This window comes from Lacerta agilis, chromosome 2 (assembly GCF_009819535.1).
Source record: "Lacerta agilis isolate rLacAgi1 chromosome 2, rLacAgi1.pri, whole genome shotgun sequence".
In the NCBI taxonomy this organism is placed as follows: domain Eukaryota; kingdom Metazoa; phylum Chordata; class Lepidosauria; order Squamata; family Lacertidae; genus Lacerta; species Lacerta agilis.
Window position 1 is genome coordinate 22,254,381 of NC_046313.1, and position 144,179 is coordinate 22,398,559.

Below are 144,179 nucleotides of genomic sequence, written 5' to 3' on the forward strand. Positions count from 1 at the left end.
TCAGCATATCTGAGGTTGTTGATATTTTTTCCGGCAATCTTAATTCCGGTTTGGGATTCATCCAGCCCAGCCTTTCGCATGATGAATTCTGCATATAAGTTAAATAAGCAGGGAGACAATATACAGCCTTGTCGTACTCCTTTCCTAATTTTGAACCAATCAGTTATTCCATAACTGCTTATTATTATTATTATTATTGCTTCAATTTAGATGGCAGGAAAGTATTTATTGAGAGAAACACCACTGTTTATCTTGGGCAGTGTGTCTTGCTTGCATGTATGTGTTTAGACTAAAAGCTTAAGGCAAATTAATTCAGAAGATGCTCAATGGCTGCGAGTCATGCAGTCATTTCTGTATAGTGATAATATCCTTCTGAGAGGTTGAGCATTCCCTGGTATATGTGCTGCCATGCGAGGCGAGGGGTCGCCAATGTTGGAGGCAGACTGCTAGACTGCAGTACGGCAATTCCTATGTTATGAAACTGCCATTGGATAGACACGAAGTCTCGCAACGTGGTTGCATGCTCGCTCTGCTAGGCAATGCTTCTCTGCAGCTTTCCGATTACATAGCAGAAGACTGTGCGCGGCCGTTTCCATTTCCTGCTTACATTTTCCAGTGGGATCTGTGCGCCCCCGCTGCACAGCAGCCGCCTCCAAGTAGATGGCTCCGTGTATCTTAATCCCACCCACCTCCCTCCTCGAGCATGAAGACAACGGAGTCTCCTTAAAGAAGCTCAATGGGCTATCCGGATGAACTACAGTACCCACAAACCAACGCGCTGCTCGTAGAAAGGACGTCTGCGCACTAAGGCACTCGGATCCAAGTTTGGAGCTTTTAGCTGCCAGTCCTGGCCCATCATGTAGGTGCAGCAGAGCCTTCCTTACCATTGCAATAGGGGGTGAAACCCCACTTTGCAATCTGTTTTGCAAGGTGTGCAATTGCAGTTCCTTCCTCTGCAAGGAGATCTGCTGCAGGGAGTCAGAAAAACTCCAGTTGCATGAAGACTGGGCGCTTGCAGTTTGCATCTTTGTTGCAAAACTAGCTACTGAAGAGAGAAGGCAAAGTCTTTTGTGTTCCCCTCCCCCATCAAAGCAGAGGGGAAAATGTCTCAGCCGAGAGGTAAGGCTCCGACTTGCGTTCCTTGCAGATATGCAAAAAGTCGTCCATGCATTATGGAATTGCATGCATGCAATTTTGGGGATGCAATTGCATTTTGAAGTTTGAGGCTTTGAATAGCTCTCAGTTGCATTTCCTGTTTAGAATGTACCTTTTTTTTTTTTTTTGCAGACACACACTGGCGCGCGCACACACACTCACGCACACACTCACAGGCACACATAGTTCCTGTAAGGCAGGGCTTGCAGTTCAGCTGTGCATTGACGTTATTTGCATTCTTCTGCTGGGATTACTGAGCTTTTTTTTTTTTTTTTGCCTTTTGCACAGTCAGGGCAGATAAAGGCTTTTGCAGGGCTTATGCATTTAGCTGCTGTATTATTTTCTTTTTTTCTCAAAAAAAGGCAAAATGCAAATCTGCAGACAATTTACCTTGCAAATTTAAGCCAAACTTTGTATTTTTTTAAAAATATAAAATTATCTGGAGGAAATGGAAGGTGAAACTTGAGTGGAGTTACTAAGAATTAAATATATGCCTCTGTTTCTATGGGAAAGCATTGTTCTGATGCCAATGCTGAGCTCATTTTCCACAGACTTAACCCCCCCCCCCACCCGTCGCAAGCTGTGCGTGTAGTTTTAGGACTGGTTTTGAGAAAGTTACGCAAGGAAGTACCCTACGTTTTCTTACACTGGAACACGGATTCCTTGGTTTGTGATGTGTGTAAATGGAGGCAGAGCAGATCTTTTTGTCAAAAGTACTGGAGAAGGTTCTGTGTCCTAAGGCTGGCGACACGGTTTTAAAAGATGGGCAAACGCGGAAGGATAATTGACATGGAATCAAAATGTAGACAAGCGTCCCCTTCAAACTTTATAAGAGTAATGTTTAAAGTGGAAACTACTGTAGCCATCCTTCCTGGGTCTTGCAGTTGGGGGAGGAATCCAGTTGCCTATGCATGGATATACGGATTCAGTTTTCTGGGTTTTATTATCTTCTGCATTACAAATATCCGTGTTACAGAGGCTGCAGGACTCGTGGGTTTGGATTCTGTGCACAGTGGTACAGAATGCATTTTGGGAAGCCACTTGTATGAGTTCCTTTATCGACGACTTCATTTCTTCCTCTCGAGGGTGGTCGGGAAAAGGGGCTAGAGAGGCAATCGGCGCTAATCGCAGTGTTTAATGTCAACCCCCCCCCCCTTTCCCTAGTTGCACTTTGTGGCGGCTGAATTGCATAATTTATTCCCTATTTACTGCAGTCCTCTCTTCTGGCCAAATGGAGGCTGATTGGAAGCTCTCAGCAGAAAAGAGCCCAATCGGGGTTTTTATTTTGCCAGTCTAAAAGGATGGCTAGCAGAGAATGTGGCACTCTTTCTTTCTCTTCGGATCCAACATGTTGATCTTGTTAACAGCCAAGAGGGGGAATCCATCATTTGATACACGGAGGAGGAAAAGGGGAGGATGTAAAAACCTGAATCTCCCTCCTCTTCCCTTGGAAAAAACTGATAAAAGCCGGAGCAGAGAGACAGTGAAAAAGTACTCCTTTTTTTTTTGAGGGACTGGATTTGTCTAAATTGAAGGGAAAAGTGCACCAATTCATTCAGGTTAGATCCTGCTTTTATCCAGTTCTGTTTGTGGCCAGGATCCATCATCTTTTCTGGTAAGGCCATCATTTACCAGCCTAGAATTTCAGTTTCCTTTCCAACCCTCATCCTGTCCACGTGAAGCATTTTCATACATATATTTAGATGTGTAGAATGTAATTTTCAAGTAGATGAGGTTGTGTGTGTGTGTGTGTGTGTGTTTTTAAAGGTACTATAAAGAACACAAATGAAGCAAATGTTTGCTCCAAAAGCATCTAGAGACCCTTAATTTCAAAAGAATAAAGGTGTCTGTATGCAGCAGAAAGTAAGGGGTAGTGTGTTAAAACGGCAGAAAGAAAAAAGGCCTAACTTTGAGGGTTGTGGGGGTAACTGTGTATACGGAACTTCAGATTGTAAGCTCATTGGGGACAAGGGCCTTGTCTTTTGCTTAGGTTACTCTGCAATGTTAACTGGTGGGTTGGACAACAGGGGGAGCGGAGGAAGGATAACGCCAGGGTTACAAGGCTTCAATATAACGGAAATACAATTGCATTTACTTGATATTTATTTCAGCCGAGCATGAGAACTACAGGATACTGTGGATTTATATGTAATTTGTGATGCTATAAGAGATGCAATATTTCTAAAATAATACACCTTGACAACTGTAATGGCAGAAAGGAGTCTTCCTTTGGGTATGCTTTTTTAAACACAAGAGATTGATAAAGGTAATGGTAAAGGTAAATGACCCCTGGGTGGTTAAGTCCAGTCAAAGGCGACTGGGGTTGCGGCGCTCATCTCGCTTTCAGGCCAAGGGAGCCGGTGTTTGTCCACAGACAGCTTTCTGGGTCATGTGCCCAGCATGACTAAACCACTTCTGGCGTGATGGAACACCATGATGGAAGCCAGAGCGCATGGAAACGCCGTTTACCTTCCCACTGCAGCGGTACCTATTTATCTACAGTGGTGCCCCGCTAGACGAAAATAATTCGTCCCGCGAAAATTTTCGTCTAGCGGGGTTTTCGTCTTGCGGAGCGGCAATGGGAGCCGCGCTCCGCAAAACGAAAAAAAAAAGACGAAATTTTTTCGTCTTGCGAGGCAGCCCCACAGACTTTTTCGTCTAGCGGGGCTGCCTCCCGCTAGACGAATGCTTTCGTCTAGCGAGTTTTTCGTCTAGCGAGGCATTCGTCTAGCGGGGTACCACTGTACTTGCACTGGCGTGCTTTCGAATTGCTAGGTTGGCAGGAGCTGGGGTCGTCTTATACGCCGGGTGGAGAATCTGCAGTCGAGTATATCTCAGACTCTATATTTTAACTGGAAAAGTTGGGGGGGTCATCTTATACTCCCAGTCGTCTTATACGCCGGAAAATACGATATGCCCCCTTTGAAAACCTTTTGCATACCCCGGGACGATGTGTACAACACCTTAGGAGATACAGATCTAGGCGAAAGCCACCAGGTTGCAGTCCTAACCTTACTTTACCTGTGAGCGCTGTTGAATTCAGCAGGACTTCACCATTGTTAGGAGGTGGTCTAAATCCCGTTTTAGCTAACAGTCTTTTTGGTTTCTGATATTGAACCGTTCACAATGATTTCAGGGCTCCTCCAGACGTCCTTCTTATTGCACATTCATCCTCACCTGTGCTCATGATGCAATCAAATTGTTTATGCGTGATGGCGCTTTCAATGCCATTTGCACATGCAAACATTTCAGGGTGATTTTATACTGCTTTGGCTGCAATCGGTCAGTGCCCTGAAGTTTCCTGCTAAATATCTGCAACTTTTTATACTACAAATCCTTTTAGTCCCGCTTTTAATATGCTATGGTGCAAGAGCGTCTTGATGGTAATAATAATAATAATAATAATAATAATAATAATAATACAGTCGTATCTTGGTTCTCAAATGCCTTGTGACTCAAACGTTTTGGCTCCCGAATGCCGCAAACCTGGAAGTAAGTGTTCCAGTTTGCGAACGTTTTTTTGGGAGCCGAATGTCCGACGCGGCTTCCAATTGAGTGCAGGAAGCCCCTGCAGCCAATCGGAAGCTGGGCCTTGGTTTTTGAATGTTTTTGGAAGTTGAACGGACTTCAGAACAGATTCCGTTGGAGAACCAAGGTACGACTGTAATAATAATATTATTATTATTTATACTCCGCCCATCTGGCTGGGTTTCAGCAAAATATAAAAACATAATGGAATGTCAAACATTAAAAACAGGGCTGCCTTCAGATAGTGTGGCTAAATGTACCCACTTATTTGAAGTAATCACCCCTGCATAGTTTCTGTTGATGCCAGACGCAGGCATTCCATTGTGTGTGTGGAAATGAACTCCGGTTTAGCCCTGCAACCGCAGCCTGAACACAGACCCTTGAAAGTGTACAAATAGAAGCATGGCATCATAGTGCAACTATCTTACACTTGGGGTGAAGGATGAGCAATTGGGGGTGGGGGTGGAAACACGGAAAACAGAATAGGTAGAGTTAAAGTGTGGATGCAGTAACGCAGGAACTTTAGAAAGCATATGAGAACAACTGATAATGTGGGGTGATCTGATAGAAATCCGTTTCAGATGCCCTACTAGTGGCATAGCGTTGTTTGCTGGTGCCCAGGGTGTGCTGATTGGGAATGCTGTACTCACACTGTGCATGGGGGGGGCAGCCTAGCTGCTGACGCCATTGGAGCAACTCCACCCCCACCAGAGCAAAGCAGGGCTGTGCTGAACTGCCTGTCTGCCTGCACAGGGGGGAGCCTGGCCAGCCGGCAGGACCCTTGGCAGGCAGAGAGGAGCATCGGGCTATGCCATGCTGGCGTCACCTGCGTGGGAACGCCTGGTTTGTGCCCCCTCAAAAATTGTGTGCCTCCCTGGCACTCCCCACGCTACGTGCCCATGCCCTGCTAATGCATAAGTGACATGTTGCGGCATAAAACTGCTATTAAACAGCAGTCTGGAGGGGGGCTCAATATTCCATTAAACCCTTATTGAACCCGGAACGCTTCACAATGGAGTTCAATAGGTGTACGGAAGCCACTTTGAGCTACCAAATCTAATAATGCCACAGACAGCACTTCTGAAGGAGTCGGGAGGTTCTCTTGACTTTAGCTCTTGGCTAGTTCCGTTCGGAAGAGTTGGCCGTGATCGCGTTCGGTTACCGGTAAGTTTTGCTTTGCTTTGGTGTGCAATCTTGATCGTGCAGCTAGCGTTAAGGCAGTGCGAATTACTATTTACAGAACTGGTTGCAAGAGGTTAAATACTGAAGCAACGCTCTCCATTGTTTAGTGGAAGGATAATTAGTTCTGGGTGCTTGAAATCAGCACTTAGCTGGAATTAGTCACTGAAAATTATCCCCAGGTAAAAGAGCACAGCAAAGGTTGAGCTCCAAAGTGCCCTGTGCTGGAATGGAAAGTGCTTCAGCTCATTTCGGGAGGGATGCTGGGAGAGAGAATAGGAACCGCAGACCTTTTGCGAGTCTTTGAGGTGCATTGAGTTCCCCTGACCTCCAGGAGAGGCCTTTCGTGATGGGGAGGAAGGGTGGCAATGGGTTTAGGCAGGTTCTGTTGCACGCAGGGTATCCCCTATGAAACCTAGCCATGGCACATCAAGAGCAACATCTGCTCAGGTGAAGTTTCTTTGCTTATTGAAAAGTGTTCTTTATTTCACTGCTATAAATATACCTAAGAAGCCTGTGTAAGGGCTTTGCTTGTGCAATGGGCCTCCCTGCCTTCTCCCCCCTGTGTGCCCCCCCCCACTGCAAAATAAGTGGCTGTGAGGAGACCCCCCCAGAACAGTGGAAGAGAGGAGCGATTGTTAACATCTGGCAAGCTGATGTAGTTGCCCAGACAGAACGATTGTCTTAGCTTGATGTCGAATTCCACCCAGTGTGATGGATGCCCCATATTGCATTACGTTGATAATTCCACTCTGCATCAATTTCCAAGTTGGGGGCGGAAGGATGCAAAACCAACAAGAACATAAAAAACAAGCTTAAAATATTCTGTACTTAGAAAAATGTGAACTTCTGTGATTTGTGGAATAATTAAATGCATCCTCTTCCTTTTTTTTTTTTTTTAAACAGTTGATAATGTGTTTGGTATATTTATCCTCCCCTCGTCACACGGAATAGGTTAGAAAAACAAAAAAAAGCAAACAGGAGAAGAAGGCTTCGTCGTTTTCTGATTTGCGGCTTCTACTATGCGTCAGGATTTTGCATGGCTCAATCCCATTTGGATTTAACGACTTGAGAAATGGGGATGTGTGGTGGAATTCTGTGCAAGATGTGAACAGCATCTGCTGTCTTTGAAAAGTGGTAGAAAAACTGTATCCATTGCATGCATGCCAGATTTTCGTTGCAGCCGCCGTGCCTCTCGTGATAATATTTTCTTGTAGACTGCCATGGTGATGATGTTTGTGAAGGGCAGATTGAAAATTAAATTTAAAAAATAAAATTAAAATTAAATACCGGTAACCCACTGCTTGCTAGTTGCAAGGGACTGAATTTGTGCAAGTCTCTTATGTCTCTGAAGAGGGATCTGGAGCCTTGCTGCACACACACTCTCTGGTAGCTCTTTAGGCAAAGTGCCATCTTTCTGACTCAAGTCCGGCATGAGGTTTGAGAGGCACAGTGACTTCTGGTAGTGGGACCCCAGTTGCATCAGTGGACCCTGCCCCATGCTGTGACGCCCCTTTTGCAGTGAGCTTACCAGGGTGGCTGAGGACTGTTTGAATTTCCCACAGTTTCCCAGAATGATCCTCACAGCTACTTGCCGCTATTGGGCATCAATTCAGTGTTAGAAGAAGAAGAGGAAGAGGAAGAAGAGTTTGGATTTGATATCCCGCTTTATCACTACCCAAAGGAGTGTAAAAGTGGCAAACATTCTCCTTTCCCTTCCTCCCCCACAACAAACACTCTGTGAGGTGAGTGGGGCTGAGAGACTTCAAAGAAGTGTGACTAGCCCAAGGTCACCCAGCAGCTGCATGTGGAGGAGCGGAGACGCGAACCCGGTTCACCAGATTACGAGTCCACCACTCTTAACCACTACACCACACTGGCTCAGATATATAAACTGGGTGCCAAATGGCTCCTTAAGCCAAGGTTGCAGTTGCCAAAACAGATTGTCTCGTTGACATTTGGGGGCCAGACAGCTCAAAAGTTGTATTTTTCAATTTGACTTTTTGGTTCCTGAAGTTCATTCTGTTTGTGCAGATAACATATAATGGATAGAATTCTGCAGGATGTGTTGTTAGTGTGTGAAAACAGGCAAGATCCAAGGCTTCCCAGGCATGTACCTCCCTGGTGGAGATGTCAGGCACCATCCTGGCACCCGGACATTTTCACTTGGTGGCAAGTCGTGGCTAGCCAGGTGCAAAATGCTTGGAAAGAAAATATGGTTTATCATACTGTGCAAGTTGGGCCAGTGAGATCTATGAAATACACAAAAGCATTAGATTTATTGTAGACAATATCTTCTTGTATTGTATATTCCATTTTTGTCAGATGCTATATAAACTTTTGTAGGAGAGGTGGAAAATGTTTCAGATTTATGGAATATGAGTGGGGAATAGGAAGTCATGAAAAAGTGAAAAGAAGTTGCTTATGTCCACTTACGTAACGTGGGCACAGATCATGTTTATTCCACTTGGGTTTTTGTACGTTGCTGGTCTTATATATGTATTGATATATTAAAAACGTGTGTAAATATGGATTTCAGCGATCATACGCTATAAGACCTAGAAAACTACAAATAACCTTAATATCATTTCTAACGATGATTTACAGAAAATCCCTTTGCTTATTGAATTTGTAGCTTCTGACTTGCATGCGTTGTAATCTGTGCTAATACGTTTAGCAGAGGTTTAAACTTTGTGAGTTTACTCTGTGGATGATTATTGGAGTTGTTCTTTGCTGCTAAAATCTTCCTTATGGCACGATGGGGATACTGAACATGTTTGACGGAAGCACTGAATGTATCTGATATGTGGTTGTTTTTTTTGGGGTGGGATGGGGAGGGGGGTTTTCATCCAAGCCTACTACTACCAAGCCTAGTTTTCCCAGAGAGTCACTTTTGCCCACCCCTGTTCCCCCATTCATCTGCTGCTGCTGTATGTCCTAAAGCAAAAGATGATAACCTATCCCAGGCATAGGCAACCTTCGGCTCTCCAGATGTTTTGGCCTACAACTCCCATGATCCCTAGCTAACAGGACCAGTGGTCAGGGATGATGGGAATTGTAGTCCAAAACATCTGGAGAGCCGAAGGTTGCCTATGCCTGACCTATCCCATGGCCCCCTATTTTGCAGTTGAGCAAGGGGACTGACCATATGGCACAACTTACGGGGCTGGTTTTGGCCCAAAGGATGCCAGCTTCTGATCCCTAGACAAGTGGCTTCTACGTTCTTACATGCTAATGTGCGGTTAAATATGCGTTAAAAGGCTGACTGTAACCCTTCCCATTTCATAATTTGTTTTTTATGATCTCCATCACTGATACTGGACAATCTTTCCACTTCAATATTGTTGAAATACAAAGGTCCCCCACTCCCAGTCTCATGAAGAACAATACAGTGGTACCTCGCAAGACGAATGCCTCGCACAATGAAAAACTTGCTAGACGAAAGGGTTTTGCGATTTTTAGCTAACTCGTGAGACGAATTTTTCTATGGTCGTGCTTCGCAAGATGAAAATTTCAATGTATTCCTATGGTCGTGCTTCACAAGACGAATTTTTCGCAATACGAAACGACTCGCGGAACGAATTAATTTCGTCTTGCGAGGCACCACTGTATATATTTTGTTTTAAGAGGCAGAACTGAACCTCTTGCATATTTAAATAATAATATTTGAAGCCATGTGGTGTTGGGGTGTCCATAATTTAAAACCAGAAAAGCTAAGTTGAAGATTGGAGAGCAGAAAAAATATCTCCTAAGCTGTTCACTACCTTTGGAATGCAGAGTGGCTTGGCTACGAAAATAGATACTGTATTGTTGCTGTGAGTTCACTCTGCCAAATGATTCTCACACCTAATTTTTATGTTTTGCAATGCGGGGTGGGGATGGGTGGGAATTTCCTGAAAGTTTGCGATCTATTCTCTGCGTGTGTGTGTGTGTGTGTGTGATGCAGAGAGCCATGAATGCCGTTCTTGTGTGTGTGATGCCCTCTGTGTTTCTTGGCAGGTGCCAACTCATCTCGGAGGCGCACCACTGGCAAGAAACAAAACATTTTTAAAAGCCTCGCTGTGCGCCTTAGTGGGGCTTGTATACATATAACAGCGTGAGCAGCTTGTGGGACATACTTAAATATGTTGCAAATGAAACTAGTGCACAAAAATATTACATTAGTACACTTGCCCAAAATGAAAAGAATCTCCCGTCTCTTTTATAGCCTCCTTGCCTGGTTGTTTGGAGGAAATTCTGCAGGGAACCGGACTGGTGGCTGTTTACAAGCTTTCAATATTGCCTTCGTTTTTCATGTAACCACACAGGTCTTGGAAAAGAAAAGTCCTGTGATGTTATATCAGGTTGTATAGGCGACATAGACAGAGATGCCATGGGAACTGTAGCAATTTTCCACAGTGGTGCTTTGCCGTAGCCTACATGTGATTTTGGAGCTTATTTTATTTTATTTTATTAAACAAGCTGCATGCAGTGCCTGTAATGAGACAGTGGCTGCAGAGGGTGCAATTATACTTTACATGCAATTTAGGAAATCTTTCTTTTTTTGTGACCAGTTGGTTGTGCAATTGTGTGTGTCTATGTCTATATCTACATGGAATTGAACCCCGTTGAGTTCTCTGAAACTTAGCCTCAGGAAAGAACAGGGCAGAGACAGAATCTTCCCTCTCACTTTGGCTATTCCATAGTTGTGTTGCCTTTTGCTAAACATAGGTAAACTACTGTTGCGTACTTCTCCAGGGTTATGGAGGAAAGTTCACAGGTTTCGGAAGAGCAGTTTATAACGTGTTCCTCCAATGCAACCCCCAGGAACCACGCGGTAATTGAATTATTAGCACTCTTCCCTTTGTTTGTATTTTGCAGTGCAAAGAGTCGCACGCAGTAGGCATTTGGTAATGAACCTGTGAAGTGGCTGAATGAGTGAGCTAGCCTGCACTAGATCCTGTGTGTGTGTGTGTTTGTGTGCATGCCAGCCATGCCCTCTGCCAATGCACGAGTAGTTAATCTGAAGGAGTCCCTGTTTGCTCATAGCTCTTGTTCTGCAATTCCAGATTATGTGTAGATGACCCAGACAGACACCAGTAGTCATTTATTGGCTGGGAGGCTGTGGCTGAGTGGTACCTAGGGGTGGGGCTTGTCAACATATTCTGGAGAGTGCCCTTGGGAAGCAAATGCATGGATATGACGTGTAGGGGCTGTTGGAGCCGACAAAACAAGATGGAACACAAGCAAGGTACTTGTGAAGATGATAAGCAAGCAGTTCTTGCAGGGAATCAAGAAAGCCTGCAAAAGACACTTTCCCAAAATTGAGCATATGCTAAATGATTTCTTAAGGAAAAGGAAGCTAGTGCTGGGATTTCAAGCTGCTAAAAACAACCCAGTTGATTTGGAGCTTCTGCTAATTGATTCATATGGCCCATTTTGTCTGATGTTCATATATATTCCTTGTCTGCCTGTCTAGAAAACGGCAGCAGTTAGATATATAAAAAAGAAATGTGAAGCTCTCTCCCCCCCCCCCCCAGGCCTGTGCAATGTGCAATCGAGCCATTCCTTTGGAGGTTAGATGGGTAGTGGTGCTGGATTAAAATTGCATTGTTATAATCAATCCTACGATTATGATTTCACCAAATGGCTCTGCTAACTGTGGTCGCTTTCCTAGGGGCATTGTCTGTGACCATGGTGTTTCCCATATTAAAATTTTCAGAAAGAACTGTGATTTCTGCCTGGTGCTTAATGGTGGGTCAGACACTGTGCACCAAGAGTAGAAGTGCAGGGGAACATATGTGGATGTTAGTCGCTGAATTACTGGTATGGATAGCATTCATTGTTCAGAATTAGCCAGGTGCCAGCCAGACACATTTTGCACCTGACTTTTGACCACTTGTGACCAAGTGAAGATGCTTGGGCAAACAACAACAACAAACTTTATTTATTTGCATAGCCCACAGGCCATTGCATCAGAAAGACACATATTACAGATACTGATAAAAACCATATATAAAGATGCTTGGGCTCCAGGATGGTGCCTGGCACCTCCACCATCTGCGGATCACTGGATCTGTACTGTTTACACACGCAAATACCTCATCCTGTAGAATTCTATCAGTTATATTTTATCTGCACAATTGGGATGAATTTCCGGAACCCAATTGCTTTTTCTGTGCAGCCTTGAGCAGGAGCAGTCAACATTAAGGAAAAGAGGTTGGAATAGGCCGATAGATACGTGGACTGGATCAAGTGACTTTTCTTCCTTAAATTCTCAAAGTTCTTTACATAGTGGCTCAAGGCTGTCACCTGAGCTAGTCAGGTGTTTAACTGAGAATCGATCACAGTCAGTCCACCGTTGGAAAAATATGACTTTAGAGTGGTCTTGCCCCAAAATGACCACTGCAACCTTGGTACCTAGCTTATATATCTTAGTTTCTAACACTGGTGGCGTTCACACTGGAAGGGCCAGTGTGACCAGTGGGTCCAGTCCAGAAGCACCCTCCTTTGCCACTTCCACACCACCTGCTCCTTTGACTATTCACAAAGTGTGTGCATGTGATTTTTCTCCCCCACAAGCTGTTTGTATCTCCAGGCTGCCTCTATGGAATTTGAGCATTCTGAACTTCAGACGGGCCACATAGAGCTGGGGCAACTTGGTGCAGCTGGCTGGGGATGGGCGAGAGTTTTTCTCTTTTACAATCTGTCCAAATTGAGTTGCCCGAAGGGGCAAAGTATTTTATTAAGAGCCAACAGCTGGGAGTTGCCGGTGTGTTCAGGAAAAGTGTAGTGTGTGTGTGTCTCTGTGTGTGTGTGTGTGTGTTAAAATTGTCTCCCCTGCCCTGTTTCCCCACTCTTTGAGCCTTTGCTCAATTTTCCAGGTCTGCCTTTTGTTCAGCACCCAAGGGATCAGTTGCTGATCTTGGTGGTGTAAGGTGCAGTTGGATCCTCACTTGCTTCTGCTGCAGCCTCTAAGGGGAGCAATCAGGTTGTGGCAGTGGTGGCCTGGTTGGGCTGTTCAGGTGGAAGGAGAGAGAGGGGCTTCCTACATCTGCCCCAAACCATCCTGAGTGATGCACCTGTGCTGGCTGCGGGAACTGACTCCCTTGATTTGTTCCATCCTTTAGGGAAAGAGGAGGTATTGCAGCTTCTCCAGTGAACATTCTGATGTTCAGCAGAAGAACAATCTGCTTATCTTCCAAGAGATGGGATCGCAAACTTGGAAGCTGTCTTACGCTGTCATGCTTTTTGATCCATCTAGCTCAGTATTGTTATTTGCATTATCAACCTACAGGTTCCCAGTCTAATAAAATGCAAAATTTAGGAAACTGTACGACTGTTACTAGCACAACAAAATTTCAGCAGCAGAACACAATTCCAAACACTTCCATCAACCTGACTTGCAGACTGCTCTGTCGCCTTAAGCATGTTAGACCTGATGTCAAAAAGACAACAATGATGGGAACAAACAATATCTCGGTGCAAGGGATTTCTGTAACTGGGGTGCTGCCTCTCCAGGGTTTCAAACAGAGGTCCTTCCCCGTCCTTCTTGGAGGTACTGGAAATTGAACCTGGAGTCTCTTGCATGAGAATTATGTGCTGTACCACTGATCTGTGGCAACTCTCCACGAACTGTCAAAGCCGCTACCCTTGATCGTAGCAGGAGCAGAATTGTTGCAACGGCGATTATTTTATAAAGCTTACTGTTCATCTAGCTGGCGTCTTTCTGGTGCCCGTTTCTTCCTTAGGTTCCTGAGCGATTAGATGCCAGATAGCTAAATAGCCTCTTACAATTCTTAAAAGTTATTTCCCCTCTTCCACAACTTCTACCATAGCAGCAGATTCCCTGCCCCTCCTTGATTGCTAGGTTGTTTTCTTCAGTAACTGTTCAATAACTTTCTTCTGCATCCTCTAAAATCAGGGCTAACCAAAGTTTGTGGCATCTACAACTCCTGTTGTCCCTGATTGCTGTCCGTGCTTACTAGAGCTGTAGTCCTAACAGCATCTAGAGGGGACATGCTGGCTACCCTAGTTTGTCTACAACTTTATTGAAATCTGGACATCAAAAATGTTAAGTTCTTTGCTGCATAGATGGGAAAGCTCGCCCTCTCTCTCTCTCTCTCTCTCTCTCTCTCTCTCTCTCTCTCTGTGTGTGTGTGTGTGTGTGTGTGATAAGAGACTTCTTCCTGCTCCTGAGATTTGCCTATCTCTTGTTAGTTGGGAGATCCTGGCATTGTCTCTTGTTTTCATTTGACCGATGAAAGATTTGTTTTCTGCGTGTGTAGTTTAAGTCTTGCATTGTAATTCTGGTTCATGGGCTCAGGGGTCCTTGGCTGCAAAGTGGAATAAAAATGAGCTTACTCCCCCAATTCCTCACTGACAGAAAAGAAAGGGAAGGGAAGAAAAATTATGTTCGCCCCACCCCTTTATTTTTTGTTTAAAGGGAGCAGTGGGATTGTCTTTAGGGAAACACTTTCCCTCTATGTGCATCTTCAACCTGCTTCCATTTGCCCAGAGTGCACAGACACAAAAGTTCTCTCATGAAATTTATCATTACGTAACTGGTTGAAGTGAGACCTACTGTACTGGCATTTTTTATTTTTTGCAGGGAAGAGCCCTTTTCATTGAGCACCTCGAGATGCTCACCGCACTGTGAACGCTTAAGGCTGCAGTTCTTCTGTTGGGAGTTTTCTATGGACTTCAGTAGGAGTAGGATTGAAGAACGTAACAGCTGATCTGATTGGACGCTCGGGAACCTCTTAAAAAAAAAAAACTGCAGAGATGACATAGGGTGAAACCACAAATGCTCTGTATATATTTGTGAGAGAGGAAATGGTGGCCTTTTGCATGGCTGCTGCTTTTGTGTGGCTGTGTTTTCCACCCAGCCACGGGGGCTGCGAGGCGACCTAGAAAGCGCAGAAGACATGATATCTCCCCACAACAGCACTGCCAGTCTCGAGGAAAGGGCCCACACCATGTGTTTCGCCTTTCCCACCCACTGACCCGTTTTAAACGCTGACCTGCATTGCTCCAGGACTTTAGAACCTGGAAGCAGTCACTGGGCTGCAGCTAGAAGAATTTTCCTGGGGTGTCTTTGGGCATTCAGATACAGTGCTTCTGATGTAAGAGGCAGCACATATAATTAAATAATGGTAGAGCTGGAAAGAGCCACGAGGGTCATCTAGTCCAACCCCCTGCAATGCAGGAGTATTTTGCCCAAAAGATTAGGGATAGGGAACCTGTGACCCTGTTGCTGGACTCCCAACTCGCATCGTTTTCCGCCAGGATGGCCAACGAGAGTTGTCATCCATCAACATTTGGAGGGTGGAAAGTTCTCGAACATTGATGGTATTACAATACCATCAGTTACACGAAATGTTTAAATTAGATAGGGGGAAAAATGGTTTTGCCGACTGAAGCTCACAATTCGAAAAAGAACTGCTACAAAACAAAGAGACACATTTGTCTAAAATGTCTAATTTGTTTTTAGCCTGGGAAACAAAAGACGAGCTTGTTAAAGCCTCAGTGACACACTGGGCAATAGATATAGGACACAATATAGATTTTAATCTCTGGGAAAAACTCTGGAAAAGTGACTTGAAGTTTACAGCATGTTATTCTTTGAAGGAGAACTACCTGAAAATGATTCACAGATGGCGCTTAACTCCGAATAGGCTTGCGAAGATGTATAAGTCCGAATCGGATAAGTGCTGGAGATGCAAAGAGGTGGAGGGAATGTTCTTTCACATGTGGTGGACTTGTAAAAGGGTAAAAGAGTATTGGGAAATGATCCATAATGAATTGAAAAAAATGTTTAAAAGTACTTTCCCCCCTAAACCAGAGTCCTTTCTGTTGGGGATAATTCAGACTGAAATTCCCAGGTGACAAAAAGGGTTATTTATGTATGCCACTATTACGGCCCGTGTTTTGTTAGCCCAAAAATGGAAAATGAGCGAGGTCCCAACTAAAGAAGAATGGCAACTTAAGCTGGCAGAATATGCACAACTCGCAGACTTAACATATAGAATAAGAGAACAAGAAGAACATATATTTGGAGAAGATTGGAAAACGTTTATTCAATATGTAGGAAATAATTCTGTGCAGCAGAAAACGCTGGCAGCCTTAAGATAAATTCAACAGTGTAAGCAGGTTTCGATGGATGTAATAATGGAATACTGAATGGTATAGGTTTTTTTAAAATAAAATATGCAGGGATTTAGGGACCCAGGTGGCGCTGTGGGTTAAACCACAGAGTCTAGGGCTAGCTGATCAGAAGGTCGGCGGTTCGAATCCCTGCCACGGGGTGAGCTCCCGTTGCTTGGTCCCAGCTCCTGTCCACCTAGCAGTTCGAAAGCACGTCAAAATGCAAGTAGATAAATAGGGACCGCTCCAGCGGGAAGGTAAACGGCGTTTCCGTGCGCTGCCCTGGTTCGCCAGAAGCGGCTTAGTCATGTTGGCCACATGACCCGGAAGCTGTCTGAGGACAAACGCCGGCTCCCTCGGCCTATAGAGCGAGATGAGCGCCGCAACCCCAGAGTCGGACACGACTGGACCTGATGGTCAGGGGTCCCCTTTACCCTTTACCTATGCAGGGATTTATGATATGTATAATGAACCATGGAAAGAGAAGAAGGGAAATCATTGATGTTCTGCACCCTACTGGGTTGAGAGGATACAGTTTGTTCCGGATTCACTGTTGCATTGAATTGGTTTATGCTGTGTTCTTAAACTCTCAAGCTGACCGTACATTTTAGGGCACCCCGTGTACCTGCACAGAGTTGCATTTGTGCTCGGGTTACCCCCTCCAAAAAAAGAGGTGGAAAGAAAAGAGGTAGGGAAGAGAGTCAGGGTTAAAGTGGCACATTATATCTTTTTGCAAGAATGCCAGAGTTACGTTTTATAACAGTACTCATTTTGAGGCCTTCCAGAATGTGTCCTAATAGCTCACAGTTGCTTAAATATGTGACCTTCTTTAAATACTTACTGGGCAAATGACCACATACTGTATCCATATTAAAAAAAATCCTGGTATAATTGGGTGATTGTCGAAAGCAAGCAGAGTCTGCTTAACCGTAGCTAGAGAAATGCTAGGAACGTCTCTGATTGTGGAGTGCCTTTCTTCCTCGGATGACGTTTGTCCTGGAATTGGAATTTGAAAGGGGAGGCCATGTGAACTGGAAGCAGAGAAGCAAATAGAGGCCTGCCTGCCGAGGAACAACAAACAGAGGTCACTTTCCTGGCCGGCCAGAATTACTTATGTAAAGTCACTCTAGCAGACAGCGAGAGGCCTGTTGCTACAGAGCACCGGAGAGCGAAATCATGAGGACATGGGTTCTGCTTCTTTATTTGTGCTTCAGGCCATTGCCCGTACCCCTGAAACCTTGCCAGAAACGCTGCATTTCTTCCTAATACCTGGCATATTTGTAACTTCATCTTCTTATTGGAAAGCTTTAAAAACACATTTTTGAAGTGTGTGAAATAACGGCGTTAAAATCAGCTTAAAAAAAAGTCTAATTATAACTGCAACAAAATACTGAAAACCAATTTTCACCTAACTTTATTGCCCTCTCTTTTTGATTTTATGGAAGCATTCAGATTATTATTATTGTTGTTGTTGTTGTTTGGGGGCAGGTAATTACACATCTCTGCAGAACAGGAGTTCGAAAGCATGTCAAAGTGCAAGTAGACAGGAAGGTAAACGGTGTTTCCATGCGCTGCTCTGGTTCGCCAGAAGCGGCTTAGTCATGCTGGCCAAATGACCCTCGAGCTGTACGCCGGCTCCCTCGGCCAATAAAGTGAGATGAGCGCTGCAACCCCAGAGTCCTCTGCGACTGGACCTAATGGTCAGGGGTCCCTTTACCTTTACCTTTACAGAACAGGAAAACTTCAAGCTCCTTTTTTTGCAGTGTATGACCAGTTTCTGGATGGTTGCAAATTGTGGATAACATCATAATGGTTTTAATTGTTCTACTTAATCAATTCTTTTAATGCAACCTAACAACTTCAGATATGCAGATGGCACAACTTTGATGGCAGAAAGTGAGGAGGAATTAAAGAACCTTTTAATGAGGGTGAAAGAGGAGAGCACAAAATACGGTCTGAAGCTCAACATAAAAAAACCTAAGATCATGGCCACTGGTCCCATCACCTCCTGGCAAATAGAAGGGGAAGAAATGGAGGCAGTGACAGATTTTACTTTCTTGGGCTCCGTGATCACTGCAGATGGTGACAGCAGTCACAAAATTAAAAGACGCCTGCTTCTTGGGAGGAATGCAATGACAAACCTAGACACCATCTTAAAAAGCAGAGACATCACCTTGCCGACAAAGGTCCGTATAGTTAAAGCTATGGTTTTCCCAGTAGTAATGTACGGAAGTGAGAGCTGGACCATCAAGAAGGCTGATCGCCGAAGAATTGATACTTTTGAATTATGGTGCTGGAGGAGACTCTTGAGAGTCCCATGGACTGCGAGAAGATCAAACCTACCCATTCTTAAGGAAATCATCCCTGAGTGCTCACTGGAATGACAGATCCTGAAGCTGAGGCTCCAATACTTTGGCCACCTCATGAGAAGAGAAGACTCCCTGGAAAAGACCCTGATGTTGGGGAAGATGGAGGGCACAAGGAGAAGGGGACGACAGAGAACGAGATGGCTGGACAGTGTTCTTGAGGCTACCAACATGACTCTGACCAAACTGTGGGAGGCAGTGGAAGACAGGAGTGCCTGGCATGCTCTGTTCCATGGGGTCACGAATAGTTGGATGACTAAACAACAACAACCACCTGTTTTAACTCATTCCAATTTTGGTAAAATGGAATTAGCTTAGCTTATATGCCATTGCAGTGAGATACAGTACCTACATTTTGTGCCATATGACTACAGTATCGTATAAAATGAAAGCTACCCATAATGGTATGGCCACGCTGTGGCCAAGTTCTGTCCAGAATTTTCTCTAGAAAACTAAGCATCGAGGCCCAAGCTGCACATTATATTGGATGTTTAGCTATGTATTTGTGTTCTTTCTTCTTTAATGACAGGTGGGGAGTGTTGCTACTGGGAAGGGAGGTTTATCCTCCTCCCCTCGGAACAAAAAACCCACCCCATTGTGGCTACAAGCCTTTGAAAAAAGTTCCCATTAGCACCATTAGAAACCTTTCTCCTAAGGCTCATAGCTGCACAAGGAGTTTTGTTCCAATTGCAGCCGGGGTGGGAAAAGATAAGCCCCTTCTTTTCTTTTGAACTGCATTTCCCTTAACACTGCCTCCCAGCAGCACCTCTAGTTAAAAAGGCAGTGGGCTAGGGGGAGATCACATAGGCGCATGCCAAGCAGTTCTGTGTAATGAGATGCATGTCTCAGACACTCTGTGATCCATCAGAGTTTCCTGATACAGTGGTACCTTGGTTCTCAAACTTAATCCGTTCCAGAAGTCCATTCCAAAACCAAGGCGCGCTTTCCCATAGAAAGTAATGCAAAATGGATTAATCCATTCCAGACTTTTAAAAACAACCCCTAAAACACCAATTTAACATGAATTTTACTATTTAAAGAGACCATTGATCCATAAAATGAAAGCAATAAACCATGTACTGCAGTCACACAATCAATCAATCAGTAGCTGACCTGGGTTCCACACAGTCACAAAAACAAATTAACCGAAAAAGCCTCAAAAACAAAAATGCAAAATAAATAGCAAAAACAGACAGACCTCAGCGTAACACTCAAAACGGAAGTGTGGCACTCAAAACGGAAGTGTGGCACTCAAATTGGAAGCGTAACACTCAAAATGGAGTACGTTCGGCTTCCGAAAAAAGTTCACAAACTGGAACACTTCCGGGTTTGCAGTGTTTGGGTTCCAAGTTGTTTGAGTATCAAGGCGTTTGAGAACCACTGTACTTCATTGACCCTAGAGCTTTATGAACAAGAGAGGAAATATGGGAATAAATGTCAACATCTAGTCGTAGGTGGTATAAATTCTTCTCCCCTCTTGGAAACTGGGTGTTCAAATGTGAAACACAGAAACCAGGTCTTGCAAATGGGGACCACATTTTTTTTCCTGATATCTCAATATTGAAGGGAGGTGTGTGTTAAAAACAAAGCGTGTCAAGTAGGCAGTGGAGGATAGTTGTGCCTGGCGTGCTCTGGTCCATGGGGTCACGAAGAGTCGGACACGACTGAACAACAACAACAAAGTGACTTATAGACTTTGCTTAACTCAGCCTGTCAAGTTTTTCCAACTACAGTTCCCGTTTTCTTTTGTGTGGTTTATTATGTTTCACAGTACTATTTATTGGAAAATAGGTATGTCCTCATGCGCACAGCAGTGTTAATTCTCCCCATTTTGTTTGGTTTTTAGAATCAACAATGCTTTAAGTTACTGTGGTCTTTTAAAAGGTTCAAAAGGCAATGTGCACTGGAATCCAGTGACCTGAGAGGGCTGGTCACAAGGATGAGAAAATTAAGCATCTGCTAAACAAAAAGGATCCCCACTGAAACGACTCACAATCCAGTTTTTTTTTCTTTTTACAGCTTGAAATTCCTGTGGTTTTCCGTGTTTGAGATAAGCAGCAATGGGGAAAACACTATTTTTGGGATGAAAAGGCAGTGTAGCCGCTGAACTTTGGGTAGAAAGGAACTGCAAGTGTGATTTATGCACCATGGGGGAATCGCAAGCAGCGCTCCCCCAGCTGCCCACGTCTCTGGATTTTTATTGGTATTGGTTTAAGAGATAACTTATAACAGAGGTTACAAGGGCTTGTGAATTTTTTTTTGTCAAGCCTAGTGCTGCATTGATTCTCTCCTGAGCTGAAAGAGATTTATCTTCACTGTGTCCGTGTGTAATCGGGGTGGACGCGGTTGGCCTATGAATGAACTCGGTACCCCGATATAAAGTGACCGACCGGGCTTCATTTGAATGGCTTTGTCTGCATCCACATCGTTTTCCAGCATTCACCCGCTCCTGTGAGGTGATGAGCAGTTGCTCCACCTTGAGCCTCCAGGATGGGAACAGAGCTGTACGATCGTCGCTGATTGAAGGATGCAAGATTCATCTTCTGCAAAATGTCGCTGCGTGGCATCTGCAAACACCAGCTCATTCCTGGTGCAACATGACTCAGAGCGATAGTCTCTCCAGTCACCATTCCACGTACGAGCTGTCTGTCTGTCTCCAGCCCTCTCCCTGGCCGTTGTGTTGTTTTCCCATTTATTCCTTTATTGCCCTGCGACTGACAGGACCAAGCTTGTTCTGTGACTGTTCAGTTAACTTTTCCTAGAACGGGAGACACTTTTTATCAGAACAATCAGTCTTGTTCTTTCACTCCCACAAGGCCGTAGCTTTGCAACGATTTTAAAATATCTGGATATGAAGATGTTTTCTTTTCTCTTTGTCATTTTTTTTGACGTTTTCAGTGTTGTCCAAGATGCAATTTACTGCACCAGAGTGGGAGATGCTATAATCTAGCCTCTGAGATACATTGGTTAATCAACGAATCTTTGGCTTGGTGCAAGGTTGAACATTATCTCTGACTCACATTTTAATCTAAGCCACTCAGGTCCAAACTTTTCTTTCCCTTTTCATGTACTGTTGCAATGGGGAAACCCATGACTACAAAGCCCATCATCCCTGGCCATTGACAGTGCTGCCTGGTAGTGATGGGAGTTGGGAGTCCAACAACATCTGAAGAGCCACAGTTTCCCTGTCCCCGACTTACTCAGTGACAGCTGAGCTATGCTAGTGATGTTACCAGATGGATGGATGGAGGGAGGAAGGTCCTGCTCTTCAGAGGAATCCTGTTACCAGTGGTGGTGCAGTATTCCAAGAGCCAGGGACGAACGATGGAGATAGAGAGAGACATTATTCTGCTGCAACCTCAGAGTGAGTTATGAGCAAGTTTGGAGCTCTGGGGGAAGGTGGGGAAGTTTCGGTCGCATTCCAAGTCCAGCTTGGAGGAATTTATCCACCACCAACCTCTTGTCAACAAAGCTCTAAAATCCACTCTTCATTTTGGAAACTATTTGTCCGTTCTCTGTACATTTGTACGCTTCTTAAAGTGTCGTAACCCAGTTTCGCACGATGGTTCCTGAAATAAAGGAACAAGTATTTGTCTACATTTTGAACCTTTATAAAATTGGACACCGTTTGGGACCAAGGTGATAGACAGAACCTATCAAAACTGCTCTGACTTTTGTGTTTATCCGGTAAGAAAATGATATAAAATTAGGAACCGCTGCCGAGGGTGGGGTGGGGAGGGAAGTTGCAGAAAACATAGGTGGAATTTGTTTATTTTCTATTTTCGAAACATTGTAAAAGGCAAATAAAATAAAATAAAATAATAAAATAAAATAAAAAACAACTGCTCTGATGTCTCAGAAATTCCAAGCGACACCATGCCGTTCCTGCTAGTGGAAAATATATGCAACTTTAGATTTATTGGCAGTTTTAAATAACTAGCTAAATATAAAAGCAAATACAAATAATGTTAGCATGCAATTACAAGATATACTGCAAAGTTCCTCAAAATCTTGTTCTGGTCTTTTTTATAATGACAAGTGTTTTTTTCCCCCCAGGGGTCAGAAAAATGTGAGTTCTTTTGTAAGTGTGAAGAAGAACAATCTGGTGAATCCTTTTCGAATCCCAGAATATAAATAAATTGCAGAACTAAGCCTGCCATGGAATGCAACAGTAAAACACAACAAAGGCCAATAACACCCACCCTCTCATTTTTTAAAACTGCATTTCCTCGTTCCCTCTTAACAACAGACGTGGTCCAGTGCTGAAACTGACCCATTTTCAAACAAATCAATGGGACTCTGCATGCTGCGGCAGGATGGAAACTCCTAGTGTAAAGTATTTCCTTATTTCGAAGGATGTTAATAGATAGCAGTATATAAATCAGTATCAAGAAGCAACATCTAAAGGGTACTACATAGTACCCTCCAAATGTTCATATACTGGGAACATTAGCTGTCTGATCTCCAGCAAGCGATGTGTCAAACGCAAGACTGATGTAACAGCTCTAAGAGAGGCTTGATTGATTTAGGAAATAAAACGGAGCCAGTGTGGTGTAGTGGTTAAGAGTGGTAGACTTGTAATCTGGGGAACTGGGTTCGTGTCTCCGCTCCTCCACATGCAGCTGCTGGGTGACCTTGGGCTAGTCACACTTATTTGAAGTCTCTCAGCCCTACTCACCTCACAGAGTGTTTGTTGTGGGGGAGGAAGGGAAAGGAGAATGTTAGCCGCTTTGAGACTCCTTCGGGTAGTGAAAAGCGGGATATCAAATCCAAACTCCTCCTCCTCTTCTTCTTCTTCTAAAAGTGGAGTTAGCAGGATACGAGGGGCTGGTGAAAGGGGAAGAAAACAAGTGCCGGGATTTGCGCTAGATGGGATGATGGCCATTCTCTTCTGAGACTGAATGATTAATAGAAAACTGAGTCATCTTTGCAGGATTTCCTGGCTTGTAATAGAGGGGGTGGGATTATTATGTATAGCCAACTCTTGTTTGCAGGTTTTTGAAAAGACAATTGGCTGTTTGGAGGCCACATTATAACATGTGTTGCAGTGAGATTATCTGTTTGTCAGGAAGTAGTAATTGTGGTTCATGGTCCTTGTGGGGAGGGGTCCATTGACCAGCACTTGTTGACATATGCATACTTTGACATCTGTGAATTTTCCAGTGCATTCTTTGTGACTAGACTTTGGACACTGGGCTTTACGCATGCCAGAATACTGTACAATATACAACAAAAATGGCAAGTTGTGTGTGTGTGTGTGTATGTGTGTGTGTGTTTTCTGCCCATGGAAGCCGCTGAATGCACAAAGATACTGGCAGATGCAGAGCGAGATCAAATAAAACTACTAACTACTAAAAAAAAAACCTGGAAAACTCTCTAGATAGATACCCATCTTCACTGTATTACCAGTATATCACACTACAGAATAGCAACACTTGAGTTTCCAGATATATATATAATAATACTCAGCTATTACTCTATTTTTCTTTGCTCACCCTCATTAATCTCAAGGGATAGGACTTTTAAATGAAGTGTGTTGTCTGATAAAGCAATTTAATTTTAAGTTTAAAGTTTTCCAGGTGGTTGGGTTTTTGTTTTTTTAAATGACCATTGCAGAGCTTCCTGTTTAGTTAATCTTATTTTTCCTACGCACATGCAAGCCTTTACAGCTGTCAGTTGTCAGACTATGCTATCAGCCATGATGGATGGCCAATATCACCAGGGTTCTCTGTCTCAGCATAAACGGCTTAGTGAAATTACTGGGAGTTGGTCTTCCATACTACATGTTTTTTGTCCTTCATACTTAGAAGACTTTTTAAAAATTTCTAGATACTATTTTATTGTGATAGCAAACCTTTACTGGGCTTAATTTTGATGGCAATCTGTTGTCAGATAATGATTTTGTTTTGTTTGAATTGTAGGGTATCACTTTTTCACATGGGTTGCCACAAGGATCTATGCGAAGGGGATTTCAAAAATTGCCTTCATGCCATGATTTGATGAAGAATTCATTAGCTGGTTTTTATTTTTTAAATTTTAATCCTTTGTTTTTCTGCTTTTTTTTTTTAAAAAAACCCTTCATTCTGGTCTTTACATACCATGTTTTGTATGGTATTGCCAGTATTCATAGAATCATAGAGTTGGAAGGGACCCTGAGGATCATCTAGTCCAACCCCCTGCAATGCAGGAATATGCAGATGTCCCATACAGGGATCAAACTTGCAACCTTGGCATCATCAGCACCTGATCTAACCAACTGAGCTATCCAAGTACATCATTTGTATTTGAAAACGTGGTATGTTGCACAATATATCTTTGAGCTTGTTACAAATTTTGTGAAAGCCATATGCAATGAATGAATAAATGAATGAATTTTTATTTGCGTCAGCCATCGGCCATAGCAATAAAACAACAATATAATATACAAATAATAGAAATAAAAAGTCAATTATATAAAGTACATTTTAGGGGTTTGAATTAATAGTCAAAGAGTGGACCTTATTCTGATTGCCCCAGCTAAAAACCTTGCAACCTTTGCTGTCACCTGCTCATCTTGATCTGCCAAAATCTGAAGAAGTATCTGAAGAAGTGTGCATGCACACGAAAGCTCATACCAAGAACAAACTTAGTTGGTCTCTAAGGTGCTACTGGAAGGAATTTTTTTTATTTTTTATTTTGTTTTGCCAAGAGAAAGGGCACTGTGGCAGTGGTTGGGTGACCCGGAATGGACAATAAAAGAGGGGTGATAATCTCATTCCTCAAGTCTTTATAAAGAGTGCAAGCCAGCAGGGCATGCGCCACCAATTCGGTACTGCCATCTCCACAAGGGCATAAGCGTTTTTTGTGTGGAATCTGTTGGAATTGTCCCTCAGGTACAGCCGAGGGCAATACATTCAATCTTGCGAGAGTAAAAGTGCACCTATATTTTAGAATTGGTAGGTTATGCAGATAGGGTGCCAGAGTCTAAATGGGAAGGTGGAAAATAGTCATACCATGGGCAAAATTTCCTTATTGTGGCCAAGTTGTTCTGACGCTTGATATCATTTAGGCGCTGACCATATGCAATGAAAGGAGTGTGGTGGAGTCTCCTTCTTTGGAGGTCTTTAAGCAGAGGCTTGACAGCCATCTGTCAGGAATGCTTTGATGGTGTTTCCTGCTTGGCAGGGGGTTGGACTGGATGGCCCTTGTGGTCTCTTCCAACTCTATGATTCTATGATTCTATGAAAGCTTGTCCCAGCCTGAACCCCCTCCCCAGTGTTCTAAGGTTGCTGCTGGCATAACTGGGTGAACGCCCCTTTATGCCAGGGTTTGCTAACATTTTTCGTGCTGCATTGACCCAGGATCAGCCCTCCAAGGGCTGCGTGTAAAGATGAGCATGGCCAATTTCGAATTTTTTAAAATTTATTTTTATTAGGGGTAATTTCGAGGGAAACCTAGGTAGTCAGAAAAATCACAGCAAGGGACCCATGGAAATGTTCAGCAATAGCTAAATGAAAACATTAAAGTGGAAAATTTTTGGGAGGCCATGAAACAAATATTCTGTGTTACCCCTCACCCCCACCCCACACGGAGGACATTCTGATTGTAAGTGCAGAGTGCAAATTCATCAAATAAATACTTAAAATAAAATAAAAGTTTACACGGACAGAGATTTGGGCAGCTGAGCTCCGTATTTTATATTATTTTGAGGGGGTGGGGGTTAATTGCAATTTTCATATAAATCGGCTGCTTAAAATCTCGCCAAAATGAATTGCAATCCAACCCCCAACTAGGTTCTTCTTCTGCAGGTGCTAGAAATTAGTGGACTTTCCTCACACGAGGGGTAATGTTTTGAGAGGCAAGTAACCATGCCGTGCTCTGAACTGAGACTGTACAAACATCCCTGCAATTTTCACAGTTCATCTAGTGCACTTCAACCCTCACCAGCAACAACCTTGTTATTTCAGTTTTGCCTCCCCTTCCTCCAAATTGCACTTTGTAGAATATAATCCTCACTGTATGCTATGAACTGTGGAATGTTGTCACGGCACAAACCTTGCAGGTGGGCTGGTTGCACTGATAAACCGGATAGCAGTGCCTTTGGAGCTGGTGGCAAACTTACTGAAATGCTTTACGATGTCATTTCCCCCCACTGTACAGGTGAAACTCGAAAAAAAAATAGAATATTGTGGAAAGGTTCATTTCTTTCAGTAATTCAACTTAAAAGGTGAAACCAATATACGACATGCAAAGCGAGATATGTCAAGCCTTTATTTGTTACAATTGTGATGATTATGGCATACAGCTGGTGAGAACCCCAAATTAACAATTTCAACTTTGGGGTTTTCATCAGTTGTACGCCATAATCATCACAGTTATAACAAACAAAGGCTTGACATATCTCGCTTTGCATGTCATGAGTCTATCTCATATATTTAATTCCAGTAGCTAATGAAAACAATTGCTTACATAAATGGACTTTTCCATGATATTCTAATTTTTCGAGTGTCACCTGAATATCCCCACTTCTTCTGGCTTGGGTATGCATTGGGTTAGATTTTTTTCAGTAGCTGCCTGCTAGAATCTTTTTTGTTGTTGTTGTTGTTGTTCTTAAAACCAGAGTAAGCCATACACTGCGTTACTTCTGTTTTGCCACTTAAGGCAAAGAACATGAAAGGAACAAATGCAGTTTGCTCAGATGATGTACTCTGGCACTTGTGTTTCCTGAGGAGAAGCAAAGATAGATTTGACTGTCTGGACTGGACTTAAAGGGAAACATAAAAAAACAAACCAACACATGCCACCCAGTTTTCTCCTACACTCCTAGTGAGCACTGAATGTTAAAATGTTTCTCTAAGTTATTTTTTAAAAACCAAGGCCCAAATACTCAACATTTGTGCAGAGGTTCAGGGCAACTGTTCTTAAGGTTCATGTGCTGCAGCCCTTTTGGATTATGCCAATCCATTTAGGTCAGGGTTCAGCAAACTTTTTCAGCAGGGGGACGGTCTACTGTCCCTCAGACCTTGTGGGGGGCCGGACTATATTTTTTTGTGTGTGGGGGGGCAATGAACGAATTCCTATGCCCCACAAATAACCCAGAGATGCAGTTTAAATAAAAGGCACATTTTAATCATGTAAAAACAAGCTGATTCCTGGACTGTCCGCGGGCCGGGTTTAGAAGGCAATTGGGCAGGATCCTCAGTTTGCCTACCCAAATTTTTAGGTGATTTAGGTGGAGGAGGTTTGCATATGCAAATGCTACTACAGTCGTACCTCGGAAGCCGAATGCCTTGCGAGTCGCACGTTTTGGCTCCCAAACGCTGCAAACATTCCGGTTTGTGTTCCGGTTTGCGGACGTTCTTTGGAACCTGAACGTCCGATTGGCTGCAGGAAGCTTTCTGCAGCCAATCGGAAGCCGTGCCTTGGTTTCCGAACATTTTGGAAGTTGAACGGACTTCCGGAACGGATTGCGTTCGACTTCCGAGGTATGACTGTACTCCATATCAGAAGTCTGATCTGTAGAAATGGATCATATTGAAGTGCCTCTCCCCCACCACCTTCTGAATCTGCAGCAGGGCCGTCTTACCCATAGGCACTAGGGGTGCGGGGCACCTGGGCGCCTGGCTCTCAGAGGCGCCAGGCTGAGAGTCCGGGGCCCGAGAGTTGAGTCCGGAGAAGAGCTTGCCCATCAGTAGGAGCGCTGTGGCAGGTTCTTCTGCTGCGGGTGGCTCTGTGCCACGTGTTTGGGGGCAACTGAGCCAGCAAGATGCTGAGGTGGCCGGACGGCTCCATACTCCTATGCACCTGGGACTGGGCAACCTGTGTTGGGGGCACCAGGCGGATGTTCGCACCCCGGCGCTGCATATGCTTAAGACAACCCTGATCTGCAGTTACAGGTAGTTAAGCTGGGGAATGTTTCTGCCTTGGTGAGTGGCTAAAAGTCAAGGTGGACAGTATTGAAGCTAAAGTGGCTTGTTTGAAGGCAGCCCTTTGTAGATCCCAGGAAGCAGCACATGGTAGCTCTTGGAACCAGTGTATTCCACCCAGTGGGCTTGTCATAACAAAGGAGGCCATTATGAATGAATGTAGCATTAGTCAGTTTCGCTATAACAGCAGCAGTAGCAGCAGTCTCTGGGAGCGCCAATACCACCCAGTGTGGGGCGTGAAGTTCATGATGTATTGAAAACAGGCCACACTTTTTCAGCTTCTGAGGCTTACTGTAAACAACTGGGATTAGGGAAAGTGATCCTAGAAGCTGCAAGCTGAAACTCTTGGCAATGTTCTTGCTTTGAAACATTGGCGTCTCTCAGCGTTTAAAAGATTTCCATTCTGCCTTTCCTAGATATGCTGAGACCTAGTACACGCTCCTCCCATTGTGCAAGCAAGTGAACAAGCCCAGGAGCTTTGGTTAACCAGAGCTTCCAGTTAACATCAAAGCCAGGAGCTATGATTAATGGCTTCTAAAGAAGCCATGATCTGGAAGCCAGCGCTAAACCATGGCTTCCTTCTGGTTTCTTCAGAAGCTGTTAACCATTTATGATGATATCCTTGTTTAGAAGCCGCTTTTTAGGGCAAAGCCTTCACAAAGCACCTTACCTAATCATGAAATGAAATACATCTTGAAACAACGAAGAATCCACATGATAAAATGTTTTTAAATGCGTGGAACAGTTAGTTAAACAAAAATGAATAAGATTTTGGAACCAGATCCATCAAAAAACCTGTGTCATAAAGAAACCTCATTTAAAAAATACAGTACGATAGATAGATGAGAGAGAAAGAGAAAAAGAAAGAGAAATTAGATATGTTGGAGCTCCACAGAGCTTGAAATGAATTGGATTTCCATAACCTGGAGATGTCTCCAAATGGACACAACCTGTTAAGATGCCATCACTATGTCATGAATTGGATTTTCTTTACATTGAACCATGTTTGTCACCTGGTTCAGAAGAAATCATTTTGAGGTGTGTAGCCTACAGTCTGCTTAAATAGTCACCATCTTTAATAATATGTGCCACACACAGACTTTGGCTTCCTCACTTCTCAGTCCTGGCTCTATACCATGTATGAAGACAGAGATCCAATAGAGACCATTCAAGTCCATGTCTACTTGATCCCCATCTGCATGTTTTTGACAAAGATGGGCTGGGCTGCCCACCACTCGGCATGACATTAGGTGACTCAACTTCAAAGGAAGGAATAAGGAATGCACTTAGAGTGCATTTCTGAATTCTGTCTTTCCTTCCTTTTGCAGGTCTGGTTTGAAACCATGTCCGCAAGAAGGACAATTTTTGAACGCAAGTTGGTCTGCAAAGGAAGATTCCTGCAGAAAGTGGGCCTTTTCAGCAGGGACCAGTGACATGTGGGAGCTCAAAATTGAGAACTCTCAAAAGCAGCCAATCCCAGCAAAGCTTACATTCGGCGCCTTTCAGTTGAGAACTACGAACCGCAAGCCCGACTTTCAGAAGGGATTGGTGCCACTTGAGAGCTCCTGAGTGGACCCCAACACAGTGAGGCTTGCTATTAAAAGGCACTGAATACAACCCCTGCTTGCCAAGGAACAATTGAGAGTGCACTTTGAGACTCCTGATTGTTCCTTCGCGGCCAAATCTTTACCGCATTACATCAGGTGTGGATGCAGGAAACAGCCTCACGGGCCAAATTAGGATCCCCTGCCAAGCCAAATTTGGCCCATGCGCTGGAGGTTCCCTGTTCCTGCTCGAAAATGAATGCGGTTGCAGAAAGAGAATGACCAATATATTGGTAAACCCAAGGATTCACAAACACAGCAGTTGCCAAATAGCCCCCTAATCTTCTTTCTTGATACCTAAGCAAATAAGACCATCATTATAGATCATTATCTAGGACTGTTAGTTAATGATTCTAGCACAGCCAAGTTAATAGCTGCCTTGCCTGTGCTGGAATCATTAAGTAACAGCCCTGGAAAATGATCCGTAATGATGGTCTTATTTTGAAGATAACTTTTCTGCCCTTCTTTTATAACAAGAATACAAAGCTGAAAATGAATGAACTGCAACTAAAATATTACGTTCATTTTTCACATGGTCCTTCCGCTGCCCACCCCCCTAATATTCTCAACAGGGTCCCTTCTCCAGTCTTCAGAGAGTAGCTGGAAGTGGGGGGGGGGCAGAAAAAGGTCCTCCTTTCCTTCCACACTGCAGTTTTAATCTAAAATCTTAAGCGCAGTACTGCGCCCAGAGCTCAAAAACTGCTTGCACTAATGGAATTCCCTGTTGCAAAATGCGCCTAGAACAATGGGTGTTTCGAACATTGCTTTACATGCTTGACAGAAAGATTACTTTCATTTTAAATTGGGGCGAGCGTTCGGGAAAATGACTTTGGCAGTCCCACCCACAATTGAACCCATTCCCCCACTTTGTGTGTGTGACTCTGCATGATTTTACGCACTATTTCCAAAATGTAACCCCTGTGTAAGTTGAGAGCTGCCTGCAGACTGCATTCCCTTAAGACATACAAGCAACAAAAACCAATCACAGCTGAAATCCCTCGCCTTGGTTCTTACTCTTCTAGTACTGTCACACAAACAAAATTCGAAAAACTGCTAATATTGACCCAACTCTTCTGTCTTTTGAACTTCCAACCAGGGCTAGCCTTTGGGCTGCTCTGTATGTTATCTGTTGCCTGTACAGGAAACTGCAGTCATACCGGTATATGTCTAGTATCCCAGATAGGTGGATTGGGCAGCTGTTGTGAGCAATGGGAAATAATGGAGATCAGTGTTTGTAGGAAAGGATAATGCAGGAAGCAGGCCTCATTGTTCCTCTGGTAAACCTTTCACACCTGTGGATGATGGGAATCTTTCCTACCTGGTTTGCTATTATTTTTTTTTTAATAGTCTCCAAGATGAATGGAAGCACGGCCTAGCTGCAGTCAGCTTGAATAGAGGACTCGGGAATGTCTGTTTCTGCTTTGTGGTTGCTACGTCCCTGTTTGTCTCCTTGCCCTGTCATTAGCATTTCATAGATGACACCATTAGCAGATCAAGCAGGATTTCATGTGTGTTAGGTTGGGAGGGTGGGAAAGGGTTGGTTGGTTGTTGTGATGCTGTGATGTTGTAATGAAAGAGGCGCTGAGCCAGATTGAGACGGTTGTTAAGTGGAGGACCTCGGGTTTGCTCAGGGGCAAGTACGCAGGTGTCAAGGCAAGTTGCCAGATCAGGGGGATTTCTGTGAGATTCGAGGAGTATCAGGGCAGCATATTAACATGCCAAAAACCTAGTAAAGGGAAAAGGCATGTGTGTGTGTGTGTGTGTGCGCGTGCGCGCGCGCACACACACACACACACACACACACTGTATTTCATAGTGCTGCCTGTTTCGTTAAGCAGGTAAAGAGAATCCATTCTGTACTTTGCAACATCAAAAGGAGCATTGAAAGCATCAAGACAAAGGTGGAAAACCTCCTATGGCTATGTAATTGTGTTTGTGGGTGATATATGTTATAGAAACCACAGTGCTAAGTGATATATACCGTATTTTCCCGCCTATAAAATGTCCCCATGTATAATAATAATAATAATAATAATAATAATAATAATAATTTTTATTTGTATACCGCCTTTCTATCTTATGATACTCAAGGCGGTTTACAAGCAGAAGAAACAAAAAATGTACATCTTATAACAATATAATGCAATACAAAAATGTGATAATAAAACAAAAATTTAAAATTAGCAACCTACATCAAAAAGTAACATTCAACAATTATTAGAGTAATATAAAATAATATCAACATATAAAAATTAAACAGAAATCCACTCAACATTTACAATAAACAATTTCTAAACTAATCAATAAAACAATGGCAAGCCACAGTACATAAAATAATACAATAAAAAATTGAGAAGCAAAGACTAGAGGGTGGGGCAAGGCATGTGGAAGAAGGCCTTGCCTGATGGAGTCTCTCCCCTCACAGTTCTTCCTCCAGTACCAGCTCCCTTTGAAGAGTCCCAGAACCAGGGGGCACATTCTGGCTGGGATGCAAAGCAAGGCCAATGGGGGAAGTAGCCTGGAGGGCCTCGTGGTTTGATGTTCTCCATCCCAAGCAAGTACCTGTATGAACTGTTGGAAATGCCTTCGTCTAGTCTAACCACTACACCACACTGGCTCTCCAGCGAACTCCTCACCATTCCCATCCATGTAGGAAGCAGCACCTGGAAGTATAACGTTTGAAGTTCACCGCTGCAGAAAATCATGAGGAAGAATAACCAACGGATTAACATCCAATACACCCGAGCCCCGCTGAGGCTGTGAGCTTTTCTAGCAGGATGTGAGAAGTCTTGATTTTTTTTACTAGCTCCTTTAATTGCTGCCGCCACTGCGCCTATAGCTCCCCCTCCCCCTTTCCAGCCACCATGGGGTGGACTCGAGAGCTCTGCCAAAGCAGCCGCAGCACAACGCCTTGGCCCTGTGCAGGCATCAAACTGCAAGGACGCCCCCTATTTTGGGAGGACTCCGATTTAAGAAGATGGGGAGGGGGGGGACATACTATCCGTGTATAAGACGAGTCCAGATTTTGAACATCATTTTAGAGTAAAAAAAATAGTCTTATACACGGAAAAGTACGGTGAATTGCTGAAATTATCAGTATACACAAAACAGGAAGGATGTTCTTGTTTCAAACGAATCCCTAACAAATATTGGCGCGAAACCTCCCCAGACAACCTGTTTCTTGGGCAGCTATTGATTTTCATTATTGAACTTAATGGCAAGCCTGTGGCAAGGTTCATTAATTCGGTCTCTGTAGAAAAGTCATGAGAAGAGAAGACTCCCTGGAAAAGACCCTGATGTTGGGAAAGATGGAGGGCACAAGGAGAAGGGGACGACAGAGGATGAGATGGTTGGACAGTGTTCTCGAAGCGACTAGCATGAGTTTGGCCAAACTGCGGGAGGCAGTGGAGGTTAGGGGGGCCTGGCGTGCTCTGGTCCATGGGGTCACAAAGAGTCGGACACGACTGAACAACAACAACAAAGAAAAGTCATAAATATCAAGTATTCATTGCACCTGTAACTGAAATCTTAAATTAAGGATAGTTAAGATACATATACACTGATTGAGGGTACTGCTTGTGTGATAATTCATTGAATTCATTGAGCCTTTTTTTTTTTAAAGGGAGACAGGAGCCTGTGCAACTCTGTGCATGCACTGGGAACGTGCGTGCTGGTTAGAAATGGCTGAATCCTGAAGAGGGTAATGCAGACTCTTCAGGCCAGAGAGGTATCAAAAGCTCCTCTGGTGTTTTGATTTCTGAGAGGGCAGGGATGCCATAGGCTGTTTTAAAGGGCACTTTGTGTGTCCCTGGTCAGAGATGTCACCTGAATCTGTGGCTTCTCCCCCTCAGGATGGGGAGCTGATCCCTGGGTCATAACACTTTAGGCCACAAAATATCTTGGGCCTGTCCTGACTGAACCATGACACAGACATTCTGAAGGGCTGTAACACTTCACCTCATCATCATCATCATCATCTTTTTTTAAAAAAAAATTCTTCACCAGGGGTAGGTTGCAGCAATTTAGAAACGAGATATTAAACACAATACACAGTTTAAAAGAAATTAAAGTATGGTGGGCCCTGAAACATAGCGAATATCTTCTAAAAATAAATAAATGGAAATCCAAGACTTGATTTTATTCCCACCCCACCCCAAATCGCCTTATTGCAGCCATGTTGCAATTATACTTCCTTCTCCCCCCCCCCTTATTCCCATTGTTACGGTTGAATTTGGCTTGGTTTTTTTTTTTTAAAGGGGTTTGTTGTTCTTTGTGCTCCCTAGCAACCTGTAATCCCCAGCTACTTGGGCAAATGAAGGTATGTGTTTGTAGAGTGGCACCTTCATTTTTTTTTTTAATTTTTGCCAACCCAGACATGTTGCAATGACTGGAAGCTACAGGCTAAATATCAAGAGAGGCATTTTTTAACGAGGAGAGTTAATTGACGAATGTTGCAATTGACGCCTAAGGAGGTGGTGTGGTGGTTTGTCCATCATTTTGAATTTGCTGAAAACAAACAGCTTATAACTGGAGAACCATGGTTTCCTGGTTTTGTTCAAAATGAAACCGAATGTGTGTGGTAGTGGGATTGTTGTTGTTGTTGTTGTTGTTGTTACTGTATTATTATTATTTATATACCGCCCTATACCCAGAGGTCGGAGGGCAGTTCAGGGATGCATATAATGTGATTTGTATCTATTGTGCCAGCACACCAGTCTTCTACTTCTGGCTGTCCAAAAGGGGGGTGAGAGGAAAGACACAAAACAGCCTCACAGATTTTCTCTACACATATTCTTGTATTTGATTTTTGGGGGAGGAAAGGAGATCCTTCCACCTGACACCTGAAATTGAACAATCATAATAGCAATAGAAATGCTGTTGAATCCCTTCCAATATTTTGTAGCATCTCCACATCCCCCCAACAACACACCAGTGAGGGTATCCCTTTCATTCCCATTCATGATGCTGTGCATCATGCGGTTCCACAAAGCACCTGCTGTATGCAATATAGCGTATATTTATTCATTTAGAAGATTTGTGTTCTGCTTCCTGCCTAAAGCCCTCAAAGCAGCTGACAACGCCTGTGTAAAACCAGGGGCATAGCAAGGCTCTTCGCCACCCGGGGCAGCGTGCGTGGAGCAACCCCCTGGGGGCGGGGCGCCGTGACGTCAAGGCGGGCTGGGCGGAGCCGCAGTGTGGAGGCGAGGGGCGGGCCAGAGAGTAGTAGCCTTTTAACAGGGTTCAGGTTAAAGGGATTTAAAGAAGAGTTTGGCAGGTCAGTGTATAAACAATTGCTTGCTGAACGATCCTTGTGCCTACTTAATAGAGACTCACTCCTTCAGACCCAGCCACCCAGTTTCTGTGCTAACCAAGTCTCCGTTTTGCCCTTAGGATAAATTCATTCATTCCTGCAATTTTCATTCCATGTTGCTTCATTTTTGGCTTGCGTGGGTTTCAAAATACCAGGCGCAGAAAGAATCAGGAAAAGCCAGGGTATGGGGCTCTGAGCTATTAAAAACTGCAAAGGCTTTCACAACAGCTCTTTTGACTGGAAGACATGATCACAAAGGTGCCCACTTTGGTTTCCCAACTCCCCCCCCCCCAAAAAAAAATCACCTGCACATTTTGCATTTCCTCTCCCCATATAATGCGATGCTAGAGAGTTAAAAAATAAATTAAGGAAAGATGGACATGTCAGGAAGCCATATTATTCTGCTGTGTTGAATGCAGCATTGAGAATATGCAGATGTGTGCCTGAACTGCTGACTGCATCGAGTTAGAACTCGAAAATGTATAATCTGAATCCCAACAAAGAAACTTTGTATTTTGAACTCTCTCCTCTTAAGCATTCAGGTGCCTGTGTCAAATTAGACCTGGCACTTAAATCAAGCACTACAATCAAGCCCTGTGCTGCAAGATGTTTCTGAAACCCGAAGAAAAATTGTTCTTATTCCCCACCCCTCTCTGTTTTTTTATTTCACAGGCAGGAAGAAAAATCCAGGGCTGAAAATTCCTAAAGAAGCATTTGAACAACCACAGACGAGCTCTACGTATGTCTTGAAATCTCAGCATGATTGTTTTGGGTTGGGGTGGGGGATTGAAACACGGGTTCATGAATGTCAACTTGGCGTATTAGCCAGCCATTATTTCTGGTCATCACCAATCCCCTCCCTCACTTGAGCCTCCAGGAATGCAGACTCGACATGGAAGTGAGGCAGGGTCCTCTCCCATTTGTGCAGAGTACATAGAGCAAGAAGCAGCGGCCAGGTGGAACAGCTGGTCTCTTGTGATAGACTGTTCCACCAAGTCGGGGCCAATACTGAGAAAGCCCTGGCCCTAGTTGAGGCCAACCTAGCATCTTTGTTGCTCGGGACCTCCAAAAGATTATTATTTGAGGACCTTAAGGTCCTACACGGGACATACCAGGAGAGGCAGTCCCTTAGGTACGAGGGTCCTAAGCCACATAGGGCTTTAAAGGTCAAAACCAGCACCTTAAACTGGTTTAACCAGATTTCCTTGGAAGTCGGTTCCATTGCTTCCAGATAAAATACATAAACCTGCTTAGTCTTGGCAGCCTCATGGTGCGTATCTTGGATCCTTGAAATCTGGTGACTTGCTTGTTACCCGAGGGCCCCCTGACAGTTCTTTAGGTAGCACAACAGACTCTCAACTTTTCTCATTGTTCCAAGGTAAGATATGGGTTATGTCAAGGAGGCTTTTCTCTCTAATCTGCCCTGTCTGGCACTGGGCAATGCCCTGTTATTTTCTCTTTCATGTACTGTGTTTGCTGCATGCCTCTCTCTCAAAAAGGGGGTCTGTTTTAGCTTATGGTGCCTCTTTGAACACAGTCTTCAAGGCTGAGCATTTGCTGCCCCCCTCCTCTCTTCCCACAATCTCCCCACAACCCAAAACAGTGAAATGAAGCTTGATCTCCACCAGGAACCCGAGACAGCCCTTGCAGTCAATGAAAGGACTTATTAAGACAGAAGATTCACTTAGGAGGGCTTTTAATTGCCTCGTGGAGGGCAATTTTCCACCCCCACCCCCTTCCTCCTTTGATCTTTCAAGGGGCCATGGCTGTGCCATCAACATGGGTCTGCAGCATTAGAAAGTCAAATTCCAGGACACCTCAAATGGTGACGTTAAAATATGCCCTTAAGAGAGGACTGCCTAAGATAGAGAAAGTGATGTGGAAAGGGGAGAGTGCAGAGCCAGATTCTGTAGACTTGCTGGACTAGAATGAGATTCCTGGGGCTCAACTTTTAGGATTGGAGAAGGATTACGGCTGGCACTGTCAACAGATGAAGTCATTTTCCTGTCCTTCAGTCGAAGTGGTGGGATTATAGTACCAAAGGTACTTTTTTTTTTTTAAAGCTCGGACTTAGCAATATCAAAAAGTGTGGCTGCTCCTGTAAGGTTCCTGTGACGGTGCTTCACGAGTAACGGAGCAATAGCCCAAACAGTTTTCTGCAGTTTTATTGTGCAATACTATTTACAGTGCAGAGCTACAAAAGGCATGTCTGTCTCAGTCGCTGGCAGAATCTGGGAGTGGCCCCTTCTGGCTCCTTCCCCAGCATAAGAGTTTTGGCACCCCAAATCTCCTCCTACCCTCCTTGCGTTTCACCCCTCTGCATAATTGGGGCACCAGAAACTGCGTGTTTCCCTCCTGACCAGCCGAGCGAGGTGAGGTGCTGGGGCTTTTTGCAGCATCCTCAAGCCCTCTCCTCTCCCAGCTGACCCCTTCCCTTTCCTCCCCACTGGAGGTGTGGCTGCTTTTCGTGCTGGAAGAGGTGCTGCTGCTCAGTTGGTGTTGGGGCTCTCTGTATGCTAACAGACCCTCCATCCCCCTCAGCGGGCCAGGAGGCAGTTCCCTGACAGCTCCTATAAACAGTCATCAAATGTCTACTTACTCTGTCCTTCCCCTGTAATATCCAGTTGAACTCGCCTTGTGTTGTGATGCTACAAAGTTCTACCTCCCCAACCCATCGCTCCACAGGCTGCCACATGCTAACCATAATGTCTACCTTTACTTCTAAGGTATAGAAGGAAGTAGTAGCTTAATTTAGCAGTTTACACCCACAAGCTGCTGTTTGTTATTAGAAGGAAATACTGCTTTCCTGTTATGCGATTAAAGGCTTCGATGATTAAGCGGTATAAAATGAATAAATAAAAGATTTGCAATCTATATCAAAGCAAGAGCTTTTGAAGCATACTTTTTTTTAAAAAAAAGAAAAGAAAACTTTTAATGAAGATTGTCACAGTGGTCACATTCAGTGACCCACTTATTTTTGGCTGTAGATAGTTTGAGGGAGAGTTATAGGGCACACTTTTTTAACATAAAAAAGAGGTGCTGTGCAAGATGGCATATATGTTAAACCCATGGGGTACACTGGTTGTGGATTTACTTGGACAATTCAGCTGAGCGCCTCCTTACGTATTGGCTTAGGAGTCATTTGCAAAACAGGAGCATGGCTGACTCTTTATGTTTCATCAAAAAGAAGGGATTTATGGAAAAGCTCAGCATTGCTCACTTTGGTCTTAGCTATTTCTGGTGCAGATTAATACAAGATAAATACAGTCTTTTTTTTTTACAGGCTGCCCATAAATAGAAGAGTATTTATTATTTATGGAAAAGATGTCGGCTTTTGCTGGGGGTTACCTGACTTCATTAGTTTCTTACTGCACCATGTAATTTTTGCAGCCCTGTTTTTTCTAAGTAGAGAAACCCCGAACCAGTGATTTCTAAGGTGGTAAAAGGTAAAGGTAAAGGAACCCCTGACCATTAGGTCCAGTCGCGAACGACTCTGGGGTTGCGGCGCTCATCTCGCTTTAGTGGCCGAGGGAGCCGGTATACAGCTTCCGGCTCATGTGGCCAGCATGACTAAGCCGCTTCTGGCAAACCAGAGCAGTGCACGGAAACACCATTTACCTTCCCGCCAGAGCGGTACCTATTTATCTACTTGCACTTTGACGTGCTTTTGAACTGCTAGGTTGGCAGGAGCTGGGACCAAGCAACGGGAGCTCACCCCGTCGCGGGGAGTCGAAGCGCCGACCTTCTGATCGGCAAGCCCAAGGCTCTGTGGTTTAGACCACAGCGCCACCTGCGTCCCCTTTCTAAGGTGGAGAGGGCACTAAAAATAGATATTGCAGTGGCATGAGAGAAAACAAGTGGCAAATCCCAAAATAGGGGCTGGAATTTGGAGATGAAATATTTCGATTCTGCCACAGGCCCATTTCAGATCAGCTCTAGGATCATTCAGGCTCTGGTTCAAAACAATATGTGATTGTATTGCTGGGGGTGTTCCTGCTGGGGGTGTTCCTTGCCCGCCACCATTTTGAGCTAGAAAGGGGAATGTGTGTCAGAAAAACTCTGTAGGCAAGAAGGAAACGTTTGAATGTTTGGAGGGGCTTGTCACTTGGGAGGGAGAGACCGAGCTTTCTCTTTGGAAAGCTGTTTTAAAAAGCTCATGTGGGTCAGACTTTGACAGCTTGTGAAAACGGTCCACTTCTCCCTTTGTAGACAGTAGCTGCAATTGTTATCTCTTTTTTTTTTTTAATTCCAAAATAGTTTATTTATAGGCTGTTCAACAAAGATATACAATAAATAATCCAACTTCAAATCATAATAAAAACTTTTCCAAAAAGAAATAACATTGTCACTTATTGTTATCAGTTTGTTAAGTTACTATTCCTTTCCTTTCTGGTTACAAAAAGCAAAACTGCACTAATTTAAATGAGGTTAGCCGTACATATCCTTTCATCAATCCATATATACATAACACCCAAAGGGAGAAAGAACAACAACAACAAAAAAACCAAAGAAAAAAGAAAAAGAAAAAAAAGAAAAAAAAATCAAACACCCTCATCCCCCTCCCTCCCCCAAATACAACCTAAAAAAAAACAACAATAAGCAAATTAGACCTGAAAAAACCATATCAACCACAAGACTCAACCCTCTCGACTTCCTGTCAGTCCCAAACGTAAAGCTCACTCTTACTCATGAGTGTGTATCAACATATCTCCTTATCTTTATAAAACTCTTAGTAGTGATGGTAGTAGTGAAGTAAAGAGCTGCAATTGTTATCTCAAAGGATCGACCATGTTTCTTACCAGGAAGCTGGATTAAAAATGGGAAAGACCCCTCCTTCCGAGTGACCCTTGGCTAATTCTGATGTTGTGTATACATGACATGTATTCACATTTGGTTCCCGGCGCATGGTCTAAAGAAAGCGCATAGCACACCAGCCTCGCTGAAGCTAAGCAGGCCTTGGATTGCCCCGTGCCTGGATGGAAGACTGCCTGGGAACCCTGCCTGGGTCACCTTGATTTCCTTGAGGGATGAAAGGATGGAATCAAAATGAAGTGCTTGTATGTGTTTATATGAGCCCTGAAATACTTCCTTCCTAATCTGTTTTCTGGGCCTTCGTTTTTTCTATTTCGCAGGCCACCTAGAGATTTGGACTCCAAAGCCTGCATCTCCATTGGCGACAAGGTACGGTGACGATCAAATACAACTTCTAAAGCTGGGAAGGAAGTGAACTTAACAGGGTTGGCTTATAAGTAACCTGCTAATCCCATTCCTTGGCACAGAAGTCATTGAGCTTCTTGACCCTCTTTACTTGATTCACCTGTTCACTTTATTAAAAATTTCACCTACCAAAACAAACTAAAGCTTCTGACTTCTCACCTCTTCGCTGATGTTGTCTTTGCATTTGGACACCCTTCGAGTAAAGCTGTGTATTTTCTCCCACATTGCTTGGGTGTATCAAGGAGGTAGCTCCGTCTTACTCAGGAGCAATAGTAAGACCTATGTGAGACCCTGCTAGGGAGTGTCTGGCTGGTATATGCAGGCCCTCATTGGATGCCACTATGCACAACAACTTTCCTGGTGGTTGACACCAAGTCGTTGCAGTGGTTTGTGCAATCACACAACTGCACTTTTAAAAGTAGCTTCACTTACGGCATGGGCAGGCAAACTCAGGCCCAGGGGCCGTATCCGGCCCAATCGCCTTCTAAATCCGGCCCACGGACGGTCCAGGAATAGCGTGTTTTTACATGAGTAGAATGTGTCCTTATATTTAAAATGCATCTCTGGGTTATTTGTGGGGCATAGGAATTCATTCATTCCCCCACCCAATATAGTCCAGCCCCCCCGAAGGTCTGAGGGACAGTGGACCGGCCCCCTGCTGAAAAAGTTTGCTGACCCTCGACTTACGGTATTGGTCCCTTGCCTTGAAGACAGACTCGAGTTGAATACCACATTCTCCAGACAAATGTGTATTGCAGCATCCCGTGGTCCACAAGATTCAGTTGACGGCTGACTTAAGCTTTTCATGTACGAGAGCATCTGTTTGTGAATAAGAATATCGTGTTAGTCCAACAGTTACTGCTTGGCATCCACCTAAGTTTGGAAAATGAGATGCAAATGATAACCAAATTGTGTTAACATGAAACTGTGTCAGGCAACCATCTGCCTTTGCTCCGGAGAGGCTTGACTTGGTGACGCTCGCTATGCTAATAGCTGAGACCCACTGGGGCAATCGTAAGTGTGTGCAAAATTCACTTCCAAGTCCAAGACTGGATGTGCCGTTGTCATGGGAATTCCCTAGTGTGACTGCAGTAGATGCAGGCTAGATGGTCAAGTCTTGCATATTTTTAATAGTTTAAGATCTAAGACACGTGTGAGATGGCTGCAAAATCAAACGGAAGCCAGCTGTTTGACCACCAGTACAGAGAAACCCAAACTGACTCACGAAAAGTCTGTTCCATGTGGGATTTAATGGCTGGTGAACTAGAGCTCTGATTCAAACCAGCTTTCATTTTTTTTTTTAAATATATGTTTCAAGTCCTCAGGCTTTGGTGGGTGGGATATTGAAATACATTTTTGTACCATTTAAAATATATATGGGCATCTTTTGATTACATTATTTTAACTTGGGTGTACTGAAGTTACAGGGGACCAGGTGGAGGGCCTTCTCGGCAGTGGCTCCCTCCCTGTAGAACACCCCCCCCCCACCAAATGTTCACAGAGATAAAGAACTACACAACTTTTTAGAAGACATCTGAAGGCAGTCTTGTATCAGGATTTTTTTTAATGTTTGACATTTTATTAGGTTTTTATATGTGCCGTAAGCTGCCCAGAGTGGCTGGGGTATGTATGTATGTATGTATGTGTGTATACATTATTATTAGAAACAAAAATGAAGAATTCATAGATCTGACTATGGGAATAGTTAAGAAAGAGACCTGTATACAAATCCCCTGCAAAAAGAAAGAAAGAAAAGAAAAGCAGATTGCCTCATTCTCTGGTGACTCCTACTGCTCCGTCGAGGAATAACCCAAATTAATAGGCCTGGTTGCGTTTCCTAACCCCCCCCCCCCAGCTTTTTATGTAACATCTCTACAGAGGCACCTGCTTACTGATATATTAATAGCAACAGTTGCTCAGCGCCAAATGCTTATTGCTAAGCTCTGGCTAGCATTAGCAGCTACCTCCAAACACTTGCTCTCGCTGCTGTTAAGCAAGGAAGCTACAAGGCGTCGTTCTCAAGGCCGTAATTTTCAAGCAGACCCAGTATTCAACTTTTACGGCAGCAGGGGGACCGCTAGTAAAACGAGCGTTCGAGGTGTGCCAGCAGGTCCAACTGCACCTATTTAGAGGAATTATGTGAGTTTGTCAGCAGAACATCAGCCGTGGATCGTGTTGCTGATCAGTGCTGTTTGGGTGTAAAGGCAAAAGGAGGAATTCCGTATGTTCTGAAATGTCCCATGTCTGCACGCTACACGGTTGCTGCAGACGTAGCGATGAGAAAAAGCTTAACCCGTTGGGCTGTCACATTTTTGTCCAGTTTGTGTGTCTTCCTATAGGCTTCTAGTTGGTCATTTAAGAGGAAGAAGGTGCTGCACTGAATGGACCTTTTATCTGATTCAACAGAATTAAGATATATATATATATCTAGAGAGAGAGAGAGAGAGAGAGAGAGAGAGAGCTTTTTACTGGGGGTACGCAGGGGTACACATACCCCTAAACATTTTGTGAATCTTTGTACTTTTGTCCATTTACTGTATTTATTTTCCCCGTTTTGAACTATAAAATGGTGATTTTCGTGAGTCAAAATGAGAGTACCCCTAAACATTTTTTAAAGAAAAAACCACTGTGTGTGTGTGTGCGTTTTCAAAAGTTTACATACTTCACCATCAACCCATTGACTTCCCATCCCCCTCTTCATAGTATTCTATGTTTATCCTTGAATGCTGCATATTTTAACCGATAACACTGCATATATACCTCCTGAGTTTAGCCTTAATGTGTGTTTAATATATTAAATGGTATGGAAATTAAACAATCGGTCAATCAGTGTTTCTCCCATCCTCTCTAATTTGGAATTCTGCACATCCTTTTTCAGGTACTGTATTGCTTGAAGGCCAGTTCTTACCAAATCTGTGACATTTTTCTTGGTTAGAAGAAGAGGGGAAATGCAGCAGGATTGATGTAAAGGCTGATACAGATGGGCACTAGCGCTGTCTGAGTGTTTTCTGTTCCGTCTCACACCTAAGCTGCAGAGTGCAAATTTATTGGCAATGTTGTAAATTCATTAGCATTTTATAGGTCTGCCTTTCAGAGACCTAGGCGCCCCCCCCCCCGCCACATTTGGTGTTTTGAGATGGGAGGGAATGAGAGAGCCATCTGGAGCACAATGACCCAGTATTGCATCAAAGAGATGTCTGGTGTAGAATGCCTTTGTTCCAAAAAAAAGCAGGTTCCCTTCTGTCCCAGGAAGGGAGAGATGTTCCAAAAGGTTCATAGAGGAAGCAGATTTTGATCTATAAGTTGTACATGCATTTGCTGTTGCGATCTCCCCTTCATCCCTGCTCAGTCTTTTAAAGAGAGCTGAAATTTGGTCCACTGCTTTTGTCAGCAATTAAAAGCACAGAAGAATAAAACTGTTTCTCCCTCTCAGGCCTCAACATGTGAAAACCCATAGTGGTAGTTTATCTACAACTAGAAAACAAGGGAGGAATGTGTAAAATTCAGGCATAGGCCCAATGGCCAAGCCAGACATCTGAACTGGAAGGAATGGGGACAGGTCGTCATCCTTGCAGAGGAGGAGATCAAATCTCCTGTGCCAACTACTTAACTTTTTGTCGTCTAGCCCAGGAAATAAAAATGTGGGTATGGAAAGCAGCGCACACCCAACATGTCTAACTTTTGTCTTGTGTTAACTTGTGCAAAATTCACAGCAGGTGTACACATTTCCCCCTACCCCAGTGAACAACAGTGCAGGAGAGGGATGGCGTAAATTTGCTCGGAAGGGGGAAAACACTTCGAACCCTTTGAGTAAACTGATTTTTTTAAGAAAAGTGTTTTCTAGTGATGGAATCTAGAAATTGACATTGAACTTGCTGTTTCGTGGTACAAGTGTATATGGTCAAAGCAATGCCCCCTTTAAAGGAATGATTAACCATGCCCGTAAGAGAGGTGCTGCCCCCATCTTCAAAACTCGAATGGCATGATGAAATCCATCCAAGCGCTTTTGAAGAAGTAAGGATATGTTGGTGGTCCAGATCAGCCTTGCATGGAAAAACAATCCTCCCATGGTAGCCGTAGGCAGCCAGGAATTGCATACAGGTGAGTGTGCAGGCTGGCGCACGAGGGTCAGACCTCTGTCTTCCTCCTCGGCTAGTCTGGTTTGGTTTCTCTGCTGTCTGCAAAGGAAGGGAAGCCCATCCTCAGCTTTGTCTCTTTTACTCCCACCTGTTGGGTAGAAGGTCATGCTGCCTTACACTGAAGCCTCATCCAGATTTTTGTGCCACATTTCTAGGCCCAGGTCTGCACTTTAGGGCTCTGTGTCCAGGTAGTGATTTTTTCGTAGTTCCAGAGCTTTGCCTGCGAAAACCCGCGTTTTACCGCTGAATTTGAGCAATAGGGTTTCCTGCAGATTGATGCTTGCTCCGATTCAGCTGTAAAACTGGGAGAGCACTTGGACGAAGGGAGGGGGAAAAAAAACACCATCCAAAGAGCTTTAAAGCATTGACCTGTGCCTGGAAAGCTCAGCACAAAAGGAAGTCTGAATGAGCCCTGAGTCAGACCGCTGGCCCACCTAGCTCAGTATTTTCTACACTGGCTGGCAGCAGCTCTCCAGGGTTCCAGGCAAGACTCTCTTCCCAGCCGTGCCCTGAGATGGCGGGGATTGAACCTGGGATCTTCTGCGTGTGGAGAAGGGAACTTCCTCCCTCTGTGGCCAGCACAGAATTCCAGCCTAATAGACTCTTAGTGGGCTAGTAACTATTGTGGGCTTATTTACAAGCCTGCTCTGTATGCACAGATTTGGAAATTCAGAGCTAAGTAATCCATTGAGAAGCTGCAAGTTTGGACACATTAGAAATGGAGCTACCCAGTTCGTTGAGCAGGGTACAAATGAAAGTATTATTATTATTGGATAACTCCACTTTTTGGCTCCTGATGACGTTCTCTTGGCTTTATCTCTCCACAGAACTTTGAAGTCAAAGCTGATGACCTGGAGCCGATATCAGAACTGGGCCGCGGTGCATATGGCGTGGTGGAGATGATGCGGCACATGCCCAGTGGGCAAATTATGGCAGTGAAGGTAGACTCCTTCTTTGAACGCAATAACTGCCCAAATTAACTCCTTACCTTCCCAGCAGCTATTGACCTTTTTCAACACTTAAGTGTGTGTGTTTCTCTCTCACACACAGAGAGAGAAACATACACAAACACACATGCACAAATGCTTTGATAATTGATTAATTGATTTTTAACGGCAAAAGCAATATTTACTGAAGTGCTGACTTGGTGGGAGGACATGAGCCAAACTGTGGGGATTCAGGTAGAGCAAGCTTGAACTTTCATCATTCCTTAAATCTAAAGAAGACCCAAAGATCAGCCTGTTTTATTGTTCCGGATTCTTTCCACTGAACCGGAGGATTGTGTTTAATTAAGCAGGCCATCAGTAATATGGAGTAAAGGGGTGGGACTTACATTACGAATCCCGTCAGCGGAAGCCAAGCGTAAGGGTTTTCTCAATGGGGCTTTCTTCTTGCCACTTTCCCCTCCATGCTCTGCCCCCCCCCCCATTGGCTCTTGGTTGGGAGAACCCCCAGAACAGCAGGAGGGGGAAATCGTTCTAACTGGCAAGCTGAATTGCTTGCGCAGATGGAACATTCAGCATAGCATGACGTTGAATTCCACCCTAAGACATTTGTATCCTAGCTGCCATTTATTGGGTCAAACCACAAAATTGCCTTGCATTCCGCTAGTTATATTTTTATATTTAAGAATTAAACTTTTCACTCTTGCTTTGGATTTGGAGTAGATTTCAGGGTTGAAATACGTGGTCATGTTTCCCACCCAATTATCACCTGTTCGAGCTCCAGATCAGCCTTACAGGCTCCTTGGAAGCATTTGGCTGGCTCCCAGGGGTGCCAACTTGAATAAAATATGGGGGGGGGACAGGGGCAGGTAAAATATGGGGGGGACAGGGGCAGGTAACTGATCACAAACACTATTTGACTGGCAATGCCCATCAACTTGGGGGGGGCAGCCACCTCAAATATTTTATTGGGAGGGGGGCAAAGCCCCCACAGCCCCTAGGAGTTGGCTCCTATGCTGGCTCGTGTTAGGATTGGGGTGTTTGACTAGGTGAATCATTGGTCTGATTCCAGGCCTCTTGACTCTTGTAACTTGATTGTTTTGGCTTTTCCCTAAAATGTATTGAGTCTCTCCAGGACGGTTGCTTTCAAAATGTGGGAGCAGTACTTTTCAATGTTGAGGGCTATTTGCATCCGCTCTCAGCTTGTCTCGTGTGAACTGAACTAGGGATGTAAGAGTTGGTATATAGGTGTGCATATGAGTGCATTTTGTTAGTATACATCTTTTGAGTGTGTCTGGATGATCACATCTTGACTTAAGCTGAGGTATGAAGAGACCACGGTGCACGGTCATAACACTTAACTAAGCTGATACATGGCCATCAGAAATGGGCCTTTGGCATCTTGTCAGTAGGACAGGTTTTCTTAATCTTTTCAATCTGCCTTTAGGCATGAATTCCACTCTGATAGCAATCTATTAATGTATGCTTACTCCTGTTCCCTAACATAGTGGTTTGGTTATGATCTTTATTATCAGCCAATATTGTCTTTGGGCTGGGTCCAAGATGGACACATGGCAACCATATGCATGTCTATTGAGAAGCAAGTCCCAATGAGTTCATTGAGACTCCCCCCCCCCACACACCCTCGATTAGTGTGCATTGGATTGCAGCCAAACAGTTGAACTTGGTTGACTTGACTTTGTCCCATTTATTTCAATGGAAACTGACAAAGGTGGGATCCATCCTTTTCCGTCCATATTAGAGCCCAAACAACTGGCCGAAGACGTAAATTGCCTTATTCTCGGTTAGGATGTTTGTAAAACAGTAGAGCCCGATGTATTTCCAAGTTAGATAGTCCTCACTGGAGCAAAACCAAACCTGTAAGTATATGAGCTTTGTGCATGACTACTGTTTTCAAGTACTTGCAAGCATGTATTTCATTGAGGGCTATGTTCAATTATGCATTACTAAAATGTTTTGTTTATAATGATTTTTCAAATTGGGTTTCAGTTTTAACGAAAGACTTTAATTTTGAAATCTTCAAATCGGAAAGAGGTGGGAGGAATCATTTTATTCAAAACCGTTTCACATTCCCGGTGGATTAAAACTCTTGGGGGGAAAGTTTTACTTCTGCTTGTATTGCATGTCCCACTGAAGCTGATGATCCTACAAACTGAAAATGATTGTTGACGTTCTTGTTTCCTTTCTGAAAGCTATAAAAAAGAAAAAAAAAATGTATCATGGGCCTTTGGGGACAGGGGCAGGTACTGGCACCAGTGTCAAATACGGTTACAACAGCCGTTTGAAGAGGGTAGTAACCATGGTTAGCTCACTGTTAATCCAAGGAATGAGCAGCTATAACCTACATTTCCCCCATCTGGTCCATGGTGCCAAGCTGTTTTACACCCATGCACATGGTACTACTGCCTGCCAGGGATTTTGGCACATGGACCACTGCAAAAAAATAACTTCATCTTGGTTAGTGCTAACTACATTTCACTCCGTCAAACCTTCCTTTAGGATCCCAGTTGTACAGTAAAACCATAGTCAAAACAAACAAACAAAATTCCATCCAGTAGCACCTTAGAGACCAACTAAGTTTGTTCTTGGTATGAGCTTGCTGAGCTAAGTTCTGCTGTTGTGGAGGACATGAATAAGGAGACACCAGCAAGGCGTGCCTGTTGTCTTGCAAGCAAAGAAGCTGGAGATGCATGGAAGTTACTTTAACCATGGTTCACTTAGCACAGAGGCAGCAGATTACCATGGTTAATGCAAACAATGCCCTGGAAATCCACTACAGTTTGCAATCAGTCTTCCATTATGGTTAAAATATTCAAAATACTGGTTAAGCTTTATGTCCGTGTAGGGTCAAGTTGATCTGATCTGATCTGAAGCTTCACAGGAGCTTCGGTGTAAACCCTTTCAGGTAACCAGGGGCCTCCTGTGTACATTAATATTGGTGGACATGTTTAGGCATGTAGGGGTGTGTGTGTATCTATCTATACCTATATATATGTATGCGTGACACACACACACACACACACACACACACACACACACACCTGTTCTTGACATGAAGCTGAATGAGAGAGTTCTTGCTGGGTGCATCAGAGGTGCTGCACACACAGAGAGCCACCAGATTGGGGCAGGTGAGGGATGTATTGCTAAACCAGAGCCTCTTTCAGTAGCTTCCCTCCACCAAATGTTCTGCCATCATAGTTTTGTTAATGATGGAAAAACAGAGAAGAGAGAGAGAGAGAGAGATGGGAGATAAAGCACTTCTGTAGTAACAATAATCCTTTGCCCTTCTATAGCACCTCACATCCGAGGATCTCACAGTGCTTCCCAGACATAAATTACGCCTGTGAGGTAGGTAAGCATTATTATCCCCATTTCACAGAGGCACAAAAGAGGCTTAAAGAAAAGAAAAAAAAAGCAATGTGCAAGCATGGCCTCTAATTTGGGGTGCCTGTTATGAGACACTTGCAGCCTAAGCCTATGTATGTCTGCTCAGAAGTAAGTCTCCCTAGTTTCAATGGGAATTACTCCCAGGTAAGTGTGCATAGGTCTTATTATCCATTGCCACTAAAGCACTACTTTGCCATTAGGAACCAGGGTTCCTCGGAAGCCAGGGCTTCCCAAGTCAACACCTCTGCTGCCTTGAGCTTCTGTGGCTGCTCCTGCGATCCATTTTTAGGTTGTGAGATTTACCTAGGTTTGAGCCTTCCTTGCTTTTAAGTGTTAGGCCACAACAATTTTGCCTTTTCGTTGTTGTTGCTTAAAGTATGGGGCATCGCGGAGGCGAAGCTGCCTTAGGAAAACGGAGGCGGCGCTGTTGACGTTTGCTTGGCGAAATGACCCAAGCGAAGTTAATTTTTTTGTGTGCCTGGTCAGTGAGTTCTTGGATGAAATTCACACGGCTCAGGGGAGGAGGAGAGCGAAAGCTGAAAACGAGTCTTTCTTTCAGCGAATCCGAGCGACAGTCAACAGTCAGGAGCAGAAGAGACTGCTGATGGACCTGGATATCTCCATGAGGACAGTAGACTGCCACTTCACCGTAACTTTCTACGGTGCGCTGTTTCGAGAGGTATGGCTTTGTGGGTCTCCTCTTGTGTCCTTCATTTGGCCTGCAGCCCTTCACAGCACAGTGGTACCTCGAGTTACAAACGCCTCGGGTTACAAATGCTTCAGGTTACAAACTCCGCTAACCTGGAAGAGTTACCTCGAGTTGAGAACTTTGCCCCAGGATGAGAACGGAAATCGTGTGCCGGCGGCGCAGCGGCAGCAAGAGGCCCCATTAGCGAAAGCACAGCTCTAGTAAAGAACAGTTTCAGGTTAAAAACGGACCTCCAGAATGAATTAAGTTCGTAACTAGAGTTACCACTGTACATAGGAAATAGCCTTCTTTTTTTAAAAAACAACAACAGATCATAGTACGTGCTGCTTATTCTGACTTACAGTGGCTGTCCAGGGTCTCAGTCGGGCTCCATCCCCTGCTTCCTGATTCAAGGGATTGAACCCTGCACCTTCTGCATGCCAAGCACCTTCTATACCACTTGTGCATATCCTCACTGAACACGGATCGTTCTTTTAAGTATATGTGCAAGACCTTAGTTGAGGAATACTGGGTGGTACCCTCTTTGTGGCGATGTTTGATATCTCTGTTGTGAGATGAGTTTTCAGCCTATCTGATATTTTCTTAAACAGGTCCAAGGGCTTGTCCACAGAAGGATCAAATGGACCTCTAAATTCAATGCAAAGTTTACCCACCTCCTTCATGCAGGGGACATGAAGACTACCCACTCTGCCATTGTGTCAAATACTGGGTGGTAATGTTAGTTAGCTCACAAGTTAGCTAGACCATAGGAAAGCAGAGCAAGGTATCTGCAGAGGGCTAACAGAAATATCTACCTTCTCAACCACTCCAGAGACTGAATAGTACAGGAAGTGCACACTGGGAGCCAGTATGGTGTAGTGGTTACAGTGTTGGATTAGGACAGTGGTTTCCAAACTTTGCCCTCCAGCTGTTTTGGGACTACAATTCCCATAATACCTGACCACTGGTCCTGTTAGCTAGGGATTATGGGAGTTGTGGTTCAAAAACAGCTGGAGGGCCAAGTTTGGCCACCACTGGACTAGGCCCTGGGAGACCAGGGTTCAAATCACCACTCAGCCATGAAACTCACCGGGTGACCTTGGGCCAGTCACAATCTCTTTGCCAAACCTACCTCACAGGATTGTTGTGAACATAAAATGGAGAGGGAAAGATATGCCACCTTGGAGAAAAGTTGCAATATGTGTAATAATAGTAATAATTTTTGGCTCTCTCCTGAAACTTCCATTTGGTGCATGCAGTCGGTTAAATGGTTAAAGAGCGGTTGATTAAAAAGCTTGGCTCCCCTGCCCTTTTCCTTCTGTGTTAACTTTATTGATGAAATGGGGATTCCAACCTGTATGACAGCTTGTGACTTCCTTTTCTCCTTTCTCCAGTGCCAGGTCCCTCCTTCCTCTCCCAACACCTCGTGTTTCCCAGTACTTCCTAAAGAAGCAAAACAAAATTCCACACAACAGGAAAGCGGCGTTTAGTGCCAGAATTCCGGATTTCTTTTTAAAATTGGTGTTTTGCTTGGCGTGGAAACGATCATTGCAGAAATTGAAATCCTGCTTCTGTTTCCTCATTGCACCAATTGGAATTTGTTTTGGAGGACGGAATTCACATGGGCCAAATAATCCTTCAAATAGCCCTTCTTGGCTCCTGCTGTGCTTAGCAAACTTGTTGCCTACCTCAAGGAAGTTAGCCTTGAGGCCCCGATGTTTCTGTGGTCAGAGGGGAGCCAGCTTTGTGGTGCGATGCTGCAGCTTCAGAAAATAAAATAGCTATGCAGCTTAATTTTACATTGTTAATGAAATGGCTGAGATAACTTGTGGCCGAGACTGGAATTCAGACAAGGGGATGGGAGGGTGCAATGCCCCAGACTCTGCTCGTGGTCTTCTCAAATCCTGCATTGCCATGAGATGTTGGTACAGTACATGTGTTTATTCAGGTTGTATGTCATGCTACACAGTGTGATGGGAGAGATATTAGTTCATACATGTGCTCCAAAATGTACTGGGAGCCAAACTCAAAGTGTTGGTGCTGACCTTTAAAGCCCTAAACAGCTTTGGCCCTGTATACCTTGAAGGAGTGTCTCCATTTTTTTCCCCTAACACACCCCAATCGTTCAGCCCGGACACTAAGATCTAGCTCCGAGGGCCTTCTGACGGTTTTGTGGGAAGTGAGGCTATAGGGAACCAGGTAGAGGGCCTTCTTTGTAGTTGTGCCCACCCTGTGGAGTGTGTGTGTGCTTGTTTGCAGTTGGCTCTCCAGAGTGGAGAACTATTAATACCATTCTTCTCCCTCTGCCTTTCCCTAGGGAGATGTTTGGATTTGCATGGAATTGATGGACACTTCACTGGACAAGTTCTACAAGCAAGTCATCGACAAAGGCTTGACGATTCCCGAGGACATCTTAGGAAAAATAGCCGTCTCAGTGAGTGCTTCTGGGTTGTTTTTGTTTTTGCTTTAATCCTCTTCCAAAGGGGATTCAGCTCCCTTTCCATCTTTGCAGCCCACATCTGCCAGTCAGCTGTTAGATGTACGAAGCTGCAAGGGGAAAATGGAGAACAAATAGCAGCTGGCTTCTCTTTTAGGGCTTATCCTTGGTATTTATGAGCCACATCTTCCTAAAAGTAGCCTTCATGAGAGAAGAGCCAGAATTTGTTTTGCAAAGCTTGGTTAGCGAGCCCTGTGGGGAAATGTTAAGAGGTGAGCCGAGGGTCAAATGACATGCGATGAAAATACCTGTTTGTTCTTTGACTTTATTTTCAAAAACTGAAATTTAGCTGAGGATGAGGGACTGGTGGCTTGATTGCAGATTGCCATTGGAGAGGGGATGCTTAATTCCTTCCCCGAGCCATTTTTCTGCTATGGGGAACTTCCCCCCTCTAGTTCCTTTCTTACCTGTGGAGGAAAAGAATATTTTTCCTTTGCAGGGGTGAGGAACAATCCCAGGGCTCCCTTCTTTTTGTGTACTTTGCCCCTTAGAAGATGTGTTTTGGAGACACCTTACACTGGGTGTATAACCTGGAATTCCAAGGTCCCTTGGAATTTAGAACTCTGCTGGAATTCAGCCATCAAAACTTCCTAAATATTGATGCCCAAAGCTTGAACACACTCTGATCCCTCGAAGGTTGTTACATCAGTGTTTTATTTTGAGCACACTGCAAAGAGGGGGTTGGAAGAGCAATGAATAGTATGAATCATGTTTTATCACCCTGGTGCCAGACTGCAGGCTCAGCACTCTCCTGCCTGTTAATTGCCCAAACGCCCAACCTAGACTGTCTCCAGCCTGGTTAAGTGTTGAAAGGAGAGCTAACCTGTGTGGCCTGGGAGGAACGAGCGAAGCAGAATACTTCTGCTTCAGCCAGCTGCAGCTCGTTCTTATCTGTCTGTCCCTATTCTTTTTTCTTCCTTTCCAGATTGTGAAAGCGTTGGAGCACCTACACAGTAAGCTGTCCGTAATTCACCGAGGTAAGTGCGACCAGAGTTGGACGCCATAACAATTATTGGTTCTGGAAAATGGCCGAAGAGCGTTGTGCAAAGTGCCAGTTCTTTAGGTCAGTTTGAAGCTGCATCGGCGAACAAGACTTCTTCTCCATGATGGCAGAGGGTAATTAGCACCCATGCTCTTTCCAGGCACATCTCAGGATGCTGATTTTGACCTGGCCAGTATTGCTTCAGTGCTGGAATTCTCATTTTGGCCTTGCCAAATGCTGTTTTGGTACTTTTCCTACATCGGCATCCCCACCTGCATCTTGAGATAATGGAATTGGCCTACCTGTACATTGCGGTTGTAAGGATTACTGTGGTATAATGGATTGGACCCAAAGCGATGTAAAATGGAGAATCGCTAGTGCAGTGGAATTTCTCCCCTATCCCTTCCAGTCTCCTGTGTCTCACAAACAGCCTCACTTGGAGAGTCAGGGCCTGCGCTGGGCAGTGATGGCTGGAGTGGAGGGGCTTCAGTGATGGGGATATTATCTAAAATCGTGCAAAAGGACTATCTGCTTCTGCAACTTGGGGTCCAAATAATATATGCGTCTTGATCACTTAAGAAAAGCACATGAATACTTACAAACCATCATCATATAGGCAAAGGTAAAGGTAAATGACCCAGTTAAGTCCAGTCGAATTCGACCGTGGGGTGTGGCGCTCATCTCCGCTTTCAGGCTGAGGGAGTTGGCGTTTGTCCACAGACAGCTTTCTAGGTCATGTGGCCAGCATGACTAAACTGCTTATGGTGCACGTGACGAGTGCCAGAGCGCACAGAAACGCCATTTACCTTCCTGTTACAGCTGTACTTATTTATCTACTCACGCTGCTATGCTTTCAAACTGTTAGGTTGGCAGGAGCTGGGACAAAGCAACAGGGATGGAGGTGGCGCTGTGGTCTAAACCACCGAGCCTCTTGGGCTTGCCGACTGTACGGTCGGCAGTTTCGAATCGGCAGGACAGGGTGAGGCTTCTATTGTCTTACAACTTGCCCACTAGGAATCCTCCCTCAAGTGTCATAGGAATCTGCTTGGAGGTAGACCCAGAATCTTCTGCTTCAGTGTAAGAGATAAATCACTCAGAGTAGAGATAATTTCATTGAAATTGTTATGCTGCGAGTCCTTATTAATCCACATTTAACAAAGCAGGAATCAGCACTGGAAATACACAATGGCTACTGTCACATATAACTCTCAACCAGTAGTCTTCTACCGTCTCAGCCCCAGGACTCACCTTTATCTCAAACATAGGTTTGCAGACCGTTTTCTTTACTTTAAAAACAACAACAACAACCTATATTTGTTTGTTTGGAGGAAGGAAACCTCCAGTTTAGATGACGGACAAGCCAAACTCTGTCTGACTTGTTTCATCAGCGGTGAGGGAGGAGTGCTGTCAGAACTTCTGAGGTCAATCACATTAAACCATAGTTTGTTTTAAACGATGGTTGGATGAGATGTGTGAAGCAGGCTCAACCATGGCTTAATGAAGCTCACTTGTTTAACCAACCAGAGGTTGTGATAAACAGTTATCCCTGTCTTATACAAAATGGCAAGCCAAGGTTAGGGGAGACTCGCTGACAAAGAAGGAGAAAAAAGTAGAAGGAGAAAAAAGAGGGAAAGCACCTGCACATAGGGTTTTGCTCGGGCCCATTCTGCACATAGTTCTAAAACATGGCTTAGCATTAAGCACAAATGTGACCACTAGCTCTCTCAAGTCTTCTTCCCTGCCATAGAATAAACCAGGGTTTCTGTAAGCCTTGGGCAATCTGGCTGGTATAACTGTTGCTGAATGTTGGTGCTAACCATGGTTGAAAGAAAGACAGCCGTTGTGCTCCAGGGAGAAGAAGGAGCATGGGTTCTTAATGCTGGCTCCCAGTCTCTTTTACTATGGTTAACGGCGAGCCAGAACGGAACCTGCATCTCTGTTTGGCCCCTGTGACTTCTGCTCAAACTTGTACCCCTGTTTTTGGACTTCTACTGGATAGGAGCCCAACTTCCGTATGGTGGCAGGCTCCCTGTCCCTGGCCTCTACAGCCTGGGAAAAGCCATTATTTTCTTATCTCCTGTGTTTCTCAAAGTTGACAAGTGAAATGTATGCTGGTGCCCTCTGGTGGCACATGTTTGTCCTCATCCATTTCTGCTGTAACACTACTACAAGCAATCTGCTTCCTGTGCATTCCACCTTGCAGATGTCAAGCCCTCAAACGTACTGATCAACACACTGGGACAGGTGAAAATGTGTGACTTTGGAATCAGCGGTTACCTCGTTGACTCCGTGGCCAAGACGATGGATGCTGGCTGCAAACCTTACATGGCAGTAAGTACAAAATACCGGGAAAAGTTCACTGTACCTCCTGACTCTTTTTACATGTTTGGGGGGGCAGGTTTTTGTTTCTGTTCGTTTTCAGTATTTCTACTTTGCAGAAGGGCTTCCACTTGTGCAATGGGATCTGCCCCCCCCCCAATTTCTGAAATCAACCAGGGTAGAGAATCCCCAGACCTGCTGCGTGTACTGGAAGGAGGGGGGGGGATCATTCTGTCTGGCAAGCCAAACTGCTTTCACTGACAGAACTCTCAGGAGAGTGTGATGTTAAATTTCGCCCCATTATTGCAAGACTGTTCAGGCCCTCCAGCTGTTTTGGGACTACAACTCCCATAATCCCTAGCTGACCAGTGGTCAGGGATTATGGGAATTGTAGTCCCAAAACAGCTGGATGACCAAGTTTGGCTATGCCTGGTTTAAATGGATTGTCTGCCTCTGTACTATATATATATATCCCTCCCATCAGATGTCAAGGAGATAAGTAACTATATAACCTTTAGAGAACATCTGAAGGCAGCCCTGTATAGGGAAGTGTTTACTGTACTGTTTTATTATGTTTTTATACACTGGAAGCTGCCCAGAGTGGCTGGGGCAACGCAGTCCGATGGGGTGGGGTACAATAATAAAATGATGATGATGATGAAAGATGGCAGAGCATGATGAAGGTTCAGTGGGGTGATGGTAGCAAGGGAACCAGCACATTTTTATTCTTTTTGCCATCCAGACTTATTTCATCGCCAGCAATGTGTTTTTAGTTGACTGGCTCCCAAATGCATGATAGTGCTCCCCATTATGATGTTTAAGATTAACCAAGCACATCATCTTAACTAGCCTTCCCTGAACGCGGTGCGCTTCCAAGTTGGGCTGATAAGAGCTTCAGTCCCAAACATCTGGAGGGCACCAAGTTGGGGAAGTCTACTCTTAACAACAATCAGATTAAGACAGCAAGACGTTCCCTCTGACTTCAAAGCCTACACCTTCATTCATTTGCATGCATACAGGAAGTCGAGAGAGTCTTCTTTCCCCATCAGCTGAGGGATTTACAACTTGGGCAACTAAGTATAATACTATTTGTGTTCTGTCTCTTCCTCCCCCCCACCCCAGCCTGAAAGGATCAACCCAGAACTAAATCAAAAGGGATACAGCGTCAAATCCGATATTTGGAGTCTGGGAATCACTATGGTAAGAGTTTTCACGGGAAGGCCTGAAAACTGCAGAGAGTTTTGGCCATTCGGCTTTGTTCACACGTAAAATATTTTGCAATCTGCGGCTGGTTGCGATTAATAAAATGCCCGAATACAGCTCAGGCCTTTATCCTTAAATACAGTGAGCTCGAAATGTGTCCACGTTTAAATGCAGAACATTCTGTGAGAGGAAAGATAACAATTTCACTGTTTTAAGTTCGCCTCTGTACTTAGACAGAGCCCACTGGGTTATACAGCGGTCAGGGGGGTTACGTGAGAGCAGGAGAAACATCATGATTTTTGGGGGGCGGGGAATGTGTTTTGACTTCTTCTGCCTCTTTACATGGGCATCTGTCATGGATGCTTTAGCTGAAATTCCTGCATTGCATGAGGTTGGACTAGGCAACCTACCTTGGGGTCTCTCCCAGCTCTATCTACAGTTCTATGATTCTGTTATTTTATTGAGGCTGGAAAGAGCTGTGAGTAACTCTGTGAGGGTTGTGTTAATACTGGACTAATACTGGCGGTTGGAGTTTATAGGAAGTCCAGAACAGTAGTCTTCAACCTTTTTTCAAAAACAAGACCCACAACTCTTAGTCTAAATGCGTGCATTTTAGTATTCCATTGTATGCCATATATCGCCATATATTTGTCTGGCAGGTGTGTGTGTGTGTGTGACACAGAGATCACTATTACAGATAAGGCATATAGCAGTGGTTTTCTGCCTTTTTCTTTTTTAGCCACAGTCTACTGGGGAACACATAAAAAACTGTGGGGAATATGAGCATCCTTCACCAACCCACCACGTGTTTTGGACTACAAATCCCATCATCCCTGACAATTGCCCGTGCTGGCTGGGGCTGATGGGAGATGTTGTCTAGGAGTGTAGTCCAAGATACCCGGAGAGCAAGAGAGATGGGGAGGGGGGGAGGAGATTGTTCTAGGGCATGCGTTCCTTTCAGGTGGGGTACAGGCCTATTGAGCCTTATTCTCCACCACATGTGATCTGAGAGTGTGCCATGGCACAAACACAGTGTCCCAAGTTGTCACCGATCACCAGGGATGATCCGTAGTTGCAAGTAAGCAGACTTTTGAGGAAACTTGCCCAGCATTACTAACCTTCTCATTGAGGAGCCCCAGATATACTTCTTGAAAGCTTTGAGACTGCCCCCACAAAATGCATTTTGAGAGCCACTGGCATGAAGAAATGCTTCATTGGAGCAGTTCACTTTTTCCCCTTTCTGTATTTATTGGTGGGTTTAAAGCAAAAAAATGCAGTGGATTTTACTTTCTTTTCTTGCTTTGCTTTCCATCTTCAATTTTGCTCCCCCCCTTCTTCTCCAGCTGACCTCTTGCAGAACTGAAGCTGTGCCTTCTTGTTTTGTTTGCAGAGGCCCTAATTTCCCCCCCCACACACACACACAAAGGAGTGTTTTCACTTTGTATGGGTACCCGAACTTCTCTTGACAACGTTCAAGAGACATCAGATGAATTGTGCTAAGAACCGTAGGCCGAAACAGGTCAGAAGGAAAGCAGGCTGCACAGAAAAGACGCCTAGATTTCCGGATGTAGCGTCAGCTTGTATGCAGGCGGCAGCTTGTTTTCTAGAGCAACCAAGTCGGCAGCTATGAGCATCCTTGGGATTGATCGGTTTTTAAACTCGGGACTGGCTTCCTTAAATAAATAAAAAAAACCCAAAAAACAGGCTGGTTTGGGTAGGCAGGTGAATTTCAGCACGTATGAGCGTTCCGCACCCTCTTTTAAAACAGTGCTTCCGATAAATGCTAATGCAGCTAGGCACCAGCGTTGCATGCGTAGGTTGTTTATCTGAAAGAAACCTGGTGCCCTGCAGCCGTAATCTGTCTCCATACTTGCTCAACTGCTTCAGGGAGTCGGAGCATTCAGAGCAAACCTAAAGCTTCTTTTGGCAAGCTGGAATCCTCCTCCTGGGAATGACGAGTCCCTTCTGGTTGCAACAGTCCCGGTGGGTAGGGAATGGGGAGGGAGAGGCCGGGAGGACAGAGAGCATACCCCCTCCCCTGGCATTCTGCATTCTCCAGGGAAGGTTGTGGGTACGTGGCGCAAAACCAGCTGAACTGGCCTCACATGCTGCTACTTTTAAATATTCCCAGAGACATGCCGTCTCCAGGGATTCACACAGGCTGTGCCTTCCAGAGGCTCCAAATGAGCCCAGGGTTTCTAAGGGGGGAGCGGGGAAAAGAAAAGAGGGAGCAGAAGCTGTTAAGAGGAGGTCCGGTGCCTTTGCGGGGCCTTGCCTGCAGATGGCAGCAAAAGCTACGGTTGTTAGGGAAACAGAACAGTGTTGTTTGTCTCCTGACTGTACTTTTTAGATAAGGTACTACTATAAAAAGAGCCCTATAAAAGGGGTGATATGATAGCCGTGTTCAAATATATAAAAGGATGTCATGTAGAGGAGGGAGAAAGGTTGTTTTCTGCTGCTCCAGAGAAGCGGACACGAGGCAATGGATTCAAACTACAAGAAAGAAGATTCCACCTAAACATTAGGAAGAACTTCCTGACAGTGAGAGCTGTCCGACAGTGGAATTTGCTGCCAAGGAGTGTGGTGGAGTCTCCTTCTTTGGAGGTCTTGAAGCAGAGGCTTGACAGCCTTCTGTCAGGAATGCTTTGATGGTGTTTCCTGCTTGGCAGGGGGTTGGACTGGATGGCCCTTGTGGTCTCTTCCAACTCTATGATTCTATGATTCTATGAGCCTAAGAAAGTGATCTTGACATCTCTCCATCTTCTCTCCATGCCCAGATTGAACTGGCTATTTTGAGGTTTCCGTACGAGTCCTGGGGGACGCCATTCCAGCAGCTCAAACAGGTGGTGGAAGAGCCATCGCCTCAGCTCCCAGACACCTTCTCAGCAGAGTTTGTTGATTTTACCTCACAGTGGTAAGCGTGAGTCATTTTTTGGGGTGGGGTGGGGCAGGAACCCCATGGGACCGCAACCTAACTTTAGAACCTGCTCCCAAACTCATGCAGTCAAGGGGGGGGGGAGGTGAGCCTTTGGCTTTCCAGGTGTTGTTGGATTCCTAACTGCCATCAGCCCCAGCCAGCACAACCAACAGGAAGGTATTAATTATTATGATCATTATCGCTGTTATGTTATGGATACATTTAATCACCTTCCAAACAAGCATCTCAAGGTGGCGTACACTTTGAAAAACACCCAACCAGTTAGAAACACAAGAAATACACTTAAATCACGACTAAATCCATACCAAATAGACCATGGGTAGGCAAACTGAGACCCGGGGGCCAGATCCAGCCCAATCGCCTTCTAAATCCGTTACATGAGTAGATTGTGTGCTTTTACTTAAAATGCATCTCTGGGTTATTTGTGAGGCATAGGGATTTGTTCTTTTTTCTTTCTTTCCAAAATATAGCCCGGCCCCCCACAAGGTCTGAGGGACAGTGGACTGGCCCCCTGCAGAAAAAAGTTTGCTGACCCCTGAAATAGACTCTTGTGGATGATAGGAACTGTAGTCCAACAACATTGGAAGGCCACAGGTTCCTCTGTCCCTGACCTAGTTTATTGTTGTTAGTTTGCACCAAATGCTATTGAAGACCTTTGTGTGTGCACCAGGAATTTGCTTGGATTTAATACTGAGCTTTCAGTAGAATTTGACTGGTTTTACTGTGATTTCTTTTATTTTGGAGTATATCGATCTGTCTGTCTGTGTGTATGTAGTTATATATGCACACACACGTATGCATACACAGGATTTAAAAGTATTAGTTCTGCAACACCCTTCATTAATTATTTCAGGATAGTTTGCAATAACAAAATAACGTCTCCATTAAACTATTTCAATAAATACATAAATCAAATGCACTACGTTATTAGTTTTTTTTTTTTTTAAAGAATTACATGCTGCCTTTGGTAAAAAAGGTAAAAAGGCAGTTTGCAGCTATAAGGGTCAAAAACACTGGGTTGGGGCCAGAATTCACACTACAATAAAGGAGAAAACAAAACAAAACAATAACTTAAATTAGATTTAAAATGTATTAAAATTCTGCTGCAACGACAGCAACAAATGGCCCTACTGCTTGTCCCAAATGACCAGCTCTGGTGTAGCTGAACTGAACTTGCTATTGTCCCCCTGGGTGAAATTTTAAATTGTAAGCTCATTGGGGCAGGAGCCACTCACCTTTTACTTTATAAATATACCCATGCTTGTGGGGTAAACCCCACCTTGTCTCCAGAATTCAGCTTATCAGTTAAAATGTTTGCAGGGTTGAGGTTGATGGGTCTGGCTGGCAGGTATAAGAAGCCCATCCCTCCTTGAGAATTTGTCACAAATATCCATAAAATGCTGTAGAGGAGGCAGGGATAATTATTTTAGTCCACTACTTGCTTTTTTTTTTTAAGCCAGTTTAATTACTCAGCAGATGCTTGCCTTTGGCTACTATGGCATGATCACGATACTTGCTCTGGAAGTATCTGCTCCATTGTTTTGAAAACGGGCAGAAGCTCTCAAGGGAATCGGGCAAGGTGCATGTTTGAGCCTGGTCTTTACGTCAGCCGTCTCTACTTCCACTGCCTTCTTCCTGAGCCAAGACACGTGTGTCTGAGTGAACTTTCCTCAAGGACTGTTTCCTGTAGCTTCCAGGAAATGTCATGTTGACCTCCCAATGGTTTACGTGGGAAGTGACTCAGTCAGAGTTCTGGTCCTTCACTTCCCTGGGGCAAGATGTGAAACGCCGTTGTGCCGAGGCAGATCGCATGTGGAAATGAACCTGCTAAGTAGGTGGGAGTGTGAGGAGAAGAGAAAGGACCATTGAAATAGAGCAGTATAGAATCTTTGGTTCCTGCAGGCTGCCTAAAGGATTGGAGCTCCTTTTGTGACATTTAAATGGGTGCTGTTTTACTTCATCGTATCATCCCGTCTAGCAGCTTCAGTTTACATCTTGCATCTTCAGTTTACCCCTATCTTCTTTCCTTCTGCCTTCTTATTGCTACTTTCATCCAAATTCTCTCTCTCTCTCTCTCTCTCTCTCTCTCTCTCTCTCTCTCTCTCTCATCCAAATTCTCTCTCTCTCTCTCTCTCTCTCTCTCTCTCTCTCTCTCTGTGTCTCTCTCTCTCTCTCTCTCTCTCTGTGTGTGTGTGTGTGTGTGTGAGAGAGAGAGAGAGAGAGAAATAGATTTAAATTCTACAAAAATGCAACCTAGGTTCATAGTAAAGTTATGAAAAGCTTATGGGAAAGGAATAAATTAGCAGAAGAATACGAAATTTCCTCATGGCCAGCTTGGATAGGGTTCGATGCTAGTTTATTTAAAAAAACAAAAACAAAATTTTGGACATACACACTCTCTCCTGTCAGTTTTGATAAGCAAAGACGTATGTGTGTGTGTGTATATGCGCACACGAAAGAATCATTGAGTTTTGTTATATTACACAGCATAAGAGTTTCCGTAAACCTGAGCTCTGAGATGATGCAGCGAGAGATGGGCAGGAAATATCCCTTCAGTAAGCATCCTCCACTTCCCCCCTACCCCCCCCCCTTGGCAAATCCCAGAAGAGGGTGTGTTTACTATAGCCCGATGATCACACTTTTGTTTCTCTCAGTGTGACACTTTACACCTCCTTCCCCTCTCTGCTAAAGCATGTGTACGTGTGGAGATCTTTTTTTCAAGTCACTCCAAGCATCTTCCCCATAAATACTCTGCCAGGAAGTGAGTTGCTATTACATCCTGTCTTCAAAGCTATTTTCTGCTGCAGGGAGACCGGAATAAATGGATCTTTTTTACCCTTCCATCTCACCCGTTCGAGTCACAGACAAACTTTCCCAGCCACCCATTGTAGTAATAATAGCTATTTACAGAAAGGATGAAGCATGACGAGCTGGCCTGTCCTGGCAATGGGTGAGGCAGATCAAAGGTGATGGGAAGGTAGAACAGCCCACAGTGTTGTGTACAGTGGATAAATGAATATTATATGTGCTCATCTCTTTGGGGGGTGGGAATGTCTGAGGAGGCTCATCTACTGGTTTTATGCCAGTTCAGCTGTCCCGGTGCCCTGCAAAGTATACTGGGAATTGAAGTTTGGTGAAGGCACTGAAACAGCTTGTCACCAGCTGTGCAGAATTAAAAGTTTGCCTTGGGATCCCAACCACACTTAAGTCACCCTAAAAATGATATGCCTGAAGAGGCTGCTCACATGATTGCCAGAGAGCAGCCCCTGGGCCCTTCTCCAATGCCTGCAGTTTTAAGGGAAGTTTAAGCATGGGAATTAATGCCACAGGGGGACAGGACGGAATTCTGTGTGCATAGCTCTCGCGGGGGCAAGTTGTGAGACTGACCCCCAGGTAGGGACGAAGCCTGCGTGCCCTCCTGGCTACTCGAGTCCAGGGGCACATTGATAATATGCGATTGTTCCCCAGAGTGAAGAACAACACACACAAGCCATTAAGGCTAAAAACTACTTTATTGCAGATAAAATGCAGAGTATGTCCAGCATCTCTGAGCCAGAAACGAAAGTAAAGTACAATAGTAAAGTACAAAAACATCACGTGTGTGAGAAACCTGGTAGAACTGGTGGCTTTCCCACAGGATAAAAACAGACACAGTCATGCTGGCCTCGCTGCTGCAGCTTTTGCAGCTCGACTTGTAATAATATCCTGACATCATAGGCATCTCTGGGAGCTGGGACATGCATAGGCATCTATCTGTGTGGGTGGACATCAGTTGGTGCAAAGCAAGTCCCATCATCCTCCTTTACAGGGACACAGATAATTCCTTGTGTTTTCATGGGCTAGTTGGCTGTTTGCTTCTATTGGTTGAAACACACCTATAATTTTCCCTTCTCTCTCTCTCTCTCCCTCTCTCTCTCCCCCCCTTAAAGTTTGAAGAAGAATTCCAAAGAGAGGCCAACATACCCTGAACTAATGGTGAGTTTGTAATCGCAACAGATCCAGGTGCAGTACAGGCAGAAAACACACGTTTTTTGGTTCTGAGAGCTTGTCGTTGCAGATGCTCACCCTGAGAGTTGGTTTGGTTTTTTCCTCTGGGCGGATGGAAACCCACAAATGTTAGCATTCTTTTACGTTATCCGAATCATGTTTTGAGCCAATATGCTTACCTTAGGAAGTGTGAAATCCAGCAAGTGCTTTAAGTCCCGGACTTACTCAGGGAGATGCAGAATGGGTAAATTTGTACTGGAATCCACAGAGATCAAATTCATTAAGGATCCTTAATCAGCACTACTGTTTCTGCCAGATGGAAACTCAAGAACCAATTAGGGTTGCCATATTTCAAAAAGTGAAAATCCAGACACAAAAGTTGTTGAGCTTTTCCCGGACATTTCAGCAGTTTCCGCCCGGATGTTGCTAAAAAAGGCTGTGCGGTTTGGAGGGAGATGACCGTAGTTTTTTTCTTTCTGAAGGGGCTTTTATACAAATATACAAGCTGCTGTTACTGCATGGGATCCATTTTTACGGTAGAGAAGTTGCAGTTCCCTTTCTCTTCCATGACCTGCACCCATGAATCACTATATCAACTGTAGTAAAGACTGCACGAATTCCCAAAACTTTTGCGGCAACCACCACCATGTCCTGCTCACTTCTGGCAACGATTTCAACCCTCCCATCCGTTTATATGTGTATAATATAGCAGTACATATTTCCTTCTTAATGCTGATGAAACTCTGAGATGCTCCCAAGTCTGCCACCTCGTTTTGACTCTTACTAAATGGTGGTTCTGGTATCCAAGTGTTAAGTTTCTGAACCATTACCCTCTTCTTTTCTTGTAAAAGGAATTTGTATAAGTAATTCCTATGAACAACAACAAGCAACAACAACAAGCAACATGGCATCAGCTTACTACACTTTTCAGTGATAGCTGATCCATGGCCATTTGATGTACCTTTGGGGACTATTAATTTGCTGGTGAAGATTTATCATTGAAACAGTTCATTATCCTGGAAGAACTGTACTGTTCTTGCTGTTGTGCTCAGAGCACCCAGTTGCGACGTTTGGAGCACCCATCATCTCACGTTTGTAGGACATTGACTGCGGAAAGGCATTCTGCCTCCATTTCAGTGATCTTTGACAGTGACTTACCACTCCCACCATTCCTGTTCATGGAACATTTATTTGATTCTTACTAGTTTGTGACTCCGTGCACATATTATATCTCTTCTGTTTATTAATTTTGAAGCAGTATAGTGTTATAGCCAGTGTGGTGTAGTGGTTAAGAGCGGTAGACTCGTAATCTGGAGAACCAGGTTCGCATCTCCTCTCCTCCACATGCAGCTGCTGGGTGACCTTGGGCTACTCACACTTCTTTGAAGTCTCTCAGCCCCACTCACCTCACAGAGTGTTTGTTGTGGGGGAGGAAGGGAAAAGGAGAATGTTAGCCGCTTTGAGACTCCTTCGGGTAGTGAAAAGCGGGGTATCAAATCCAAACTCTTCTTCTTATTATAAAAAATATTGTCAGTATATTATTAGCCGACGTTTTCCATTTCGCAGCACGAGATTTTCTTTGGTGTATAAAGTAATTCCTATGGCATTTCTGCAAAAGGGCTCTATAATGCAATTATCATGTAGAGTCGTGGGTTCAAGCCCCACGTCGGGGAAAAGATTCCTGTATTGCAAGGGGTTGGACTGGAATACGCTAGTGGTCCCTTCCAGCTCCAGCATTCTGTCATCCTATGTACCTTTCATTAACAGCTTTTTAGGTGGAGAAAGGCCTCAATTTATTGGCTCTTGTTTAAAAATGTACCATACGTGCATTTATATAATTTATCCCTCCACCCGCTTCCAAATCATACAGCGGTGTTTTTACCACGTGGCTTTTTTAGCACACACTGGGTTCGCCCGGGTGGAAGTGAGGAAAGGTATGTGCTTCAGCCAAGCTCTGGTTGGCAGCCCCTGCACATTTCTATTGAATTAGGATATTGGATCACCTCTGAAATCTATCTCAGCATTGTGGTATTTTATGGCTGACATTATTGTTGTAAGGTCCTGTGGTTTGGGCTCTCCCCCCCCCCAGCCCTTTTCACTTTCCCATGGCAGTAGACATTGCGGTCCTGGAATGGGCGCTTGTCTTTTAAGGCTGAGGCTGGGTTTTTTTTTTTTTTTGCTTTCCTGCGTCGTTGAGGTTTCAAATGGAAAATGAGAGGATGACTCGGGCATGGCTAGAGAGCTAATTTTCTTACTTACTTACGCTTTGCTTTATATTACCGCCGTGGTTTCCAAAACGCGTCCTGGGGAACCCTGGGGTTCCTTGGAAGCTGATTGGAGGTTTCGCCTGGGAGAATAACATTAATTGGCAGACTAAGCTTCCTTCAAAGACAGATTGGCCAAAAGGGTGTTCGTTAGGCTGGGCGACAGGCCCAAGTGTCCAGCCTGTAACCAAGGACAAATTCTTCACCCCAGAATCCTTTGCAACATAAGCCAGTTCCATGAGCCAGGAAATTGCAGAAGGGTGAAAGTTTGAAAACTGGTCATTGATGTTCAGATTTTCATCTGGCTGGTTACCATGAAGTTCTTAATATTAGTGGCAGGATCCTATATATTTGACCACCTTTTCCCAGGCCCCATCTCCAGCTAGAGAGAATGAGTGCTACTCCTCCTCCCTCCCTCACCCCCTCAATGCCGTTTGCAGATGATGCTCTGCTCAGATGCTGGGGTACCATGTTAGCTATACCCACTGCTCTGCATTGCCTGGGTTCATTGGAACACCTCGTCTGAGCATGGGAACACTGTCCCATTCCTACAGGGCTGGCTTACACATTGCTCCAACATGTACAGTGCGGCACAAGACTATTCCTGCATAAACACACCTCAACACCATGGGTGGGCAAATCAGTCTGTGCATGAGCTGCGCTTGAGATCCCCGCTCTGCTATTTCCTGTGGCCAGCAGAAAAACAAACCAAAGGGTGGCTGGCTTAGCATTACACCCAAAACAGCCCTCCCCAAGAAGCCACAATTGGGAACCTTGGCTTCCTATTGTGGTTTGCTTGCAGCAAAACTAACCGGGGACAGTGGTTGGGATGTAACGCTAAGCCAACCAATTTCATGGCTTGTTTCTCCATTAGAGAAAGTGGGGCTCATGCACAGACTTACCTGGTTAACCATGGCTGATGGCTCGGTGCTGCATCCGAATGTGTCCCACAGAAAATGTGCCTCAAGTCGAGGCCCGCTGTTGTCGTCAGCCTGCTTGCGAATTACTGTGCTCCTTTTTATAGGTGGTGTGTGTGTGGGGGGGGGGGGGCGAATCTAGGATTCCCGAAGAGGTGTAATGGAAGATTTTGACATGTTTCCCCTCTCTTTCCCCTCTCCTCACCGGTTCTCTCTCGCTCTCTCTTTCAGCAACACAGTTTCTTCACCCTGCACGAATCCAAAGAGACAGACGTGGCTTCTTTTGTCAAACTCATCCTGGGGAACTGAGAAATGGACTTGTACATGATTTTACCCTTCTGTGGACTGGTGGGCTTTAGGAGGAGGGGCACGTGGCAGGGCAGCCCTCATCGGAGAACCAGTAGGAGAACCTGCCACTGGCCAATTTTTTGTTTTTTTATAATTATTATTATTAATATTATTATTATTATTGCTAAAGTCCTATCATCATCCTCTTGAAGGTTTTTTTTAAGGGTTCCTTGGTAACCATTGTGACTTAGAATGAACTGGTTAGTGAAATGAATTTTAATAAGGTTGTCAACTGTAAACAAACAAAAAATTTAAAAGAGTGATTGAAATGACAACAGTCGCAAGTTCTGTTAGCGTTACTTCAGTTCCCCCCTCTTCTCACCCTGTCAGACCAGATTTGCTTTCGTTTATGGTAATAGGTGCTACGGTAGTTATGAAGTTCTATATGTAGAGTTATATTTTGTCCCTACCATTGTTTTAATATTTATGTTAAGTGCTTGATTTTAATAGACCTTTTTGTTGTTGTTGCTCTTATGTGAGAGTTGGAAGGTGGGGGGGGGGGTGATGACAGCTGCAACAGCTAAAGCTACAAAGATTAGTATTTATAGGGCTTTGCTGGGAAACGGAGGAGGAGAAAGCATGGGCCATATAGATAAATATATATATGTATAGGGTGGAAGACTAATTTAATTTCAATGAAGAGTTTGGCTTATATGTTAGGCAGCCCACTGGTGCCTGAGAAGGCTTGCATCCTTCTTTAGGAGATGCCCAGAGATGGCATTGTTCTTGCACAAACATCAAGAGGATGCGAAAACATTGCTGTGGTGACTTTTTACTCCATTGCTTTGGTTATGCCTCCAATGATATCTCACACACATTGATTGTTGGCTAAGCAGTGGTGAATCAATCACCTTATGACCTACAGCCAGTGCCCTCTCTGTTGGCTGTAAGTCATGGGCCAGTGCATTTGACTGAAGAGAAGGTGATGCGCTGAAGGAAAAAATGGAACTTGGAGGGCTGCGGCTCTCGACGAGGATGCAAAAGCCAGTGGCAGGGGCCAGTCAGTTTTGCACTGCTAGTTTTTATACTGGCAGGGGTATTCCTTTTTTATTTTTGTCTCGAACACTCACACGCCATACACAAATTGTCACTTCGTTGCTCATCTCCCACCAACCCCCTCACAACCTTTCACTTTTTTTGGATGCTTACCTGAGCAGGACCCACCCCTACAAGTCTGGCGCAGGCTCAAACAGTGTTTCTGTCTGAAAAGCATAGCAAAAGCAAGTGAATAGGAGTTGGAGAATAAGTGTTGCAGCCCTCATCTTAATTTGTTGCTGTGACCATTATTGTTGTTGTTGTTGTTGTTTTCAAAAAAAAAACAACCACTCTTTTGGCCAAACAGTACTGACTTAAGTGACTTAAGGTCTGGTGGTAATAACTGTTTCTGGAATTGCCCAAGGCCTTCTTCCACCTTGACCTGCCCTTAGTCACAGCTTTGTTTTTATGGCGGTTTGCATGGCCACCTAATCTCCATTCAGTATATTCTATAGTGAGAACTCTTTTGCTCCTGAAGTATTTCCATTTCCTGAACTGAACCATGGCAGTGTTACACAATGGGTGAGGAATGCTGTACTGCCGGTTTGGTGTTGAGGGAGAAAGTTAACGTTTTTGCTTGTGCTTTGTCCTTTCACTTGGGACACGCTACTTCTGCCCCTGGGTTCAAACACGGGGGCATCAGTGTGGAGCATCTCAGAATTCAGACAAATAGCCATACCAGGTGAAGACCCAAAGCGTCAGTGTTTGCCGTGCCGATTTTGTTCACAGAACTTGCCGTCCTGTTCTCCTGCAGTCCACATTTTACAACGCAACCGGTCTTTTGTGCGTACGCCGATTGGAAACCATTCAGGAGACATTTGAATGCAGACAAAACACTAAAAGTGGGCTCGCATTTCTTTGTAATCTTAAAGGCCTAGAAAGGCTTGTAACCTGCTCCTAGTTTTCCATTTTATGTGCATGCTTTCGCCCCCCCCCCCCCCGCTTCCAATTCCCACCCCTCCCCATTGATTCTGAGCTGCTTTGATTGATTGTCTGCAGCTGCAGCTGCAGCTCAGCCAGCCAGTTTTTAGAACTGGTTCCAGCATCAATTCTCACTTTGAAAAACATGACATTTAAAACCAGCTTTTTGGTTTTCCTACATATGGATCTGATGCTTGCTGTAGAGATTGTTTTTGCTGCTTTCCTCTTGGAATAGAAGACTCGTTTGGACACCACATCCTCTTGACCTCAGAACACCTTTATTTGAGTGCTGTGGTAACAGACAGGCTGGATTTACGAGATAGGATCAGTGTTAATAGCCGATATTAATATCCCCATTGGTTTCCTATAGTAGAAAGCCAGTGCTGTCTACAGCAAGTCAGTTTAGAAAGGATTATTGCACTGTGAATCAACACTACATGCCTCGGGCTTTATTTTAGGAATTAAAATGTGGAGTCTAAGTTCCTTAATCACTTAGGTGCTTTTGAGTTTTTTGTCAACTCTTGTCTCTGTATAATTTGTCCTTTGGCAGGTACATAGACCTCTATCGAGTCTTAGAATAAAGCACACCCAGGTTATTTCCCCCTTCCAATCAAAACTGCAAACCTTGTGTGTTCTTGTTATTTGAAAGTTCACATACCATGTTAGTGAAGATTGTTTCAAGGGATATCTCAAAGTGGTTAAGGTGCAGTCAAAGTTATTCATTTCCTAAAGAAGAAGGGGAGAAGAAATAGGTGATCACATAGTCCACCGATGACAGAACCAGAAGCAATGGGTTTAAATTACAGGAAAGCAGATTCAAATTTACACATTTGAAGAAGCCTTGTTGACTCATGCATATTGTTCCTCAATAGGATGTGCTGCCTGGGAAAGTTGTAGGAACTGCATTTTTGGAGATTGTCCGGTACAATTGGGACAGGCATCCATTTGCATAAAAGACGATGCCTTAGGGTTTTGGAGTGGGTGGGGTGTATGAGATTACTCCATAGCCTTGTTCTGTGTACATAGTTCTATAGTTTTTTAATTGGAATTAGCAAACATTAAGTAGGGGCCACAATCATATTTGTACAAGATACATGACGTTTGCTTACACTGCCAAAAGGTAACCCAGACGTGTGCGGGAAACCAGCAAGTCTTGTTTTCGTGATCAGAGGCTGCCAGGGGTTTCATTCTTCCTTTGTTCACTGTCTTAGTTTCACATACAACAACCGATACTGTTATATTGAGAAAATTTCAGGTACCTTCCTTATGTGCCATCACATGTGCTAGATGCCTTTATGACGTCTCCTGCAGTAGGAAGCCCAACTGATGCCGGCTGCCCATCATGTGTAAACAGAGGTGTTTGTGCATATTTGGATACATAAGACAGTTTTGTGCACAGAAACGAGATCCACATAGGAAATTTTCCCATGTGCACCGTAGCCCAAAGTCACTTTTGGGTCATTGCGGAGAATTCTGAACTTGAAATAATCTCCTTTGCAGATGGCAATGTTGTTATAAAGAAGCAATAGCTTGTGCAACCACTTATCTGGATGGATTCAAAGGCAAAGTGATGACTTTCAGTTTTCCAGAGGCTCATCCTGGTTGGTCTCAGCTTCCACTATCTCCCTTGATCAACAAAATGGAAGTACGGTAGTTGAAAGAAATTAAGGAGTTATCACTGCAGGCTATTATGGGTGTGGGATTGCTTCTAGGTGTGCTCAGTGTGCGGACACAACTGGGGTTAATTTTGTGCGATTCAGCCATTCTAGTAGGTTTTGTGGAGCGTCAAGTCATTGTAGTTCCAGTGTACCTTTAATTTCAAAGTGCCTAACCCACTTTTAAAGGACCTAAATTTACTTAGGTGCTTTAGAATAGCTTTTTGAGCAATGTAGATGTCCTGTGATTTCTTGGCGTCTGCTTTCTCCTGCTCGGGATTTCTTTTTGCTGCCGATGAGAAAAAGAGATGAGCATGCCATTGTTCAAGTACTGGCAAAATCTGAACAAGGAGGAGCAGTTGGAAGCCATGCATGGAACGAGATCCTGATATCGACACCAGCATATTTGGCCATGCATGGAACCGAACTTACAAGTACTGCATTTTAAGTGCACCGGGCATTCACATTATTCCCGGCTGCCCCCACTGGGTTGAATATCCTAGAAGTTTGTAAACCAGTAACATTGTCCCTTAATGATTACTCTTTGGAACTGTGAAGGAAAAGGGGTAGCTCTGAGGCTTGTTCAGCCGCCCTGATTTTCCCTCTTGCTTGCTGAACCAAGGGATATTCGTTGCAATCTTCTGTTTCCTCATGCCACCCTACTTGCTGATTTCCTATTTTCAGATGTAGACCATGATATAGCATAACTCTTTCCTCCATTAAAACAAACAAAAACAAATCATAACCCTTCCTTTCAGCCTCTTAATTATTTTAGGGCTCCTTTTCTCTGAATATTGCCACTGAGGTTCTGGGTCAAACACATCTCGTTGCCGTTGCTTTTCATCGGAAATGGAGGGGAAAGTTATCAATGAAGTAAGATCACTTTCTCACCATACATTTAAAGCACTTTGCTTTACCTGGAGAATCCTGGGAACTATAGTTTGCCCCTCACATAGCTGCTGCTGCTGCTGCTATTATTATCACTAATATTAATTTCATTTACAAGTCTCTTTTTACAGTAACAAGCATCACAAACGATTTGACAAAAATAAAATACAGCGTATAGAAGAAATAAAAACCAGAGGAAAATTTTGGAATGCTAACAAGGCAGGAAATATAAAGCACTCATCCGACAATAGATGAATAACAACCAAGTCCTATACACTCCAATGAAATATGGTAAAAGGTAAAGGACCCCTGGACGGTTAAGTCCAGTCAAAGGCGACAATGGGGTTGCGGCACTCATCTCGCTTTCAGGCCAAGGGAACCTGAAAGCGTTTGTCCGCAGACGGCTTTTCCGGGTCATGTGGCCAGCATGACTAAACCGCTTCTGGTGCAACGGGACACAGTGACGGAAGCCAGAGCGCACGGAAACGGCGTTTACCTTCCCACTGAAGCAGTACCTATTTATCTACACGTGCTTGTATGCTTTTGAACTGCTAGGTTGGCAGGAGCTGGGGCAGAGCAGCGGGAGCTCACCCCATCACTCAGATTTGAACTGCCGACCTTATGATGGCATGAAGCCCAAGAGGCTCGTTGGTTCAGACCACGGCGTGTCAGGCGCCAGAGGATCCAGCCCCCCCCCCATGGTAGGCTGCCAGGATAAAACAAGAAAAGTTCTTAGCAATGCCTTTTATTCAATATTCACAGAGAGAGGCTTAGAAGTGCAGCCTCATGGAGTAATGGTGTTGCTCCCAGTGAATCCTCACCCCCTCCGTCTCTCCTCCTTCCTCATGAGTCATCACTATGGGTGCTGGAAAGGGCCTTTCGCCTTTGAGCACTCTGCTCTCCTACTTTTAATGCCCAGCATGTTCTGGGAGGGGGGGGGTCTGGAATGCTTTTTAAAGACACTGAGTCCCTCAGCTGCCTCTCCCCTAGTGTGTCTTCCTCCTCTCCCATTATTTCCCAGGTTTTCCCCCATATCTGCCTCTGAGCTGTAACCTCCCTCAAACCCAGTTGCTCGGGCACCTGGGATGGTGCACCCAGGGGTGGGGCGCACTGCGAGGCCTCCATAATCTGCCTGCCTCCTCCCACTCAGCCACCCTACAGCTGGGGGGGGGGAGGCAGCAGGCGGACCGTTTGGGCAGCATGGAACCTGCGTGTGCCCAAGCCACCGCGTCTCTCCTAGGAAAGACATGGGGCTCGGGTGCGCTGCAGGCCCCGCGGTGAGTCCTGCCCGACATTTTGTCCCACTCTTCAGTGGTGACACCCGGGGCGGCCCGCACCCACCGCACTACCCTTCCTCCACCCCTGCTCAAACCCCTGTTGTAAATCTGAACTGTTTCCATCTTCTCTGGAAGGGTCAGCCTGGGGAGGCGGGCTCCACCAATCCTCCTCTGCCCAGTCCTGACACAGCACCACCTGCATCCCTGCTGAAAGATGAACACCACCATAGGAGGCAACACTAACTCACTGAAAGTCGGCGTAAACGGGAATGTCTTAGCCTGGCACTTAAAACAGAAATGGTGTCAGGCACATCTCCCTTAGAGGCACATTCCATAGATGGGGGTGCCATCACCGAAAAGGCCCTTTCTCATGTGTCCACCATTCCCTTGCATGGGGCATACAGAAAAGAACCAGATGAAGAACTGAATGCCTAGTTTCTCTAGAAAGATAGCACTGAGCATAGGCTTGTGAGGTTACTGAGCTGGGGTGATCCTTGCCCAACAAGAGTGCCAAGGCTCAAAAGAATGCTTCCCTATCTCATGGCCAGACTCCTTGGTTTGTGGTGATATGAATTGGGGGAAAGCACCTCATTGGGTAAAACATTAAATTCGACCCTTTCATATTCTTGTCCATTTGCCACAAATCATTGATTGTTATTGGGCACGGCTGCTTCCTGTGTCAGATGCTGGTATATGGCGCCAAATAGAGGGTGCAATTTGATCCCAATGCCACTTTTGTTTAAAGGAGTTCTAGTACTCCTAATATTGCATGCTAGACAGTACTTACAATGAGCGCAAATTATAGTTGCTCTAGCATCGAGTCATTCATAAAACAAATTCTCACAGCAATAGAAGCCACCTTAGAATGCTTCAAAGGATGTGCCAAATGTATCTTGCCCTCAAATTGGCTTAGTCATCCTTTACGTTTAGGATAATTATATAGGACTACTTGGCGTTTCCTTAGGATGAAAGAGAAAGATAGTTCGTTGTCAGTCTGTTCGTTCTTTAAAAGACTGTGAGCCTGGCCAGGTGTGATGCTAATGGAACCCACTGTGAGATAAGGTCTTTTATTGCATCCTGTGCATTAAGGTATTCCTGGAAATAGAGGGAGTTTTTATTCTGTCTTAATGCTACCTCCCTTGCTGTTGGCTTAACCTTGACAGCCTTATCATCTTTATCCAGCAACTTAAAAAGATTGTAAAAAAAAAATAATCTTATTACTCTGCCCCTTTGAACTAATGCTTCTCTTATATTTTGTGATCTTTTTGCTTTTCCGCTTCTGGTGCTTACTCCCATGGTTATTTAGGCATTTGTTAATTGCTTTTGCCCTACTAGTCTTCACAGGTAAGTCAGGGGAAATTGTTTCATCAGAACAAGGGGATGAAGCCTCTGAACTTTTAAGAAAGTCCTCCCTTGCAGTCAAAGGATGTGAGATCCAGCCCCTGCAGCTTTTGATTTTTTGCTGCTACATCTCTCTTGTGATATCCACTGTTCAACAGTGGGGGGACCCACCGGGTAAAAATTATCTCACCTGAAGTCCTTTGCACAATCTTGTTAATTCTAATGTATGATGGTGTTTCCTGCTTGGCAGGGGGTTGGACTGGATGGCCCTTGTGGTCTCTTCCAACTCTATGATTCTATGATTCTATGATATCCCGAGGTCAAATTGGGAAAGTGCTAATTTTAAGGCTGCCAATTTGTCCAATAATTTATTTTCAGTTCATCACCCTTGTAATAAACACAGTGCAGCAGAAGATCTAAATTTGGGCAAGAAGATCTAAATATGCAATCAGGCTTCCTATTGCCTTCAAAAGTTAAAAATTGCACTTGGGTAAGTTGGGGATAAATTGCCCAAATCATGGGTGTAGTCATCAATTAAAACTGCTTGTTGATCCAGTGATACCAAAATGCTCTGCTCTATATTAGTTCCCTTCATTCCTTGCAAGGGTTTCAAGATGGGTGGGGCTGTCCCACTATGCATGCTTCTTTCCTCCAGGGCTGAAGTGATTTGAAAGCTTGCTTTGAATCACAGCATTCTGAGCTAAACTCTTTTTCTTGTTACCACCATTCCTGAAGGATATGTTGCAATATATCAAAATAATTCCATGAAACCTATTAGATAATATACGTAACTCCCAACAAACGAGAGCAATCAGTCAAAACCCAGGCTTGGAATATCCTCTGCTGAGCTCTCTTAGGCTACATTCAGACAGCACTTTTATTCTGTTTTCCTGACGTTTCCTTAACTGATAATTTTCATGTTTTACATGATCTTTTTACATTGTGGGAAAGACAGTCCTGGAAATCTAGTGGAAGTTTAGCACTCATTTCTGTGTTAATTGTTTTCAGGGGGGGGGAGAATCCATTTGCAACCCTGATAACCTGGAAATTTTTGCACTGTAATCAACAGAAGTATAATAGTAACTCTGGGTGGCTTCCAACAGAATGTTAAAATATAATAATCTATTAAACATTAAAAGCTTCCCTAAACAGGGCTGCTTTCAGATGTCTCCTAAAAGTCTGGTAGTTGGTTTTTTCTTTGACATCTGGTGGGAGGGTGTTCCACAGGGTGGGTGCCACTACTGAGAAGGCCGTCTGCCTGGTTCCCTGTAACTTGGCTTCTCGTAGTGAGGGAACCGCCAGAAGGCCCTCGGCACTGGACCTCAGTGGCTGGGCAGAACGATGGGGGTGGAGACACTCCGTCAGGTATACTGGACTGAGGCCGTTTATAGTATAGTGTCTAGATCAAGGGAAGTAATAGTACCACTCTATTCTGCCTTGGTCAGACCACACCTGGAATACTGCGTACAGTTCTGGGTGCCACAATTAAAAAAGGTTATTGACAAGCTGGAATGTGGGCAGAGGAGGGTGAGCAAGATGATAAATGGTGGAAACCGAGATTTATGAGGATGGTTGAGGGAGTTTGATGTGTTTAGCCTGGAAAAGAGAATGAGAGGAGATATGATAGCCATCTTCAAATATCTAAAAGGCTGTCACATGGAAGATGGAGCAAGCTTGTTTTCTCCTGCTCTGGAGAGTAGGACTCAATGGATCCAAGTAACAAGAAGGAGATTCCAACTAAACATCAGGAAGAATTTTCCAACAATATGCAATCTCCATTGTCTTTTGATGGCTTACTTCATGCAAAATGCACATTTTCTGCCATTATTCTTGGTTGAGTTTTAGTTCCAGCACCTGAAGATCTTGAGACAGCACCTTGAACTCAGCCTGCTGATTTACAGGGATATAATTCAGTTCTGCCTCCCAGATTGCCATCTTGAAGTCAACTGCACTTTTTCCATTGGTGATTGAATGTTTGCTCTGAATTTCCAAGTAGACTCACGATGTGACTCACAGAAGAAAATGAAGCAAGAATGCCACTTAAAAAAACCCCCAATGATCTGCCCTCTCCGAATGAGGACTTGTGACATCAGCAATCTGGAAGTTGTTGACTGCCGATTTGGCAAAATCACTCTCTGTTAATAAATACACTTACTATAGGTAGTAAGCCTTTAAAAATCTGGGGCTATGCAGTTTCAATCATCACCGGCATCCTGTAAGCTGGGCCATAAAATCGCAGATTTTTTTTCCCTTGTAAGGAGGATTGCATTTCCTAATTAATATTTCAGCTGGACCTGGTCTGGGAATGGTTGGACAGACCTAAGCTGTAACATATGTTGTAGTGGCTTATACCCCCCCCCCCCCCTGTATGGGAACACAGGCAATAGACACTTTAAGGTGGGAAGAAACAATATCTGAAGTACAGTATATAAAATGACAGACAGATGTGTTTCTAAATTAAGGCAGGTTTATAGTCTCCAGTGCTTTCTCATCTCATCACCTTGGGTTTTTTTCCCCCTTTCCATTGAGCATTCCATCTCATTTTCCTTCTAAAGAGGCTCCCTGGATTTATTGAGTTCTCAGTTTTGTCTGGCTATGACAAATTCATCAGAACTGCAGTTCTGGATGGACTTGGGAGCCCAGAAGTGCCAGGGTGCACATAGGAATCCTATGAACAAAAGGTTTTCCATATTTATCTCAATGTGGGTGGCATTTGCTGCAGGAAGTTTTGCACATCCACTTTCTCTCCAGCCATGACAAGTGCTAGGAAGGATGTTGTCCACAGGTGAAAAAAGCAAGCAGCAGGAGGAGCAGCAGCAGTTCAAGAAGGATACTGACAAGCTGGAACGTGTCCAGAAGAGGGCAACCAAAATGGTCAAAGGCCTGGAAACGATGCCTTATGAGGAACGGCTTAGGGAGCTGGGTATGTTTAGCCTGGAGAAGAGAAGGTTAAGGGGTGATATGATAGCCATGTTCAAATATATAAAAGGATGTCATATAGAGGAGGGTGAAAGGTTGTTTTCTGCTGCTCCAGAGAAGCGGACACGGGGCAATGGATTCAAACTACAAGAAAGAAGATTCCACCTAAACATTAGGAAGAACTTCCTGACAGTAAGAGCTGTTTGGCAGTGGAATTTGCTACCAAGGAGTGTGGTGGAGTCTCCTTCTTTGGAGGTCTTTAAGCAGAGGCTTGACAGCCATCTGTCAGGAATGCTTTGATGGTGTTTCCTGCTTGGCAGGGGATTGGACTGGATGGCCCTTGTGGTCTCTTCCAACTCTATGATTCTATGATTCAGCCACAGCGATGACACAAACAACTGCTGCCACCCTTTAACCTTTTGCATATCACCCATTTTTATATGGGGCAATTCTTAATCTTGTTCTCATGCGACATCTCCGTGAGGAAGGTCACCTGTTTGAAGATGCAGTGTTGAGGTGCAAGAACAACGAAGAGCCCTGAAGGAGGGGCTGCAATCAATCAGATCAATCAACCTTTATTGGCATACAGAGAAAACAGGAATATATGAATCGAAACATACTGTAGAATTGGCATCACTGGAGTATATTGAAAGGAGACTGGAAACTCCCAAAGGATCCAGTGCTCCCGAAGGATCCAGTGCATTTTAAGCCAGTATTCCTGCTTTTATTTAGCTATTCTAACAAAGCAATTTAATACTTGCCTGCTCATATGTTCATCAACCATATTAAAGAACCTGGGCTTAAAACCCTCTAACATACGACCCTCTAATATATGACTGCAATTGTTTGTGTTATGCCACTTGTATTTTAAACATACATGTTAGCCCAAAGAGAATAATTTTTAGCATCAGATGACAGAAAGACATAATTATATATATTTTAGAAAAAACATCAACAAAGCATGGCAAAATATATGGCTCACAAGTGTCATTATACTTCAAAGAGTGATAATTTATCCTGAAACACATTCAGTGTTAACAATTGCCTTATATTTTCCAAGCTCAATCTGCATTCATGCACAATTACCTTTCACCATACCTTTGTTTTGCTTGTTGTTTTTTTTTTTAAAAAAATCAAACATCATCATCATCAAAATCACTGATCATGCTGCAACAGAAGTGACCACCATATATGACTGAGCAATGAAACCCAGAAGGGTCATTTAACCCTTGCATTTTTGATTGTGTAAGGTTCAGGTACAGTTGTAGAGTTGGAAGCGTCCATGAGGGTCACCTAGGCCGACGCTCTGCAATGCAGGAATCTTTTGCCCAATGTGGGGCTTGAACCCACAACCCTGAGATTAAGTGTCTCATACATCCAGCATGTGTGTGTGTGATTCAACAGGGGACACTAGTAGTATGTTCATTTGTCTTGTTCCTGATCCTTCCACCTTCAGAAAAGGGGTGGAGCAGTGCAGTATACCTACGGATGTAGGTATGTTTATCAGAGTGTGGAACCTGTGGCCCTCCAGAAATTGTTCGACTCCCAACATCCACCAACCCAGGGCTGGCGTGTTTAATGGTCAAGGGTGATGGGGGCTGCAACCCACCAGCATTTGCAGGTTCACCATTTCTCCATCCCTATGTATACATAGTTCAGCAGCCAGAGCTGATTTGAAAGCCTTATTATCACATTGCATTGCTCTCAGGTGCACTGCTGAACCAGGAATTCCAAGCAATCGGACTCTGGAGTTGGCATTAATTGGTTAAACCTTCAGCAGAAGTGAGGGAAATATGCTTCAAATGGGTTTCTGTGGATACTTCCCATAAAGCAAGGGGAAACATCAGCACTTTGTGTTGCCTTTGCGGTTTGAGTCGAGACAACCCAGTCTAAACAGGGATTTACGCTATCACAACAAAGTTCTGAACTCGGTTTGAGCGTGCATCATTGAGTTCTGCTTCCTAGAAAGATATTAGATTCATATATTTTTTAAGATTCAGCAAGAGCAAACATGAGGGCTCAGCAAGCTCCACAAGCATTCAGATGCCTCTTTCAACTTTATAACATCTTGCAAATCAGCATGGAAATATCACACAACCTCAGGCAATGATTGGAGATTTCCAGTATTTCTGTGGCTTTGGCTAGACCATGGATACCATAAATTATGGAGGGTTCCCCCCTCCTTTTTCCTTTACTTCCGTTTCTAGGTCAAAGGGGGAGGTTACACATACAGTATAAATATTAATCAAGATCTTCTTGGAGCTTGACTAAATGCTTTGGTTTGGTTAGCAACTACTGTACAGGAGCCTCAACCATTTTCCAAGTTCCATTGCTGCTTCACTTTTCTGCTTGATTTTTTGCTGAAGGGATGGGGGAGAACAAGAGAGAGAACTGAATCTGACTAGCCAAAAATATTTGCGTTTGACATGTTTCTCTGCAGTTCCTGTGTGATGTAGCTCTTCACGGAAGTATTGACCTATCTTGCATTCAAAGAAGATGTTACGCTTGAGGGCCAGTGTGGTGTAGTGGTTAAGAGCGGTAGACTCGTAATTTGGGGAACCGGGTTCGCGTCTCCACTCCTCCACATGCAGCTGCTGGGTGACCTTGGGCTAGTCACACTTCTTTGAAGTCTCTCAGCCCCACTCACCTCACAGAGTGTTTGTTGTGGGGGAGGAAGGGAAAGGAGAATGTTAGCCGCTTTGAGAATCCTTCGGGTAGTGATAAAGCGGGATATCAAATCCAAACTCCTCCTCCTCCTCCTCTTCAGCTGTCTTCAGGATTCGGCTCCCTTCATTAATCACTAAGGGTCAAATGAATGGTGGGTTACACAATAGCAGCACAGAGCCTTTGGGCAGACGCTGTGTCCTGTCCAATTGCTGTAAACTGTCCTGAGCACTGTTCATAGCTACAGCAAATGGTTCAGAGAGGTGAGAACAGGCCTTTTTTGCAGTGGCTCCCTGTTTGTGGAATGCTCTCCCCAGGGAGGTTTGGCTGGCGCCTTCATTATACACCTTTAGGCGCCAGGCAAAAAAAGTTCCTCTTTAAGCAGGTCTTTTATAATGGGGGGAGGGGGGATTTTGGGGCTGTTTTATTTTTATGATTTATTTTTGTGTGTTTTCATATTGTGATTTTATGTTGTGAACTGCCCTGAGATCAGCGGGTATAGGGTGGTATAAAATCAATCACCACTACCACCATCATCATTTATTTATTTTTAAAATAAGTGGATATTATTAGTATTATTACCGAAGGAAAAAAGAGGAACATCAATCCCTGGGAACAGAGATGATGGAGTTGAAGCTGAAAGTAATGGCAAATCTATTTTTCTTTACACAGTACGTAGAGCCTCAAAGGTTTAACACAAAACACTTTAGGGAAAACAAAATAAAAAATAAAATAAAAATCCTTCCAGTAGCAAGCACCTTAGAGACCAACTAAGTTTGTTCTTGGTATGAGCTTTTCTTGGTATGAGCTTTCCTGAAGGTATCTGAAGAAGTGTGCATGCACACGAAAGCTCATACCAAGAACAAACTTAGTTGGTCTCTAACGTGCTACTGGAAGGATTTTTTTATTTTTTATTTTGTTTTGACTATGGCAGACCAACACATCTACCTACCTGTAACTTCAGGGGGAAATAGCTTTTCACACTTTTCACATCGTTTTTTGGGGAGCAATGGGCAGGAGTGTGAGAATCTATGAGCAGGATTCCTCACAAGCTCTACCTCACAAAATGTTCCTTAAAAATGGTGACCAATTCCCATTTATCAGAACCAGCCCTTTCAAAAACTCTGTATATTATAACAAAAGACACATTCCTGAACTTTTTATATGGCTGGTGTCACCTTCCAGAGAATCACTTGCATCCTCAGCCTTCTGAAAAGGATCACCTTGACTCCCAGGGTCTTTTGGGAACCAGGGGTGGTGTGTCTGGTTTCACTGCTTGGGGTGAAATGGGAGGTGGTGCTGCTGCCTGCTCCACCAGAAGAGAAAAGGTGCCAATTTTGGGTGAGACCTTTGCTAATTTTGGGTGATATCTTTTATGCTCTGCAAGATCTCACACAATGTTGGCGAGATCTCATCCGAAATCGGCACAGATGTCAGGGCTGCTTCTCTGCTGGTGTTGGGGCAGATGTAGTCCCCGTGGGAGAGCTGCCTGAGGTGGCGGCCTCATCCTGCCTAAAGGCTGTGCCAGCTCTGTTAGAAACCAACAGTTTTGGTACTGATGAATGTGGAAGCCAACATATTTACCGTAACCACAGGGCCTGGGGAGGCTTCCAAGATGGCGACGGAGGCAGAAACCATGAGCGTGGCTCAGAGTTTGTAAGGCAAGTTAAGCGTTTTACAGCCCAACCTCCCGTTTTACTATTTTAGTGCTCTTTTTTATTTTTATTTTTAATAACCACAGGGCCTGGGCAGGTCTTGAAGAGGAACAAGTGCAAGAAGCATATCTCCTCCCACCCTTGTGACTTTTTACCTCACTGGAGTAGTATAGGAAGCTACCAATGGCTGGGGAAAGAGCCATACAGTTCAATCTGCTTAAAGGGAGCCAAGTTTAAGTCATGTGCACGTGATTCGATGCCATTGGTATGGTTAAGGTCAATAAGTTCTGCAGAGCTCTGGAGTCTACCACTGGAAATGTATGCTTGGTCCGACTTTGGCTTCTGAAAATCCATCAGACGTTGCCCACATGATTTGAAGTGGGTCAGTTGAGGATGAAGTGTTGATGAAGACCAGATTGGGAGCTCCTTTCTGATCCACACCTGGCCCGTAAGTTAAGCCCCCTACCTGGAGTTATGCCAGTGATTTCCTTGAGCACTAAGGGGTACCCCTGGCAGTGGATAGTCCGCCAGTGTGATTGATGCCTCCGAAATGTGTCATGTCAAATGTGTTTGGAAGAGTAATGAAACCTGTGCCCATATTTACCAAACCGATGTGTTCATTCCCACCCTTCCCTGCTGTGGGCAAAATGGAAGGATACTGAATTCTGCTCCTGAACAAAATTGTCTTCTTAAACTGGAATCGTGACATATACCACAACCTTGGCATGAGGGTAAGTTGCAGTTCAATCACAATTAAGTGTTGTTATATGAAACGCTGAGATTTGAATGACATTCTACCATATCCTGAATTATCACTTAACTAACCGGATGTGCCACTGATGATTAGAAAAGATGTTTGGGTAACTTAAAAAAAAACAATAACCCTGTATATTCACCTGAAAAATAAAGTGTTTGGTTTATGCTGAGTTTAAAATTCCTTGCTCTTATGTGTGTGTTTTTGTGGAGATGGGTGCGCTCCTGTCTAATAAATATGGTCTATCGACTTAATGAAAGGAACTGGACATTGAACATGATCCCTTACAAAATGAAAGTGTAATGAAATCACGATAAGCAGCAAAGAGGTGGTATTTAACTGAGTCCTAATTAGAACAGACCCATTAAAGTTAATGAACCCAAGCTGGTAATGCCTGTTAACATCACTGGGTTTATTCTGAGTAGGACTAGGATTGAAAAAACACCCAGACACTATTATACAACATTTCTACTATAACTTCTAGCTAATTATTGCCTCCCTACCACTACCACTTCCAGGCTAGCATTATAGCATCAAATCCGGTTTGGGAGAAGCTGCTTTCACTGACCACAGGCTAAAATGTACCAGGCTGGAGCAGCACTGTTCATTCATATTCAAGGTGGACAAGTGTTTCTCGTTAATTTCATGTTAACATGACTTGTTAATTTCATGTTCATGGGGTGTTCTTTGAAGATGGTGCAGAATCCTCAGAACTCTCAGGTGTCGGGAAGCAAGAATCTGCCATGGATTATTTTATAAAGGAGACCATTCAATGCACCCAGTGTAGCTTGTGTAAAGTAGACAAATGGTCTTTGTTTCAGGAAAAGAAAAGACATTCATCAAATTGTTAGCTCTTGAAATATGTCTAGTTAGTTGTTTTTAGCAAAAAAAACAAAAACCCAACAACCACGTTACTATAAAATCCTTTATGCCTTAACTATTGTGTGCACTCCTTGAGACGAAATATCTCTCAGAAGATTCATTACTAAAGCATTTCAGATAATGATTATTTCAGGTTTTTATCACTCTGATTCTCCGCTGAGCTGAAGGCCAAGTTATCCTGACAAAGATCAGATGGAAAATCTGGATGTCTTCAACTGGAGGGATCAAGTCCAAGTGTCTGAGATGCTGTGTATTTCTCTCATATATGTACACCCCCATTGTTGTAAATTGGCAGTGCCATCTGCATGGGTTTTGTTTTCCCCTAGCCATTTGTGTTTGGCGTTAGAAATTTTGGTTTCCAGCATTTGTCAGTCGGTGGTGGTGGTAATTATATTGTATAATATCAACGTTGAAGCTTCTAGATGATTTACAACGTAGGACTAAGAAATAAAAAAAATTAAATACATGATTTTAAATACAGTGGTACCTCGGGTTAAGAACTTAATTCGTTCTGGTGGTCTGTTTTTAACCTGAAACTGTTCTTAACCTGAGGTATCACTTTAGGTAATGGGGCCTCCCGCTGCTGCCGTGCCGCCGGCGCACAATTTCTGTTCTCATCCTGAGGTAAAGTTCTTAACCCGAGGTACTACTTCCGGGTTAGCGGAGTCCGTAACCTGAAGCGTCTGTAACCCAAGGTACCACTGTACATAAATGCAATAACCTCTATAAAAATATCAGCAACCCATATCTAGAAGTAAGAAAAAGCTCCCCCATGCTTTGTTAAATGTTGCTACATGAAAGTAAGAAGATGATCTGTCCTTCTGTACAGCAGACAGGGAGAGGTTGTCTCACTTTCAGATACCTCCCATTGCTCTGAAATTCTCTTAGGTCAGCATGGAATATATGTATAACGGAGGCTGAGACCCAGAGAAGCACATGACTAATTTGGTGCACCCAAGGGGCTTTCCAATCCACCATCATGCCATATGACAAACCAATTTTGCATCTGAATGCCAGGGACTTAGATACAAATATGCAAACAATTTTTTGAGGACAGCCTACCAGCCTATCTGTTTGCTAGGGGTGACCTGGAACTTGGATTTAAGATTGCAGACAAGGAATGGAAAGCTGAGTAACAGCTGGAGGCACGTAGACACAGTGGCATAGCGGTCAATTGCTTTCTGGTCTAAACTTGTTTTGATATGCTTCTTGCAAAATGGTCCTTTTGTGTTGGGAAGTCAACTAATCGGAGCTCAAGCTGATGGTTGGATAAGAGTCACTGGGCAGGCATGGGGAACCTGAGGGCCTCTAAATGTTGGACCCCCAACTCCTATCAGCTGCAGCCAGCATAGCCTATCATTAGAGGCGATGGGAGTTGTAGTCCAGCAACATCTGCAGGGCCACCTGTTTCCTATCCTTTCTCCAGGGCTTATTGTTATGAGTCCATGTGATGAATTCAACATTGATGTAGCTCAGGTTGCAAGAGCGTAACATAAAAGAACGTCTTCCTTAATGCAGAGCTGCCTGAATACTGCTGGCTATTAAGGGGAGAGCGGGTGGCAATATATCTTTGCCCAGAAGTAAGCACTGTTTACTTACAGGTACATGCAACTTGTGGGGACGTTGGTGGCACTGAGCCTCTTGGGCTTGCCGATCAGAAGGTCAGCAGTTTGAATCCCCGCAATGGGGTGAGCTCGTGTTGCTCTGTCCCAGCTCCTGCCAACCTAGCAGTTCGAAAGCATGCCAGCACGAGTAGATAAATAGGTACTACTGCAGTGGGAAGGTAAACAGTGTTTCCGTGTGCTCTGGTTTCCGTCACTGTGTTCTGTTGCTCCAGAAGTGGTTTAGTCATGCTGGCCACATGGCCCGGAAAGCTGTCTGTGGACAAACACCAGCTCCCTCGGCCTGAAAGCAAGATGAGCGCCGCAACCTCATAGTTGCCTTTGACTGGACTTAATTGTCCAGGGGTCCTTTACCTTTTTTTACCTATTAAGGGGAGAATTTGTATAGCTCAATGACTTTGCATGCAGATGGTTCCAGGTTTGATTAATGTCATTTCCTGTTGAAAGGCTCTTGGTGGTTTGAGCTGGGGAAGAAGAAGAAGAGTTTGGATTTGATATCCTGCTTTATCACTACCCGAAGGAGTCTCAAAGAAGCTAACATTCTCCTTTCCCTTCCTCACCCACAACAAACACTCTGTGAGGTGAGTGGGGCTGAGAGACTTCAGAGAAGTGTGACTAGCCCAAGGTCACCCAGCAGCTGCATGTGGAGGAGCGGGGAATCAAACCCGGTTCACCAGATTACAAGTCCACTGCTCTTAACCACTACACCACACTGGAGGGAAATCTTTGCCTGGGATGTTGGGGCATCAGTTGGAGAAGATTGAACCAAGCTAAATGAACACATGTAGAAGGACATTTGATACATGTTCACAAGGCAAGGTTGAGCCTTGCAGTGTTGAACTAAAAGAGCAAGTAGCAATAATATTTTAGGAATAGGTGAAAATGGGGCGTTTTAGATTAGGAGCAGATACTTAAATCCATGCTTCTGCTGAGCGCTTCTAATTTTGACAAGATATGTGGACAGTCGGGTCGTGTATCCTCAGCACTCACCAGAGGAGGAATGACCACTGGGAGGAGCACGGAGAGAAGAAATGCTATGGTGTGCCTGTAACAGCGAAACCAGGCTCCTTTCATGTGCCTCATCCACACTAAAACATGTCTCTCTAATATCGGTCTCTACAGCTACAGCAGGGGCTGTAACTCTTCAATGACTTTACCCCCAAAGGTGCACTCTTCCATTGTCTCCCAAGAGACATGGGTGCCAGCAACCAGTGTATAGGCAACTTTGTACCCCACTCTCTTACACACACATTTATGTACAAAAAGAGGCTCTTTCTACCAATTGTAGTGCAGGAAGTCATGATAAGAACTGCATAGGCATTTTGCAGGGAACCATAATCCCATTTCCTAATACGGCAAAACTAAACTAGCTAGGAATGGCTCCCAATCTATTCCATTTTACGTGAGGCACCTGACGCAAGGATTAAGTGCTAAAACTTTTTGATTAATGAAGATGACAAATTGATATTAAACATTATCAAAGTTTTTGTTTGGGGCCAAGAAGGGAATCATCCAGACACGTTGTAAGTTGAGCCTCACACAGTACTGTTAGGCAACTTTTTTTTTTTTTTTTGGCAGCCCCAATGGAAATTTCAGGAGCAGATGTTAATATTTTGAGATGTATGAGTTTGCAACAGCTACTTCATTTTCCAAGCAGGAGAGAAGGTTGTGGTTTTATACAGCCTTTAGGGCTTTAAAAAAAATTGTTAGATGCTTGGGGAAATGAGAGGGAAGTGGCCAAGTTATGCACGCCACAGTTTCCTGTAGAAGCTACCCATTTGGTTACCTGATGTGGTCTGTCTGTCAGCTTGATCTACTTCTAAAGCAAGGCTGAGGTGTACGAGCATTTGCTCATACCTGAGGAACAAGATAATAGCCACAGGCGTCTATTAATTTATAAAGATCAGTCTGAAGATGTTAGATGTGTGTGTGTGTGTGTGTGTGTGTGTGTGTGTGTATTACAATCCAAGAAGAATGTCAGGGCCTCTGCCTGACTACACTCAGGAACCCTGCTTGAAAATAATCATCAAAATTCTGTGTCGCAGTAACCTAAACCCTGTACCCTGTGTTGTATAATAAGCAAATGAGCATGTTTTTGGTTTTGCATAACTTCTGATGTTCCTGTTACTCATGAGCAAGGGGGGGGGGAAGGGCTGCAGGTTATCAAAACTCAGTCCGTTCCTACTTCTTACCGCATTCATCTTTGGAGAGTTAACCAAAGTTTTTCCAATTTACTTTCACACCAGTATTTGTGGCCTTTGGAGCTTGTTAGGTGAGCCATCCCCGAATGTGTTTACAGGTGGACATGCAGGAAATGACTCCCCCCCCCACCCTCAATGATCTATGCGCAAATATTGTGACACGTAACTGGGTAGATAGGAATATACAATCCATCCTTACACCTCCAGGACAATCCAGTCGCCCCTGTTTTGAGGTTAAGCTGTGTAGACATAATAGTGTACCATTCAGACTTAGTTAGAGGCACTACCCACCTGGTTGCTATTTGTGCCAATTTCTGCATATTCCATTTGTAGCCCATGGCGAGGTGCAATAAAAAAAGTTAGGTTCTCCTCTAACCATGTCTCAGAAGCCACCATGGCACTGTTCAATTTCTGTATATTAGCTATGTGTGAGTCTTCCTTTCATATGCTTGAGCAATGCCCAGGGAAAGCAAATATTTGTATCACTACAACCTGCCATATCTATTTGAATATTGTCTCCCAAACCTTTGTCTGCTTGGAGCTTCTACAGGTTAGAAGAGAGAATATGCAAACTGTATGTTGATCTCTGGCTTGGCAGTGGAGAATTCCTGCTCTCTGTCACTGCTGCCAGCTCTCTCCGATGGCCTTTTCCAGGGTTGGGGTCGGCTACAGTGGGCTTCCCCCTCTAGAACCCAACAGTAGCAATATTTAGGCTTGTCTTGCTATCCCTTTCTGCCAACAACTGGAGCTATGCTGACTCTGTAACTACCATCTGGAAACAGGTTTTCCCGGTGGACACTTTAGTACAGAGCTTTCCAAACATTTCGTGTCAGTGACACTCTTTTTAGACGTGCATAATTTCGTGGCACGATAATACAGTTTTACTAGCAAACTGGAGGTTAAACGAACCCCTTTCCAACCCCGGGAGGAGCTCGGAGAGCATTTGCATGACACACACACACACTGCAGCCAACACACTAACGTGTCACAACACACACAGTTTAGAAAGCTCTGCTATACCAGGAAAGCTAAAAATGAGAGCCCTTTGTAGTTCCATGAGATGGAGAGCTGACTTGTGTCTCTGGGGATTTAATAGTTTTTCTGAACCATCTTGGGTGCCTGCTTGGGTAGGAAAAAACAGAATGCTCCTGGATTAAATAATTAAATAAGAATAATAGCCAATAATGTTCCTGGACCTCTGGTTACTCCGCTCAGACATCTGTTTTCACAGTTATTGTTCTAGTGCTGAACGGACAGCTCCAGATAACCTCTGGACCTTTCTTTTCTTCACCAAAGTTTCTTCCCCCGACCCACTAATTCCTGCTAATTTTGGGTTTTTGTCATTCCAAGTTACCAGAATCACATTTAATCCTGTTGTTGAACCAGAGCTTGTTGTGAAACAGCAATGTTACTTTCTTTTGACATGACGCACCTGTGGGGGGAATGACCCTAATATAAGCCAGCCGTCACCTATCACAGGTTTTCAGTTGCTCCATGCTGCATGGGTAGTCTATCACTATATAGGTTAAGAGTTTGTGTCTTTTAACTATGATGAGCATCTGGCTTCTCTGGCTACCACATCGGAACACTGTGTGTTTATTGTGCAGGAACATAGTTTCCTCAAATTTGCAGCCAAGTCCAATGAGTGCCTGAAAAGACCTGCAATTGCATCACCACTCATACAAGTGCGACTATATAGAATTATATAGTGTTGCATTTGCCACTTCTGAGCCCGTTCGCTTTTTGCCATTGGCTAAGCTGCTGTGATGTCACAGAATGCTCACAAACATTTTAACTACTTAGATGGATCCATTGTGGCTTAGGGTGAGTCACAGAGCTGAGGAACCCCTGAGGCAAAAGTGGTGGCCGGGGTTGATTTTCACATTGCTTCGAATGAACCAATTTTAGCTCAAATAGAGCTTTATTCCCTTTACACCATAGCTCTAATTACTGGCACTGGTTTGAATACAATGAGAGAAGAGCCCTGCCAGTACAGCAACTACAGCAGTTCAGAAATAGGGATGAATGGTCCAGAGTGTCAAAAAGATGGATGCCCACAAAACTTTCCCAAATGTTACGGAAAGCAATAGGAAAAGGAGCAGCCAGCTTCCTGATAATCCGCTCATTTCCAATGCCAACCACATGGAGGCAGCAAAATACACATTTCCATATTTTACAGAGAGGTAACGAGGCAAGAGGGATTACATTAGAGCCTGATTCAAGCAGTATTTAATAGCAGAGGAAAGTAAAAATCGTTTGGAACTGACTGGATATTGGCTTCAAGTCAAACACTTGTGCTGCTGTTAAAGATGGGGGAGGTCTGGAAAACTCTGACCTGCCGTGGAGACAGACACATCCTTCCAATATTCCCGCAGGTTAGTCAAGTAACACGAACCTACCTGCATTTCGAAAAGTGTGTGTGTGTGTGTGTGTGTGTGGAATGCACACCTGTGGTTTCTCTGCTAGGCAATTGAGAATCTGCAATTACATCAAGTGTTCTCTGTCCCCCTCATCCATCACTGCCCTCCCATTCTTATTCTTATTCTTTTCTTTTTTAAAAAAAAAAAAACCGCCACCAGAACATAGGAGATAGATAATGGGGTCGTACTTCCCCTGAAAGATCAGATTGTTAATCTGGGGGTGCTCTTGGGCTGGTAAGGCAGCTACAACTGTTTCTGGACCAGGATAGTGTATACCTCTGTCATCCATGCACTGGTGACTTCCAGGACAGATTATTGCAATGTGCTGGTGGTGGTGGGGTGTGTGTGTGTAATGGTCTTGAGATTGATCTGGAAGTTGCAGCAGGTGCAAAATTGGGTGGTTTGACTGCTCACTGGGGCAGGATATTACCAACACATTACCCCACAGTTGAAAGCATGCAGTGAGCCACTGGGCTAAGTTGAATGTGCTGGTTTCGGCATATAAAGTCCTGTACAGTTTGGGAGCAGGAAGATCATCTCATCCCTTATATACTCAGTCAACCAATGTGGTCTGCAGGTGAGGACCGTTTGCGGACACCATCTTATCAGGAGGTCCATTCCTCATAATATAGGAACAGGGTATTTTGGATTGTGGCTCCTACCTTTCAGAATCTCCTCCCCTTGAATATTGGGCAGGCAAAATCTCTGTTGCCTTTTTGGCACCTACTGAAGACCTTCCTCTTTCAACACGCCCTTTTAAACCGAGATCTTTCCAGGCTGCATCTGCATGGGAATTATTTGAAAGGTCTTGTTATTTTTTGTTCTCTGCCCCACTCCTTTGGGAGGAAGAACGGGGTATATACATTTAACAAAAGAATAAAAGAACTCATGCAATGGAAGAAAGACTGATGGAGCATCCCAACTCAAGATTTCACTTGGTGGGGCAGCAGAATAGAATCTCAACAAGTTGTGAAAAGAGTTGCTGTGAACCTTTTGCACATGAATAGCTGTTGACTCTAAGCCTGTGGAAGGCAGGGAGGCTCACCTGTGCAGAGGTAGCAGTCTCATTTGTTTCATGCAGGATGCAGCCTTACACCACAGCAGGCACAGTTTTGTACTGTCTAGTATCACTGGCCATGGCTCTGGTCTCAGGGAGGGATGCATCTTTACCTGTTTATCAAGGATTCATCCTGATTTGCTTGTACTGTACAAAGCTTAGGCAGAGGTTAGGTTATACTGGGCCTTTATTGAAGCATTCATTCTGATATGTTTGCAGAGTGGTTATAAAACAACATGCATTTCTAAAAATGCGGCTCCCTTCTACGATTGGATTGAAGATTTAGACAGACTCGCAACATACAAACAACTTGCATATAAACGCAGACTTGCCATGGACATATTCATTGATATTTGGAATCCATTCTTACAAATGCTGTAATAGGTTAAGATCTGGTGAAGCACAATAACAACCTTGTAAAGTATACAGTTTTGGGTTCCCCTCCCCTCCACCCTTTATTTTCCCTTCTGCACAGGTTCTGTTTCTCTTTTTTATTTACGTCTCACATTGTTTAGTGCACATATAATTATGTACTTTTTGAACTTTAAATAAATATGTTTAAAATCTTAACAACAACAACAACTTGCATTTCTCCTGATTTTTCTTTGGGGTGTTTAATTAGTTTCCTGTTAATCACAGAATCATAGAATTGTAGAGTTGGAAAGGGACCACAAGGGTCATCTTGTCCAACCCACTACAATGCAGGAATCTCTTCCCCAGCATTGGACTCATTCATCCGACACTATTTATTGCATTTCCCTATTACTTTCCAAATGGCAAAAGTCCCGATTCTTTTCTTTTCCTTGTTTTGCTAAAGCGGATTTAGTGCATCAGGAAGACAGAGACCTTTAATCAATTTTAGTTGTGCAAACTTCAGTTTCCAGTCTGTGCATGAATCCCTCCTGCATAATACTGGCAAGTCTGCAGACACCAGGCATTTCTCAGCATAATTTTCCCATCTATAAAATGGGTATTAAAGTGATCACGCTGTGTTGTCATGAGGGCAGACTCAGTCGATATAATAAAGGCAGTTCTTTTAAGTGCATGGGTGATATTTGGTGTTAGTAAGTAAACCCATGTAGATCATGCAGATTATATTGATTTGCATGCGTCTGCTTTTGCACATACAATTTTCAACAGTCATGGTGTAAAAGCTTTGCCTCCAAGCCCAGGAAATACTGCTTCATCACCTTCTGTTCACTGACATTTCGCCAGGCATTGCCCATGCCCTTTCAATTTTACTTTTGCAGCCTTTGGACTAGAAACTAGATTCCTTTTGAATATTATAGACAAAACTGACATTGCCAGCATGGTGCATTATGCACCTCATGCCAGCTTCTGCACTTATACAGAGAACATGCATAGCCTCTCACTATTATTGCTATCTAAGCTGCCAGTGCAGTTAAATACTCAAAATGATCTTTAAAAGGTCAGCCAAATATAAATCAGCACAGGTTGAATCCACATTGGACAATGTCCATTATTTGTAAAATAATAGCATCTTGGGTTTGAGAGGCTGTTGTGATTTGGATGCCAATTCTTAGAATGTAAATCCTTTGATAGCGATCTGACTTTTAGAAGACATCTGAAGGCAGCCCTGTTTAGGGAAGCTTTTAATATTTGATGAATTATTGTATTTTAATATTTTGCTGGAAGCCACCCAGAGTGGCTTGGGAAATCCAGCCAGATGGGTAGGGTATAAATAATAAATTATTATTGTTATTATTTAGAAAAAATCCCTTTGAGAAATAGGTTTGTATAAGCCATGGCTGAAATCCAGTAGATGTAGGTGCTTTAAAACCCTTTGAAACCTATATCCTTGTTATTCATTTGTGATAATTATAAAGATCCCGTTGATATTTTCTGAGAGTCAGTGTGGTGTAGTTGTTAAGAGAGGTAGACTTGTAATCTGGTGAACTGGGTTCGCGTCCCCGCTCCTCCACATGCAGCAGCTGGGTGACTTTGGGCTAGTCATACTTCTCTGAAGTCTCTCAGCCCCACTCACCTCACAGAGTGTTTGTTGTGGGGGAGGAAGGGAAAGGAGAATGTTAGCTGCTTTGAGACTCCTTCTGGTAGTGATAAAGCGGGATATCAAATCCAAACTCCTCCTCCTCCTCCTCCTCCTCCTCCTCCTCCTCCTCCTCCTCCTCCTCCTCCTCCTCTTCTTCTTGGCTGGTGACATCTAGCCATAGTAAACTGTTTCAGCCTGGTCACTTTGGTGGTAAATTTATCATTTCAGTTGCTCACTGGCTTCCTTGACTGAAGCAGTGATAAGGCCCCTTCTTAAAAAAGAAGAAGACCCCATTGATCTTGGTAAGGGAGGTCATTGGGGTCACGGAGGACAGTGACGGACCTAAATATGTGCATGCGATTGGTGACTGTGTGAGTGAAGGTGACTTGCCATTGGCCGTGACAATTTCTGCTCAAACTGATGAAAGCTGAATAAACATATGTTCCATCGAGACAAGAGAGAAGCGGAGTCTGTGGAGCAGGTAGGAAAGAGAAAGGCTTTTTCTAGACACAATCGCTCTGCCTGTGAAAATTAAGTCTCTCACTTGGGACCACTCTGGGAGTTGGCCTTGCTTCTAGATGAAGACTTTTTGCTAGCTTTGGCTAGTCCACTGGCTGTGACTTCTGTTGGAAGATAGAAACAAAGAAATTTGACTGCTGTAATCAGGGCTCCCCCCCCCCCAGCTGGAACTCAGTTCTGGCACCTCTCAGGTGGGCACCATTGCCATTCTAAGAGGATGAGGGAGGTGTTCATGGTGAGTTCTGCATCTTTTTCTAGAAAAATAGCACTGGCTGTAATGCACTCTGTGTGGGATCATCCATGAAGTTGGTTCAGAAACTTGTGTTGGAACAAGAATGCTGCTGCCTGGTTTGTTGACATATTCTTCTAAATAAAAACAACTTTATTGGTTACCAGGTTGAGTTTCCAAGATCAGTTGAAGGTCTAACCTATGAAGCCCTAGGATGAGGTGAGAAACCTCAGGCCTGGTGACCAAATGTACCCCTATGGGCCTCTCTATATGTAGAGCAGATATGTGGAACCTATTGTCCTCCAATGTCCTTCTCGTCATCCCTGGCTAGGACTGATAAAGAGTCCTACAACATCTGAAGGGCAGATTTTCCACTTCTGGTGGGGATAATAATAGTGAATTAGATGGACTAATGATCTGACTGTGTATAAGGCAACTTCCCATGTTCCTGTTTTTCATCTGCTAATGTTAACAGTGTATGCAAATAATAAAAAAGGACATATTAGTTCCAGTGTCTTATGCATGTATTCCTACATGCAGGTACACCCGGGGTAATATAAAAAAGAGAGCACTCTAAATGTACAGTGCACAGTGGAATATGCTGAGTAGTTTTTCCATTGTCCAGAGTAATTCAAGTTGGCATGAAGGAATTTATTAAGCAAATGCAGGCAGCCAGCTCAAAGCAAACACACAAGCATTGTAGGTGGCAAATTGACAAAAGTTCAGGCCGGCAAAACAAAGCCGATATATTCAACTCTTGCGCTTTGACTTATTAGAAACGACATAACTTAAAACACTGTCTGGAAAAAGGCTTGTAACTGATACCAACCTCGCTGCATTGGGATTATCTTCAAGTGATCTTGAAAACTAAATAATTTTTATTATTATTAAAAAAAATACGTATAAAGAGTCTCTCCAGCAAGAAAATAGCATGAGTGTGTGCAACTCGGTATCCCCAGAGGAAGGATTAAAGCTTAAAACATGGGAAAGAAGAAGTCCAGCCGGAATAATATTCCGCAGTCATCTGCTCAGATTGCTAGCGCTGGGAAAATGTTTGAAGCTGATTTCAAATAGGGATGCCATAGATGGTAAAACAGCTGCCAGATCACTGAGACCTACGGGAGGCAGCTGTCAAACTGTAGCAAGCTCTTCAGCCTTCCAGTTGATGGCCAGACATTACCACATCACTCAGCAGAGTTTCCTGTCCAATATTAAGCACAGCACACACACACATACACCCCACTACCTGAGGGTGGGATTTAAAGCAGACAGCCAGATTTCCATCAGAGATATTAGAGTTTCATATTTTGCACCATCCGTGGTCTCCTTGGATGTCCCTAAGCAAATATGTCTCTCAAGCTAAGCTTCCCGCACCAGGAAAATGGGAATAATGATGACTACATGGTTGTTTTCAGGATGAGATGGTATTGATCATAAAGCACTTTGCATATTTCCCCCCCTTCAGTAATTTTTACTAAGTTTATAGGAGAAAACAAAACAAAACAAAACAAAAACAGTACAGCTATCACAACAAAGTACACGAGTACCACATAATTCAAGAAAGGATAATGAAAGCACTTGTGTGTAGCAAATAATCCATCACGTCGAGATTTCCATTTTTGTCATCCGTTAAAGAGGTATCTTGCCTTCTTGAAAAGCAATGAATGAATTCTGGAAAAGCAACGTGTGCACGGCAAGCCATGATAACTCCATGGGGGATCATCCTTTGACTTGTGTGTGTTTGGTAGGCAATTGCATTCCTGTAGGCCGTGCTTTGTACAAATCATGTTTCATTCTTACAGAAGGAAGGTGGTTTAACTTAAAAAAGAGAGAGGAAGTGATGGGTTCATGAAAGGCAATAGCTTTCTTTGTCACCAGTGCAACCTTTGCGAAGCTTCTCACGTTGCCAGATACAGGTATCTCCAAAATATCTACATTGTGCTTTACATCTGGGATGGAGAGCCTTTGACTTGCCAGATGTTGTTAGAGTCTGGCTAATATTCAGGAATGATTAGGATTATAGTTCAGTACCACATAAGGATCACATGCTCCCCTCCCCCACTTTACATAGTAACATAACAAGGGGTCCCTGCCAGAGACCCTTGCAACTTGCATTTCAACAGTGAGGGGGCGACCATAAGGGATGATGCTATTGATAGTACAGTATTTAATTGTCGGTCTCAGGATTACACATGGTGGGTTTTTCTTTTAACCTACTATTTCAATGACTATACAAAAGCCACAAAATTTAATCTATTTTCTTTGGTACAAAATTCCATTCCCATAAGGTTTTGTCGTCTCCCACTTCCCACCAGGTAGGCTTGTGTGATCTCAACAGAGGAGATGGAATCATTCGGGGTGGGGGAAGATCATTTAAAAATGGGACCACGCAATAGTCATGGAAAATATGTGCTGTTTGCACCCTGTCCATGTGGCATGCAATTACAATGGCTTCCCAGGACTTTGGCCCTAAAAATATATTCTCCATGACAGGAGCAGATAGCTAAATTTAGAGCCTCACCCAGCTTCTGTTGATTCACCTCTGACCTGCAGTCCTTATTTAGCTGGACCTGGTAGCATATTATATAGTAAGGTCTAAGGAAAACAGTTGCCCTTTCCTGCAGCTCCCATAACTTCAGAGGAATATTTACCATTCATCCCTGAACTTGTAACACTGTGCTCTTTAAGTGTGGTTGTGTTTTAAAGAGTTATCCTGTATTATAGGCTTAGGTAGGAGATAATGTTAACACTGGATAGCATATCGGAGGGTGTTTTTTTAATGTTCTATGAGCCAATTCACTTAACTGGTTTGCTCCTTGTTACTTTAGTCTAGTATTGCCATGAAATAGTCGCCTAAAGTGAAATCAAATGAGAATATGAGGCTTCCTCCACAAGCTTAATCGTCCAAAGAGTTTTGTTTGATCGAACCCAAAAAGAGTTTGAATAAAGTCTTGCAGACATGTCTGGGCATGTCTGTATTCTGCCTAAAAGTTACCCAGGGGGAAAAAAGTGTATTTTCACTTTCTAAATCTTGGGCTACGTTCCCCCCCCCCCTCTGAATTATGCCTGTGGTGAAGGAATTGTGTTAGACAGAACTCTCAGGATAATTTCACAATGGACAAAGCTTTAGCAAAGTATTATTAAGGTCAAGGAACTATACACTGTCTGTGCAAGCTGGTCCAAAAATATTGCTGTCAATGAATAGGCTGTAGCAGTAATATTCTTAACAAAATCGAAAATTCTTTCTAGTAGCACCTTAGAGACCAACTGAGTTTGTTCCTGGTATGAGCTTTCGTGTGCATGCACACTTCTTCAGATACTTTCGTGTGCATGCACACTTCTTCAGTAATATTCTTATGATGGTGAAAATGTCCATTCAACAAATAAGCTGGGTGTATGGCATTGCTTGCTAACAATGTTCAATGCATTTCCTGAAATCAACAGCTATGTGTATGTTGTCCTAAGCACTAAGGACAGCTACAATTGAAATCTTGTTAAAGGTGAGAATTTGCATAATTCCGTTTGTCTGCACAATAGACTACAGTCTACAACCTCAGCTGTCTTTGATGTAGGCTTAACATGCAAATCAGAACCTTTGAAAATGTTATCAATGAATTTGGTAAAATGGTAAATTTAATCGAAAATATATTTTTTTCGCTGATACATTCTGTACGCACAAGGCAAATTCATGTGCAACATACATTTGGATTCTCTTACAGAAATGTTAGATTGCCATCAAACGACAGAAAGCATCTTTCCTTCCCTGTAAGGGAATGCTTGGCTAACTTTACAGGATACAATGTCCTGTTGGAATCATAACAAATGTTTGGCTCTGGCTTAGTTCCAAGTCTTGCCCATGGGACATTTGACGTAAATGCCTGCCTTGCAAAGGATATACAGAACAACAGTCTCTGGAAGTTCTGCAGCCACCCAGTAGTCAAAGCCTGATCATTCTGTTTGTTTGGGCATTATATTCTAGCCCAGGCATAGGCAAACTCGGCCCTCCAGATGTTTTGGGACTACAACTCACATCATCCCTGACCACTGGTCTTGTTAGCTAGGGATGATGGGAGTTGTAGTCCCAAAAACATCTGGAGGGCCGAGTTTGCCTATGCCTGTTCTAGCCCAGAGGTAGCCAACCAAATGCCTTTCAAATGGTGTTGGACTCCAACTCCCATCAGACCCAGCCAGCATGGCCGGTGGTCAGGAATGATGGAAGCTAAAGTCCAGCAACTTCTAGAGGGGGCAATTTGGTATCCTTTTTCCCAGCTGTTCACGGAAGCTTATTATTACCAAATTAGGGGTTTGCAACATATTGGCTTGATGTATTCTGTTGTATCAAAGACTTGCCCTCTGAGGTAGCTGAAAAATCTGATGCAGGAAGAGGGTTAATGCTAGAGCAAGGCTGGCGAAGCTGTAGCACGTGGGTCAGTTTTGGCCTACCAGGGGTTTGAATTTGGCCTGGAAGGCCATTTCCCCCCAAGGCACACCCACCTGTCAATCAGCTGATGGCACTCTGACAGGCAGGTGACACCCACTGGTGAGAGACAGGGTTCAGTTCTGCATTGACTGCACCCCTTGTTTTCCCACAGGAACCTGGTGTGTGTAGCAGGATTTAAAATGCTTTTAGTAAGTGGTAGAAACACACACGGGATGGTCCGTGAAAATATAGTAGCCTAATCACTATGAAAAAGCAAAGCATTTCCAATATAGCATGCTATCTGAGAGGTACGGCAGCGTGGGGGTGACTGGTGTGAGGAAGTCTGTGTGCAAGCCTAATCTTGAATATGAAAACTGGTAGGCAGGGAAGCATAGCCTTCCCACAAAGCAGCCTCAAATGCAGCCTTCTCTGTGAATCTGTCTTTAAATCTGGCCTTGCTGAAGTCTCTCTTTGTTCATCTGCAATCACCTGCTTCCAGATCTCATTTCCTCTCCTGGAGTTACTGCAGTCACAGACACCTGTTCAAGATGCTACCATATTGACCCCCTATGGACATTCTGGTCTTATTTTTGTCTTCTTCCACCTCTGCTTGTGTTGTTAAACACCCCCTTCCCCTCTTCCAGCAAAGCTGAGACATATTTTTAGATGCATGTCACCTTGTTTTCCCCGCCATCACCTCTTGACCTGCGAGAGCTGGAAATAAGCTCCGATTTCCATCTAGCCGAGAAAGTTGCATCTTCCTTCCTTCCTTCCTTCCTGCTGCTGTGAAAAGCTATGCATTGAGCTGAATGAAGGACAATTTTGTGAATCACTTGGGCTTTTGATCTTGGATTATAAATGAAGGAAGCTTCTTTTCTCATTTTACCACCTCCCCCTTGCTTCTTTGCTTGAATGTTGCCACTGCTTGGGCATTTCTCATGAAAGGGTGGCCTGTTGTGCTGAGATGTCCATGAAAACTCACAAGGCTCAGAGCATGGAAACTGGCCTCCACAATTTCATGCTATTTTTTATTGACCGGCACTGACTGAGACAGGGATGCGGGTGGCGCTGTGGTCTAAACCACTGAGCCTAGGGCTTGTCAATCAGAAGGTCGGCTGTTCAAATCACTGTGACAGGGTGAGCTCCCGTTGTTCGGCCCCAGCTGCTGCCCATCTAGCAGTTTGAAAGCATGTCAAAGTGCAAGTTGATAAATAGGTACCACTCCAGCGAGAAGGTAAACGGCATTTCCGTGCAATGCTCTGGTTCGCCAGAAGCGGCTTAGTCATGCTGGCCACATGACCCAGAAGCTGTCTGTGGACAACCGCCGTCTCCCTCGGCCAGTAAAGCGAGATGAGCGCCGCAACCCCAGAGTTGTCCGTGACTGGACCTAATGGTCAGGGGTACCTTTACCTTTACCTTTACCTTTAATGACTGAGAAGTTGCCTCCAGGATTATTTCCTTCTTAGTACGGACCTGAAGCAGATAGGTCACCTTTCAAACCACAGTCAAGGCCAAGCTGTGCTTCTGTTCAGACTATGTGGGTGGCAGGTGGGAATAGTCAGCCTGAATTGAATGTATAGGCGTACCTTGGTTGTCAAACCTAATCTGTTGTTGGAGTCTGTTTGACTCCTGAAACGGTTTGAAAACCAAGTTGCAGCTCCTGATTGGCTGCAGGAGCTTCCTGCACTCAATCGGAAGCCGCGTAGGCCACATCAGACGTTCGGATTCTGAAAAACATTCACAAACCAGAACACTCACTTCTGGGTTTGCAGCGTTCATGAGCCAAAACGTCCGAGTACCATGGAGTTCGAGAACAAAGGTATGACTGTACCCATATCCATCAATTTGGCAGATTTTCAAAAAGATGGCGCTGATGCAGAATTTCTCTAATGTGTCATAGGTGTTTACATAGTCCACAGGATTGCTAGGAACAGAATATGAAAAAGTGCCACAGTGAATGCTTCTTTTTTTTTTAAAAGACCTCATGAAAATTAACCAGTATTTAGTGTGGATTTCTTGCAATATATGCATTTCTGAATGCAATTTTGCCTAACGTACACATCTTAGCAAAGAATTTTATCCCCCTTCCACAATGCATTTTTTTTGTATGTTTTCACCAATATGTGCAACTTATAGTCACACTTCACAGTAGTATGTACATTATTATTCGGCTGGAGAACTGCACCACAATATTCAGAGCACTGAATTTCAAAGGATGACTGCGTTTCTAGTCACAGCCTGGGAAGTGTGATTCAGTTATGTTAATAATAATAATAATAATAATAATAATAATAATAATAATAATACCATGCCCATCTGGCTGGGTTTCCCCAGCCACTCTTGGCGGCTTCCAACAGAGTATTAAAATATAATAGTCCATCAAACATTAAGAGCTTTCCTAAACAGGGCTGCCTTCAGATGTCTTCTAAAAGTCTGGTAGTTGTTCTCTTTGACATCTGGTGGGAGAGCGTTCCACAGGGCAGGTTCCCTGTAACTTCACTTCTCGCCATGAGGGAACGGCCATAAGGCCCTCGGCGCTGGACTTCAGTGTCCGGGCAGAACTATGGGGGGTGTAGACGCTCCTTCAGGTATGCTGGGCCATTTCGGGCTTTAAAGGTCAGCAACAACACTCCTGGAAAAGTACTGGGAGCCAATGTAGGTCTTTCAAGATCAGTCTTATGTGGTCTCAGCGGCCGCTTCCAGTCACCAGTCTAGCTGCTACATTCTGGATTAGTTGTAGTTTCCGGGTCACCTTCAATGGTAGCCCCACTTTTCAATACACACTGAACAGAATCTATCCCTCATCCCTAGATACGGTATTTTGGCAGCGTGAACAAGCATAAACAACAGCTCATAAAAGTGAAGAAGCCTTGGCAAGGTAGGACCTGAAGCATTGCTTCATTTTGAAGTCTTGGGGGGTGGGCTGTAAGCTCAGAGACAGAGCAACTGCCCTGCAGGAAGAAACTCCCATGTTGAGGTGCCCAGCATTTCAGCATCCTCTACCTGAAACAACACCACTGCCAAAACTGGGGTACATGGATTAATTGTCTGACTGTATGTATGTGTGAATGAATCTTTATTTGTGTCAGCCATCAGCCATAGCAATAAAACAACAATACAATATACAAAGAATAGAAATAAAAAGTCAATTATATAAAATACATTTTGGGGTTTTGAATCAAAAGTCAAATGGTGACCTTACTCCGGTTGCCCCAGCTAAAAACCTTGCAACCTTTGCTGTCACCTGCTCATCTTGATCCGCCAAGAGGAAGGACACTGTGTCAGTGGTTGGGTGACCCGGAATGGACAATAAAAGAGGGGTGACAATCTCATTCCTCAAGTCTTTATAAAGAGTGCAAGCCAGCAGGGCATGTGCCACCAATACGGTACTGCTATCTCAACAGGGACGTGGTCTGACAGTATAAGGCAGCTTCCCTTGTTTCTTGCAAAAGCCTAAGTCCAGGAATACCTTGTCCCTGGATCCTATTGCATTTGGAACAAAAGTTTCCTGTGTATTCTCCCCCCCCCCAAATATCTGATTTTCTATATAGCATTTTGTGCTTCTCCTTTAATCTTGAATGAAAGCATGACCCTCTCACATACGGCATTACTACTCTGTTTTGGCACCAGCAATTTCCCGCAGGCTGGAGGTTAAATTGCCACATTACCCCGTACGTACCCTGTTTGAAGGAAGAATTTTATTTTCTTTTTTTTGCTTCTGTTGCTTACTGGCTCCTTTTTCACATTAGTCTGCTCAAACCTTTGATTGCTGGAGCAAAAATATCCTTTTCCTAATCCTGCAGACTTCAGCTAAGAGCCCCGGACATAGCCAGGCTAGCGGCAGAAACAGAGAAACATATGAGGCCTTTCTATGACCTTTCCGAGGTTTCTTATTACTCCAATTTTCTGCCGCAATCAATCATGCTGTTCAAAGCTCCTAATAAGTTTGGTTAGCCAATGTAGAATAGTTACAGCTTTTTGGATTTTCCAGAGGAGGCAAACTTACTGGAAAGATAACGCACAGTAAGATTAATGTGCACAATGTTGGAGAACTCTGATTATGCATCCAACACTCTTTATTACCCTGTTCTACGTAGGTCAGATATGCCAAGGCTTATTTTCATCTCTCTTACATCAGTAAGGCAGCAAAAGCGAGTCCACAAAAGGTAAGAGAACTGGAATAATTGAAAAGGTGGTCACTGGTATGGAATCCATGTCTCAGGCTGCAATCCAAATCCCTCTTATGCTGGGCTGTGTATGTGTGTGGGGAATAATAATAATAATAATAATAATAATAATAATAATAATAATAATAATAATTTTATTGTTTATATGCTGCCCATCTGGCTGGGTTTCCCCAGCCACTCTGGGCAGCTTCCAACACATATAAAAACATAATAAACGTCGGACATTAAAAACTTTCTCATGCAGGGCTGCCTTCAGATGTCTTCTAAAAGTCAGATAGTTCTTTATCTCCTTGACATCTGCTGGGAGGCCATTCCCCACAGAGGGTGCCACTACCGAGAAGGCCCTCTGCCTGGTAACAACAACAACAACAACAACAACAATTTATTTATACCCTGCCTATCTGGCTGGGTTTCCCCAGCCTCTCTGGGTGACTTCCAACAAAATATTAAAATACAATAGTCTATTAAACATTAAAAGCTTCCCTAAACAGGGCTGCCTTCAGATGTCTTCTAAAAGTCTGGTAGTTGTTTTTCTCTTTGACATCTGGTGGGAGGGCGTTCCACAGGATGGTGCCACTACCCAGAAGGCCCTCTGCCTGGTTCCCTGTAACTTGGCTTCTTGCAGCGAGGGAACCGCCAGAAGGCCCTCGGCACTGGACCTCAGTGTCCAGGCAGAACGATGGGGGGCCAAGACTTCGAATTGTGCTTGGAAACGTACTTCTACAGTGTGGACCCCCCACTTCAGGAGTGGTAGCTGCAGGTTTGGGTTGCAGTTTTAATGCCGTATTTCACTAAATAGCTGCACAGGAAGAAGGACTACGCTAGCTCAATGGGCTTCCCACACCCTGCTCACCTCCCCCTACCGCCAAATCTGCTCCAGGGGGTTATGGGAATACCCCAGAACAGATTTAGGGGGCATGTTGGGGGGGGGAAGAGGAGGATCACATTTTGTTGTGCAAGGCGAAATCCTTCCTCTGATGGAACATTAGTCATAGTGTTGCATTAAAAACAGTGCTTATACTTCAGAGCTATGATGCTCAGCACATATACTCTGATCCGATAAGGATGATGTGCATCTAGATATGCATGGCGATGAACTTCCATTGGATGTCAGTGGGGACAAATCATCTCCATATAGGGCTCCTAGCTGTGTGTAACGAAGCATGATTAGAGCAGGATTGAGCCTAAGATTGGGGAGAAAAGACAAATTGTGGAGCTGTAAGTAAATATTCGGCTGAGCAAAGGAAGTAAGGTGGCTCAGGAGGCAAAGGCCAGGATGGTTTCCCCTCCTTTCCTTGTAGCAAATCTGACTGAACTAGTAGCTGAATCTTACTTCAGCACCGACAATGGGACAATGTCTTCGACTGTACATGATGGCAGCAGGCTAGCTCACAGGGCACAGGAATTCCTAGTATCTCCTGCCCCTGGTACCTGCCAACTGAGGTAGCTACCTCAGTCTGCATGGTGGTAGGAGCATCCCTGATTTTTATAAACCTTTTCTTCAAATGAAAACAACCCCAAACTGAACCCGGGCTACTCTAATTTTTCCATCGTAGGCAACGGCTCAAATGTAGAAGAGTTCCAGCGTTGCAGAAGTGGCAGCGGATCTAGAACGAAGTGTAAAATGGGGAGTTGGCATTCCAAAATCTTCCTGTTTGTGTCACTTGCAGGCACTGGATACAGGATGCAGTCCTTATATTTCATTTTATTTTTAAGTTGCTGCTAAGTTTCTAAATAGCCTCAGCGTGCATGAACCATATTAACCAATGAACTGTTACACCCCACCTTTCTCGTCTTTAGACGTCAGATTGCTTCCTTTTGACACCTCTGAAAGCCCATTATGTACTCTTTTGACATTTCCCTTCCTTTCTCTATTGCCATAAAGTTCTTTGGTTCTTGCATGCTATTTTTATAATTAAAGGGACGTTTTACAAATTCTCTTACAATCCAAATTTTCATAGGTTTGTAGAGTTGGAAGGGACCCTGAGGATCCTCTAGTCCACTCCCTCCTGCAATGCAGGAATATGCAACTGTCCCAGATGGGGATCGAACCTGCAACCTTGGCGTTATCAGCACCACACTCAAACCAACCGAGCTATTCAGGCTAATATGCTGAACTGCCTTATAGCAAGTCAGACCATTGGTCCATCTAGCTCAGAATAACCTTCAATTACTTTCAGCGGCTTCCCGAGGTTTCAGGCAGGAGCCTCTTCCAGCTGAATGTTGAGATGACAGGACTGAACCTGCATGCAAAACAGATGCCCTTCCACCGAGTGCAGCTGAGACATGGTTTCCACCTTGGATCTTAAACACATCTACTCCATGTTCCACCAATCAATAAGCGGGAGGGGCACTGCTTAAAGTCCTCCTTAGCATCTTTCTAACCATGGGGTGTGAAGCAGTCATGCTTATATTTTGGCCACAATGTGCAGAGCCTTGCCAGGTTCTTGCAACTACAGGAAAGATGTGCAGGGTGGCTTGGGCAAATGTGGTGACTGCAGGAAGTGAAGCGAGTCTAATGTGCTATTCTGATCGCCTGCTTCTTGTCTGGAAGAATGGCAGACATGTGGTTGCATTTGTGTTGTGTTTTTCGTTCTACCTGCTTACCTACCCAGAATGCTAAGGGGAAGAAGAAGAAGAAGAAGAAGAAGAAGAAGAAGAGTTGGATTTGATATCCCGCTTTATCACTACCCGAAGGAGTCTCAAAGCGGCTAACATTCCCCTTTCTCTTCCTCCCCCACAACAAACACTCTGTGAGGTGAGTGGGGCTGAGAGACTGCGAAGAAGTGTGACTAGCCCAAGGTCACCCAGCAGCTGCATGTGGGGGAGCAGAGACACGAACCCGGTTCACCAGATTACAAGTCTACCTCTCTTAACAACTACACCACACTGACTCTCAATGCCTCCCCTACATGCTTATTATGAAGATTTGACATGATATAGCCAGTGTTAAGCAATTTCAATGGGGCAGACTTCTTCTTCTTCTTCTTCTTCTTCTTCTTCTTCTTCTTCTTCTTCTTCTTCTTCTTCACAATTTATTAGAATAATTTCATTTATAAAAAGATAGAGATAAAAATCAATAAACAAGTGAGAGAATAAAAAAGAAAAAGATTGTTACATTACATACATTAATATACAGATGTGCATATTCTTATTATCCTAATGCACATATAATTGTCAATAACCTAATAAACTCTGTGCAAACTCATTCCAAATATCATTGTATTTATCCAAAGAAAGTCTGCATGCATAAGCTGTCTGTTCATATGTTTCAGTGGGAGAGACTTAAGCACATAGATAATTCTGACATAATGAATCAAGCTTCGTTGTGGCTGGATCGTGCCCATACATTAAGAAGAAGCATTCTGCTACAATGTACATAGGTTTCCATTTGTTTGTGTTTCTTTCCTTTGTTTCTTTCCAACAAACCCTATGTGAACAAAAACCAGGAACGACAACAACAACATTGGCATACTGTGTATGTTGTTGACTGTGCAAGTACTATGGGAACTGTGCACCCGAGAGCAATATTTCTTCGCGATCCAAAACAAACAATAAATGTGTCTGAACATTCTGCGTCACATGTCAAGCCGGGGCTGCTTGATCCAGAAGGCAAACCCGAAGCAGATTCTCGACCATCCTTTTAAAGCGTGTGTAGGAAATAAAGGGCTGGGCGGAAATTCTTGCGATGGGTGAGAAGGAAGCAAGAGATGTTAAAAAAGACACGATGTAGTTTTCCGCTGGGCATCCTCCCCCCCACCCCCACCCCACTGCTCCCGAGGCATGTATTGTGTTTTCATTGCCATAAACCTGTAACAAGAGGATGTTGGATATATTTATTTGTATTTCGCAAGTAGAGTCCTGTCCTCATTCGACTTTCTTAGGCTGCCAGATGGTGTACCTGAGATAGATTCATACGGCCCTGGGAAGATCGATGCTCTAATCACCCATTTCCCCCATCTGATTTTAAACATTGCAATTCATTCTTCGTTTCTGAGCTCTCCAAGGTGATGTTTCCCACCCATGCACCCATGGTTGAAATTTTGCAATATTCAATTTATGTTTGGGGGGAAAGTTTTTTTTTAACACACACACACACACACACACACACACACTTGCATGTTGTCTACTTTATGGAATAATCAACATTCATTTTGAAACAGTGGGGTGCCCACTTCAGAACAGCTTCTTCTTCCACCCTATGGTTGGTATATGGAAGCTCATATATGACTATCAGCAGTCAATCTAACACCGCACAGAAAATGCATTGGCAAGTAACATACATACAAATCCTTTATTCGACCGATAGTCGGAAAGAAGAAACATTTCTCAATACAAAATTATAAAACTAAAACATCAGAGGGATACACAATTAAAAATAGGACAGCACTAGTAAACCTCATACAGATAACCCACATCGAGACATTCGATTTTGTGCTTCCGACACTTGAGCGCCAGGAAGAGGAATTTAGCCAAGGCAAGTAACAAGTACCGTATTTTTCCATGTATAACACCCCCTGTGTATAAGACACCCCCTACTTTTGGGGACTCAAAATTAAGAAAACGGGGGGAGGAGATTGCTCCCGTGTATAAGACTACCCTCCTTTTTTAACATCATTTTTAAGTAAAAAAAACCCTAGTCTTATACATGAAAAAGTACGGTATTTTAATGTAAGCCACTTGGGGGACCCTTTTAGCTCCAAAGGTAACATACAAATACTTTTATAAATCAATAAAAATTATAGCTCCACATTTCAGAAAACCAAACCACACCCATCCTTTCACTGATTCACCAGTGAACCTTATGCCCCCATACAACAGCACATAATAACTTTGCGGAAAGCAAACCAACTGTGAAAACCAACATATAGCACTCCATCCCTGACAGTATTAGGTAGACGGCTTACAATAGAATATTAGGAATTATCTATATTAACATCATGATTTCTAGTCACACTGAATTTGGGTGTGCCTGAGTGTGAATATTTGGCATAAAAATCTGAACGATGTTATGTGAAAATTGGTCAAATAATGAAATATTTTTTATGGCCAAGGTGAAAGGTGGGTTATGAATGTATCTTCTGGAAGGCCTGTTTGGCTGCTTTCTTCTGTTGCAGGATTTGGGGACTTCAGACCCTCCAAGTGTCCCTATTTTCCAGGGACAATTCTGGATTTACAGAAGCCATCTTAGTTTCAGATTTGATCCCAGAACATTCTGCTTTTCCTTAGGACGTCCCTATTTTCATCAGAGAAATGTCCTCCACATGCAGCTGCTGGGTGACCTTGGGCTAGTCACGCTTTTCTGAAGTCTCTCAGCCCCACTCACCTCACAGAGTGTTTGTTGTGGGGGAGGAAGGGGAAGGAGAATGTTAGCCGCTTTGAGACTCCTTTGGGTAGTGAAAAGCGGGATATCAAATCCAAACTCTACGGAGTTATGTGACCCCCCCAAGCCAAGGAGACAAGTAACTCTACAACCTTTAGAAGGCAGCCCTGTATAGGGACTTAAAAAAAAAAACCTGTTTAATGTTTTATTATGTTTTTAGATATGTTGGAAGCCACCCAGGGTGGCTGGGGCAACCTAGTCAGTTGGGTGGGGTATAAATATTATCAACATCACCATCATTATTAGTAGTAGTATTGAATAGGGTGCCTCTGTTTTCACCAGATAAATGTTGGAGGGTATGGGACCTGTACAGCCCTTGAGATGTTGCTGGACTGCAACTCCTGCCTGGGGCAGATGGGAGTTGCAGTCCAACAGCATCTGGAGGGCCACAAGCTCCCCCTCCCTGCTTTGTGCTAATTGGGACAGAAGACATTTGCAACAAGCAAATCCACTTGTGCTGCTGGCAGAGTGTATGAATCGGACCCAGGAGAGACTCCCATATAAAAAAAGGTAAAGGTAAAGGACCCCTGGACGGTTAAGTCCAGCCAAAGGTGACTATGGGGTTGTGGCGCTCGTCTCGCTTTCAGACCGAGGGAGCCAGTGTTTGTCCACAGACAGCTTTCTAGGTCATGTGGCCAGCATGACTAAACTGCTTCTGGTGCAATGGAACACTGCGACAGAAACCAGAGTGCACGGAAACACCATTTATCTTCCCGCCACAGCGGTACCTATTTATCTACTTGCGCTGGAGTGCTTTCGAACTGCTATTTTGGCAGGAGCTGGGACAGAGCAACGGGAGCTCACCTCGTCGGGGGGATTCAAACTGCTGATCTTCCAATCGGCAAGCCCAAGAGGCTCAGTGGTTTGGACCACATCGCCACCCGAGTCCCTGTACTCCCGTATAATGTCACACTGCAGGGGCCTTTGAAGGAAAACACCCTTCACATTATCTCTTTCTAACTCAGCCTCTCGCACAGCAGAAGAGGACGCTGCCCGAGTCACATAATGCAAGTGACCTTAAACAGACAACGGTGACCCCTATTGCGTCGGAGAGTTGCAGCGCAGGTGGGAAGATAACCTTTGGCAGGCGCGCTGCATTCCCACTTGCCTCCCAGCGGCTCGGTTTTCACACAGAAGCGGCAGGAAGTTGCCCCGGGGCTCTCCGCATGCGAAGGGAGGGGTAGCTTCTCTGGGAGAAGCACCTGGTAGGGGAAGCATTTTGCTCAAGGAAGAAAACAGGATCTAACATATAAACAACATCCTCCCTGAACTAGTTCATGAGTCGCTGTTTCCAGAGTTTGTTTTTGAGCTATTCTTATTACCAAGGCGAGCCCCTCCTTTCACATCCCTGGTGAGAAGCTCGATTAGATCAAGGGGATGGTAAGAGATGACTCAGGACTCAAAAGAGTCAGCATAGACTGTCTCAAAATCCTTTGTTTGCATTCAGCAACCTTCTGCGCTTGTCCCTGAAAACATTTTTGTTGAAAAGCCAGGAGGTCACTGGGGAATAGGGATGGTTGAATCTGTCCATGCTTCCACATCAGTTTGCAGATTTTTTTTTTTAAAGCCCACATGAAAATTCACCAGCATTTTAGTGCAATTTTCTCCTAATGCAAAATATGTAATTTTTTTGTATGCAATTTTGCCTAATAAACTTCATGCATGTTTATATGTTATCTTCACCAATATTTACACTGTTATGGGCACTGTATGTATATATTACTTGGCTGGAGAACTAGATAGCAAAATTGAGAGAAGGGCTAAGGATGGTTGGGTTTGAGTTTGCGTATTGTTCTGGAAAGTGCAATTTTGAAGGTTTGCTTTAAAATGACAATTGAATTTCTCCCCCAGCCCTACAGAGGTGAATGAACTTGTGATAAAGGTGATGATTCCTGCCAAGGATTTTAAATGCTGTGCAACTTCTTGATGAATCTGACTGGATGACTGGACCAGTTTGCAAGCTGTGAATTTATTTGTTGCACTTATTCATTATATATTGACTTTCCCGAGGCCTCTGACAAGACCCTTAGTATCACCCGAAGTCTAATGTCCTATTAGTGGGTTGCCTGGGCGATAATGATGCATAGGCTAAGAAACTGAAACAGGCTAAATAAGGGAGATCCGTCCTGCCATATGCAGTTGTCTGAAATCATAGGTGAGTACCAGCTCTTTCAATTCTGAATGCTTTCCACTGGCTCCCCATCAGTCCAGTCCAGATGAAAACAGCAAAAAGTCCTGCCTAAAATACCATAAAGTTCACTTCTCAAGCTGGTTAGGCAAGCCCTTTCTCAAGAAACACATGCTCCCATAGCAGCTCTACAGTCTTTAAGTGCTACCTAAACATATTTGCAATCAGGATAAAATTGGGACCACCCAGAAATATAGTTGGTTCCAGGGCTGCAGGCAGCCAGCACCCTTTGTTTAATGAGTTACTTTGTATTTTGGAGGAGACAATGAATAAATGAGTCAACATTGCATAGAATCATAGCATCATAGAAGTGTAGAGTTGGAAGGTACCCCGAGGAACCGTCTAACCTGAACCCCTGCAATGCAGGAAAGGTAAAAGGTAAAGGACCCCTGGATGGTTAAGTCCAGTCAAAGGCGATGATGGGGTTGCGGCACTCATCTCACTTTCAGGCCGTGAGAGCCGGCATTTGTCTGCACACAGCTTTCCGGGTCAGGTGGCCAGCATGACTAAACCACTTCTGGCACAACGGGACACTGTGACAGAAACCAGAGCGCATGGAAACGCCATTTATCTTCCCATCACAGCGGGACCTATTTACTTGCCCTGGTGTGCTTTTGAACTGCTAGGTTGGCAGGAGCTAGGACAGAACAACGGGAGCTCACTCCGTTGTGGGTATTCGAACCACCGACCCTCCTATCAGCAAGCCCAAGAGGCTCAGTGGATTGAACCTGCAACCTGGCATTATAACGTATAGGGCCATGTTAGTTTTGCACACTAGCGTAATTCACATTAGTGTGCTCCTGCCTTTATAAAGACGAGAACTTTACCTGATTATCTAGTAACTTGGGTGGGTGCAGTCATGCAAGATAGAAAACATGCGCAAGACTTCCACATGCAGGTAAAGTAACTCACAAATGGCATCTCTGCTGGAGTTCTGCCTGGTCAGAGTACATTGGTGCCCCCACGGCACTGAAGGTCTTCATGTTGATTCTGCAATAAATATACACCTTCCTAGGGTATGCGTACAATCTTTGTTGAGTGTGTATGAGAGAGGTGGTGGAAAGGAACAGAATAGATAATAATGTCATAGAGCACTAAGTGCATTCCTATCAGAGAGGAAACTACAAGCACACCACCACTGTACAAATCTGATTGTCACATGAACGTATTTTGTTTACTGTTGCCTTTCCAAATCACGATTGAGAACTTTGCTTCTCATTCTGCTTCAGGAATTCCCCCCCCCCTTTCAAATCTGGCCTACCCATTCACATCCATGTGAACGGGGAGATGTAACTACCTCATCTGAAGAAAAGGTGGCTCTGGAATACAACGGATACTGCAACAGGCTTCCTTAAAGCGTCCAGAGAAACAGATAGATTCTTTAAGGAGTTAAATGAATGAAACACTTTGGCCTGCTGCAGGAAATCCAAAGTCAGAGCTCTTGGGAGGAAACATTAAGTTTATCGTGGGAGAAAAGGAAAGCGAAGTGTTAAAGTTATTAACACGAACAGAGGATACTGGCACATCCTGCAGAAAACTTCCTGTTTAACCTGCAAGTTAGAAAACAACAACTGGGGGAAGGCGAAGTGTGGTGATGAAATCTCTGCCTTGCTAATTTCTGGTACAAACATTTATTTATACGCGATCAAGTCACTAGTGATCGTAACTCCAAAGCTTCTAGCATGACACATGCAACACATACACAAACTCACATCCTTGTGCTCTCCATGGGAGTGAATTTAGCATGAGCACCCACACGTAGTTCCTTACAATCATTCCATCAGACTTGCTTCAGCCCTACATATGCACTGGGGGAAATGTACATTGCACTGTTCTTCATCCATCCTGATTATTCTTGCAATGTTAAGCAGTCTTAAGGGACCCCTAATCCACCTGATCTTGAGCCTATGCCCAATGGGTTTCTGCTGAACAAAATGGCGGTAGCGCTTTCCCTTTCTGATCTCTGTGTTTAATGTTTTGAGGGCAAGCAGATCTTAATAATTGTGCAGAAGAGGGGGAAGCAGGCACAGCTTCTCACACAAGGGTGAGACTAGATGTTCCTGCTAAATAGGGGTGTGCAAATCTGTCAATGTCAGTTTCTTTCAGTTTCTCATTTTTCCAGTCTTAAAATTCAGCTCTTTTCCACATTGGTTTGCGACTTTTAAAAAGTCATAAAAATCCACCAGCGTTTCCGTGTGTACTTATCTTAGTATACACATTTCTGTATGCAATTCTGCCTGACACACACCATTTTGCAATGCAGTTATCCCTAATGTATTGCCTTTTGTATATGTTGATTTCGTAAATATATGCAGTTTTATGCAGTTTACCTTCCGGCACACTGCGTTGCAAAATTCAGAGAACTGTCAATTTCAAGGGGATGGCTATGCTTTGTTTTGCATAGTTTTTCAGGAAGTGTTAATTAGATAGATTTGTCTTTAAATGTGAACTGAATCAAATTTCTTCCTCTACCATGGAAATACTGTTTTCTTCCCATCCTTTGGATCGGATTCCTTCTGGTCCACTATCCTTCTGTTGTTGTTGTTGTTCAGTCATGTCCGACTCTTTGTGACCCCATGGACCAGAGCACGCAGGCACGCCTATCCTTCACTGCCTCCCGCAGTTTGGCCAAACTCATGCTAGCCGCTTCGAGAACACTGTCCAACCATCTCATCCTCTGTCATCCCCTTCTCCTTGTGCCCTCCATCTTTCCCAACATCAGGGTCTTTTCCAGGGAGTCTTCTCTTCTCATGAGGTGGCCAAAGTACTGGAGCCTCAACTTCAGGATCTGTCCTTCCAGTGAGCACGCAGGGCTGATTTCTTTAAGGATGGATAAGTTTGATCTTTTTGCAGTCCATTGGACTCTCAAGCGACTCCTCCAGCACTATCCTTCTATGAGTTGCTAAATCCCAAGAGGAACAATTCCTCTTTGCTGGGATATTTGGGAAAGTGTAGCTCTGTGCGGGGAACAGGGGCCCCCTAACAACTCTCAGCATCCTTAAGAAACTACAGTCCCCAGAATTCTTTGTGGGAAGCCATATGACGGTTTAAAGTGGTATCATAGTGCTTTCAATGTATGGTGTGAATGTGGCCATAAACATATGAGGTAAAACTGTAACAACAACAATAGAGAATGGAAATACTAACAAAGCTTGCTAATTAGGAAGGGGAATGAGGACATATAGTCAACTGCATTTTTTAAAATGCATTTAGCATTAGGTCTAGTTTGGCCCTCTCAAGATTTGACAGCTGGGAAACAGCTTCCTTCCTTTTTTCCGCAGCTCAGTTCCCAGCAAAGCACCCTCCTTCTCACCAAGTGTGCAATCTGTGTGGCAATTAGTATCACTATGCTAAACTGAAGACTTATGGCACACTTTGCAGTTACATAAAATGCCAATTAGCACGTAGTGCTCCTTGCTCCGCACGCATGGCTTTCATTAGATCTTACTGGCAGCAAACACTGATCTTAAAATGGCGTCCAACCTCACACAGGCTCCCCAAGCGGTCTCGAAAATGTTTCATCTTGACGCCTTGCTCTTCACTAAAGATGCCATTCAAGTTTTTTTTATTAATTTTCTAACAATACCAAAAGTAAAAATAGTAACAATATAAAATCAAAACAAAATAAAACAAATTGACTTCCCTCTAGTCCCTTCCTTGGTTCCATTGTTTATCAATATACCACATGTCCATTGTAAAGTTATAAACCAGGCTTCCTCAACTTCGGCCCTCCAGATGTTTTTGGCCTACAACTCCCATGATCCCTAGCTAGCAGGACCAGTGGTCAGGGATGATGGGAATTGTAGTCTCAAAACATCTGGAGGGCCAAGGCTGAGGAAGCCTGTTATAAACCATTTGAATTACTTATTGTCCATTCATAGTTAAATTACAAGTAACCTACTTGTAATTTCTTGTAATTTAAATTACAAGAATCCTACTAATATATTAACCTGTGTACATTGCTTCTGTATATATTCAATAGACTCCTTCCAATCTTCTTTAAATTCGTTGTCGTCTCTTCCTCTTAGTTTCATTGTCAGTTATGCCATTTCCGCATATTCCATTAATTTGAGTTGCCATTCTTCTTTAACTGGGGCACCTTCTTCTTTCCAATGTTGTGCTAATAATGTTTGTGCGGCCATAATTGTGTACATAAATAAGTTCTTTGTGATTTTGGTAAGTCCGCTCCTGTAATACCTAGTAAGAAAGCTTCCGTTGTTGTTTTTTTTAAACATCTTTTTCATTTCATTGTAAATCATTTCCCAATATTTCTTTACAATTTTACAATCCTACTTGAAACATTGTGTTGTACCGGAGAACACAAGGCTAGGATTTCATGTGCATCCCTAGTGGGTGATCCAAGGTTGTCTTCATCACAGTTTTAAATTGTTTTAACTGCTGCGGCTCTTAAGAAATCACCCCCCACCCAGACCTCAAAACTGTGATTCTTTATGGATGCTCGACCAGGAGAATTCATAGCATCCCTACGAAGGGACTGCTGTGTTAAAAAGTTAAAAAGTTAATAGGAAAAGCCATGATGTGAAAAAGATTTAGATGTTTGATAAACCATAAAAGGGTAACTAAAACACTGAAAAGAGTATAATTGCCAAATTGATTTGCATCCTCTTTTGGACATTTAGAATTGTTCATATTTTCTATTATCTAGTTTTATCTTTTCCTTTGGCTTTACTATTAAAAAATGTTTTATTATAAGTTGATATAAGCTGCTCTGAGTGATGCAAAAAAAAAAGTGAAATAAATGTTTTAAATAAATGATAGGACTTTTGGAGTTGTTGTTTTTTAAGCAGTATTCTCATGTTATATGTATTACTAGGAAGGGGGTGGCCAGCTGGGCCAGGGAGGTGATTAATGCTAGGTTGCCTCCAAAATTTTGGGGGTGGCGGCAGCGCATGTTGCATGTGTGTGATGTTACACGAGCAATGTGCGTGAGACGTCGTGTGCTCTGGAGAAATCTGAGCATTCAGGAGGAGCCAGTTGTTGAAACTGTGGCACGCTATGAGTGACATCACACACGCTCAATGCTAGTCGGGCCTTTTTTTTAAATAAGAATTTATTAAATTTTTAACAATAAAACACACACAAAATACAAAATACACGACAAAAAACTACAAAACTACAAAAAACTACAAAAATCTTAACAAATAAACACTTATTTAACTATCCTTATCTTATTCCTAACATTGTTTTGGGACCTCCTCACATCCTCTCTTCTGCGTTCATTTCTAATCTTCTTTAGTAACTTTATAACATTATGAAATCCTCCTTCTCATATAATCTTAATCTTTATAAACAATAAACATCCTTTACCTCTAATCTCGATCCTAATAAAAATAAACATAACATATATCTAACTACTTCTTACATCCTATATTAATCTAACTTCTGGCATTACTGTAGCCTTATATGTCCTCTGATTTTAATTTCAAATGTCTATCTTTTCACGTCGTTTCAAATAGTCTTTGAATTTCTTCCAATCCTCCTGCACCGTTTCTTCCCTCTGGTCTCGGAGTTTCGCGGTCAGTTCTGCGAGTTCCATGTATTCAATCAACTTCAGCTAGTTGGGCCTTTTCAACACTGAGGGGCCACCAGCCCCTTTCCAACAAAGACTGAGGGGCCCGGAGACGCATCAGCCCCCTAGAGTTGGCACGCCTGCTGCTAGCCTAATGGTGACTTGAGGTCTGTTTGTCCCCACCAACAAGTTGCTATGAAACTGGGTGTTGGTAGAGAGAATTGTTTGTTTGACGAATACCATACTTTGCCATTTCACAGGACTTTGAGCATCATGTGGCTGCTCACACTATTAAATTTGCAGCAGCTGTTGCCGTTCAGAACTCTATTTTAGGCAGCTCATCATCAATAAAGTGTTGAGTCACAGAATCTGAAAAAAAAATGGTACTAGATCACCCTCCCCCCCTCCGCCCCAGGGACTCATATCTATTAAGCTGTCTAGGATGTTTCCTATTAAGTTGTGTTTTTTATTTTTTAAAAAAGAATAACTTGGCAGCTTTGCCTTCATCAACCTGACGCGATCGGCCTGTCATCTTTTCCTAATATCTTGTAGCACAAAAGCAAGATGCACAGCAGGAAGGAAGGCCACGTCGCTCGTGACTTTTGCCCGAGTGTGTTCCTCTATGACTAATTGCCTTACTTCGATAGAGAGGGGGCTTTGAAGTGCCACCATTTTGTCTGCTGCAAGGGATGTGCCCTAATAAAATGGTAAGGTTCACAGAGCCAAGTTTGAAAAGCCAATTAAACAGCTAACACAGCTGCTTCTGAACATTTGTTTATGCCCCAGCGCTGCGTGACTTGTGGGTGTGCTGAGATCCCAGTTCTTCTATGGTTCCATAGAGAAACAGAGATCTCATCTCAGCAGACCTACAAGTCATGCAGTATTGGGTTAGATCATCATTAAGCAAATACTCAAAAGCGGCAATACAAAAAGAGCCCCATTTATGCACTAGGCACTTTGGAGATCCTACATATGCAGGATACAATGCAATGGCTGTTGACAGCAAGTCCTCCTGAAGGGGCTGGCCAGGTGAGATGGCCCGTCCCCAGAGAATGATGGAATCTGAGGGATCCCCAAATGCTCTGTGGGAATTTCAAGGTGGCATTGCTGGCACGGTGCTGTCAAAGCATGAATCTCGCTATACAGTGGCAAGATGAAGAGGGCAATTGACACAATTGCTGTTTGGAAAATGGGACACACACACACACACACAGAGAGAGAGAGAGAGAGAGAGAGAGAGAGAGAGAGAGAGAGAGAGAGAGAGAGAGAGAGAGAGATACCTCGGGTTAAGTACTTAATTCGTTCTGGAGGTCCGTTCTTCACCTGAAACTGTTCTTAACCTGAAGCACCACTTTAGCTAATGGGGCCTCCCGCTGCCGCTGCACTGCCAGAGCACGATTTCTGTTCTTATCCTGAAGAAGAAGAAGAAGAGTTTGGATTTGATATCCCGCTTTTCACTACCCGAAGGAGTCTCAAAGCGGCTAACATTCTCCTTTCCCTTCCTCCCCCACAACAAACACTCTGTGAGGTGAGTGGGGCTGAGAGACTTCAGAGAAGTGTGACTAGCCCAAGGTCACCCAGCAGCTGCATGTGGAGGAGCGGAGACACGAACCCGGTTCCCCAGATTACGAGTCTGCCGCTCTTAACCACTACACCACACTGGCTCCTGAAGCAAAGTTATTAACATGAGGTACTACTTCTGGCTTAGCAGAGTCTGTAACCTGAAGCACCTGTAACCTGAAGCATCTGTAACCTGAGGTACCACTGTATATATATTGTTGTTGTTTAGTCGTCTTAGTCATGTTTGACTCTCCGTGACCCCATGAACCAGAGCATGCCTTGGAAACTCTCACTTTCTTTTCAAAGCTTCTCCTTTTTTATGTCCATGCACTTTTCTTGGCAAAATACTGGATTGGATTGCCAGTTCCTTCTCCAGGTGGATCACATTTAGTCTAAACTCTCAGCTATGACCTGTCCATCTTGGGTGGCCCTGCACAGCATAGCTCATAGCTTCTTGGAATTATTCAAGCCCCTTCACCATGACAAGGCAGTGATCCATGAAGGGGATATACTGTGTGTGTGTGTGTGTGTGTGTGTGTGTTGAAGTAGTTTAAAAATAAAATTAAAGGAGGAGTGGTTGAAGGAGTACTTGGTGTGTCTATTATTGCTTTGCATTCATTTGTATCTGAGAAATGAGTACAGCATTCAACAATGCTAATATTACGATAGTTGAATAACTGTTCACCATGATGCTGCGTGGAAGAGTCAATTTTTTAGCACTGGCAACAGAATTTCCTCATGGTTCCTCCAGGGGGAGCTCTGCCACATTTAAAGATTGTTTGCTATTTGGAAGCAGTTGTCGTTGATTCAATAGATGGTGCTCTGGGTCCCTTCCAACTCTATAATTCTATGTACAGGTATTCTGTAATGTTAGAACGTTTCTCTCCCTGCTTACATTTCCTGTTGTGTGGATTTGCAAGCAACACGATATCCCAGCCTCACATTGCAAAGTACATGTCTTCATACAGTTTACAAGGAGGAGGAGCAGCAGCAGGAAAATCTGAGATTCCAAGGTGCTCTGCTTGTCAGATCTCCTGCCTATTGTTCCTCCCCATGCAGTTAGGGAGGGCTTTGCAGTTGATATTTTGATAGTTTTCAATCCTTGTTTATCGAGGTTGCTACTTTTGTCATTGTGATACGGGGATTTTGCTGCTAGGTACAGGTTTGCATATCAGAGGAAATTTGGTTGTTTGCTGCTGTTTTTCAGATATGTTTCTATTTATTTATTTTTCTTTGTGATTTGGTATGCTTTCATAAGTTGCCTAAATGCTGCAGTGCCAGCACATAAATACCAGTGCTAATCATAGAATTGTAGGGTCTGGAAGGGACCACAAACATCATCTAGTCTATCAGAGCTGTCAACCTTCCTTTTTTTGCACTGGGAAATGGCCATAACTGTCAACTTTCCCTTTTTTTTGCAATGGGAAACGGCGCTGGAATAAGGGAATTTCCCACAAAAAAAGGGAAAGTTGACAGCTATGGTCTAACTCCCTGCAATGCATGGATTGTTTTGGCCAACGTGGGGCTTGAACCCACAACCCTAAGATTAAGAGTCTCATGTGCTGCCATCTGAGCTAATAATTAAATAATTAAAAATGCTTTTTTCAGTATGCTTAGAAAATGCTTATTTTTTATTTTTTTTAAAAAAAGATTCCTGCCCCCTACCCTTGCCCACATCTATGTGGCTACGCTGATGGCTGATTGTACTGAGCAACTAATAATCTTTGTAAGTCATATGCTTGCAAATATACAGGTAAGGAAAGCCAAATGTATGTGGCATTCTCCGGAGGGAATTACGCATCATGTGGTGGCGCCAGCGAGTTCAAGTTCTTACCTACATTATGAGTTGCGTTGCGTGTCAGGGCATGCCCTGCCCAGCTGGGATGCATTTCAAAGCAGCACAGACTCTTGTTTGCTGAATTCAAGAGAATGATCGATGAATAGACTAAGGAACAAATATATGGTACCAATCAAGTAAGCGGTTTCTGAGGTGCAAAATACCATCCGGAAGCTATTTGGGAGGAGGAGGGGGAGGAGGAGGAGGAGGGGGGAAAAGAGGTTGCATGAGTTCGGTTGCTGTGCCTTCTGAGTGACCTAATATAATAACAAACACTCCCAAAATCATTCTTGTCTGAGTTGCTTTTGAAATACATCTCTGCCTTGAGGAACATGCAGGAGCTCATATGGCCAATTTAGATGTCGTTTGGGAGAGCGGAATCTTCCACTGGATTTGATATCCCGCTTTTCACTACCCGAAGGAGTCTCAAAGCGGCTAACATTCTCCTTTCCCTTCCTCCCCCACAACAAACACTCTGTGAGGTGAGTGGGGCTGAGAGACTTCAGAGGAGTGTGACTAGCCCAAGGTCACCCAGCAGCTGCATGTGGAAGAGTGGAGACGCGAACCCGGTTCCCCAGATTACGAGTCTACCGCTCTTAACCACTACACCACACTGGCTCTACTATATTAACCATGTTGCTGGGCGGAGGTCGCACCGCCCATGGTACTCTTTCTCCTGGCAGCAGTTTTCTGAATCGCATCCCCTGCCCCTCACTGTTACTTGTTTCACGAGGGAAAAATTGCAACTGCCTATTTGATACCAGCCTGCTTCTCTCAGCAAGGAAAAACAACAACACAAATGGGGTATTTTAAATGGGGAAAGCTGGCTCTCTTCCCTCGGTGTCATGTTCATGACCTCCTCCTGCATCTGCTATTAATTTTATGTTGTGCCCTTTCTGTCAACTTCTGAAAGAACCAGCTAACATTGTGTGCACCAAAAGAAGTTAGGGGTGCCTCACTTAATTTCCATACCCTCCAACATTTCTCCAATGAAAATTGTTGTTGTTGTTCAGTCGTTCAGTCGTGTCCGACTCTTCGTGACCCCATGGACCAGAGCACTCCAGGCACGCCTATCCTTCACTGCCTCTCGTAGTTTGGCCAAACTCATGTTAGTAGCTTCGAGAACACTGTCCAACCATCTCATCCTCTGTCGTCCCCTTCTCCTTGTGCCCTCCATCTTTCCCAACATCAGGGTCTTTTCTAGGGAGTCTTCTCTTCTCATGAGGTGGCCAAAGTACTGGAGCCTCAACTTCAGGATCTGTCCTTCCAGTGAGCACTCAGGGCTGATTTCTTTAAGAATGGATAAGTTTGATCTTCTTGCAGTCCATGGGACTCTCAAGAGTCTCCTCCAGCACCACAATTCAAAAGCATCAATTCTTCGGCGATCAGCCTTCTTGATGGTCCAGCTCTCACTTCCGTACATTACTACTGGGAAAACCATAGCTTTAACTATACGGACCAATGAAAATAGGGGTGTTCTATTCCATAATGATAAAAATAATTTTATTTTTTTATACCCTGCCCATCTGACTGGGTTGCCCCAGCCACTCTGGGTGGCTTCCAACATATCTAAAAACATAAAGAAACATTAAAAAAAACCTTCCCTACACAGGACTGCTTTCAGATGTCTTCTAAGGGTCGTATAGTTACTTATCTCATTGGCTTGGGGATTGCAATTCTCTGATGAAAAGAGGGATGTCCTAAGGAAAAGTGAGACATTCCAGGATCAAAGTAGAAACCAGGATGGCATTTGTGAATCCAGGACTGTCCCTGGGAAATAGGGAAGGAAGGATTACTTTAATGAAGTGCTTTAACTACTTGCAATGAGCTATGTAAATGTGAGGCTACTGTTATTATTTAAATGTGCATGTGTATGTCTTCGTATACATAGATCTCTTAACATGTCTGGCTTACCGCATTCCTTTTCATTGGAACAGCCAACGTACTCACACAGAACTGCTTCCTCTGCTCAAATCATCAAAGTAGCATTGCAAGTATGGGAGCTTTGAGTGAGTGGTGTGCATCACAGCTCCCGAGCTACTAAGAACCTGCTCAGTTAGGTCATCGTAGCAATTTGCAGCCGGGCTATGGAATTTCAGAAGGTGTGGGGAGCAGATCATTTCCAGTAAATGAACTGTATAATTTAAAAGTCATTGCACATTTTCAATATGCAATCATATGATCCACTGAATATGCAGCAAAGAAGCACGGGTCAAAATACTGAGCTCTCAGTCCTGGCAATTCTCAGCTGCTTCTCAGAACTTCTTCTTTTTCTTCCTTAAAAATAAATAAATCTGATTTATTTATTTTTAAACAAAATAGTTGCTAGAACAAATGCAATTTAATAAATGCCATTTATTATGTAACACGGGGCAGTTGAGGTGAGACATTAGCTGCAATAGTAAGTTTTTAATGGCAAATGTGAATGATCTTGTACACAGTCCTATACCATATACAGTACAGTCAAGTGCTTCATTACAGATGACTGGAAAGATTCATTGCAGATATTAGTGGTTCTAAACCCAGCTGTAGGGGTGGATCTACACACAGGGGGAAAACACTATAAATAAATCATAAATTAAATCGTTATAACAAAAGGGGGAAACCCTATGTAAAATCGCTCAGAAAAGTTTTGTGCTCTGCAGCACCATCTGGTGTTGAATGTTTATAATGCATGTAAAATGCTGTGTTTTTTTTGTTTTTTTTTACTAATGTAGCTGAGTCCTAGGTATGTGTCGTTCATATCACGAAGGGGTTTTGGATCCAGTGGATTCAAGTCTTCTGTTTGTCTGCCCCCACCTCCCGGAATGATCCTACTATGTGTTGACATAACAGGCTCAGTCCAGACCTTAGAAGACTGTGCTGCCAAATCCACGCACCGTTATTGACCCAGCCATATGCTAATCAGATCTCCTGAAAGAAGCAAACAAATAACCCTTGTAGATTTAAAGTTTAAATAAAACACTTGCAAGAACTCTTTGTGAGAAAACTGTTGGGCTTTCCTTAAGCTTCAGCTGGATGAACCAAAGGCAGCAGCCTGCATTCCGAAGGATCTGTAAAAGCTCATGTCTCCCTCATGTCAGAATTCAAGCTTTGTGGAATATGACCACCTGGAAACCATCTGAAACAGGAACATATGGTTTGATGTGCTGTTTGCAGCGTGAGGTGGCAAACCTCAGGAGAATCCTTGTCTCTTTTGTTTGAAACTGGACTGTTTCTATTGTGGTAAATGTCTGGAGAGCCAATAAAAAAAAGCTATGTGATCACCCCCCCCCAAAAAAAAATCATTCTAACACACACACACACACACACACACACACACACACACACACAGAGATGGAGAGAGAGAGAGAGAGAGAGAGAGAGAGAGAGACTTGCCTCCATTGATTCTTAAAAATATCAACTAAAGGCATTAGAAAGAGTGAATACATTCTGAGCTTTCATGTTAGCCCTCCTTTTGTTTCAAGGTGCCTCTTGGCACTTTCCAGATGGTTGTTTTGACCCCACTGTACAATGGGGCATGTGGGGGAAGGGAGGGGAACAGCAAGCACCTTTGCATTGCTTTTTTGGAACGAATTGCTCAAGTTTTACTCCATTTCCACCTCGACGTCTCTGTTACTTGAGGAAGCAGCACTCTTGATGGCTTTCTGCTTGTTGTTTTATATATTTTGGCATGTGCTGTCCAGTTCTAGTGTGGAGATGTTTTGCGCTTCTCTCCTAAACATATTTATGTGGTGCAGCTTAAGCAAAACATTTGAAGTGGTGGCCTCCCAGGTCAGCGAAAGAAAGGTCTATGTTTTTCTCCTTCACTTTCCCTCTGAAATGGGTAAAACTTCTTAGAAAGCCAGCACAGTCCTAAACACTCAGCGCTAAATACTGCCGAACTCCATGGGACCTTAGCAAGCATGCTAAGGACTGCCGCCTGCATATCTAAAACACACACAGTTGACCGTGAAACTTGGAGAACAAAGAATCTGAGTTGCTAAAGCTTCATTTGCCTTACACTTTATTCTGAAAGATATCAAAATATGGCCTAGTGGTTAAAGTGTTGGACAAGGACTTGGAGAAACCAGGGTTCAAATCCCCACTCAGGTATGAAGTACACTGGGTGACCATGGACCAGCCACTGTCTCTTAGCCTTGCCTACCTTACAGGGTTGTTGTGAGGATAGGAGGGAGAGAGCTAGGCACACCACCTGGGGCTCTTTGGAGGAAAGGTGGGGTATAAATGTAAAAGAAATTAATAGATTAAACCAGGGCCAAGCCAAATTTTCACCAATAAAATCATTCAGGGTAACTGGGGACGTGTGGGTTGAAATAATCAGGGAAGAGTTTCATGAATCCCTCAAGTTTCCTGCACTCTGTTCACTGCATATGCTTTCCCTTCTTTTCCCAACCTGCAGTTTTAGTGCTGATGCTACCTGTGAAGATAACTTCCATTTATGATATGATGCATGCTCCTTCCAAGGAGCATGGGAGGTAAATGTAATATTAATAACACATATAAATCCACAGTGGTAATATAAGGCTGACTGTACCACTTCTCTTATTTGTGTCTGTCTGTCTGTCTATCTATCTATCTATCTATCTATCTATCTATCTATCTATCTATCTGGGCATTGGTAGTGCTGTGGTCTAAGCCACTGAGCCTCTTGAGCTTGCCGATCAGAAAGTTGGTGGTTCGAATCCCAACAATGGAGTGAGCTTCCGTTGCTCTGTCCCAGCTCCTTCCAACCTAGCAGTTTGAAAGCACACCAGTGGAAGTAGATAAATAGGTACCACTGTGGAGGGAAGATAAACAGCGCTTCCATGAGCTCTGGTTTCCGTCATGGTGTTCCACTGCACCAGAAGTGGTTTAGTCATAGCTGTCAACTTTCCCTTTTTTGCGGGAAATTCCCTTATTCCAGTGCCGTTTCCCACTGCAAAAAAAGGGAAGGTTGACAGCTATGGGTTTAAACAAAATCAAAAATTCTTTCCAGTAGCACCTTAGAGACCAACTGAGTTTGTTCCTGGTATGAGCTTTCGTGTGCATGCACACTTCTTCAGAACTATGGGTTTAGTCATGCTGGCCACATGACCTGGAAAGATGTCGAGGACAAAGTCAGCTCCCTCAGCCTGAAAGCGAGATGAGTGCCGCAACCCCATAGTCACATTTGACTGGACTTAACTGTCCAGGGGTCCTTTTCCTTTTCCTTTTCCTTTTCCCTTTCCTTTACCTTTACCCACACACCTACACCTGCAAAACTTGGAAGCAGTGATCTGAAAGAGGAGACTGAGAGGAGGTATGATAGTCACCTTCAAATATCTCAAGGGCTGTCACATGGAAGATAGAGCAAGCTTGTTTTCTCCTGCTCTGCAGGGTAGGTCCTGAACCAATGGATTCAAGTTACATGAAAGGACATTCCGACTAAATATCAGAAAGAACTTTCTGACAGCAAGAGCTGTTTGACAGTGGAATGGTCACCCTTGGGAGACTGTGGATTCTGCTTCATTAGACATTTTTTAAGCAGAGGTTGGACGGCCATCTGTCATGGGTGCTTTAGTTGAGATTCCTGCATTGCAGGGGGACTAGATGACCCTTGGGTGCATTCTAACTCTTGTTGTTGTTGTTCAGTCGTTCAGTCGTGTCCGACTCTTCGTGACCCCATGGACCAGGGAACGCCAGGCACGCCTATCCTTCACTGCCTCCTGCAGTTTGGCCAAACTCATGTTAGTAGCTTTGAGAACACTGTCCAACCATCTCATTCTCTGTCGTCCCCTTCTCCTTGTGCCCTCCATCTTTCCCAACATCAGGGTCTTTTCTAGGGAGTCTTCTCTTCTCATGAGGTGGCCAAAGTACTGGAGCCTCAACTTCAGGATCTGTCCTTCTAGTGAGCACTCAGGGCTGATTTCTTTGAGAATGGATAGGTTTGATCTTCTTGCAGTCCATGGGACTCTCAAGAGTCTCCTCCAGCACCATAATTCAAAAGCATCAATTCTTCGGCGATCAGCCTTCTTGATGGTCCAGCTCTCACTTCTGTACATTACTACTGTGAAAACCATAGCTTTAACTATACGGACCTTTGTCGGCAAGGTGATGTCTTTGCTTTTTAAGATGCTGTCTAGGTTTGTCATTGCTTTTCTCCCAAGAAGCAGGCGTCTTCTAATTTCGTGGCTGCTGTCACCATCTGCAGTGATCATGGAACCCAAGAAAGTGAAATCTCTCACTGCCTCCATTTCTTCCCCTTCTACTTGCCAGGAGGTGATGGGACCAGTGGCCATGATCTTAGTTTTTTTTTTGATGTTGAGCTTCAGACCATATTTTGCGCTTTCCTCTTTCACCCTCATTAAAAGGTTCTTCAATTCCTCCTCACTTTCTGCCATCAAGGTTGTATCATCAGCATATCTGAGGTTGTTGATATTTTTTCCGGCAATCTTAATTCCGGTTTGGGATTCATCCAGCCCAGCTCTAACTCTACAATACTATAATTATATGAGTGGAATGATGCTTTTTGCCACAAGGTAAACAACCAGCTTTAACTTTATATCCCTGCGACAAATTCGTTTCAATTGTTCTTCTTATGTCAGGTGCTGAAAATCAACATCAGTAACAAGGCTGTTTTACAAGACAACAGCCTTGCTGTGGAGAGAAAACAACATCTTTTTTTAAATAGAAAAAACAACAACTTGGCAGTGGTCGTGCGTTTGTGTGTGTAAATGCAGTTATAACAGATACTTCCAAAGCTGGGTGCATGGGGGAGGAGGGAGAATTACCACATAAGGGCCGCTGACTTTTCGTGTTAGGCAAGTGCAAAGCAGCTGTGGAGCATACGAAGTAATGAATCAAGAAGTCCACAAAAGATGCTATATTTGCTCTGAAAATTAGGTTGCTTAAAAAACCAAACCAAAACAAATAAAACAAACCATCCTCCCCTGAGATATATTTGCATTCCATGAAGAGTGATCATATTTTGTTTCAGAGAAGTGGAATAAATGAGTAATTTCTTGGATTATAGTAGCTTTGATCCATAATAAAATCTGAAGAAGGCAAGCTTTGTTTCCCCAACAAGCGTTTAAGCCGCAAGGCTTCTCCCAAAGACTCCGGAGAACTATAGTTTGTTGAGGGTGCTGGAGGCTGTAGCTCTGTTAGAGGTAGGCGACAGTTCCCAGGGTTCCATAAACACAGTGGAGCTTACTTCTGAGTAGTCATGCAACGGATCAAGAACGCACTGGTTTTACTTTGCTGATAACATTAATGGTTCTATGTTATCTGCTTTTATAATTGTATTTTCCATTGTTGTAACCTGTTCTGGGAACTTATGTTCAAGGGCAGATAAGAAATATGATAAATAAATTGAAATGTCGTCATGGTCAGGTAGCCCTTAAACTGATATTTAATGTGAGACCTGCTGCAAACAGGTGTTCCTGCAAAGAGGATTCACAACAATAAAGAAATAGACCTGCAACAAGCCAGAGTCACATGAGTTGCATGTGACCAACCTGGTGATTGCCCATGTGTCCTGACTGGACAAATAGTTTAAATAAAACTCTACACAACTGAGTCACTTGCCTTCAAGCTTTTGTATGGCAGCTTGAGTAGTAATCAATTGCTCTGCTTGAACAACAAAATTAATATAAGAGAAACATTTTTGTTACGTGGTCTGCAGGAGAGGGGTGGGAGGAGGAGAGAATTTAGATTGAGAATGGCAGGAGAGTTGCCCTGGAAAAGTGGGCAAAAAGTCAGGAATGAATTAGTATTTTTTGGTCCTCTTGGTCAAAAAGGAGGACAACAAACAAACAAACAAACAAACAAACAAACAGACAGACACAATGATTGCCTTTGGTTAATTCAAAATTGCTCTGTGATAGACCACTCAATGATTAGAAGACAATGTCCTGATCTCTCTATTAACTAAACATGACATAAATAAACATCCCAGTGTGATGTATGCAAGTGATTGCTCTGACGTTTTCTGGGAAGAGTCCACATACTTGGGCATCACTTATTCACATGTTTGGTATAACTTTGTCCCTTGCTTTGTACACAGTCCAGAGAATCAGATCTGCCTTCTTGGGTTCATGTGGATCGCTCTTGGCCCTGCGAATGTTACTTTGTATTTAATATTGATGCTATCTTCTATAGCAGGATGGGGAACGTGTTAATCCTCAGATGTGGTTGGACTACAGTTCCCATCACCCCTGAGCACATTGGCTGGGGCTGATGGGGGAACTGGAGTCCAACAACATCTTGAGGGCCACAGCTTCCCCAATCTAAAGGACAAACTCTACCTTGCCGATAATCTCTAAAACAAGTATGGGTTGCAAGACTTCATTAAGGAGACACCATTCTCCCTTGCATACCTTAATTTCCGAAGGCCCAGATCTGAACATCTAGCGCTGTGCATACTGTATCAATGGGGAAATATTCCCTTGGTAGTGTGCCAAATTAGGCTCTACACATCACATTTTATGTCCATTGAAAAATAGCACTGGCCAAGCATTCTGTGAAACAAACTCTGATGTGGAACAATGCATAAGGGGAGAATGGAGTTAAACTTGGAGGAAGGGGGTCTTTTTCCTGTCATAATGATGGGAATATTGCTAGTTGCACATAATAACTACACCTGTTTTGCTGCACCATGTACTTCTCCCTGCACCTACATCACATTTATTTTCCTGTTTGTTTGTAGACCACCCTTCTTCCAAAGGATCTCAGGGTAGGAGACACAAACAATAATGTTGCTTATAAAACCAAAGCGTCAGTAAACTATTGAAGCATTTAAATGCTTCACCTGGGGGTTAAAGCAAACACACCTGACCTACAGTCCTTACCCCAATGCCTGTGCCTTTTCAGTTTCCTTCAAGAAATCATCAGTATGGGGAACAGTCGTATCTCCAAAGGAAGGGAGCTCCACAGCTGGGGCCTGTGCAGAGAAAAAGCCCTTTCTCTGGGCCATGAGATGAGCTTCCCTAAGTAGGCAGATGTGCCTTAACCATATATAGATCATGGCTTCTATATCTACTGTGAAACTATAAGCCAAAGATAAGTATCTGGGTTTATATCTGGCAAATCTAACTTCTTGTATTGACTGTTGGCAACCAGGAATGACCGACGTCCATAAGACTGTAACCCTTGCGATGGTTTGTTTTTCTGTAAAGGTTGAGTAAAAGGCCCAGTCTCTTTGAAGTTTATTAATCATGAGTATTTCTGGAGTCGATTTCAGCATGATGCATAGTCTCCTTTACAAATCGGAAATGTATGCACTGACATTTCTAATCTCATGGAGTACAGGCCTTTGGAAACAGAAGACAAATGAGAACAATATGGGCCTTTTTCATTGCTCTGAGAGAAATTAAGGGGACAGAGAAATGGTTTGCAGATTTGGAAATCTGAATCCATGAAGGCAAGGTTTCTTTGCTATCTGAGGCTCTCTGCTGATATAGAAAAGCTGTGGTGAATTTTCATTTGAGACAGTGATAGTTATCTGTTGCTACACACAACATTGGCATTGTGCTGCCTATAATTTATATTTTTAAAATATAAATTTGGGTACTGAGGTGTTACAAAGCATGGGGCGGCAGTAAGTTATTTCAGGATTGGCCAGAGAGCATATTCCAAATATTCAATTACACATGGTTGAAATGAATGCACATAATTTAGCCACAGCTGAAGAAGAAAGGTTGCTGGAGATGCGCAAACACAAAGTGCTCAATCCATGGACAAGTTTTGCCCTTAGATGCTGATGGAGCAATCCCCTTAGCTCTGTTGAAGGATAATGACTTTGTTGAACTCTACAAGAGCTCCTGTAGTTGCAAAATCAGCTGTTACCCTTGGAAAAGTTAAGGAAATAATAGACAAAGGCTGTGAAATATTGGGATTTTTTTTAAATTTTTTTTTTACAGCAGTGACATATTTATACTTCACAAATGTTATTAAGTCACTTATATACAGGGATTCATAGAATTAAATGCTTCCACTCTGCATTTGTTCTGGGATTCTGGTGTCTGGCTGGTTTCAGTGCTGCAAAATTTTAGTTGGAAATATGGATTTCTGAATATCAGGAGGAAAAGGATTCCACATGCAAAATATGCTTCTTTTTGCAAACATTTTTAACACAGAGATAGAGATAGAGATAGAGATAGATAGATAGATAGATAGAGAGAGAGAGAGAGAGAGAGAGAGAATTTCTTCATTAAATTCAATATGGAGGCAGAAAGAGGCTGGGGTTTCTAAAGAGAATTTTACTGCAGAAGCCAACTCCTTGAGGCAAAAGAATCACCCGTGGTTGGTTTTGCTGTGTGCTTTCTAACAAACCTTTTTCAAAAGCCCTTAAAAAATTTCTCAGCTGATTTCAGTGGAGATCCATCCATTATGCCACGGTCAAATTTTGCAAGGGGGGAAAAAAGAGTCGAAAACTAACAAACTGTTCTTCTTTTAAAAATGTTAGCAGTTCAGTGTTCCTGGGAAAAATTCTGAAAATATTCTTCTGGAATTCTGCCCTGCCCTGTTCCAGTCCAGTAACTGCGCTGGAAAAACAGAACCGCAATATCTGTGCCAGATATTTAGAAGAACCTGAGATTGTTAGCACATGAAGGCAACCTTAGCTTTTTCTGTGAAATGGGACCCGCGGGTCACACTGAGTTGAACAACATGAACCAAATCCTTCATTTTCACCTACCTTTGCTTATGTGGTTAAACTCAGCCTGAGTTTCATGAGCACCACTTCACACAATGATACATACATGAGTTTTATGTGGATTTTATAACTGTGCAAGTTACTTGTGCATGTGCAGGAATTGCATGGCTAGAAAATGCAGCGGCAATAAATGGACCAATCTCACCCAACACTGTAGATTCCAAAAGTAATTTTAATATGTGGGTCTGACCATTGGCAAGAGCCATTAGTTGCATTGCACGCTATGCTTCTTCAGGTAAATCTGTCTCAGATTCCAGGAAAAAACACTTCTAACGAATAATGTGTAACTCAGGGCTAAACATGACAAATTCGCAGATTGCATTTGCCAGGCACTGGAAAGGGTGGCAGACATGGCAAAACCAACAAAAGGATCGAAACTTTGGGTACCTTCAATATATGTAGCACAATTGCAGCTCGCCATTTCTTTTCTAAACCAGGTGGTTTTCTACGACCTTGCAGTCAAACCCTGAACCTGCCACAGTGGGTTAAGAAATGCTACTTTACGCTTGGTGTCTGGAAGACACAGATGACTGCTTGCATCCCCCCCTTTTTGCTATTGTGCTATAGCTTATCTTCCTAGTTTCCCTCCTTTCTGTTTCTGCTTAAAATCATGTGAAAGAGTCACATCCAGGGTGTGCCCTACTTTGCAGAAAGCAGCCCTCGGTCTGAAGGAGTCTTTTAGCTGAAGTACTGTCCAGTCCAAGCCTGATTTGAATATAAAGGGCTGTCTCCAACGAAGTCATTCCATTAGTGCAATGGGATGTCTTCTCCCTCTCCTTCCACTGCACCCCCCATGCTCCTCCTTGGGGTTTCCTCAACCCTCTGGGGAAGATTTGGGGAGAATAGGGAAAAGAGGGTGGAGGAGTCTTGTGGAGCAGGTGAAAAGTCCCTGCTCTAATGGGGCAGCTTCTTTTGGAGACAAATGGAGTTGACATTTTGGAGACAAAGGGACTTGACATTAGTATTACCCAGAATCCAATTTCATATGTGAATTAGTTCAATCTTGGCTACCCACCCCCACCTCCCACCTCTGAATTGATAAATTGATGCTTTAAACATATTACTTTGAGTTTAGGCTTTAAGGTTCATGAATATGAATTCGAGCAGGGGGTGACATTTAATCTGCAATTGTTCAACTGCTGGTGAGCTTGTGTCACAGTGTGTGGTAAGGCAATGAAGGTCTCGTGGTTGGGTTATTGCTTAGAAATTGGGCAAACTGAGCCTGACTAAGCCCACTGTGTCTTCTGTTTTGCAGTTTTGATCCAGCAACCTTTTCATCATCTGCCAGAGTTGGAGCATAGAACTTAATGAATTGTCCAGAAATGGTTCTCTGGATCGTGACCAGAACAACTCAAAGGGACTCTTGCAGCTGCAAGTGTTTTGTGGGTTGGATGACAAAATGTTGTATACATGATACAGATTCGACTCCTGCCGCTGCAGTAAAATAATGGGGCCGTGCTCAAGAGAATTTGATTATGGAATCGTAATTGTCTCGAAGGATCGAGGGGACTGCTTTGCCACTGGTGTAAATCAGCATAGTCATATCTGAAGCCCAGCCCAACCACATGTTAACAGGAGCTTATTTTTTATTGTTCTGATGAGATTTTTATACATGCTGACAACGATACCACGTGCGATGTTTTGGATATACACCAAATCCTTCATAGCAGCCAACCAAAGAGACTGCAGTTGAATTGCTTAAAAGAATACAATTGATGGGACTACCCCATTAACAAATGTACAGCATTACAAGGACAATATGAAGAAAGACTCAAATGCACTAAAAATCTGTGATGTGTAGACACACTCATGCAATAGAGCCATATGGTTATGGGAATGTTTTGAAGGTGTGTCTGTAATGTTGGTCTGGTGTGGAACCTAAGCAGGTTTAGCTGCCTGGATGGGAGACTGCTTGGCAACTGAGCTCAAGCTGCTTGAGCAATTTGGAGGAAGAGTGGGGTTCAAGTCCAATACGCAAATATGGAAACAATCTATAATTATATTGCAATGGTTTTTCTTTTAACTCTCTCTCTCCCCCTTCGTTTCTGATTTCTGCATCATCCAAGGCTGTGGCATTGCATACTGGAAAATCTTTAAAGTGTAACTCATTCTTAGACTGCATCTGAACTGGAAATGGCCCAGGTCTTCTGAATGTCAACATTTGGATTTGTCAACTTCATTTTCTCTGATATAATTTTTTTTATTGAGTTTTCCAAAATTTCTTCAAATTAGCTTCAAATTAGATAATTGCATAACAACTTTGTTTCATAGATTATCTTCCCACCCACTGCTCCACAGTGTTTTTATTTAAACCTTTTTTTCTATTGCATTATATAAGAAACCATGATCTATTACAAAAAACACACCCTCCAATACAATTATTTTATTGGGATTTGTCAACTTCGTGAGTCTAAGGCTGTTTTTTCAAAGGTGTTGCTTTCCTTTCACATGGCTGTTTGAAGCAATAAAGTTATATTCACTGAAAAATAAGGAATCAGACACTAATGATTACAATCGTACACAAGCTGCTATCTTGGGCTGGAAACCCATCTTGACAATAGCACTATTTCTGCAACACCACTAAATGGTCTATGGCAGCAGGTAGCCAACGTGGGGCCCTCTATATGTTTTAGACTACAACTCCCATCAGCCCCAGCAAGTGTGGGCAATTGTCAGGGATGATGGGAATTGTGGTCCACAACATCTGGAGGGCACCGGTTTGGCTATTCCTGGCTTGTAGTTCCAGGAGCAGTGGGCATAGGGTCGTTGGGAGTTGGAAAGGAGTAAGAATGACAGGACAATATATTGGGATCAAATTGGCCACAACATTATTGATTACAGAAGTCAATAGGTTTTGGCATAGTCATTGGGTATGTATTATGAATCAACCAGCCCATTTGCTGGGTGATTATTCCTTCACGGTCGATCACCTTATGACTTACATCAGTTCTGGGCATTCCCTCCAGGATGCCATTTGGGGAATTCTATGGCCTGTCAGCCCCTGCCTGGGTATTTGTACAGAATCTTTCCCCCTGGACTCCTTTAATGGGGTACCCTGGTGGGTAAATGTACCCCTTATTCCTCAAGGGTCTCTCTTACACCGTTTCTCCAGTTTTCCTAGCAGTAGCCTTTAAATTGAGAGGAGGGGAGGACTTTTGTGAGTGCTTGAAAGGAATACTCACAAAATGAGGATGTCCATGCATTCCTAACAACCACAGACTTCTCTTGGTTTTGGATAGGACCATTGGGTGCCTCCAGATACTAGTTTGTAGGAGGGATTCAAGCACATTAGGGCTGCATGTTTAAAGTAGATTAATGTGCTCTGTCGCCCTTGCACAACAAATCCCCCCTTTTTGCTGGAGGGGAGATGGACATTTTGCAGTTTGGAAATTGATGGGAAAATGCACTGAAAAGTGTGGGGTGAACAAATGATTAATGAGAAGACATGTAAACACCTCACAAGCAAATTGAGATGAATGCAGGACAAATGGCCATTGTCTTGTAACCACTCTGTAAACAAATCAGAACAAATGACCAGTGAAGACCAGAAACTGGCAAACCACCATGTCAACTTTGTCCAAGTCAATCAAGGTGGATGCTCGATAAACAGGTCATCTCAAGGAACCTCAAAATGCTCCTTTGTCTTGACCTTAACAGGAGGCTTACAGTGATAAAGTGTGAGAAACTCTGGCAACACTGTAAACATGATGTGGTTTATAATAAAAAGCCAATGAAATCAAGGAAAAAGGAAAAGAGAGCAACGTCTCTTGAGGCACAGCGTCAATGTAGGTCACTGCTGTGTTGATGTTGTGCTGGGTTTAGCAAAATTTGCAGGCGACACTTTTCAAGAGGAAGAATACGGGAAACATTCCCAATATATCCAGTGCTGAATCCTGCCCAAATATTTGTGAGCAGCTGTACTGGGTATGCCAGGGCTCAGCACGAAGACATCATTCCTGTTTGTTGATTAAGGTGCTAAATTGTCTAAAGCTAACTCTGCTGTCATTTCTTAGAGTGGGGATCTCAACTTGTCATGAGGAGGGATCCACTTGGAACTTCAACCTGCAGTAGGAAACTCAGTTCCAAGAGACTGCAATGAGGGCCTAGCAGTAAAGGAGAGGAGGCATGGGAGGTGAGACGAGTGATAAAGAGGTGGAGCCTATGGATTCTGATTGGAGCCAAGGACTGAAGAGGCCATGGACCCAGGTGTGGCAATTTCAACAAACCATCTAATTGGAGGGTATTTTATTATTATGATCTCAGCTCAGCTGGTACCTGCCTTGGATGTGAAATTATTTTTATATATGTAATAATTTTCTATTGTTTTTATATGTGCAATTTTTATATATGTTTTTGCTGCATTGAGAAATTACATTGAGATGCTTCATAGGAAACGATTCATAAATTGAATGAGTTTGCCTATGCCTGCTGTGATTCTTTATCTCATGACCTCAGATGAAGATCCCTTTATAATTTTGTTGCATTATTCCAAATGCTTTGACTTGCCATTTGGAAACCAGAAATAAAGGCTTAAGGATCCAAAATCAGATAGCATGAGAAAATGAGATTTTATTTGCATTCTCCAAATCCCGCAAGGGCAAAGTGGAGAAAACTAGGATCTTTTTCCTCTTCTCTTCTGCATTTCTCCAGCCTCATCCTTATGTAGGATTAAACAAAAAGAGCAAGCAAGCCGCTTCAAAGCAAATGAGGCCCTTAATTTAGCATGGAGCAAAGATGGCTAGCTGTTAAGGTATTATCAGATTACAATAAAGGCTCTCTTGGTCTCAGGAGGCTCTGGTTTGGTTCCCGGCATTGCTGTTAGAGCTGGAAGTCGTAACCACAGATTATAGCAATGAGCGTCCAAATTTCCATATCCCAGCCAAAGATGCTGCTCCCTCAAGTTGCTATTTAACTGGGCCTTCTGTTTACACGATAAATAGTGTAATTGCCCTTGTATAAGCATAGCCCAAGGGAGCTGAGTTTTCAGTTACTGATTATCTCTGCAAAGGAAATGAATGAGGGCTTATCCGAGCTGTGTGCAAGTGACCTCTCAGATTTCTCCTCCCTACATTTGAGCAGAGAAATTGAGGAGGGGGAAACCATTTCACCCCGTTTCTCCAGAGAAACACGACCATGTCATGAGCCTCACAGCACTGCCAGGCATAAGCATGGGGTGGCACAGAAGGAAGAAACAAGGAGATAGGCTGAATGGTGTGAACCTGAATTGAGAGGGTGGGATCTCCCCTTTCAACCCTGACTTCAGTTGCTTAGGAAGAGGAATCAGGGATGATAGCTACCACACACCCTTTTCCTGCAGAGAGGAAAGGCTCTGTGGAAGGTCAGGAGGGCTTGGAGCCACAGAGGGGAAAGGGGGAACCAGAAGTGGCAATGGCCAAACAGGAGGGGGAAGTCTTATTGCCTAGAGGCCTTCACAGATAGGAGCAGACCTACTCACTTTGAAAGAGAAGACACCTGCAATCTCAACATTCCTGCAGGGCGAGCAAATCTTGCGGGTGAACATGCCCAACTTCATCTTTAAAATCTTGGCAGGTGGGGCAGGGAAACTGTTGGGACATCTTCATTGCCTCTACCCAGTTCTGAACTTCTCGACCTGCTCTTGAACTCTTGAATTTTGACTCGTGAGCTTTGTGTCTGCTGCTGAGCCTGAAACCTATTTCTTACTTACAAGTTAGAAACTCTGCTTGCATGTTTGGGGGCAGGAGCCAAGACACACAATTAGTGGTGACAATAGCATATATTCATTTTGCATCTTCCACAATCCTCCTGACTTAGCGTCGTTCTGGAACCTAGGGTGAGTAGGGAAAGAATATTCTGAGAAAAATTCTGTGAAGTAGCTTTCTTCTTCTAAAAGTGGAGGCTGTGAGATAAAGACAAATCACAGAAAACTTGCCACCTGGATAACCATTCAGGGAAGGGGCTGTGTTTACTTTGCACCATGTTATTTTACCCCCACCAACATTTAGTGCTAAAAGTCATTGCATCCTTGGCAAGCAGTTTTATGAACCTGACGTTTCATTCTTTTGTAGAGAAACAGTAAATGTTTTATTGGACACAATGTATGGAATCCCAGAAGCTGCTGGAGCATCTGGAGGAATGATGCAAATATAAAGTGATTTGATACACTCTGCTTCTTGGAAAAGTTGCTTTTGTAGAAGGGAGGTGGGGCGGGAATATCTCCCCCCCCCTTTCACGGTTTCTTCTTTTCAGTTCTTGAAATGGACACAGAAAGAAATATGAGTTGGAAATATTAAAAACCAAACCAAACCAAAACCAAAGGAACCTGGCCGATAGTGGATTTGCATCAAATAACTATTTCATGTTTTCAATTGTCTGGATGCAATTTCAAGGGGTGCCTTATTAGAAACTTTAAGTATCATATGAGAATGCCTCATTAAAAACTTTAAACATTATTGCTCTGCTGGAGTCTCCTGTGGATAGATTTCCTTTCTCACCTCTGCCAGATGATCGAGTTTAGAGGTAGGTACAATGTGGAAAAATCGCTTGTGCATTCATTCAACACTTCCATACCCTGGGAGGAAGGTGGAGGGGGGGGAGTAGTGGAAATGGCTTGAATTTATAGATCTATAAAGTTTTTTCGACACTTGCATTGTTTTTAAATGGACTTTTTATAAATTGGATTTTTGAATGTGCTCACGTTTTGCTCCAATATTTTGTGGTTCATTAACCTTTTGGCCTGGAAAATCATGGAAAGTCCAGCCATGCACACATGTCAGCATGGCAAAAGGAGAACAACCTTTAGGAGCATGTTGCGACGAAGTGCAATGGGCATTCTTTAGAAAACGAATGATTCAATCTGCTAACGCATGGACAGGCGGAGTCCCCCAAACCCTAGGCGACCCCCGAGCAGAATAATGACACAAGACAACGTGCTATGGGATTAAAATTGGCCACAACTTTATTAAGATTCAGGTGTAGGGAGACCTTGGCTCAGGCATTGGGCGTTTATCCTTCCCAGACCCCAGCCGGGGTCTGGGAAACGTCAGGGTTATCCAGAATGTGTGGGGATTGGGCTGGCTCTGGAGAACATATGTTCAAGCAGATAGCCCGCCCCCCATTTTGCCGCCCCTGGTGGGAGACAACAATGACAACCTCTCAGCGTATGGACAATGCCTCCCAGTGTGGTGTAGTGGTTAAGAGCGGTAGACTCGTAATCTGGGGAACCGGGTTCGCGTCTCCGCTCCTCCACATGCAGCTGCTGGGCGACCTTGGGTTAGTCACACTTCTTTGAAGTCTCTCAGCCCCACTCACCTCACAGAGTGTTCAGGGGGCTGCACGCGACCACACAAACGTCGCCCCTCCATTTGATGTGGGGAGTGGTCATTACTAATATCTACTGACAATACTGAAAGAAATCTGATAATGCGGTGGCAATTCCAGGGTCCCTCTCTTAAAGGGGATATATATATATATATATATATATATATATATATATGGGTGTCACTGGCCATACACTGAAAGGTTGTCAGTGAACTACCCTGCATGTGGGGATATGGGCTTGGCTGCCTGCTACACGTACGTCTCTGGGCAAGTAACATCCATGTGGCTGTCGTTGCATACATGAAGAGACTTTTCTGCTCCTTGGGGACCTTGGTACCTACAATTCCTAATAAAAAGGCTTCTGGTTTCTTTATAAAAGTTACTTTAAACATTTTTTTCAATTCATTACATACAATTTCCCAGAATGCTTTTAATACCTTCCAGGTGCACCACATATGATAAAAGGTACCGTTTTCTTTACATTTCCAACAGATATTTGTACTTGTCTTATACATTGTTGATAACTTACTAGGAGTCAAATACCACCGGTACATCGTTTTCATATAATTTTATTTCAGCCTACAACATGCTGAGTCAAACACAGGGTTAATGTATATGACTATATACATCAAGGGTTGCCAATGTGGTGCCCGCCAGATGTTTTGGACTACAAGTCCCATCATCCCTGGTCATTGGCCGTACCGGCTGGGGGTGATGGGAGATGTAGCCCAAAACATCTGAAGGACACCATGTCAGAAATCTATGAATTGTACATGGTTGTCCCATTGGGGACTTTATCAATAGATTGGGGTAGATCCCTTTCTTCTCTGTCAGTAGAAACTATTGCTGTGCATATTGTGTAGTTAATTGGCACATGTGTCAGATTGGACCTCCGTGTTGCCTGAAACACAGATTCTGCACAGAAAAGAAGGGGTGTGTACTTCTTTTGCCCAACTCCAGTTTCTCTGCAATATTTAATGTAACTTGCCTCTTGTTTTGACTCATGATGTCGCAATGTTGTGCCTGTCCCTGCCTCAACAGGGGTGGAGAAATAAACTACACTGTGACATAATTCCATATGTGGTTAAGATGTTACAAAGGAGACAAAGAGAGTAGTTACTATATTCAGTAACTGCTGTATTGTTCCAGTGGTGTGAGATTCCATCCCTAGGTTAGTACATGGGAAGGCAAACTAAGTATTGAGGCTACAATACTTTGGCCACCTCATGAGAAGAGAAGACTCCCTGGAAAAGACCCTGATGTTGGGAAAGATGGAGGGCACAAGGAGAAGGGGCCGACAGAGGATGAGATGGTTGGACAGTGCTCTCGAAGCGACTGGCATGAGTTTGGCCAAACTGCGGGAGGCAGTGGAAGACAGGAGTGCCTGGCATGCTCTGGTCCATGGGGTCACGAAGAGTCGGACACGACTGAACGACTGAACAACAACAACAACAAAGGCAAACTAAGGCCCGGGGACCGGATCCGGCCCTATCGCCTTCTAAATCTGGCCCGCAGATGGTCCGGGAATCAGCGTGTTTTTACATGAGTAGAATATGTGCTTTTATTTAAAATGCATCTCTGGGTTATTTGTGGGGCATAGGAACCCCCCCCCCCCAAAAAAAAATATAGTCCGGCCCCCCACAAGGTCTGAGGGACAGTGGACCAGCCCCCTGCTGAAAAAGTTTGCTCACCCCTGGTTTAGTAGTTCAGACTCAATTTTCCAGTTTAAAAATGGCCTGCTGCAAGATTTATCCATAAATAGACCCCCATAATATGGAAAGCTGGATCTTGCAGCGTCACTACAAGTGACAACAATTATGCAAACATTATTTGTTTAAACAAGAACTATAATTATCAAACTAAAAAAAAACAAAAACATCCAGCACCAACAGAAGTTAGGCCAATGGGAAAGTGCCTAGTGATAAATATTATTAGAAAATGTTGCGAAGGGCGATGCTCACCAGTTAGGAGTTTTTACAAGCCTCTTTGACACTGTACCAAAGAAGCAGCAACCCCTGCAGTATAGTATATTGTGCGATGATCACCACTTTTATCTCACGCAGACTGATGGCAAAGCAACTCTGGCACACGTGTCTACATCAGAAACAGTGCTGTTGTGTTTGACACCCTGGAAAGCTCTGCTTTAATATATAGTGGCAAATCATGTGCTGCTATACGTACAGTGTCAGTAAACTCCCGCTTTTGTCCAACAATCTTCTTCTTTTTTGGCAATCACTCGTAGCTGAGTAAGATTGCCTTCCATAATGAGCACTCACACTTTACATTGTGGGTGCCTTTTGTGGGATCGCGCGTGATGCTACAGTTCCCAGGGAGCTTACTGGCAAACAGGGGCTGGCTTGCCTCTCAGTGTTAATTTTTGGAGGTTCACACCCAGCCTCAGTAGTCAAGTTTCTTGCTGGGAGGTGGGGCCAGCCCCATTTATAAATAGGGGGTGGAGCCAACAATAGCCAGGCAGTCAGGTCTGGAGAGTCACCCTCCCTTCCCTCCCTTTGTTTAATGCTTCTTGTTTGCAGGTTAACTTTTTATTCCTGTTTAGCAGGCACTGCTACGATCTTTAACTGGTTGCTGTTGAAGGACCGGGAAGAAATTTTCCTGCATTGGCAGGTTTTGTCTTCCCCGCAGCAATTTGTCACAACTTTGGCGGTTATGGCCTTGGGTAGAATCCTTTTGTCTTTTCTCCCCTATGGGTGTGTGTGTGTGTGTGTGTGTGTGTGTGTGTGTGTGAATGCATTAGCAGGATTGTAATAACACTTGTAGGGACGCGGGTGGCGCTGCGGGTTAAACTACAGAGCCTAGGGCCTGCAGATCAGAAGTTTGGTGGTTCGAATCCCCGTTATGGGGTGAGCTCCCATTGCTCGGTCCCTGCTCCTGCCCACCTAGCAGTTTGAAAGCACATCAAAGTGCAAGTTGATAAATAGGTACCGCTCTGGCGGGAAGGTAAACGTCGTTTCCGTGTGCTGCTCTGGTTCACCAGAAGCGGCTTAGTCATGCTGGCCACATGACCCGGAAGCTGTATACATCAGCCAGTAACGCGAGATGAGCGCCGCAACCCGAGAGTCGGACACGACTGGACCTAATGGTCAGGTGTCCCTCTACCTTTACAATAACACTTGTAATGTAGAAATTACTATGGATAAAATGGAGAGAGATAAAACTTGGATGGTGAAATAATATGCAGTTGAAAAGGCTGATAATAGGACCCATGGAGGGGAAGGTGGGAAGTCTAGAGATTTGGAGAAATCTCTAAATATGAATATGTATTTGGCAATGTTATAATTCTACCCGTGAAATCAAATAAAAAATATTTTAACCCCCCCACCCCCACCCCGTGTTTAAAGTATAATTCCTCAAACTATGAGACGTTACCATGGCTGATGTATGTGAATGTCACTGGCCATAATGAAAAAGAGTAAAAGTCCTTTATTTACTTCTGAGGACTAAGGAAGCACAATGCATTCGAAATATGACTTTAGACAATACAAGGCCCAGGCACTAGAGGGGAGAGGGACATTGCTAAAATGAGCAACATAGAGACAGAGAAAAAAGTCCTTTGTTCAACATGTTCCCTGGAAAGTAATCTCTGGAAATGAAGTGCTGAAAGACATTAAGCAGAACCTTTGCTAGTCTTTGAGCATCTCTTAAATTCTCAGGTACTTTGAGAATGGAATCGCTCAAGAAAACATGTAACACGATAGCCATGACCATGATATGGGCATCTGGAAAAAGGGAGATCCCTCTTTTCAAGCCCTGAGTGACGTTTAGCAACTTCCTTCTACCCATTCAAAATGGAAAGTCTAATTTAGGATTTTTAAGTAAAGGAAATTGCAATTATCGCTAAAGCGGGAAGGTTTCCCACTATGGATTTGCAGTTTTCCGTTGCTGATATATGTTTTTTTAATCTAGGTTTTTGCTTGACTGCCCCAGTAACGAGGATGTGAATTTGAAGACTCTCCCTTTGGTGTGATTAACTTTCCTGATATCACTGATGGAGTGTTGGTTAGATGGTTTAGGTAAAGGTAAAGGACCCCTGACAGTTAAGTCCAGTCGTGAACAACTCTGGGGTTGGGGCGCTCATCTTGCTTTACTGGCCGAGGGAGCCAACGTTTGTGCGCCATAATTCAAAAAAGTGCGAATGGGTAGTCCAAAATAAATAAATGAAATGGAACTGGAGGTTCAGGTAAGATGAGGTGAAATGAACTCATTCCTTGTATTGGCTGTTACCAAGTACAAAGTAATACCCCGTACAAAAAAAGACAAGCTTTAGGAATGTTGTAAAAAGCTACACCAAATGAAGAATACAAGAAAGGTGAAGAGTTCCATACAGTATGTCACTCAGCACAAAGCAATAACAATATATTTTTAGAGAAGCAACCGCACCAAGATAAGTGTTGAAATCTTCCGGGGGGGGGGGAATACCAGTGCTTGAATTATGGTAGCCAGAGGGTTCTGACTCCATTATCTTTTGCATCTTCCCCCTCCACCAGCTGCCAGTATTGAGAACACAACGGGGGAACATTTTAGCTAAAGTGTGTGTGCGTGAAATCAATGGGCACGGTTTGTGGACCCTACTATAAAATATAATTAATAAAAATAATAAGGTCCCTGTATACTTTTTTCACATAATTCGAGGATAGCATAGAGACAGCCCCATAGCAGCAACAAAAGTTGGCAAATCCTTAAAAGTGATAACTTTGGGCTGCAAAGGGAGAACTGCTCACAAAGAGTCTGCTCACATTTCTTCCCTTGCATCCTTGACTTGACCATCATCAAATGATGCCAGGTGACTGATAGGTGGGCGTTCCCACCCGCCTGTCAAGGTGGCTTACGGAAGGTGGTCCACTTCTGGATCTGGCCAGATCCAGTTCTAAATCCCTGCATGGACCATAATAATTATATAAGGAAGTAGTCCAGTTAGTCTCAGAACTCGACTGAGATTGCAATTCTATGCCTGGTTTCTTGAGAGAAGCCCCAACTGAACTCAGCAGGGCTTATTTTTGAGAAGCTCATGTATAGGATTAGGCTGTCAGTTCTTCTTTGTTCATAGAGATTATGAACCCAGAATGTATGGCTGCATAATAAAGTGTGGAAAGCCATTTGCTTTTGGAGAAGGGAATAGAGGAGAAGAGAAGAAGACCGTCCCCTTCTCCCTTGTTCCGCTTCACATTTAATTGTTCATTTGGTGTAGTGGTTAAAGTGTTGAACCAGGGCCAGGGAGTCCAGGCTTCAAATTTACACTCAGACATGAATCTCACTGGGTGACTTTTGACCACACATCAGCTATCAGCCAAACCTACCTCACAGGGTTATAGCAAGGAGGAGGAGAATCTGGGGAAGGGCCATAGCTCAGTGGTAGAATATCTCATTTCCAGGCAGATAGCCTAAGGTTCATTCCCTAGCACCCACAGATAAAGCTGGGAGGAAACCCTCTCTGAAAATGTGGAGAGCTACTGCCAGTCCCTGTAGACACGACTGAGCTAGAGGGAACAATAATCTGACTCAGTATAAGGCAGCTTCCTGCGTTCCATGAATGGCATCTACCACTCCTTGGTACACCAGTGGCAGAGCTGCGAAACTTGTGACCTACCAGCCACAAATGATGGACTCCTAGCGCTTAGACCTTCTTTGCAAGAGGTAGTAGATTTATGGTGAATTTGCATTGCTGCTTTTTTAAACAGGTGAATTTCTGCACCATCTGTAGAACATTTCCCCTTATAACCAGGAAAACATGGTTGGGGCAGTAGACAGTTATTTTAACTTTCTTTCCCTGGACTGAATAAAATGCTTGATTGTGTGATTGGATTTGTACAAAAAAGCAGCAAGATTTTTTTTAAAAAAATAAAATAAAATAAAAAATTCCATATCTTTCCACCATACTAATGAAATTTGCAGACATGGAGAGGAAACAGAGAGTTATTTATAGGAGTGGGTGGAATGTGAGGCCTAATTGTGCTTAGTCTATTGCTAAGTACGTAATCTGTTTGCTATTAAGTTTTACAATCTTTCAGAATTATATACAGCTTTTTATATTATATACAGATATGTGTGTATATATATGTGTGTGTGTGTGAGTGAGTGCATATTATGTGCGCGTGTGTGTGCACATACAAATCTGACAAGTGGTTGGTGTGGTTTCTTAAGCTATGAAATAGTGAGAGTTTTAAAATAGGCAGAGAAGGTCATTTTTAGGGTTAGTTGGTTTTTTGAGCTGAACTTTGCTTACTTTCCAAACTGCTTTGCGTGTGAAGACCCCCCAAACCACCCCCCAAAATAAAGACACAATAGACACAGAATTTAGTTTTAATGATTTTGGCATTAATTTTGGCCACAACTTTATTGATTACAGCATGTGAGTGGTTGCTTAGGCATTGGTTCCAGACTACCTGAACCTGCAATGTGGCAGGAACAGGACTGACACTGGGCACCACCATATGTCAGTAAGGGAAAGCATCCTGGGGGAGCAAGAACTCCTTCAATCTCACAGCTCACCCCGGATGCTCCCAGGGGCTCTGGTGTGGCCCTAGCCCCTTGATAGGGTTCGGACAAAAGCAAGGCAAGCCCCTGAATTCCTTTAACGGAATTCCCTAGCAACAGCAATGGAGGGCAGGCACAGCCAACCACGTCCCCTCCCCAAAACATTGAACCAATGCCTAACCACCAACCTTACGAAGTTGTGATGATTTGCTCCACAGTAGGCAAAAACCAAGTGGCACCAGCCAATCGGCTTACCAAGGTCAGAAGAACAAACCTAACTAAAGGGAGGGGAGGGCGGATGATCCGCTGCACATTGCAAGAAAGTGAAACTCTCCAGCAACGTGCAGCAACTTATATAGCCCCTCGGCAGCCAATAGCCATCCCAATTAGCCAAATCTCTGCCCTAGCAACTGAGGGGGCAACCAATGGGGTGTGGCGGCCATCCAAACGGTCCCGCCCCACCACAGGAGGGCAGATAATGGTGATCTCACCGCAACATGTGCCCTCCATGATGGAGGACACGATTTTCCAGACCATTATAGTTTGATATGTAACTCATAAGTCCCACCAGCCCATGTGCACAACTGAAGTGGCACAGCTCAGACACAGGTTTAACACAGAAGCAAGAAGTTGTAATGGTAATTGCATTGACACATTTAACATACAAGATCCTCTATATGACATCCTTTTATATATTTGAACATGGCTATCATATCACCCCTTAACCTTCTCTTCTCCAGGCTAAACATACCCAGCTCCCTAAGCTGTTCCTCATAAGGCATCGTTTCCAGGCCTTAGACCATTTTGGTTGCCCTCCTCTGGACATGTTCCAGCTTGTCAGTATCCTTCTTGAACTGTGGTGCCCAGAACTGGCAACACAGTATTCCAGGTGAGGTCTGACCAGAGCGGAATACAGTGGTACTATTACTTCCCTTGATCTAGATGCTATATTCCTATTGATGCAGCCCAGAATTGCATTGGCTTTTTTAGCTGCTGCATCATACTGTTGACTCATGTCAAGTTTATGGTCTACCAAGACTCCTAGATCCTTTTCTGATGTGTCCCTTCCCTTTTGGAAAATATGTACAGTATGTTGGCTCAGTGGCCAAATTTCAGAGGCGTGCAGAGGTCATAAGAAGAGTTTGGATCCATGGGGTCCAAAGTAAGCCCCCGCCCCCAAACAACAACCTTGATATGTCCTCTTTTTAGCTCTTACAATGGTGGGACACAAACAGCAGCAGACATTTCTCTGGCCCCTGGGACATCCTCCCAGAGACTATTGATTTCGGTCCTAGTGCGTGAAGGACGCCAGTAAGTGTCACTATGCTGTGGAAGGGTTCACCTCCTAAATTTGTGTAGATCAAGTTGCGATTGCTAATGGCAAATGAGCAGGCCAAGCTTCTTCTGTCCAGTCCATTATTCACAGTAATCTGGAGGCGGCAGGTTTCAACAGCAAGACATGTTTCTGGGGCACAACAAAACAAGAGGAGGAGAAAAGGCAAGACCAGAAGAAAGCAAACAAAGAAAAGCAAGT

General features: G+C 43.8%; 1 protein-coding gene across 1 annotated transcript; it reads left to right on the forward strand.

Annotated features, from left to right (window-relative positions):
• Positions 1–778: 778 nt before the first annotated feature.
• On the forward strand, positions 779–67,299 carry MAP2K6 (mitogen-activated protein kinase kinase 6). Its single transcript, XM_033138918.1, has 12 exons — positions 779–1,119; positions 35,846–35,912; positions 40,306–40,354; positions 45,357–45,470; positions 49,441–49,560; positions 51,887–52,003; positions 52,992–53,043; positions 55,252–55,379; positions 56,490–56,567; positions 59,348–59,484; positions 63,438–63,483; positions 66,908–67,299. Exons 1-12 carry the CDS (start codon positions 1,104–1,106, stop codon positions 66,983–66,985), a joined length of 1,002 nt encoding a protein of 333 aa, XP_032994809.1. The 5' UTR covers positions 779–1,103; the 3' UTR covers positions 66,986–67,299.
• Positions 67,300–144,179: the final 76,880 nt, after the last annotated feature.

Excerpts from the sequence above, each read along its gene's own strand:
- MAP2K6 (XM_033138918.1), top strand. Across the intron at positions 35,913-40,305 it reads CAACCACAGACGAGCTCTAC|GCCACCTAGAGATTTGGACT; the intron begins GTATGTCTTGAA and ends TCTATTTCGCAG. Across the intron at positions 56,568-59,347 it reads GGAGTCTGGGAATCACTATG|ATTGAACTGGCTATTTTGAG; the intron begins GTAAGAGTTTTC and ends CTCCATGCCCAG.